The 109,552-nt window shown below is 50.1% G+C and overlaps 2 protein-coding genes across 9 annotated transcripts; one reads left to right on the plus strand and one right to left on the minus strand.

Annotated features, from left to right (window-relative positions):
- Positions 1 to 15,723: 15,723 nt before the first annotated feature.
- On the minus strand, positions 15,724 to 105,165 carry LOC118552031 (NHS-like protein 2). 7 transcript variants are annotated; one of them, XM_078064445.1, is made up of 8 exons: positions 104,868 to 105,165; positions 37,575 to 37,730; positions 34,390 to 34,517; positions 33,887 to 34,082; positions 31,900 to 32,031; positions 28,352 to 30,679; positions 26,547 to 26,679; positions 15,724 to 25,724 (listed from the first exon to the last, which is right to left on the minus strand). In XM_078064445.1, the coding sequence occupies exons 1-8, from the start codon at positions 105,091 to 105,093 to the stop codon at positions 25,400 to 25,402; spliced, it is 3,624 nt and encodes a 1,207-aa protein (XP_077920571.1). In that variant the 5' UTR covers positions 105,094 to 105,165; the 3' UTR covers positions 15,724 to 25,399. The 7 variants fall into 7 exon arrangements, with proteins under 7 accessions (XP_077920571.1, XP_077920573.1, XP_035974122.2 ...); XM_078064447.1 differs by lacking the exon at positions 104,868 to 105,165 and adding an exon at positions 92,866 to 93,372; XM_036118229.2 differs by lacking the exon at positions 104,868 to 105,165 and adding an exon at positions 72,417 to 72,485.
- RTL5 (retrotransposon Gag like 5) lies at positions 37,895 to 42,696 on the plus strand. 2 transcript variants are annotated; one of them, XM_036118230.2, is made up of 2 exons: positions 37,895 to 41,651; positions 42,104 to 42,696. In XM_036118230.2, the coding sequence occupies exon 1, from the start codon at positions 38,290 to 38,292 to the stop codon at positions 39,973 to 39,975; it is 1,686 nt and encodes a 561-aa protein (XP_035974123.1). In that variant the 5' UTR covers positions 37,895 to 38,289; the 3' UTR covers positions 39,976 to 41,651; positions 42,104 to 42,696. The 2 variants fall into 2 exon arrangements, with proteins under 2 accessions (XP_035974123.1, XP_035974124.1); XM_036118231.2 differs by having other exon boundaries at positions 37,895 to 41,625.
- Positions 105,166 to 109,552: the final 4,387 nt, after the last annotated feature.

Raw genomic sequence — 109,552 nt, forward strand, 5'->3', positions numbered from 1 at the left:
AGTATTTTTTTTTTAAAGATTTTATTTATTCATTTGGGACACAGAGATACAGAGAGAGGGAGCATGAGCAGGGGGAGAGGCAGAGGGAGAGGGAGAAGCAGGCTTCCTGTGGAGCAGAGAGCCTGATGCAGGGCTTGATCCCAGGACCCCGGGATCATGACCTGAGCTGAAGGCAGACACTTAACCATATGAAGCACCCAGGAGCCCCTGTATTAGTTTTTTTAAATGTCAAATTATTACACATTTAGCACTTTAAAAACAGCAACACTTATGTATAATCTCACAGTTCTATAGGTCAGAAGGCTGGGTGGGCTTGACTGGATTCTCCACTTAGGGTCTCACAAGACTAAAAACCAAGCAGTCAGCTGGTCTGGGCTCTTATCTGGAACCTCTGGAAAAGAATCTGCTTCCCAACTCATTCAAGTGATTTCCTTGCACTTGTAGGACTGAGGTCCCTGTTTTCTTGTTGGCTGACAGCCTTGGGCCACTCTCAGTCTCTCGGGGCCACTTTTATCCCTGGACACTTGGTTCTCTCCATTTTCAAGTCAGTAATGGTGTGCTGAATCCTTCTCACATTTGGAATCTCTCTCAGTTCCTCCTCTACTACCAGCTAGAGAAAACGCTCTGCTTTTACGGTCTCAGTGATTAGATTGGACCCACCAGGATAATCTCTCTTTTGATTAATTCAAAGTCAACTGATTAGTATTCTTAATTACATCTCCCAAATGGTTTTTGTCATCAAACTTAACATAATCATGGGCACATTATCAGACCATCTTCACAGTTATTAGGATTAGGTCAGGAAGTCTCGGGAAGCCATTTTGTAATTCTGCCTTACACAATGTTATTATTTGATTGGATGCCAGACATTGTGAATTTTATGTTGTGTGTGCTAGATTTTTGTATTCCTTTAAGGATTTTTGAGCTTTATTCTGGGATGCAGTTAGTTACTTGGAAACAGTTTGATTCCTTTGAGGCTCATTTTATTTTTTTTTAAAGATTTTATTTATTTGACAGAGAGAGGGAGGGAGCACAAGCAGGGGGAGCTGCAGGCAGAGGGAGAAGCAGGCTAGCCGCAGAGCAGGGAGCCCGATGCGGGGCTCCATCCCAGGACCCTGGGATCATGACTTGAGCCAAAGACAGACACTTAACCATCTGAGCCACCCTATTTTATTTTATTTTATTTTTATTATTTTTAAAATTTTTATTTATTTATTTATTTTAAAGATTTTATTTATTCACTTGAGAGAGAGGCAGAGAGAGCACAAGCAGGGGGAGAGGCAGAGGGAGAGGGAGAAGCAGACTCCCGGCTGAGCAAGGAACCCAATGCTGGACTCGATCCCAGGACCTGGAGATCATGATCTGAGCCGAAGGAAGATGCTTAACTGACTGAGCCACCTAGGTGCCCTATTTTGTTTTTAAAGATTTTATTTATTTATTTATTTATTTATTTATTTATTTATTTATTTGAGAGAGAGGGAAAGAGAGACTGGGAGGGAAAAGGAGAGAGAATATAAACCAGACTCCACACTGAGCGCAAAGCCTGTTGCAGGGCTTGATCCCAAGACTGCAAGATCATGACCTGAGCCGAAACCAAGAGTCAGATGTTCAAGCAACTGAGTCACCCAGGTGCCCCTGAGGCTCATTTTAAAGCTTTGTTAAATGAGGCTCAGAATAGACTTCAGTCTAGATCTAATTTGACCCCCCTACTGAGACAATAGCCTTCTAAAGACTCTAATGAATTCCCCATAGTTAGGAGTTTTTCAGCTCTTATTTGGGAAGAACATGAACTGCTTATAGCCCTATGAGCTCCAGCAACTTTTTTAAAGATTTTATTTATTTATTTGAGAGAGAGAATGAGAGAGACAGCACAGAGGGAGAAGCAGACTCCCCGCTGAGTGGAGAGCCCAACGCGGGGCTCGATCCCAGGACCCTGGGATCATGACCTGAGCCAAAGGCAGACGCTTAATCGACTGAGCCACCCAGGTACCCAGAGCTCCAGCAGTTTTTGCCCCTGTTCCTTTCAGGCAGTTTCCTTCCAACTAATTGGTACTCATCTGAATACTTGAGGAAATAACTCTCTGCAGATCTCTGAGGTTCTCTCTCTCTGTGAAGTGCCCTCCTCTCTGGAATACCGTCCTGCTAACTCTAGCTGCTTCAGTCTTCCTGGACTTTCAGCCCCATTTACTCAACTCAGAAAGCCCACTGGGCTCTAATTGCGTTCCCCCTCCCAGCACCGTCGCCTGGAGACTCTCACACAGTAGTAAGCCAGGGCAGTTGTAGGGCTCACCTAGTTTGTTTCTGGTCTCTCAGGCATCACTGAGATTAGCTTTTTTTCATTTTCTGACGTCCAGTGTCTTGAAAACCGTAATCCAAAGTTTCATATATTCTATTTTTGTTGTTGTTGTTATTTCAGACCGGAAGATAAATCTGGCCCCTGTTACTCCATCTTGGCCAGAAAGGGAAGTTCTGAGCTTCATACAGATGGAACCATGTAGTAGGCATTCCTCTGTATCTGACTTCTTTTGTGAGTAGTAGCAGCAGTTCGTTTCTTTTTAAATTGCTGGTGGTATTCCACTGTATGAATATTTTCTCTTTTTTTAATGGCTGCATAGAATTTCATTATATGGATGTATCATAATTTATCTAACTGGTTTCCTACTGACTGACACTTAGAGATTATTTCTGGTCTCTTGTTGTGACAAACAGTGCCGTGATGTACATCTTGAATGTACATTGTGCACAGATGTGAGATATCTTTAGCATTGATTCCCACACATGGAACAGTCAGGACAAAGGATTTTGAATTTCGAATTTTGCATAGTAATTGTCGAATTTTTTTCCGAAGGGGGAAGACCAGCCAGTGCTCCCATTGATCATGTCTAAGGGTACCTGTTTCTCTTCCAACTTGTTATTCTTAAAAGAGCTGCCTTGATCACTTAATTAGCTAATAGTATAACAAGATTTTCCTATAAAAGCTTTTCTCTGTATCCAGACCATAGGACCGCCTCAGGAAGGGAGGGGCAGGGGATACATCTAGCAAGGGTATCTCATTACTTCAGAAATAAACCTCCTTTGGATTCCATCCAAGGCCTCTGGCCTGATACTAAATTGGCTTTATAGGGAACAGTGCCATGGCAAGGTTCCAATGTGGTAGTCTTTGCTTTGCTGAAACGACATTTCTTAAGCAAAGTAAATTAATTATAGGCCTTCGGGGGGCTGGCTTATTTCCTCTGAGATTAGGATTACACCTAAAACATTCCAAGATAGTAGTTGTTTTAGCAATCTTAGGCACCTTACTCCTTTGTAACCTCAACAAAATGCTTGCTCCAGAAAGGATATGAAGTTCACGTGGTCTAAGGGGTCATTGTAGTGTCTCAAAGTGTTGCCCCTTCTAACTTAATGAGGTGAAAGTATGCTCGGTCTGCTTTAAGAGGTTCGTATGAACCAGATAGTAATCCATGTTAATGGACTTAGAGCAGCACAGACAGTGATGTACGATGTATCTGTACATGCGAGTAAGTTTGTAGTGAGCATAGTAAGGGCAGCATTGGAGCCCAACTGTCTGGGTGTGAATCCCACTTTTGTCACCTACCAGCTGTGACATCACAGGCAAGCTACTTAACATCTCTGGACCTCCTCTGTAAAACAGGGTACTACTCGTATCTTCCTCACTGGGTGTTGGGGGGATTAAATAATGAATTTGAATAAAGCACTTAGGAACAATGCTCGACATATGGTACATGCTCAACAAACGTAAGCAACTATTATGTTCGCATGAGCCGGTATTTTTTCTTTTCTTTTCTTTTCTTTTTTCTTTCTTTCTTTTTTTTTTTGCAAAATGTATCAATTCACGTAATCGAAGCTCTATGAGATGACATCCTGGTGGATGGCTGGGTGTTTTACAGTGTAAAGGTGCCTTCTCCTAGCAAAACCTATGAAAATCCTTAGGAGCCCTTCCAGAAACAGAGAGAAGCAACAGTCACACACACAGAGTCATGTTTAACAACAATGAGCAAATGTCCATAAAGACAGTTTACACAGGAACTCAAAGAAATCACCTCCGTGGTGGAAACTCCACTGTAATCTTTTGTTCCAGATATTTGCCAGGCTTATTTACCTCAAGTAGGTACTTCAATGGGCTAATTGGAGGGGCAGGGGATACAGCTGGAAGCTTGAGGGGACTGATTTGGAAGCACGAAAGCATAAACAAACAGGGGTCAAGGTTCAGGGATAGGGGCACCTGGGTGGCTCAGTCGGTTGAGCGTCTGCCTTCGGCTCAGGTCATGATCCCAGGGTCCTGGGATCGAGCCCCACATCGGGCTCCAGGCTCAGCGGGAAGCCTGCTTCTCCCTCTGCCTGCCACTTCCCCTGCTTCTGCTCTCCCTCTCTGTCAAATGAATAAATAAAATCTTTTTAAAAAAGTTTAGGGATAGACTGAAGAAGACTAGAAAGGACTAGAGGGGAAGTGGATTTTGAGTAAGGTTTGCAGATCCATCTCCCTTTAGATCATGTGCAACGTGAAAGCAGGGCCTCATATATACCATCTCTTTAGGCTGGAGATGATTCAGTAAATATTTGTTGATGGAACTGAATGTATTATGGAACCTGGACTGGATCGCCCGATGTAAGAACCAAGCGGCACTCGGAGATCTTGGAGGACAGGAGGTTTATTTAACACCGGCGGACTCAGAGGAGAGTGGTCTCCAAAGGTCTGAGCCCCGAGCACAAAGGGGGCAATTTATACACCTCTACTTCCGCATACTTGGCACTTTTGGCGCATGCGTGAGGCGGGGCAGGGAGAAGAACCTGGAAGAGCCCCGGGGCAAGGACTGGGACTCTCTCGCTGGCTCGGTCGGCCATCTTAGGACACAGATTTTCCTTATCAAATGGAATTAGAATTAAACAGTCCAGGAATGGTGTCAAGGATTTCAAAACTAGCAAGAGCAAACAGGCAGAGTGGATTTCTATAGAGTGTCTGGGAATAGTATCCCTGAATGCAGCAGAGACAGATGGATGCACAGAATTGGCAAAACACCATTAGAAAAAAATAGGCAACAAAACATTGCAGACAAGTTGGAAAAGCTATCTCTAGACATATCTCAGCACTAGCAACGACCATCATTTTTGTTTATTCCCTGGTAGCGGTTGTGTTGTGGTTGTTGTCCATATGCATGTTCCTTTTCATTCATTAATTTATTCAAGGAATATTTATTGGGCACATATGCCAGGCATGTTCTGTCCAAGGTTGTACATGCTTGCAATCATAAATTGCATACCATTTTGTAGCCTGCCCTTCCACTCGCTGTAGCATAAGCCAGCATTTCCCTGTGTTTTGCTGAGCACAAGCTGCCCCATGACAAACAGGTTCCATGGTCAAGAAGGCTTGGGAACAGTGCACGTAAGAGCCCTTCTCTTGGCAGTTCACAACTCAATTTTCTATCTTGGTTGCTCCTTCTCTATTGGCCGCCTACACATTGGAAAGCCCGAGGGCTCATCCTACGTCCTCTTCTCTTCTCTATTTACTTTTGCTCCTTAGGGAAACTCATCCAGTTTCAAGGCTTTAAACCATTGATGTTCCAGGACTCCCAAATTTCTCCCCAGCCCTGAACTGCCCATCCACCTGGCGTCACCACTGGTATGTCCAATAGGCAACTTAGATTTCATATACATCAAGCATAACCACTCAGTCCTCTGTCCCTCCCAAACCCTCTCTTTCTCAAATCTTTACCGTCCCAATACATGACACCACCATCCATGCAACTGCAGAAACCGAAAACCTAGGAATCGTTCTGGATTCCTCCCTTTCACCTGTCACCCACTTTCAATTCACCAGCCAGTCCAGTTGGCTCAATATTCAAAATCTAACCCGAATCCTTCCACTTCTCCCCATCGCCGTGGTCGCCACCCTGGGTCAAGCCACTGTCCTCCCTGGCTGGCTTGCTGCAGCAGTCTGCTCATTGGTCAGTGGTCTCCTCGTTGGTCTCCTGCCTTCTTTCTTCTTCTTTTTTCTAAAGATTTTATTTACTTGAGAGAGAGAGAGCATAAGCAGGGGGAGTGGGAGAGGGAGAAGCAGGCTCCCCGTGGAGCAGGGAGCCCGACTCAGGGTTCGATCTCAGGACCCTGGGATCATGACCTGAGCCAAAGGCAGACGCTTAACCCACTGAGCCACCCAGGCGCCCCTTCCTTCTTACTTCAATCTGTTAGCCACAGAGCAGCCAGAATAATTTTTTAAAAATCAAAGCATGTCAGTGACCCTCCTAAAACCCTCCAATGGCTTTCCTTTGCTCTTAGAATAGAATCCAAACTCCTTACCATGGTCACTATGCTTCACTCCTTATCCCCCAGTCATGCTGTGGTTCTTTCTAGCTCTTGAAAACAGCAAACTCTCTCCCTCCTCGGGGTCTTTGAATTTGCTGTCCCCTGCCTGGAAGACTCTTCCTGCAGGCCCTTTGAGGTCTCAGTTCAAAAGTGACCTCAGAGGAACCTTCTGTAACCAATCAACCTATCTGCACTAGCCCCCCTCCCAGTTCCCATCTATCATGTCACCCTGTTAATTCTGCTGCAATCTGGGGTAATTTGGGGGTATTTATTTGCATTTTGCCTCAGCTGACTGGAGTATAAGCTTCATGAGGGCAGGGATCTCGTCTCTCTGGTTCATTGCTGTGTCCCCAACGCCTAAGTGTCTGACACACCTAGTAAATACTGGTTGAATGAGTGAAAGTGTAATGAAGGCTCTGAGAAGTCCAGGGGTAAAGAAAACTTTTACATCTGGTATTAAAAAAAAAAAAAAAAAACTATTCGTAATGTCCTATGTGTTTGGGGGAAAATACTTCAGGAAATGCCAGTAGAGGTATTTTTTTCATGTTGCTGTGTAATAGAGTGAAAATTACAGAGGTTTATTATGCAGACAGATGTGTACTCAGATCTTGGTTCTGCCCCTCACAACTGTGTGGTCTTTGGCAAGTCACCTCGCTTCTCTGAGCCTCGGTTTCTCCATGTTTAAATGGAAGTAACAGTAAAAGACTTTGGAGGTGATTGCGTTAAGCTAGATAAAGTGATGCACTTAATATATATAGTACCTGTCAAAAAGTATTACTCAATAAATTTTAGTTTCCTTCCTTCCCCATTATCATAATTATGGGTTTTACTTAGTGGCACTTAAAGTTGCTTTTCAATGGTTTACTTGTTGAAGGATACTTGAGTCACTTCCAGACTCATTCATACAGCCTTTTCCTTCCTTTGCATAATTTTCCTAGCATAGATTCCCAGAGGTGGGATTACTGAGTAAAATGGTATGATCATGTGAAGTTTCCTGGTGCATATTGCCAGATTTTATTTTAAAGGAATGGTATTTATTCATAGCGCGAGCAGCCAGTAAGCATGCATCGATTTGGTACTCTTTCAGCCAGACATATTGTAATTTCTTCTGCCTCCCCTCAATTTCAGCTACTATAATAGGCAAAAAATGGCCATTCAGGTTTTAAAATTTGGTATGTCTTTGCTCGTTAAGGAAGAGTAGACATGTCCCCCATATGTTTGCCTTCTAATAGTATTTATTCTCATCTATTTGTGCCTTTGCTCATTTTTTCTCTTGTGCAAGCATATTCCTACTATGGCTGCAAGGACACAGGCTGGTGGCTCTCAGCCTTGCTCTGATGTGCTCTGCAGAGCAGGGGCGGGTATGGGTTGGTGCTGTTGTTCACCCCCTTTGGAAATCTGGGACTGCTCCTTTCTTGGTTTGCTGCCTGCGGTCTTTTTCCTAGACTCCTTTTTTTTTTTTAGCCCTTCCCATAAATTTGGTGTAACACACCATTGTATCCTGGGTCTTTAAAAAAATGTTCTTAGTGTGAAATATGACATACGCACATGAAGAAAAGTGCTTCAAACAAATGTACAGCTTGGACACTTGTAAAAATAGTTACAAGTGCACACAAGTGTGACCACCGCCCGGGTCCAAAAATAGAACTTTGCCCATACCAGAGAATCCTCCCCTGTGTCTTCACCAATTCCAGTTGACCCTTCCACTTCCAAGGAGCCACTCTCTTAACATTTAGGACAACAATCTCCTTGCTTTCTTTATCGTTTTATCATCTACCTTTGCATCCCGAAGGAAGAATTTAGTTTTGATGGCTTTTGCACTTTATATAAATGGAACCATCCTGTATGTGTTGCTATGCGTCGTGCTTCTTTTGCTCAACTTCATATTTCTATGCTCCCTACATGTTGTTGCAAGTGCTGTCGTTTAATTGCTTTTGCTGTATAGAATCCCACAGTTTGGGGGCGTCTGGGTGGCTCAGTCAGTTGAGCGTCAGACTCTTGATTTTGGCTCAGGTCATGATCTCAGGGTCATGAGATCAAGCTCCGTGCTAGGCGTGGAGCCTGCTTAAGATTCTCTCTCTCCCTCTGCTGCCTCCCCCAGTTGCATGCGTGCCCCCCCTTCTCTCTAAAAAATAAAATAAAATAAAAAGAATCCCACAGTTGGCTCATTCTCCTCTTGATGGACTGTCCGCTTGTTTCCAGTTTGGGCTGCCATGTGCAATGTGCTATGAAGCTTCTATATCTCTTTTGGGAAAGATATACACATTTCTCTAGGTTATATAGCCAGGAGTGGAATTGCTTGGTACTGGGGAATGTGTATCTTCAACTTTAATAGAGAAACACAAACTGTTTTCCAAAGCAGTTGAAATCAATTTAGATGCCCACCAGCAGCATATCGGTTTCTGTTCCTTCGTGTCTTCCTCGACTCTAGTTACTGGCAGACTTAAAAATATTTTGCCAGGGGCGCCTGGGTGGCTCAGTCGTTAAGCATCTGCCTTCGGCTCGGGTCATGGTCCCGGGGTCCTGGGATCGAGCCCCTCATTGGGCTCCCTGCTCGGCGGGAAGCCTGCTTCTCCCTCTCCCACTCCCCCTGCTTGTGTTCCCTCTCTCGCTGTCTCTCTCTCTCTGTCAAATAAATAAATAAAATCTTTAAAAAATATATATATATATATTTTGCCAGTCTGGTGGGTATGAAATGGTATGTCATTATGTGTGTGTGTGTGTTTTACAGCTTTGTTGAGGTATAATTGATGTACAGCAAACTGCATGTATTTATTTATTTATAAAGATTTTATTTATTTATTTGAGAGAGTGAGCAAGAGAGAGCATGAGCAGGGGGAGGGAGAGGGTGAGGGAGAAGCAGACTCTCTACTGAGCAGGGAGCCCGATGCAGGACTCGATCCTAGGACCCTGGGATCATGACCTGAGCTGAAGGCAGATGCTTAACGACTGAGCCACCCAGGCGCCCCAAACTGCACGTATTTAGAGTGACAATTTGATGAGTAAACATCTGTGAAACCAGAAATTGAGGTGATGAACATACCCATCACACCCAAAAGTTTCCCCCATCCCTTTGTAATCCATCCTCGTTCATTCCTCATGTCTCTGTTGATAGATGGGACTAAACATCATTCCATGTTTATTGGATATTTGGATTTCTTCTTTTATCATGAGCCCATATAGGTCTCTTGCCCATTGTTTTTATTGAGTTCTCTGTCTTTTTATTACTAATTTGTAGGAGTACTTTGTGGATTCCGAATACTAGTTCTGTGTTGGTTATATGCGTTGTGAATATCTTTTCCTTTTCTGTGGCTTGCCTTTTCACTCTCTAAATGGTTTCCTAGTTTTAAAGGAGCTGAATTTTATCACCTTTCCTTTATAGTTAGTGGTTTTGTGTCCTGTTTAAGAAAACCTTCTCTACTCTGAGGTCATGAGGATATTCTCCTATATAATCTTCCAAAAGCCTTACAGCTTTGCTGTTCATATTTAGGTTTTTATCTACCTGGAACTGATTTCTTAGTATGGTATGAGGCTCCTTTTTTATCATGTGAAATAAATGAACTAGGATGATAGGGTTCTCAACATTTATTGAGCCCCTCTGGCAACAAATTAAACAAATAAAGAGACACAAGAGAAATTTACGTGGTAGAATCTGCAAAGTGTATCAGATGTTGGAGAGAAGGAGACATCTGGGGAGATGCCCAGGCCTCTGGTTTGTGTAAATGAGTGGGTGGTAATACGATTCACTGAGGTAGGAAACAGGGAGAGGAGCAGTAGATGTGGATGATGTGACAGGGCAAGCTTGTAAAGGAAAAGGGGAGAAGGCCTGGGACACAGGCCTGAAGAGTCCAGTGCTTAGAGGAAGAGTGGAGGGAGAAGCAAAGGAAATTGTGAAGGAGCGGTCAGATAAGTGAGAAGGAAACCAGAAGAGTGTGGTGTCGAGGAGGTCAAAAGAAGAAGCTTTTGAAGAAGGAGGCAGCAGTCAACAGTACCAAGTGCTTCAAAGATACAAGATAAGGACTAAAAGCATCACTGGATTTTTTTTGACACAGAGATTTTTAGTGGTTCTCAGGAGAGCCAACCTAGTGCAGGGATGGAGGCAGACGTCAGATCAGAGAGAGTTGTGAGAGGCATGTGGTCAGTGTTGACAATTCTTTTATGCTGTTAGTCTTAGAGGAGAAGATGAGGCCTGGGACGGTAGCTGGAAAGTGATGTGAGGTCCAGGAAGAGTGATTTTTCAGATGGAGAGATGTGGATCTGTTTTTGTTCCAACCTGAAGGAGTTAAGAGAAAGGAATTCCGCCCCCGACCGGGACACCTTGTGGATCTCCACATTGCCTCCTTATTTCCAGAGAGAGTGACCCCTCCCCCAAGGAGGCTGCACCATCTCGGCTGGTGGCTTTGCTTCCTATTTCACTGAGAAATTAGAAGCAGCCAGAAGTGAACTTCCCCAGGCTCCTACATCCATAGCAGTCCATATACTTGCTTCTGTGCCCAAGTACTCTGCCTTCTGTCCTGTTTCTATGGAGGAAGTAAAAAGTCATCCAACACTTCCTCCCATGTTCAGGATATTATTCACTCTCACTTTTTTTTTTTTTTTTAATTTGAGAGAGAGAGAGCACAAGCAGGGGGAGGGGCAGACGGAGAGGGAGAAGCAGACTCCCCACTGAGCTAGGAGCCTGATGGGACTCCATCTCAGGACTCTGGGATCATGACCTGAACCGAAGGCAGATGCTTAACCAACTGAGCCACCCAGGCCCCCTCACTCTTACCTTTTCAAGGGCTTTTGCTTCATCAATATTTCTTTGCTCCCAGATGATTTCCATCTGTATACAAACGAGCACCCATCTCTCTCATCCTCAGAAACACTCTTTCCACTCAGTCTCCCCCACCAAATAATGCTCCTATTGCTTTGCTCTCCTTCACAGCAAAAACTCTCCAAAGGCTTGTCTGTCGTCATTCTTTCCACTCCCTCTCTTCCCGTTCTCTATCCAACTAGCTCCAACTGAGGTTCCATTTTGCTACTCTACCGAAACTGCTCTTCTCATCCATCCAACAAACCCAGTGGTTACATCTCAGTCCTCGTATTACTTGATCTCTCAGCAGCACCTGACACATTTGATCACTCCTTCCTTCTTGGAAAACCTTCCTTGTTTACTTTCATGATGCCACATTCTCTAGGTTTTCTCCTTCTGCTCTGTCTCAATTTTCTTTGCTAACCCCCTTTTCTACCTGGCTTCCAAGTTTTGGAGGGCCCTACGTCTCTGTCTCAATTCTCTCCTCTATCTACATTCTCTCCCTAGGTGAGCTTATTTGGCACCAAGGCATAAAATACACCTATATGCTTATGGCTCTCAGATTTATATATCTAGCTCTGACTTCTCTCCTTAGCTCCAGGTATAACCTGTAACCTACTTGAGATTTCCATTTCTGTAACTAATAAGAATCTCAAACTTAATGTGTTCAAACACAACTTCATTCCCCTCAGTTCAAAAGTCACCTGACAGAGGCCTTCCTGGACCACCATATTCAAAATAGTTCTCCCCTATTACTTTCTATCATAACATTTGACTGTATTTCCTTAATAATCTAAAATGATTTTGTTGGTTTGTTTACTAACATGTTGTCTGCTCCCTCATGCTGGAATGACTTTCAGAAGAAAGTCAGGAACCTTGACTGTTTTGCTCACCATTACAGTCTGAGCTCCTAGCACGCTGCCTGTCATATGGTGGGTGCATATTTGTTGAATAAATGTTCATTGAAAAGGAGAAGTTGGAGAGAGAGGGGGGATAAGGAAGAATGCACATAAAAGATGGGTTTGTGGATTTGCTGTTAGGACGGTAACCATCCTGTCTGATGGTTTCTATTTCCTCTGGGAAGTCATCTGCTGGAGAAGTAGCAGGGAGGAGGGGCTAGTGGAGGGTTTTGAGTCTGAAGAGAGTGGAGGTTTGAAGTTGCGATGAATAAGAAAGAGAGCTGATTGTGGAACCAGAGAAGGATTTTTCTGAGTAGAGCTGAAGGCCCCTTTTCGGTAGGAGAACACCACTTTGCATGACTGCGTGTGGTCTTCTCCAGCAGCCTGGACATTGGAACAGAGAATGTGGACAGTTGGATTGATCCAGGTGGGGTTGTGTCTAGAAGACGGGAGGAAGGACAATGGAACTAAAGTAGTTGAGGATGTTTGCATGAGAGTGATCAAAACGCTAATTGGTGAAGAAGTTAAAATAGAGAGAAGGGCTGAGAGATAAGGGAACAGTAGGCTGAGCTCCGCAAAAGCAGGGATTATGTTTGTCCTATTCAAAGCTGTATCCCCAGTACTTAATGCCTTGTTTGTGGTAGATGCCTACTGAATATTGAATGAATAAATGAATTCAGTTATTAGAGGTCTCAATGAAATCAAACAGTGTAATGGGATAACTGAATGAGAGAGAGTTGGAAAGATGTGAGGTTGCGGGAGATTAAAGTTAAGATGTCAGTGAAATGGCAATTTTGTTTGTTTTTTTAAAAAAAGATTTTATTTATTTATTTATTTGAGAGGGAGAGAGAGAGAGAGCACACATGAGCAGGGGGAGGGAGAAGCAGACTCCCCGCTGAGCAAGGAGCCAGATGCAGGCTCGATCCCAGGACCCTGGGATCATGACCTGAGCCGAAGGCAGACGTTTAACCCACTGAGCCACCCAGGCGTCCCATGAAATGGCAATTTTGGAGGATAACGAGGTCCATTTGTGACCCTGAGAGTGGGTGATTGGAGCAGAAAAGGAGGTCATCAGAGATGAGTAGGCCAAAGAAACGAGAAGCCAGGGATTTGCAATGGGTCTCCTACCTGAATATTCACGTGGTCCCAGATTTTGGCAAGTCTAGGAATGGGATGACAGACTGTGTGAAGGGGAGTGACTGAGAGGTTCAGGAATTATGGTCTGAAAGGCGCCGCGGGGAGTAAGGAAGGGACCCACTCCACCTCCAGATGCAGAAGTAGTTGTGGGGGGGACAACGGGGAAGGGGGACGACAGGGAAGGATCTCTGAGGAGAAGCCTACAGGAGAAATGCAGTTCTCAAGAGAGAACCAGTCCTCAGTTAAGGAAGGTATTGTGGGGGGCCTTCTGGGTTGTAGGGCTATTGATCCCTAAAACCTAATTGGGGTTCCAGTGGGCACAGTTGAAAAGGACGGGAGGGAGGGGAGCAGTGGAAAGTTGAGTAGCAGAGCAGAAGCTTAGAGCAATGTGAAGGAAGTACTGAGAGAAAAGAGATGACCAGGGGCGCCTGGGTGGCTCAGTTGTTTAGGCGTCTGCCTTCGGCTCAGGTCTTGATCCTGAAGTCCCGGGAGCGAGCCCCACAATCGGACTCCCTGCTCAGCGGTGTGTCTGCTTCTCCCTTAGCTCCTCCCCCTCACTGGAGTAGGGGTATGAAGGCCTGCCTTTGGCCCAGGGCGGGACAACTCTGATGGGTCCGTGTGATGCCAGAGGTTGCCGAGGCTCTTTGGCGCCTGCATTGCTGCCCCTTTCTCCTTCTACTGAAGCCTATTTCCTTTCCTCTCTCCCACAGATGTCGATCCCTAGGGTGTTCCCTAATAAACATCCTGCTCACCAAACTCCACCCCAGAGTGCTTCCTGGGGGGGACCCCAACCCACAACTACACCTTGATGCAAAGTTCACAGGCTCAAATGCCTTCAGGGACGTACCAAGCAGTATAAATGAACGAAGCTGGTTGGGTTTACTGCAACAGGGAGTGGTGGGGGACTAGGTAAACTGGAGAAATTGTGTCCCACCTAAATTTTTAAAAATTGAAAAACAGGGAGGGGCACCTGGGTGGCCCAGTCGGTTAAGCATGTGACTCTTGGTTGTGGCTCAGGTCATGATCTCGGGGTGGTGGGATCGAGCCCCACGTGGGGCTCTGCACTCAGCGGGGAGTCTGCTAGAGATTCTCTCTCTCCCTCTGCCCCTCCCCCCACTCGTGTGCACACTTGCTGTCTCTCTCAATAAAATAAAATCTTTTTTAAAAAATTGAAAAAGAAATCGTGTACTCCAGACAGTGTGTGTGAGCTCAATCCAGCCTGCAGTCTTCCTATTTATGACCTGTGCTATGTTATTTTTTTTATTTTTTCAAGATTTTATTTGTTTGTTTATTTATTTATTTATTTATTTATTTAAGTGGGCTCCACACTGGGCATGGCCTGAACTCATGACCCTGAGCTCAAGACCTGAGCTGGGATCAAGAGTCAGACGCTTAACCAACTGAGCCAACCAGGCGCCCCAAGATTTTATTTTATTTTGAAGCAATCTCTACACCCAACGTGGGGCTCGAACTTACAGCCCCAAGATGCAGAGTCGCATTCTCTAGTGACTGAGCCAGCCAGGTGTCCCTATGACCTGTGCTTTAAAAGTGGGTTCTCTTCTTGGTCAATTAATATACCATACCCTGCCTTTGACATGTCTTTGGTGAGTTTGGTCAGTGTGGGTTAGTCCCTAAAAAGCTTCCCCAATTCAAGGTCTGGTAGCACAAGGGGGCCCTGACCCTGCCAGGATGACTACTAGACTCAGAACCACAGGGTCCCACTGAGGTACTGCTTGCCACAAGGCCCACCTCCAGCCAGCCTGTCTCTGGCCTTTATCTTCAATCCTAACATCTACCATTTTCTGAGAGTTGCCTTGGCCCCTCTCCCTTCCCTTGTGAGCCTTCTAGGTTGTTTCCAGCTCTGTTGTGTCTTTTTGGAAGAACAGCCTGGTATTGTCAGGGGACATGAGCTAACGTAAGGCCTGGGGAGACAAGGATGTCGGCTGCAAGGGCCTCAGCTTTACATACTTGGGCCAGTGGGGAACAGAGAACAAAGCTCCTTTCGGATGCGAGTTGACCCTGAAATATAGCTGTCCCTACCTGCATGGTGGGAGCACACCCTTTTTTGAGGGATGGAAGTGATCTGGGCCACATCTGGTGTTTTTTTTTTTTTTTTTTTTTTGCCCCCAGCCCAGACTCACTCTGGTCTGCCCTGCTGGATGGCTTCATTGAGCCAGAGAACAAAGAGGGAGTGCATGCCCTGAGCACGGTTGCTATGGCAACCTCCTCCTCTCCGGAGCCTGGCAACGGGCTGCCCACTTCACCAGAGCCCCGCCTCGTCTGCGGCCCCTTGGTGCTGCCATAAGCAGTCGCATCTGAATCCCCGAGACGAAGTCCTTGAACACGAATTACCTGCCTGGGTAGCTTAGGTTTACCGCTGGGGGGGCCAGGTGCCTGCAAGACACCATGTCCTGCATTATGGGCTTTGGGCTCTCAGGGGTTTGTGAGAATCAGCCCCTCTGTGTGTGGGCCCCACACTTGTGTGGTCGGTGACACAGGCTCGCGACCTGGGCTTAGTGTCTGAATAAAGGCATCACTGCTACAATGAAAACCAGAGGGTGAAACGGAAAATGATTTTTAACAGAAACAATTTATTCTGAGAAGACAAACAGCTCTAGCTTTATAAAGAATACACTTCAATTGCTGGTAGCAAGCCAGTATGGAATGCTGAAAGAAAGAAAGAAAGAAAGAAAGAAAGAAAGAAAGAAAGAAAGAAAGAAAGAAAAGACAAGGAAAACCCTTTGTCATATCACCCCACAGAGGGCTTCCTTCCATTTTGTGTTAGAATTCTAAAAAGGATTGGGATGATGGTCTCTCCTAGTTTCTGCTGCTTCTTGAAATTTTTATTCAGGGACACTGTCTCATCACTGGGGGAATGGCTTTATCTCCGCCTTCCAGTTTAGGATACTGGTCTGTAAATTCCTGTCTCCCTTATTTTTCTTTAGCGCGTTGTTGGCACTTCGTAAGCCCTGCACGCTAACGTAAGAAAAGTCTGTCTGCTGACTTATGCACAGTAGGACTAGGCAACCCTCCTTCCTCGTTTTGCTTTTGGCAAGTGTAGCCCTTTCGCTGTCTTAGAGTTCAAGGCATAAGCCTGGTTGCCTTCCTCAGTCTGGCAATCTTCTTCTTTTTGATTTTTTTTATTATGATGTTCTGTTAGGCCCCATACATTCCATCATTAGTTTTTGATGCAGTGTTCCGCGATCCATTATTCGCGTACAACACCCAGTGCTCCGTGCAGTCTGGCAATCTTACACCAAAGGCAGAAAGAAACTGTTTCATGGATGTTTTCACATAGGGAGATCCTGAAAGGTACTCACGCCTCTGACTTTTTAAAATTTAGTTTTCAGTAACTGGGCAGATCCCTGGGCTCAAATGACAGGAAGCAAGCCGAAAGGTCCTAGGAGGCAATTTGCTTCGATAGGAAAAACTGCAGCCTCAGAAGTATGTCTGAGTGACCGAGTTCATATCGAATTAAAGTCCTAGCGCTCTGTACGTCAGCCTGTCCACAGTTGTCACAGAGGAGTTTCTTCAAATGGCTTCTTGAGAGAAGCCGGCACAAACCAGCCGAAAGAAGGTTTCAAAAGACAAGAAAAAAGGAAATGCCTCAGGAGCCACACACCATCCCCTTCTCCTTGACCAGACGTAGACCTGGACCAGAGAACTGATGAGAACACTGGACGGAGTGAGTGCGTGGGTGTGTGTGTGTGAGAGAGAGAGAGAGAGAGAGAGAGAGAGAGAGAGAGACATTAGTCAATGGGGCCCTCACAGTCCCGGGGGAGAAACCATGCTCACACGCTCAGGCACCCGCCCTCGTCAGTCATGCCCCTCAGTGCTTCTATGAGCAAATGTGAAAATGCGAATCTGAGCTTTAGACTCCCAGGTGGCATGAGAAGTAGAGATGGGAGTGAGATGGAGAGAGTTGTGAGGAAACTTTAGGGAATCTTCTTCTTCTTCTTTTTTAAAGTAAGGTCTAGGCCCGATGAGGGGCTTGAACTCACAACCCCAAGATCAAAAGTCAGATGCTCTATGGACTGAGCCAGCCAGGTGCCCCTAGGGAATTCTTTTAAAGGTTCAGAAAGCAGGGACACCCGGGTGGCTCAGTGGGTTAAGCGGCTGCCTTCGGCTCAGGTCATGATCTCAGGGTCCTGGGATCGAGTCCCACGTCGGGCTCCTTGCTCAGCGGGGAGCCTGCTTCTCCCTCTCCCTCTGCCGCTTCCCCTGCTTGTGCTTGCTCTCTGTCTCTCTCTCCCTCTCTCTCTGGCAAATAAATAAATAAAATCTTTAAAAAAAAAAGGTTCAGGAAACAGGAGGCGGTGGTGTGCCACATGCTTGCTGGGTGTGGTGCTGCATGGGGCATCCCAAGGAGTCCATCCTGGGGCCTGGGGGCCCAAGAGGCAGGGGGTTTAGGCACGTAAACACTGTGGGCACAGAATACTTTCTATACCTTGTTGGTTTTCTTGCTGGGAATAAGTCTAGAACAGATCCAAATGGCATTATAGAGAATGGACACATGGATATTCTGGGTTTTAAAACCAACCATGGGAACCAAGAGGTCTGGTGATTTTCCTAGGAAATTGTAGACTGGACTGGAACCTCATGGCCTGGGCCACCAGACTTTCCAGAGACAGCCTTAAACTCACAATGACAATATGGGGCAGGGCAGGCCAGATGATCCAGGGCAGGGGTGCCCAGCCACAGTTTGGGAGACCAGTGATGGGACAAAAGAAATAAGAAAAGTCAGAAATCCGTTCTTCCCTGCCAGTTTACCCTAAACTCGAGGAAGAAGAGGCACATTAGATGACCAAGACAGGAGGTCTGGAAAAGTGAATGAGGGTTTCTACACCAAGGTAGTCAGTGAGAGAGAGACAGAGGGACAGAGAGACAGGGAGAAAGAGAGAAAGAAAGACCATGATGAAGAGCACCCCATTAAAGAGTCATGGGTTGACATATGCAGCCCTTTTCCACCCACTTCTGTGCAGACTGGTGTGACAGCGTAGTAAGTAGGTGGGAGGGTAGCGAGCCCCATCATCCAGCATACAATTTAGTTATCACATGGGGCCAGTCACAGAAATGCCTGTCCCAGAAGATTGTCCGGACCAGGGGTCAGTAAACTATGACAAGCAGGTCAAATCCAGCTTGGGGCTTTCTATGGCCCAAGAGCTAAGAATGGTATCTACATTTTTAAAGTGTGGTAAAACAAAGAAGAAAAGAAACAACGACAAAGAAGAATATGCTACAGAGACCACGTGTGGACGCCAAAACCTAAAGTACTAACTCTCTGGCCCTTTGCCAAAAAAGCGTGTCAACCCCCCGGGTCAAGATCCCACCAATCTCTGAGCATTCCTGAAAATGGAAACCAGAGGAGGTCCAGTAGAAACAAGGGAACGATGAAAATAACTGGAAATACCACTCCATGTGACTAGCATGGCCCTAAAGGGACACTGACTGCAGTTCCACAGAATAGTAAGGTATGCATGAACCATGGAAGGAAGCCCAAGAATAGCTAAAGAGAGAGTCACACTAGGCAAAGAATGTTCCAGAAAAGAGAATGCATGCAGAGCTCAGTACTGATTAGGGAATTCTGTAATTTTCTGGTAAGATGGAGATAGAGTTTGAGCCCAGGAATTGACATAACATCAAGTTAGGTGAAGTTTCTAGAACACAACTAAGGATCTCATGAGCATCTAACAGTCTGAAAATATCTCATAAAGTTTCAGAAGGGAAGGATAAAGTAGATTCTAGGAAAGCCTATACTGGTTTGCCCTACTTTAAATAAATACCAATTACAAAAGTTCACACTAAAAAGAAGTAGAGATATTAGGGGACATTGGATTTTTTGTTTTTCAAAAGAAGTCGCCAGAAGATTCCCCCACATAGGACGCTTCTCTACCAGAAAGTAGAATTTGATCTACAAAAATTCATTTTTCAAACATCTCTTAGGAAAAACAAAGTAGGGAACATATACTGAATTTGGAGGGGAAACGAATGTTTCTAAATTGAAAATGAGATTTGTCTTCAGATTCAACTAAAGAAATCTTGAGCATTTTCCCTTAAAGCATAGCTAATTAGTTCACTGAAATACCCGGGAAATTCATGTGTCGTAAAAGTAGAAGCCAGCCGTGGGTCCTCTCTAAATGCAGTGCTTTAAATGAAAACACACTGGGCCCAGAGGCAGGAGACCTGGGATTGAGGCCAGACCCTCCTACTGTGTACATGACCTCGTTTAAGTTATTTGACCTTTCTGGACCTCATGTGTGAAATGAGAGGTTGGTCCCTTTCAGTTCTAACATTCCGTGACTACAGATAAATATAGAAATAAGAGAAATACAACAACGTAGAAATAAGAAATATTCCCCAGAGTAAGCTTTGGAGTCGGTAGAAAAGAGTAGCAATGAAACATAATAAAAAGAATAAAATTTTAACTACTAGCCAGAGTTAATATATCTCATTTAAAAATTAATGAAAAGATTTGTCATTTACAGTTGATTGGGAGAAGTCAGGACATACAGACTGATATTTCATCACCATCATACATACAGAGGAAGAAATGAGTTCAGTGTGACTTATACAATGAGCACAATGCTGCGTCCGCATGCATAACATCTTATAAAATTGGACATAAAAAAAAAGCTGAACACCACATAAGGAATAAGTTCCTATAAAGCTTGGCATTAAAGAGAAGCTGAGAGGGGTTAACTGGCTGTTCCAGTTCAGATTTTGTTGGTGGATTTGTTGATATCAAATTCCACTATGTAGGCAAAATCTTAAAATCGGAGCCCTCGTCGAGAGCAGCCACCACGGTGAAGATAGGTATTTAAGGGTTGGCAATACCAAACAAACAGAATACTTCTTCCTTTTTCCTATTCGTGAATTACAAAAAAAAAAAAAAAAAAAATTCAAACCTCTAAGCAGGTCAGATGTCCTGGCTAAGTCAAATCAAGGGTTTTGCAGGTTAAGCAAGTACGTTGATTCAATCTGATCGTTTCTTAACACCAGACAAATGTATACCTGACCAACACGAAAATATACATCACTTGGCCAGACACTGATCACTCTAAGGACAGAAGAAACGACGGGAAAGGCTGGAACCATTTGGATAGTCGTGGCTATAGTGATTCAGGGGCTTGACGAAGTAACGTCGCTGGAATACACACACACACACACATACATACATACATACATACATACATATCCCAGGGCTGCGGCTGCTGCTGCTGGTTCCGAGATTACACTCTGAGAACCACTGGCCTCGATTTTGGGCTTTGCTGAACAAACATATATACGTATTTCACACAACCCATTACTTATGCAAAAGTATTTTTGTTACACTTATTAAAAGCGCCTCAAATATTTGTCGCTAACCATTTACTACTGTATCCCTATATAAGTCTGTTTCAGAATATTCTAGAACTTTATTTCATGTCATTGTTTAAATTACAATTCTTGCTGCCCTTTGACGGAGGCAGCTGTTTGTACCTCTTTCCCACTCTCCTGTCCTCTTAAATCCCTAATATCTTCATGACTTAAAGCTGAAACACAAGCAAAGGGTTCGGAGGGACTGGGTGCTCTGGCAGAGATCTGGTCTCTCTCACACCAAGCGAAAGTGATAGCACAAAACATAAATAAGGGTAGGGGAAGCAGAGGCTTGTGGTCAGTAAAGCTGTACCTCCGGGAAATTTAATAATCACCACCAACACCAGGCGACCGACATCGATCAGACATTGATTGGACAGTTTCACCTTTCACGAACAGGACGCAGTCTCACAAACCCTAACGCCTTGTGTTCTTTTACTAAAATGATTAGTATGACTTCCATTCGTGTAAAAACGTCACTGTACAATAGCGAGGATCTCGGCCTTTCGGGAGCCATTTCCGAGAGTCTCTTGGTAGATGTGGTCCCTTGGTCCCTTGTCCAAGAGGACAGCACTGGGGATCAGGACTATGTAGCCAACCACCGGCAATGTGATAAAATAATTGCAGGAGACTACAGCATTTTCTGTCTTCTGGAGTTAGCTGTCAGGGAATTTGGCCATTCCGTGGTGAAAAATACACTTCGGCAACTAATCAGTGCCTAACATTCTACAAGTAGAACTTCAATTCCTTTGGCTTAAGGCTTTTCCCCTGTTACAATGCAAGTGACCCTCAAAAAAGGTAGCATTAAGCCTTACAATGTCCAAGTAAAGGACTTCATCTCTTTCCTGAGAGCATGTTTTTCTGAGTGAGGAGAACAAACGAAGAGGCACTCAGGAGGGTTGGTTCTGGGAATCAAGGTCTGGGGAACATGGAGCAGAAAGAGGAGAGAGAGGGTCCCAGTGGCAGGCCTCCAACTTATCCACGATCTTGCTGAAGGGCTGCCCCTGTCTGCATCCCTACCGAAATGGGGGCTGACTTGCCAGTCGGAGCAGGTTACTTGGAAATCAACCATGTCTTCTGATCATATTGAAGGCTCTCTGATGTATAGGCATACAAAGGTTGAGAGCAGTGGAAAAAGAGATGGTAATAAGATATCTGGGGCAACGGCAGATAGGGAGTTATTGGAGGAACCACACTTGCGCTCGGGAAGAAGATAAACTGATATTTATAGAGTGCAAAGAGCAGGGCTGGCCCGAGGGTAAGGCACGGCGCGGCCCCGAGAGCGGGCGCCTCATTCACCTCAGTCTGGTCCTGGCCCTGGCAGATCCGATTACAGTGAAAGCTTTCTACTGTGTTTACACACTTGGTGAAGATGGAAGGCTACTCCTCTGGTGAGGAACAGAGCCCTGGCCATGAACTCGTCTTTTTTTAGGGGATGATTTGTTTGTGAGGAAGAGGGCAGGTGCATGGACACATCTGCTCAGACAGACAGGTACAGTGGGATCATGAGCTGATCCGTGTCATCTAGAGAGTTAATTAAGATGGATGTCCGGTGAAATGGGCATTGTCAGCCTTGTAGAATCTCCTCCATCTTTGCACACTCGAAGTAATGCCCTCGGACCAACTGGTCGACTTGTGGTCATTAGGCTAAGGTGAACTATTTCGCTGCCTGTGGTCCCGCCTCCTGAAAGGGTATGCGATAGGCTAGGGATGCAGGTCATGGGAGTTGGGGCTGAGGGACAAGCTGGGGCCCGGTGGGAGGCCCAGGAGAGAGATGAGGCAGGCAAAGGAGGGGAGGCACCAACGAGGCTTCCTGTTGTACCAAGAATGGCTTGCTCTCTCCCCTCAACATTTGAACCACAAATACGTAATCAACACCCACCTAGAGCAAAGCACTCTTAGCTACCCATTAACCAATCCTGGGGATGACTCTCTTTACTCGTGACTAGACTGAGGTCAGCCTAGCAGAGCCACCTGCTGCTACTGGCTGGAATCAGAGCAAACCAGAAGGATGGAAACAACTTGAAATGGAAGCTGACCTCCTGGGGCCAACTTCATTTCACTTGAACCCCTTCTGATTTCCACCTTCAAAACCTGTTATCATTATTATCTGCACAAGTAACAGAGGCAGCAGGAGGTTCTCTGAAAGCCTGCCTGGAGGGGCTTGCAGCCTGTCTTCTCTAGCCTTAGCAAGTAGGGGTACAAGGAAGCAAACACCGTGCTGTGTGCCTCGGTGGGAGAGAGAGCTGGTGTTATGATAATCACAGGGGTGAGAGATGTTGAGTGTTAAGAGCAGGAAAGATGTTTGGTCTTACGGTCCTCAATGACTAACAAATTCTACAGTCTGGCTGTTTGTTTGGGATTAGGTCCCCTGCTGCAAAATATTAAAGGAACATTTCTAGTCCTCGGTGTTCCCTCTGGCCATACAATCACTGCCCCAAATCCTCTTGTGCTAATGAGAAACACCACCGGGAATTTCAGGGCCATAATAATGATGCAGAAGACGTTATAAAAATCCCAGGTATACAGACTACCATAGAGGAAAGCAAGACTCAAGGAAACGTTAAAACATAAAGGTGTCCGGTCATTCAGCTTTAGAACCTTTTGGGAAAACCACCAGAGATAGCAAGGCGAGCGGAGAGGCGAAACCCACTAGAAGTAGCAAACGAGAAGCTTCCAGAAAAATCAGCAAAAGTAACAAATCCTATACTATGTGAGTCTCGTATTCGGCTTCAGAGTTGAGCTGTTCAAAGTGCTTCCCCAGGAGAAGGCCCTGGAAGCCTTTCACTTTTGTTAGGCCAAAGCACAAACACCCCTTCACTTCCCTACGGAGGAAAATATTTCTGTCTTTTGGAATGCTGAGGCTGGGGCAGACGAGTGTGGCATTCGTATGTAAATTCAGGCCAGGAATGAGTCTATTTGATGTCAGGCAAACCCCCTGAAATTCGATCAGGGCCTTCGAACCAAATAGTTGGGATGCTTTCGAAAGCAACTGGGTTCTCGCGGCTTATTACTTTAAGTGGCCTCTGCCTAAACCAGGGGCAAGTGCGGATCGCGCAGAAGTTGGTGAGGCCGGCCTGTACTCAGAAGTCCGGAATTCAGAACTGTACCAACCCAGGGCCTAGGCTGAAGGCTTCTAAGCGGCTTCCGAGTCTCCTCAGCTCTCAGGGTAGCTTTTCAGCTGCTCTGCCTGCTAGAGTGTGGGCCCTGGAGCTAAGAGCTTGCTTCTCATTGGTGAACAAGGCGGCCTATCAAAATCAAGAACTGCTTGTCTCTGGGGCAGTTTTTGCAGCCTCCAGGAGGTTGGCCAATGAATCCGTTGGTGGGGGGATGGCAGTGGTGAAGGAGGAAGGGGTCCAGGAAGCAGGCTACAATTTCCTTTGACTTTTCTTTTCCCTTCTTGGGAACGTGGACAATTAACCCTCCATGACTGGTCAGCCAGTTTCTGTTCAATGCGTCGTCTGTTTTTTCCCCCCAACCTCCCAGCGACCAGACATACGAAAATCAAATGAATCACTGCTCTTGACCTGTTTAGAAAATTGAACTGACAAGAATAGTTAGTGCCTATAAGCTTGTGTGTTTGTGGGAGGGGGGTCACAGGGATTGTTCTGGGGCTCTGTCAGCACCCTATTTTCCCCAGACCATCCACTCCCCCACAGCATAGTTAACTGAAAGTTGGTCACAAGGTGGAACCTAAATGGCCAAAAAAAAAAAAAAAAAATTAGCCCTTTGTGTGTGTGTGTGTGTGTGTGTGTGTGTGTGTGTGTGTGTATGTTATGGGCCACAGCAACTTGCAAGGCAGGCTTTTAGGTTTTGGATATATCCTTTTTTAGTCCATACATTCTCGGTTTGGGAACAGAATAAGACCTCCTTTAACCCAAACAAAAGCAACCACAAACCACAATCTAAACTGAATGGAGGTGGACAAGTTACACTTACTTTCTCTCCTCCTTGAGCCTTTGATGCTGTTCCTTCAGCTAATTACTTCCTGTAATGAAGGTTATATGCAAATGAAACGAGGGTTCTTAGAATGCAGCCTGAGCTGGGCACCGATCCTAGCTCTCATTGTGGACAGACCCTTGGAGAATGTCACGGCGCACGCGCGCGTGCGAGTTGCCTCGGCTAGATCTGAGAGAACGCATGGCTGCCTCGTTTGCTGGCTGAACTTGGTTCATCCAAAGCAACCCAGTCCTGACTTTTCCTAGCTAAAGGGGGAGGGGGGGTCTACATGTTTATCGGAACTCATCACCCTGTTCTCCGCGTAGACAATCCAACTGAAAAAGGCATGAATTTCAAGACAGAGTCACATTCATATTTTGCATGACAAAAGCCAGCCAATCAACCCCATGCTGAAATAAGTGTACACCCGCAAACCTCTCTGAGGGGGGCTTCGGAGAGCAAGACTGTGGTTTGAAGAGGCCTCAGAGTCTTTCTGCTTCTCTACACAGGGCCATCAAGGCCTTGCCCGGAAAGTGAATAATCGGAAAACCCCCAGTCTCGGCAGCCCCAGTCGGCCCCCACACTGTGCCCCTCGGTGACAGGAGTCAGGGACGGAGCAGCCCGGTCAGTGACCGAAAAGACAGCACAGGTGCCCTTGCGCCTGAGAATTTCTCCTCAGGGCACAGCACTGGGGGGAAAGAAGGCGAAAATCTGTAGTCAGTAATGGCAAGATCGTTACACGTATGACAATGCGAAATGTCCGAAGGTGATTAAAGTGCCTGATGATTTCAGTTCTAGGTCGAGTGGCCTCTCTCCTGCTGTCCAGGGGGTGAATGAATGGAAAGGACAAGTAGGCTCTTCTGTTATTTCCACGACTCCTTTTTCAAACCCTTTCTCTTCCCCTTCGTCTACTCAAGTCTGGTGACTAAACCCTGTTTGCTGAACCCGGGCCTTAGGTACTGGGGTTATCGGTGGTTTCGTAGTCTTTTGAAAATTGTGCAATAATTCTCCGAGCCAGTGGGTTAGTGGTCTTCAGCAGTTCGGCTGCCGAGGGGCGGGACTTTGGAGTCGCCTTGCTTCCCCTCTTCTGTAGCAAGGCCTTGAAGTCATCGTTTCTGCCAGCATCTAGATTGGCACCGCCGCTTGACCCGGGAGGGGTAGCTGACTCACCGACTGGAGAATCAGCCGGGTTCTTTACTGGCGAATGCGAGCTTGGTCTGCCGCCGCCGGCAAAGGCCTCCCCAGGCTCTTTCCAGCCAAGCAGCTTTCTTTTGGACCTAAATAAGAGAAAGTTTGCTCTGAGTGAATTCAACGCGGCAGACATTTTCCTAATGCTTCATATAACTTCCTGAAGGCCAGTGACATGACCTGGGAGCCTCACGGAGCAGCCTTGCGAGCAGTTGCGCTGACCAGCGCGCGCTCTCTCTCTCTCTCTCTCTCACTAGCTGCTAAGTCCTCAGAGTCCCCTGTTTGGCTCCCTGCCTGTACCCTCCTTTCAATACCCACAGCTGGAGGGCCTGCAGGCTCGACCATGCCCTGGTTCTGGGACCCAGGAAGAATTTAAGGAGTCAAGGCTTGTAGCTCGGTGACTCGGATTCAAGAGAGCCCGAGGGAACGGGCCCTCCCGCAGCCCTGACAACTGGGCTCTTTCTAGTTTTTCTCACCACCAAGCCCCTGCTCTGTGCCCCTGTCCAAGAACGGGGGTCCCCGTCCGGTCCCCCTTTGCCTACGTTCCTGCTCTGACACCCGGCTCCGTGCCCCACCGCGCTTCTTGCTGAGATGGGTTTGGTACAAGGAATGCTGTGAAGGGTTAAATGTCTCTGTCTGTAGACAGAGCTGCAGAGAGCAGATGGAGCCACAATAGGCCTGCGGTTGCTAGGAGACGAGGGGCCTCTCACTCGGCACCTGGTCCTCCCTTCCCGGCCCCTCCTCCACGTCACCCAAAGATGTCAGCGAACTGCATCTGCGAGGCCTGGCACTGCCGTTCCCATGTGTGGGTATCTGCACTTAGTCTCCAGCTTCAGTGCTCATGGCTGCTTAGAGGGCTCAAAAGGGAAGGCATTAAGGAGACGTTAGGAATTAAGAAAATGGGTCTAGACCTGTGTATCACAGTAAACAAATCTTCCGTTGTGCGAGAAGCCACAAACACGTCCTCATCGTCTTCGGCGATCCATTCGGCTGTTTTATCGCTGATTACACTTTTTTCTTCAGTGCTTGGTTCTGCAGAGCTCCCTAGGCGTAAGAACCAGAAGGAATTAAATACTTGGCCCACAGGAGTTAGGACAAAGCACATTCTCACCCGTGTACCTCATTTGATGTTCAAAGCAAGTCTGAAAGGACTGCTGGGCAGAGACCCTTAATGTCTCCATTTTGCAGAGGAACACGATGTTCAGAAGATTCATGTTTTGGCCAAGGTGGCCTGAGTGGTGAAGATCAGCATGGGTCCTTGTTTTCTCATGCCTTTTCCATTACAACAGGTTGCCAGAGCATTTTCTTGCTTTGAATGCATCATTTTTAAAAATCAAAAAAGCTGACAGTAATCTAAAGCAATGACTCAACCAGTAGGTGGGAGCAGGACCTATCTGAATCTCAGAGGGAGCCTGTGGAGTTTGACAAAGCATATTCTAAAATTACCTGTGGGCTTTGATTTGTTTGCCTGTTCTAGTCCCTATGATTTAACTTCTGTTGAAAGTCCAAATCAGCTTAAGGAAGGTCATAAGATGATGTTTTTTTGTTTTGTTTTGTTTTAAGATTTTACTTATTTATCTGAGAGAGGAAGAGAGAGAGAGAGCATGGGGTGAGGGAGGAGCTGAGGGGGAGGGAGGGGGACAAGCAGACTCACAGACTCTGCACTGAGCAAGGAGCCCGACGATGCGATGTGGGGCTTGACCCCAGGACCCCAACATCTCAGGATCATGACCTGAACAGAAACCGTGATGGAGCCACCCAGGTGCCCCAGGGAGGTGATAAGAATTTGATGTTTGGTGTTAAGGGTTCAAAAAAAGGATGAGAAACACGGATGGATGTGGAGGACAATCTATTAAGTGAAATAGGCGGTCCACAAAAGACCAGTGCGGTGTGATTCCACTTACACGAGCTCCCTAGAGAGAGGCAAATTCATAGAGACAGAAAGTAGAAGAGTGGTTGCCAGCGGCTAGGGGGAGGGAACGGTGGTGAGTTATTGTTTAATGGGTACAGACTTCAGTGTTGCAAGATGAAGAGCGCTCTGGAGATGGTAAATTTCACGTTAGGTGCATTTGACCGCAATGGAAACAAGAAAGGGGCATGAAAAAAAAAAAAAAAGACCCCCAAAAAGGACGAGAAACATTATCTAGCCTAGTCTTATTGTCCTGGGAAGAGCCAGCCTCAAAGAATCCCAGCAAGTGAGCGCCCTTTCCTCTAGAAAGCACTAAGAAAGGGTGCCGCTGGAAACCTATGCTATTGTTTCAGAAGCCTGCGAGCGGGCCGTCGCACGGGAACTCAGCCTGGGAGGGTACTGAGTCCCGTGCGTGAAACTAAATTCAGTGTGGCTAGAGAAAAGTGCTGTCCAATGAGGCAGAGAGAGAGTTCCTAGGGCGGGGGATGCGTGCCTGACTAGGCAGATGGGCTCCTAAGGTCCTAGGGTGCTAAGACCTAGTTTGATTTTATTCTCTCAGTCCTTGGGGGTTCCAGGGTGGACCGGCCCAAAGTGGGCCTTGGAGATCCATCCCTGCCTGGGTCGCTCCTGATCCCAAGGGCAGCGAGGCCTCTTTGGAAGAACCCCAACCCTCAAGAGATGCCTCCTACTGACCCGGCTGTCCTGGACTCAGGATCATTATTGGGGGGCATCTGCTTCCGTCTCTGGCACTCTATGCTCACCGTCATCTTTCCTGGGATTGAAAGGAAAAGCCAGCAGTTTACTAACCTAGAGGACTTGCCTCCCTTTCACCTTCGGCCTGCAGTGGTGAAGTCGTCCTCGTACCAGGGGACTGCGGGTGGTCACTGGTGGGGGGACCCTTGGCTTCTTCCTGCAGGGTGATGATGGGGCTGAGAGGCAGCCTCGGTTCGGCCCCGTACGCCTCCATGTGAGCCGTGGGTGAGGTGAGAGGCAGGTACAGCACGCTGGGCTTTTTGGGGACGGGAGGTGGGATCTTGCCTTTCTTTCTCTCCGCTTCCTCCTGGCTCTGGAGGCTGATTCTTTCAGGCAGGGCTCTCGCCTTGGGGCCCCCGTCCTCCGTGGTGCCCTGGGGAGGTTGCTGTGTTCCTGAGAAGAAAGCACCAGAGGAACTGGCAAAAGGTGTGAAAGCGAGAGACGAGGGCGCTGGCGGCTCCCCGGGGCTTCTGCCCTCGGGGAAGCTGGAGGGCTTTGGTTTCCGCACCACCGTGTAGATGTCTTGAGGGAGTGGCCGCGTGTGTTGCATTGAGCTCTTGGGGGTCATAGCCAAGGTCGGCGAGGTGAGTGTGTACTCCTCGGGGACCGATGGTGGCTTGTGGACCAAGCTCGGAGGCCTTCGGGCCACGGGGGGCTTCTCGGCTATGGGGGGTTTCGTCTTTCTCTCTGGCAAGGTGAAGACTTCCGCTCCTGTGTCCTCAGCATAGTCCGGGCTCTCGATGTCATCTTCCGGCTCAGACTTGCTGACTGACCTCAGGCGCACGGAACGGAGGTCGGACTGAGTGACCATGGGCATGACGGGCTGGTTGGGGCTCGTTTTCTGGGCCAGCTTGGCCCCAAAATTTGTATCTGAGTGATGTCGGCTCACCTTGGTTTTGGTCCGGATGGAGATACTCATCCCGGACAGATCCAGGTTGGCTGAAGAGGTCAACGGCAGGTCAAACGACAGCCGAGACTTGGAAAGTTTCTCCATCGGTGAGGTCGGAGGCAGCGACGACTTCCTCTCGGGTACCACCGGACGCACCCGGACGCCGCCACTCAGAGGGGGCAGGTGGCCCAGGGTCAAGGACATGGAGACGGTGGGCGTTGGTGTCTCCGACTGGCTGGAGTATCCACTGGAGGGTGACATCAGCCCGGTGGGCCTTCCTGGGGAGGATACTTCCCTGGCCTCCACCTCGATGGAGAGTTGGGAAGGTGTCGTGGCTCTGGACGTGGAAGGGGAGGCGAGAGACTCTGAGCTGCCCTGAACTTGGGTGCACTCGATGACCGTGGTGCCGGTGGCAGTGCTGGAGCTGGACAAGGACTGGTAGGTGTCGCCGGACTTCCAGTCAGCCAGATACCAGTGCTGGGAGAGTTGTGTACCTTCCGGATCTTTGACGGTTGGCACAGCTGGGTGACCCTGAGCATCGGGGTGGGATGAGGGACGTCCTTGGTGTTCCAAGGAGAGGCAGAGGCTCCTGGGCCTCTGGTCCTTGGGCAGCGCTGACCCACCTTCCGGCGAGAGGGCTGGCTCATCTTTGACCAGCGAGACACTGCGCATGGGTGGGGACGGCTTCTTTTTGGCCTTCCGGAGCGAGATACTCTTGGATCTCTGCCTCCTGTGCTGGGCCTCCTGTTGGGCGCTAAGGGAGGCGATGTTGTCGGCACTGTTACTGCCCTCAGAACTCGTACTGGCGTAAGGCAGGGCGCAGGCCTCACTGGCCTTCTGTTCCTCCTTGTAGTCCACATCCGCGGCACCCGAGTCCGTGGGCACAGACAGAGACCGCTCCCGGAACCTGCTGGACCCCCCTGGGCCTGTCTCCAGCCTTGAGGTACCACTGGTGAGGAGGCCGATCTTGGAGGGTCGCTCTGATGCTTGTCTTCGTTGAGTAGGGTGCTCAGAGTAGCCAGCTGACCCACTGCATCCTGCAGGGTTATCACGAGTGACAAGGAGGGTAGCGGCCTCCTTAGGAACTAGAGGCGGCAGCGCGTGCAGAGGGACCCAAGCGTTGCCCGAGGAAGGATCTCTTCCGTTTTCACCCACTCGATTGCTCTGGCTGGCGGCACTTGGAGTCATGTAGGTAAAAGTATCTCCCTTCCAGGAAGCAGAGAATGTCGATTCTGTCGGCCCGTTGCAAGAACTGGGGACGCTGTACACCATTCCTATGCTCTCCATGCCCGGGGGTTTGGTGACACCGCGCACTTGGAGCGGTTCCTCCGGGTCACTAGAAGGGCTCCTCAGTCCTGGGGAGGTGAGATTTGGGAACTGAACTTCCTGACCAACTGCCACTCTTCCATGCACACCTTCTGGGGCCGAATGACTGGGCCTGATGTCCGAGGTGGCGGTGCGGGCCACGCTGCCGGCCGGCCTGTTGCCGTGACCTGGGGAAGGTAAACACAGAGAGTTAGTGCTGCCGCCAGGGATCCCCCTTGAGGTCCTCGTCTCGAGACAGGTGCACCAAAGTTTTGCCAAGAAGCATCTGCCAACAGCTTGGTCAGGATTCCTTGGTTCTTCCTCTCCCGAGATGAGGATGCTGGGGAAGTTGGGTCCTTGCCCATCACCACATGGTGAGTCACGGGGTGCCTTGCCCTTGAATTGTCCAGGAGGCTGCCAAAGCCTTGCCGGCTTTAATTATTCCTTTTAGAGCTCAAGTGGCGTGTGGGGCTACCTGGATTTTTTTTTTTCCCCCCGAGCTTTCAGCCCAGGCTCACGAACGATCCCAGACCTCAGTGCTCCTCCTCTCCTGAGACGAGAGCGGGGGCTGTGGACCTGCCAAAGGACAGCGCCGTGGGACTTCCAGCCCCGGCAATGAATCTGGAGGATGCCACGGGCGGCAAGTTCAGAGCCTGGTTGCGTTTCTGGCACCTGGCCCTTTTTAGCTTTGCCACACGCGAGGGACTTGGGATGACCCACAGATGTGGGGAAACAATTCCGATGTCCAAAATCCCCAAAGGTTTTCTCATCCACAACAATCCTTACTGTCACATTATTGCTGCTACGACTATAATAAATTTATAAGAGCAACCACCATTCGTTGAACACCCACTATGCACCGGGCGCATGGTAGGCCCATTACATGTAACAGCTCTAATCCGCACAACTCCGCCAGCTTGGTGTTGTTATCCCCAATTTACAGATGAAGGCGCTGAGGCTCAGAGAGGTGATGCAAACTGGCCAAGGCCTCATGGTTTTAGTAAGTGGAGAGGCCGGGACTCGCATCCACATCTCTCTGGTCTGCGCCCTTTGGCTGGCCTCCATTTAGTAGCAGTAATGGTTCTGTTAGGATGGTGCTTTTCATGATGATTCCTGCCTTGATCTATTTGCCTAAATCTGACACATACGGCTATATTCCATGTAGAATGGGAAACAATAACATAATGAATTTATTAGCCTGGGAAACCTGCTTTCCATATTCAGTTGACGCTCTTGACAAAGGGCCCTTGGTTATCCTTAATTACCACATGGGTTTTTTTTTTTTAGGACATCCAAAGCCCCCCCCCACGCACACGCACATGCACGCACTCTGAATTATTCCTGGGGGGCAGGGCTGGTAGAAGTGAACAAGGGGAAGGGTCTGGGGCATCAGCTGTGGTGGGGTCACCTTGGTCTCGCTGGGAAAAGTTAGAGAATCCAATAATGGTCCGCCTCCGCCTCAGGGTGGATTTGGGGTTCACGGCTGTCTCTGTGTTAAACAACGAGTGTCGCAAACTTGCGTGTTTATCAAACTGTTGCCCTGTAGCCAAAATAAAGACACTTGGGTGCATCCTGGTTTCTGTTTATAGCACAGTGGAAATCAGTCTGAGGTGCACAGAGGGGATGATGGCAGTAGCGATGAGCATGAACAGAGTCCAGGCAAGTGGCCCTTCTTCCTCATCCCTCCCAATTTGGCCCCGGGCACCCGCAGCCCCAAGACATACATGTGGGCTTTCACAGGTCGCACCCTGGGTCACCTGCGAGTCCTAGGTGGCCGAGAGCCAGGGCTTTCAACCCTGGCTGCATATCAAATCCAACTGAGCAGCTTTTGAAACCCTAGTATCTGAACCCCATCAAGGACACTGAAATCTTGGGCTGTAGGACCCCGATAGAAACATTTTTCTTGAATTCCCCGGATGACTGATCATTCAGATGTGCAGCCCGGGGTGAGAACCACCGGAGTAGAGAGACAGGTTGAGACTAGATGTTGCTTGATTGTAATCGTTTCTCAAAGAAAGCCTTTGTATGGGCCAGTAAGGACAGGGCCTCCAAGAAGCTGCCCCACTGGCCCCCCACCATCCAGGAAGCAGCCTGCTAGTCTGTCCTCCAGTCACCTGATCACATTTTATCAACGTTCACCCCTGTGTAGTGATTGAGATCTATTTCTCTCGAAACCCTGGGTCAGTCTTTGCTCCAGGGGAATTGCTGGGGCAGGGGTGGGGTGAGGCACGCTGTTCCCCGCGCTGTCTCTCATTCCGCAGCGACAGCGGGCTCACCAGACCCTCCCCTCTCGGCCCCGTGGCTGCATATGTAACCCACTGCCCACCCTGCCCCCAGCAAGGGGCTCTGCGGGCAAAACTCAGGGCCAGGCTCACTGAGAGTAAGGTGGAAGTTTAAAGACAAAGCGCCCGCCTTCACTTGGCGAGTCTCTTCCCGGCCCTCATTCCTCCTGGTGCATCTCCCTAGGCTCTGAGCTCTGCCTCTGATTTGCCGAGGGGATGCGGGTGGCGCCGAATGCCCCCATATTCAGGGAGCGCTACCACACGTGGCCAGACCTGCCCTCATGGCCTTCAGCAACTTTTTCTCCAGCATACCACTGGCCAGTGCTGGCTCCCAGGGGGCCCCTGGTCCCTTTAAGTTAGGAGGGCTTCATTTCATCAGGTCGCTGGCCCTATCTCCTTCTGAAATGACGGACCCTCCTCCTCTTCCACGTACAGCTGGTGGAGTGTGGAGCATGAGTTAATAACGGGCATGGTCTAGGGTGCCCCGTGCCCCCAAATCACAGCCAGCCGAGCCGCATTTGCCTTGGTCTCTTTCTATTACTTCCCTTCTCAAACACTTGCCGCACAAGGTGAAGAAGCCCACCTCTCTAGCAGACCGAGTGTCTACTGCGAGTGCCACGAGGCCCCAGCTCTGTGTCCCTGGTGGGATCCTCCCTCTGACCACCAACACTACAAACCTCACACTTCGACTCCGACTCCTATCTGGGTGCTACCAAGCTGGCTTCTGGCACAAGAAGTTCTCTCTCCCCAAACGAAACCTAGCTCACAAACTTTAAGTTCCCACGGACGTTCCGAAGAGCCCACACATTCACAGAGTCCTAGCGTTTTCTGTTAAGAGGAATTTGTTTGCTCTCAAAGGGGCTCGGTTAGCGTGGCAGTGCCAGGAGAGAGTGAAGAAAGAGCAGTGAGAGCCCCCTCGCCTGCATGCCTCCATTCCTCCCCCCCCCCCCCCCCCCCCCCCCCCCCGGCCAAGAGCCATGACCTTGACAGTGCAGGGTGAGCCAGCAGCAGAGAAAAGTCTCGCTCCCTCCCCCAGCACCCAGTGCATTTGGAGAGGATGGTCTGTAGTTGGCATGGAGGGAAGCAAACAGAGGTGGTGCTAAGCAACTCTACCAGAGATGTTGATGGGCACAATGTCAGAGTGCGTGGAGCAAGGCTGAAGCCACCGCTTCTCCTCTAGGATGGGCAGAGGGGAGGGGCTATTCCAGGCAGCTTGCTTGGCGGCTGTGGTAGACAGGCTCAGGGAGGCCTCGGGGGCCCTCACACCCTGGGTGGTAGTCTCATCCTTGCTCGGCTGCCGTTTTGTAGGCTGTTGGGAAAGAAGGTGATGGAAAGGGTGTGCTCCCGACGGGATGAGCCGTGCCCACGGGATGGCTGTCTAGACAGGGTGGTCGGAGGCTTCGTCTGGTAGGCAGGAAAGTGTGGACGGGCTGCCAGGCCAGACACCTGCTGTGTGGGGCCCATCTCGGCAGGGCCTCAGGGTAGCTCTGCTGGCAAGCAGAGGTGAGCAGCAGCTTCCGGTGGGTAAGGTACGCAGCTCGAGGGCCGCTGTCAATGAGCGCAGAGAGCTCTCTGCCCACGCTGGCTCTCACAGGTGGGAGGAAGAGGCAACTCACCATCAGCACAAACTCCAGACGCCTGCCAGCCTGGGGCCTTGGGCTAGGAGTGGGCTCAGGGGCCTCATCAGCAGAGCGGAAGGTCTGCCCCAGAAGTCTGGCCTCCGGGTACTGTTCCTCATATTCTTCTGAAAAACAGCACAGTGGATACACACTCTAGGGGCCACGGCCAAGCACCGGGCTGGGAGAGGACCGCAAGCTGGGGCTCCTGCTTTAGCTGCCAGGCCTGACTTGCCTTGTTTCTTTACGGTTTGGCCCAGCGTCCGAGCCTCTGGCTTCGGAAACGGAAAAATGCCTACTTCCCAGGACTGCGAGGGCCGAGGAGAAAAGAGAGTCGGTAGAGTCGAGTTGCGCTGGTTCGCAGACCAAGCCCATGTCTTGCCGGCCCCCACCTTAGGGGCTCAACTTAGAGGAGAGCCTCAGGGTGCAGACACCTTTCTCTGAAGCCCTGCAGCTCCTCAGGTTTTCTGCAAGCCTACCAGGGAAAGGACCTGTGTGAAGCAGGAAGAAATGTGCGCTGGGAAGTCCAATGTGGAGGGCTCCCCTGGATCTCAAGAACTCTCATCTGAGCCTCCGAGGGCCTGGTTCCCTGCACCCTAGTCCCACTGTGGGTTGTGTCAGGTCCAAGGGGGCTAAGGTGAGGGAGAGGGAAGGCAGAGGTAGTGGCCGAGAAGGAAGGAGAAGTGGAAGGGCATTGTCAGCGAATAGGAGGGATGCACAAGATTTGAATGGGCTTCCATGAGTAGATGAGGAGAGAGCAAAGGACCAACAGGGGTGGGGCTCTCTGCACACCTGAACAAAGACTTTAAGACTCATAGAAACTTGGGAGTCCGGGGGGCCTCAAAAGTTCTCTGGTCCAACACCCCCTTCTGGGCTCAGAGTTCCTCCTCAGCAGCCCTTCTAGATGCTTCTTCAGCCTCCACACAGACCTGCAGAGAAGGGGAGCTGCCGTCCTCCCAAGGCAGCTCATTCCATCCAAGGACAGTTGGGGCTGCCAGGCACGGCAGGAAAGCTCTTCCTTATCCTGAGGTGAAATCTGCCTCCCTCTAGATTTCCTCCACCCACCGGTCCTAAATCTGCCCATGGTGGCAACACAGAGCACACTGACTCCTTTTCTGCATGGCAGCTCCTCTCTTATCTGAACGCAAGGCTCATGGTGTCCCTTGGAATCTTGCTTCTCTAAGGTCACCACCACTGCCCTGGCAAGGGAGGCGAGGGTTTTGGCTGGAGTCCAGTTGGGTGGCCCAGCTACCATTCTCTACTCTCCATAAGAGTTAACCTTCGTTGGTATGGATAAATGAGAGCTGACAAGACTTCTTCTCACACTTAACGTTCACTCAACAAATGCCTACAGAGCACCTCTTGGGGATCCAGCTCTGTGCCGGCTGCTTCTGGAAACACAAGGGTACTAAAGATGTGATTCTTTCTGTCGAGAAGTTCGGTCTGGTTAGGCGGACAAGTGATAAGCCCAGGACTAGTAGGTGAATGAGTAAATGAATGAACAAATGAAAGAAAAAGCACTTCAGAACGATACAAGTCCTCTGGAGCTGGATGGCCCAAGGTGGCTCGCGGGAGTGCTCACGACGGGAATGAGCAAAGTGTAGAACTAGTGTTAAAGGGTTTTGAATGAGGCAAGAAGAGGACTGTGAAGAAAGTGTACGGTTTGGAGGTTGGAAGACATTGAGGAAGGGCTTCTGGGCCTGGAAGAGAGGCCTCAGTGGGACAGCGAGTGCCTGGAGTAGGTACGGAGCTTGCGACTACCACTGAGATTTTATTTGTATTAACTACTTCATGGAGATATAACTTACCCACAGCAGGGTGTACAAGCCTGCAGTGCACAGCTCAGTGAATTTTGACATATGCACGTCCCTTGTAACCTCCGTCCAGATACTGTGACACCTCAGTTGTGTCTCTCATAGCACTGAGTTTTCATCTCTTTGCCACTTACATAGGCTAAATCCCTCTGGTCAAGGTGTCTGGTTTTTGTCTTGTAAGGGCCTATCAGCGACCGCACTGTTTTCTCCTTTGTGTTAACTTTAATATTGTGCCCAGCTAAGCCTGTGTTCCAAAGGACACGTACCGGGAGTTGACGGTGCATCTTATCGGGGTCTCTCCAGCTGCAAGATATTCTTGCTGAGCAGGTTACATACCATTTTTAATTTTCACAAAACTGTGCCGCGTGGGGAACTGGAATCTCACTTTAAAGATGACTGATTCATCTGAAGCTTTGGGTACTCTGCATAATATCCCACAGCTAGTTAGGTGAGGGGTGGGAATGAGATTCTAGCTCTGTCTGATTTCAGAGTCTGGGTTTTCTCACTCTGCCTGGTGCATGCACAGTCTGACTGCTCAGGCACCACGACCGGGCTGTGTGTCCGGATCGTGTGGACCCAGCTTTGTGTACAGCGTGCTCATCTGTGTACTCCAAAGACAGTGGGCTGGGAATTGGGGATGAGGAGAGCTCTGGGTGCTGGGTATCGGGCTTCCTTTTTGTTTTTGTTTTTGTTTTTTTTAAGTAGGCTCCACGCCCACCATGGAGCCCAACGCAGGGACCGAACCCACAATCCTGAGATCAAGACCTGAGCTGAGATAGAGAGTTGGACGCTCAAGCTCAACCGACAGAGCCACTCAGGCGTCCCTGTCGGGCTTACTCTGATGAGGCAGGTGCTCCCCAGGAGACACACGGACAGGTCGTGGCAAGAACAGAGTGGGTGAAGCCCAGAGGGGGAGACCCTGCAGATGCCTCCATTGTCCTTGGGTGTGAGGATTCCAAAGGCACGGGTGACGTGGCAAGAGAGGGTCTAAAAGGTCTGTGAGCCCACCCTGTGGGAGTCTCTCACCCAGCTCCCTTTATAAATGGCTTGACCATTGCCCTGCTTCTGCCTCCGTCCTTCCCCGCCCCCCCCCGCCCCCCGTGGCCTCCTGAACTGAAAAATAAAGGGGCGGGGGTGGAAGGGAGGGGTGGCGAGTAAACAGCCAGGAGAAACCGAGCCCTCTCGAATCCTTTAGTCTGGAAGGTAAAAAGATGGGAAACTGTGTTTTTTTTGTTTTTCAGTGGGGTTTCAACCGTTCTCTCTCTCTTTTTTTTCTCTCGCTGGTCCCTGTCCTCTTTCTTCTGCGCCTCCCTCCAGCCGCTGCGCATCTCGCCTGTGGGCTCCGGCCGCAGCCCCCCTCCCTCTCAGTACCTTGCAACAGGCTCTGGAGATTGAGCTGCGCCTCTCGAAGCAGCTCCTCTACACTCGGGGGCCTGCCCGAGGAGAGGAACACGTTCACTGGCTGTCGCCATGACGACCTCGAGTGGGCAGTCGCTGTCGCGTTTTCCCGACCCGAATTAGCTGCAGCTAGGGAAGGAGAGAGTCAGTGAGAGGCGCAGGCGGGAGGGAGGGGGGGCGGGGGGGCGGTGCGCGGCGGCCAGTGGGCGCCCGCCGTTCCCTAAGACCCGCCCCGCCGGGGGTGGGGGGGCGGTGCGACGCTGCGCTTAAAAGGCGGGGACTCGCGAGCCGCAAGATTTTTCCTCGACAGATCCTGCCGCAGTGCACTCCCTCCCGCTCCGCCAGCCTCCGCTCGCCCCGCCGCCGCCTGCCGCCCGCCGCCCGCGTCCTCGGCTCCCGGCGCCTCCCGGCTCCCGCCGCCGCCCGCCCGCCCTCTCCGATCCGATCCCTGGGACGAGGTAAAGCGCCCCGGGCCGAGCCGCTGGGCCCTCCGGCCGGAGCGCCCGCCCTCCGTGCTCGCCCCAGTGGGTGTGGCTCGGCCTCTCCCGCGCCTCGCCGCGGCGCTCCGCTCCCCTCCCCCCGCACGCGCCCCGCCGCCGCATTTCAGCCTCCTCTCGCGGCCTCCAGCTCCCCACCCCCCTCCACCTGCGCCCCCGCCCTCAGACCCGGGGCCCCTGAGCTAATCCTGATGTCCGAGGCCGCCGGAAATCTAAACAGCCTGCGCATGGCGAACGTGGCCCTGCGAGAAGAATTAAATGCCCTTCGCGGGGAGAATGCCAATCTGGGCCTTCAGCTCGGAAGAGCCCTAGCCGAGGTTAACTCCTTGCGGGGCAACGTGTCGAGCTACATCCGCTGGCCAGTGCCGGTGGTGCCCGTCCTTGCCGAGGAGAACTTTGAGTTCCCGCTCAGCGAGATCGACGCAGTTCCCGAGGGGGAGCTGCCTTTCTTGTGCTGGCCCCCCCCTCGCGCGGAGCCCGAGTACGCCTCGGACGAACTGTTGATTAGCGTGATCCAGGACTGCGGTACCTCCGACGCGCCCGTCGACCCTCCCCCGCTGGCCATCCCGCCCCCGCCGGCGCTGCCCCCGCCCCCAGCCAAGGAGCTGCCCGCGCAGCCTCCTCTGCCGCCGCTGGAGCGGCCCGAGTTAGAGCCCTTCTCGGGCGACCCGGTCTACCTGGCCGAATTCCTGATGAAGCTAGAGACCTTCATAGCTGACCACGAGGATCATTTCCCCGGGGGCGCCGAGCGGGTGGCCTTTCTGATCTCCTTTTTCGCGGGCCAGGCCAAGAACTGGGCCATCTCGGTCACCCGGGAAGGAAGCCCCCTGCGTGCCAACTTCCCACGCTTCCTGGATGAGATCCGCAAGGAATTCTGCGGCCCCATCCCCCCGAGCGTGGCTAAAAAGGCCATCCGCAAGCTCAGGCAGGGCCACTGTACCCTAGGCAGCTATGCAGATGCTTTTCAGTTCCTGGCCCAGTTCTTGTCTTGGGATGACTGCCGCCTTCAAAACCAGTTCCTTAAAGGCCTGTCAGAATTCTTCCGCAAGGAGCTCTTATGGTCCACTGAAATGGCCGACCTGGATGAGCTGATTCTCGAGTGTGTGGAGATAGAGAGGAAAGTGCGCGTGCCCAAGCCGATCCCGCTCCCGGGGGTCCGCAACATCTTCTTTCCTTTCGCTGCGGACCCTAACGAAGACAGTGATGAAGAAGATTTCCACAGTGACGAAGATGAAGAGACACGCAGGCGCAGGCTTTACGACAGGGAGCAGCGGAGGCGCGTGAGAGCTATTCAGGAGGAGGCGAGGGAGGAGGAGGAGAAGAGGAAGAAGCAGGAAGAGATGCGGAAGAAGCAGCTGGAGGAGATGAAGAAGAAACTGGAAGAGAAGGAAGAGGAGGACGAGGACGAGGAGGTGGACGTGGACGAGGAGGTGGACGTGGAGACAGTCAAGGATGAAGAGAACAAGGGTGAATTTGTGTGCCCGGTCCCGCAGCCAGATCCCGACGCCGACCAGGAGGGGGACCAGGAGCCGGAACCAGAGTCAGAGGATGAGACCCAAGACGATGACCTGGACGAGATGATGGAGATGGAGCCGACCGTTGCCCACGCGTCATCCCAGACCACTGGCTACTACCACGAGAATTTCCTAGATGCTTCGCCTCCCATAGTGCAGCCCAGCAGAAGGAGGAACCAGAATCGCGTCCCGCTCCTGGAGGGCCTTCCGGGCACTAATTCGCCGTTCTACAGTTCGCCCCCGCTGATTCGCCGCGCAGGTCGCCTGGGGCAACGCCAAATTCGAAGGCGGCCCCCCGTGCTGTTCCGCCTCACTCCGAGACAGGGGGGCCACCGGGCCGCCCGCGGCCGAATTCGCGTGTGAGAGCTGGGGCGAGCTCGCCGCGCAGAACACACCCTTCTACAGCGTCCCCTGCCCCTGCTATCGCTGCCACGCCTGCCCTATTTGCTGACCAGTACTTGAGGGAGTTCCAGACCTGTGGAGCCCGAAGAAGACCTACAGAACTCCAGAGCGTCTTGCACCCGTGACCAGAGAGTGACACGTGTCCAGGCAAGGCCACCCGAGAAAGAAGGGATCAGCAGTAGCTGTCCTCCTGGAGTGCGCTCTGCTCAGTCTTGCCACGAGCTAGAGAGCAGGTTTCTGGGCCTGTTCCCATAAAAGAACTGGTCGCCCTCTTGTAATTTCCCCTCTGGTTGTTCCTAACCCTCACCTCTCCTGCGTTTAGTCACCCTGTGTTCTACGGTTTTATCCTCGGACTGGTTCGCCAGGACTGCACCCAATGCCTCACTGATCTGCCCCCACGAGCGAAAGGACAGGCTACGCCGAACTCCTAAAGCCATTGAGGCCACTGACTCGATATAATCGACAGAGAGCAGGATGGTATCAAGAGATGTACGAGAAGCCGACATTTGCTTCAAGCCCCCGCCCCCCCCCCCCCCAGCATAAGGGCCTTGAAGAGAACCCCTGCATCCAGCCCAGTGAGTGTGTGCAAAGTCACATGTGAAACGGACAACACGGCTGAGATGGGCTCTTGACTGACCCAGCAAGCTGGCTCCTCCGGCCCACAGACCCATGCATCAGGGCCCCTGGACCAGCTCGCTGAGCCCGGGACCCTCTCCTCTCACCACACTGCCTTCCTGGGCATCCCCAGCAGACAGAGCCCAAGATTACAGGCTCTAACCCTTCTCTCTCTGGATGTTGCCTAAAGGGAGGAGGAGGGGGAGCGGAGGGGGAGTAAGAGGAGGGGGAGGAGAAGGAGGCAGCCGCAGCAACAACTCAGCTTGACATTGTAAGGAGTGACTCTTTCCTTAGGGACGGTGGTCTCCTTCCCCGGCCGGGCCTTGGACTGCAGCCCCCAGCCAAAGGCCTTTGCAGGAGACTCGCCATCCTTGGGGTGCCAGAGGAGGCCCGACTGGCCTTTCTTTCCTGGACTGCCAAAGAGAGAGAAGGCCCGAGGCCTGGTCTTTAACTTCGACTTCAAGGATTCCTTGGTTCTGAGAGGAGAGAGGAAGGTTCTGTCTACAGCCTTGCAGCTGGGACGTCCTCATGTTTCTCACATGGGGGGGCGGGGGGCAAGCCATGGCCCGGTGCTGGGCTTCGATTAGACAATGAGGCTTAAGAGGGTGACTGCCTCCTAATAACTCCGGGGACTTCTGGGTACGAACCCAGGGCCGCCCATAAAGAGTCCTGCTGCTTGTCTCGGGTCCAGAAAACACTGCTTCGGCAGTGAAAAACATACACTATGTCAGTCTGGCCCCAGAATGGCAGCCAGATCCGCTGCTGGCCCGAACTGCCCTCCACACTGAGCTTCCTGCACAGTGCCTGGCAGCTGGACAAGTGCAGCCAAAGTGTCTGTGGCTAGAGGGAAGAAAGCATAGTAAATGATGCCTCTGTTCCTCACCGGAGTCTGACAGATAACCTCAGCCCAGCCTTAGGATTTTGAGCCTGGAGGCAAGCGGAAGGAGCTGAAGGAAGAGGAGTCACAGAGAAACCCAGTCCTCCGGCTGGTTTCTGGTGAGGTCTCTATTCGTCAGTGGGAGGTAAGAAGCCCCTTTTGTTTATAACACGCTTCTCAGCCTGGGGAATCCGTGGAGCCGGGTTTCTAGAACCTGTTGCTACCTTTTACAAAGGCTCCCCCCTCCTCTAAGGAGAAAAGTAATAGATAATCATAATAGAAAATTTGGAAAGTAGAGAAAACCGTTAAGGCCAAAACACCCCCAGACATCCAGAATCCGGCCACACAGACGCGAGTACTGTTAACACTTTGATGCCCTTCTAGCATGTTCTCCCTCTGTCTTTTCAAAGCTGAGATCATGCTGTAAGCTCTTGATCAGCAGGATTTAAAATGGCTGCCACCTAGGCAGTCATGCATACCGAATAATTTATTTAAGCAGTCTCCTGATTTGTTGGACATTTCAGTTGCCTGGTGTTCTCCATTCCCATTGGTACAGTGGTCAACAACCGCATAAAGAAAATTTTGTCTGTTTTTCAGCTATTTCCTCAGGAGAGAGTCCCAGAAGGGGAACGGCTATCCTTCTAGGCTGTGGACCCTGTTTGCTGACGGTCGACACGCTGGCCCTGCTGCCCACGTCCCTGCCGGAGAAGTGCAAAGGACAGGTGCCTTGCACCCCGACCTCCAGGGACCCTTCAGCACAGGCCCTGCTGTTCCCGTGGTGCCTCTCACCCTGAGCCCTTGTAGCCTCAGCCAGGGAAAGAGCGGATGAGCAGTGAGCTGGTTTCTGGCCCTCTGGTGGCAGGGGGGGCTTGGGCTTCCCTTGGACCCTCTTCCCCCACCTTTCCCGGATCTTTAATATTTGTTGTGATGTAACAGCCACAAGAGCTGTAAGAAGAACTATGGGCTTTGGGTGCTCTCTTGGGTTGAAAGAGGGGTGGGGGGTGGGGGGGGAAAATGCATGCCAGGGGTATGAAGGCAGCCCAAGGATTCCCAGAGACTCGGGAGGAAACCCGTTTGAAACAAATGTGTTATTGTTATCGTGTTATTGTTGCATTACTGTGTTGTGAAGATAAGAAATTGTTCTGTATGCTAAAGCTTTCTCCTCAATAAAAATATAAAGGGTGTGTAAAGACTGCATCTCTCTGGGTTATTGAGCAAACATAGATGAGCACTCCGTAGGCATCAGAGATCATTTCCCAGGCACCTTGCCTGAATCAACCCTAGCCTGAAGCCTTGCAATCCTTAGATGAGGAAACTGAGGCTCAGCAAGGCCCAAGGGACCTACCTAGAGTCCTACGCACTTGGGGATGGCAGTTGTTGGGAGGGAGGGAGGTAAAAAGACTACTTATCTTGAAAAACAGCATTAGTTCTCCGCATCCTGGGATATGAAAGTACGAGTGGCCCAGTCCTATCATCCTATAACGGCACCTCTCCTGGTCCCCAAGAGACACGCACGCGCGTGCGCGCGCGCACACAGAGGACATAGAAGGGAGGGGGGTGGTGAGGCGGGAGGGCCCTTCCACTTTGGGGCACTAGGTGGTGCTACCGGACACGACTGATCTTGCTGCTGACGAATTTTAAATACACTTGCCCAGAGCAGTTCAGCAGAGACCCTCCCAGCAAGATTTCAGGGCTCCTCACAGACTCTGGGGTCAGAAGAAACAGAATCCCATTCTTGGATTTGCTAACGTTTCCCAGCTATGAACTGGAATTTCCCCCCCCCCCCACCCCTGGGACAGTGGGTGGGAATGTTTATGGAGCTCCCTACTAGGTACCAGTGTTTTTCACATCGCCCAAGGTTTACAGGGGCAAAGTAGCTTTTCCACAGCTCCCCGGCTGCCCAGTAGTCAGCTCTCTCCGCCTCCACTCCCTTGGTCCTACTGCTTCCTGGATCTGCCTGTCCACCCTGTCCTGCCCACCCTCCCCCCCCCCCCCCCCCCCCCCCCCCGCCCCAGCTTACAGGAGCACAATGAGAAACAAAGCCCGGTTTCAGAAGCACATCTGCTTTGCCCCTTTAAGAGGGAGGGAGGGAGGGAGGAAGAGAAAGGAAGGGGGGCGGGGAACGGGCATGTTTCTGACCATGTACCGGGCACTTTTGCCAACAAATCTCATTTCATTCCCACAACAAGTCAATGCAGCAGATAATGTGTCTCCTTTGAGAGCTGACGGATCTGAATCTCAGCGATATTAGGTTCCATGGGGGGACTCGGGTCTTTGTGACCCCCAAAGCCATACCCTCTCACTTCTAATACACCATGCTGATCCCAAGGAAGCCCCCTGAGGAGCTCAAGGCTCAACCTGACTGGATTCTGGGTCTTTGCCAAAGCAGCCAGATCTACGCATCAGGGCCACTGTCTCTGGAGGCTCTGGGAGAACAGCCAGGGGGCAAGCTCCACCCGTCAGGGAAGGGCCTGCTGAGTAGGGTGCCGAGTTTAAGGTGACGAGTATGTGTGAGTGTGTGGCTGACTGCCCCTTCTCGGGGAGGGATGGGGCTGTGGCACCGTGGGCTGTCTCAGTGAGCCCCGGGGCTGCCCATTCTGCTTCGGGGGGGGGGCCAGATAAGGTCTCTAGCACCCCCAGAATTTCTCATGCCATCACAGGTAGGGATAGGCGAGCCCAGATTGTGTCGTGGCCCATCAGAGCAGCTGGGGGAAAATAAGAGTAGGGTGAGCCTTGCCTCACACCCCCGCAGTCACAAGCCCTGTGAGTCTAGGGGAAAGAACCCAGCATTCCAGTCCGGCCCTGCCACGGACTCCATCTGGAACCTTGCATGAGTCCCATTCCTATTCAGGCCACAGCTTCCTCATCTGTCTAGTCACTGTGGGGTCCCTGGTGCCCAGCGCAAGGCTGGGTACACAGCAGGATCTCAAACCTAGCTTGATACATAGCTTGAGTGAATAAATGGGCTGCTGGATTAAAAAAAAAAACAACAAACACCCTGTTGCCAAGGGGTGGAGGAAGGCAGAGAACATCTTGCTGCCTGTGAAGCAGGCCCCACTGTTCCTTCCCATCATTCATTCTGTGAGGAACTGGCAGCTCAAGGTCACTCACTTGAGTTCGACTGTGAACTCCAGTGGTTTGACACCCAGAACTCTTAACCTCCACCCTCCACTCACACCCACACTGGTGGAATTAGAATCTCCAGGAATTGCTGTTTCTAAAAAGCTCCCTAGACAGTGCTAATGCCTAGCCTCCTGCAGAAAAGAGCCTTGGGGACAACTATCCCCAGCGACATTTAATGGCCAGTTTGGTTTTGAGCCTTCCCTTAGAGCTCCCCGGAGCAGAAACCAGCCTGGAGATCCCGTACTAGCCCACAGTAAGTGATCAAGAAATATTTGTGCAACAGTCCCCCCAGCATGTGCCATGGTCTGGTGTGAGCTCGCCCCTCCTGGACACCTGCTCAGATTGCATTTTTTTTTAAAGATTTTATTTATTTGAGAGAGAGAGAGAGAGAGAGCACAAGCAAGAGGAGCGGTGGGCAGAGGGAGAAGGAGAAGCAGGCTCCCCGCTGAGCAGGGAGCCCGCTGCGGGGCTGGATCCCAGGACCCCGGGATCATGACCTGAGCCAAAGGGAGGCACTCAACCCATTGAGCCACCCAGGTGCCCTCAGATTGCACCTTTTGAAAGAGATGTGCCATAGGATGGATGCAGAATTCCGGCCCTGAGAAACCAGATCATTGGAGCCTAAGCCTTTAAACTTGACCACCAGAACTGACTCCTGTGGAGCCTTGGCCTCTCCCCAGGGATAAGGACAGGCATTAAGGAGGCAAGAGATTACCCCCTAAATGGGGCTGGGAGGATCCACTTTTGGCTAGCACTTCCTGCATCCTGACCAGAGGAGAGAAAGCTCCGCAGGCCACTTCTCCCCAGGGACTCAATAGACACAGAAACACAAAGCTCAGGGCTCTTAGTTGCCATGGTAACGGTGGGACCTACTTGGAAGAAAACAATCTCTTGAAAAGCTCAGGAGGGTGGATATTTCCTCTGACAGAGGGCGGGCTCTGACCTGCTCCTTACATCCCCTCTCCCCTTCCTGCCTGCCACCCAAAGGGGTGCAGCGGGGGCCCCTCACCTCAGCGACTCCCCTGGGAGAGGGGTGCCAGAAAGTAGGGCCCTGGCTTTTTATTTTGCTCTTGCTGTGGGCTGTTAATAGGAGAAAGAGGCTCAAGGGGAAGGTGTTAGAGTGTGAATTCATGGCAATTGTCCTCTGGCCTAAGGAAGCCCTGCTTCATGAGACCCCCACCCCCCACACAAACCAAACTTGAAGAGGGCAAGTGCCCCGCCGCAATTGCCATCCTACCTCTTCCTCACCACTTAACCATGGACACAAGAACCACAGAGAATGTCCAGAAGTTCCGGACTTCTCCCCCACAGTGCCGCCTTTCCTCATCTCTCACCGGAACTACTGAGGTAGACTCCCTGCCGGGTCTGACCAGCTTCTAGTAGTCTCTACCCCTTCTAATCAATCCACCTTCCCATACGCTTGAGGGGTGGGTGGGCATGGTCCTTTGAACACACAAATCTGGTCCTGTTGCTCCTATTCAAAAACTTTTCAAGGGCTCTCCTTCCTCTACTGGAAGACTTGGGGATCTGATTCTGGCATTCTTCACTGTCTGGTCATAAACTACCTATGCCATCTCATCCGTCCACGCCATCATTCTTCCCTCTTCCATTCAGTCCAAACCCCAGACAGCCTGAATTACACTCCCTTCTTTCCTTGCGTACCAGGTCCTTTCATGCCTCTGGGCCTTTGCACACCCTATACTCGCTGCTTTAAGAATTCATCAGCATTCCTGGCCCCACTCCAACTGGCAATCTTCTCAGTTCAAAGCTCACTTCCTCCACAAAGCTGCCTTCGCTTCCCAGACCAATTCTTGCCCTTCTGAGCCCTCCCTTGCTTCCCTGCTCCCAACCCCTCTGTGAAGCCCGAGTTCCACCTGGGAGTGGAGGCTGGTTCAGGATTCCAAATGAATTTGTTGCTGCGAGGCTGCTTGCTGTTTAGTGTGAGAACATGCGCTTGTCCCCCTTTGCAAGTGAGGGCTGCACCGGCAGTAGGCTTTGGAAGGAGTACTGGCCTCCTAAGGTCTGGCTGAGGGCTGATGGCAGGCAAGCACTGTGTTCCCACACAGCCCAATCAAGCTGGAGGTGTGGACAGCTGGAATGAGTTGGGTAAGAAAGAGAAAGCAAGAGTTTGCAGAGCTGATTGTTCATTCCCAACCCACCACCTGTCAGTGGCCTCCATCTCTTTGGGGGACCATCACTCCCTCTCAGCGGTGTGGTGGAGAGGAACCTCCACGGGGCTTGAGAATCCCACAGACCTGGCTTTGAACCCTGGCTCTGCCACTTCCTTGTTGGATACCCTTAGGTTGGTTACTTCACTTCTCTAAGCCCCATTTCAATTTCTAAAAGTAGGGACGCCTGGGTGGGCTCAGTCTGGTAAGCGTCTGCCTTGGGCTCAGGCCACGATCCCAGAGTCCTGGGATCGAGCCCCGCATCGGGCTCCCTGCTCAGTGGGGGGCCTGCATCTCGCTCTCCCTCTGCCGCTCCCCCTGCCTGTGCTCTCCTGCTCTCTCTCTGTCAAATAAATAAATAAAATCTTTAAAAAAAAATAGTATACATTGGCAAAATAATTGATACGAACCAACAGCAATAAAAATAGCTAATACTTATTAGCACTTACTATTTCTTGGGCGCTAAGTGCTTTACATTTATTAACTCACTGAATGATTACAACAACCATATAAAGTAGGTAGCATTCTTAGTCCCCATTTTGCAGGTTAAGAAATGGCATGGATTTGGCGGCGCCTGGGTGGCTTAGTCGGTTAAGCCTCTGCCTTCAGCCCGGGTCATCATCCCAGGGGCCTGGGATCGAGCCTGAGTCAGGCTCCCTGCTCAGCGGGGAGTCTGCTTGTCCTTCTGCCTCTGCCCCTTCCCCCCCACCCTCCCCCCGCTCATGCGTGTGCTCTGTCTCTCAAATAAAAAAATAAAATCTTTAAAAAAAAAAGAAATGGCATGGATAGTTTAACTTGCTCAATGTCATGGCACTAGCCTGCAAGTGCTTTGAGCCCTCCAGTAATACAAGGAAAATTCTGTGGGTCAGAAATGGGGCCAGTGGAGCAGGAAAGCACCAAGATCCAGAGCCGGGGTCTTAATCTCTTTTCGGTCAAAGATCCCTCTCAGCAGTTTGGCGAAGCCACTTCTCAGAATAATGTGTTTGGGTGCATAAAATAAAATACATGGAATTACAAAGGAAACCACTCCTATTGAGACAGTTCTAAAATATCTTTAAGAAATTGTGGGTAGTTGTAGCACTACTTTAATAATGCACCAAATCGCCAGAGTTAGCGGCACATCTAGAGGTAGAAGTCTCGAAGCGATGATGAGCATAAGTAACTTTTTGTGAGATACGACTGTAATGTGATATGAAAATGTTTGTGATTTCTATTGGGGCTAAAGTAACAGATACTGCTAATACTATTCTGGCTTGCTGCCAACACTCCGAATTTGGGGAAATGCTAAATTTCTGTTAGAGCTCAGTGGGGAAAAAAAAAGGAACAGAGAGTTTTCCCATCCAAGTTCATGGATCCCCCTAAATTCTCTCCACACGGCCCTTTGAGGTGCACAGAGCTCAAGTGAAGGAGCCCGGCCCTGGGGTGTGAGAGAAAAGACAATGGCTGGTACTGTCAGCTGTGAGGAGAAGCTGGGGGCTGGCAGAAAGACAAGTGTGTGGTTTCTCTTTCAAGAACTGTTTACAGAAATCATGAAGTCTGGCAGCTCCGTCTTCCTCTTGGTCCTGAGTCAGCAGCCCAGGGTGGGGCCGAGGCTGCCACACTGGGTTTGAGTTTTAAGCTCACCACACACCCATCCCTAAGAGTTGATTTGTTGGCGCTTCCTTACCAATGAAATCTTGGTGGGTTTCGCTCCATTTTACAATTTGGACCTGCCTGCACACACACATAGCTCATTAGTCTGGAAATAATCTTGCAGTGGACATTTTGTTGGCTCCAAGACAGTTTCTGAGCTCATGGATTCTTCTACCCTAGCATCCCAGCCAGGCTTTGAGGCTCACAGAGGGAAGGGGAGAGATTGCTAACTGTGCCACGAATCCCAGAACAATGGTCAGAATCGACACTTTCCCAGAATCCCGAATGCTTTTCCCCCGAATTCCTGACTTTGCCACCCGTCAGCCGAGTCCTTGCCAACCAGGGCGGCACAGTCCTGGGCGCTGTGGCCAAGGACACAAATGGTCAAAACAGCAGTAGGCCTCTGCTTTTCTAACTTGCTTCTATTCCCATTCAAGACTCAACGAGAGCACTGTTCATAAGAAACAGGCCCCAAGCCTACTCACAAAGCCTTGCTTGCTGGTCTGCTGCCTTCTTCTCTTCCTTGGGCCCTGATATTTACTCAGAAATGAGCAATACTTGGCCAATGGTCCTGTGCTAAAAAGGCTGCAGCTCATTTTCCAAAGTGAGAGGGTAAAATTGTGATAGCCTTATGAAGTACAGCCACTGGCTAATAAAGAAGCTGGTTCAGAATGAATCTACCTCAAAAGAAAAAAAAAAAAAAAGAATGAATCTACCTCAGTTATTCAAGGGAACAGAACAGTATACTTTGGGGGCAGGGGGCAGGCTGAGAGCTCCATATGCGGGAACGTGAAGAAGACTTAAATTTACTATAAGAGAAATATGTGTATGTTCTTAGGTTGGTCAAGGCTCCCAAACACAGGCAGAAGGAGACTGAGGACCAAATGAAGATACAAAAGATCTTTGGTTAGCCAGATTGACTAAGAATAAGGGAGAGAAGACCTCAATTACTAAAATCAGAAATGAGAGAGGGGACATTACAATCAAACTGGAAATCTAAAGGATTATAAAGAATAACTATGAATAATTGTATGACAAATTATATAACTTAGATGAAATGCATACATTTCTAGATAGACAACAACTACTGAAAATGACTGAAGAATAAATAGAAACTCCAAATAAACCTCTAGTAAGTAAAGAGATTGAATTAGTAGTCAAAGCTACCTACAAAGGGCACCTGGGTGGCTCAGTCGGTTAAGCAGCTGCCTTCGGCTCAGGTCGTGATCCCAGGGTCCTGGGATCGAGTCCCGCATCAAGCTCCCTGCTCAGTGGGGAGTCTGCTTCTCCCTCTGCCCTTCCCCCCTGCTCGTGATCTCTCTCTCACTCTCTCTCTCTCTCTCAAATAAAATCTTAAAAAAAAAAAAAACCTACCCACAAAGAGGGGCACCTGGGTAGCTCAGTTGGTTAAGCCTCTGACTCTTGATTTCGGCTCAGGTCACGATCCCAGGGTCATGAGATCACGGCTTGTGTAGGGCTCCATGCTCAGCGTGGAGTCTGCTTGGGATCTCTCTCTTTCTCTCCCTCTGCTCCTCCCCCTGCTCTCTCTCTCTCTATCTCTCTCAATAAATAAATAAAATCTAAGAAAAAAAAACTACCCACAAAGAAAAGTCCAGATACATATGGCTTCTTTGGTGAATTTTACCAAACATTGAAAGAAGAATTAACATCAATTCTTCACAAACTCATTCATAGCATAATACTTCTCAACTCATAATATGAGGCCAATATTACCCTGATACCCAAACTAGACAAAAACTTCACAGGAAACTAAAAGTACAGACCAATATCTCTTATAAATAACAGGCACAGAATTCTTCAACAAAACACTAGCAAACCAAATCCAGCAATATATAAAGAGGATCATACACCATGGCCAATATGTAAACTTGTAACATCTGAAAATTAATTGATGAAATACAGTAATCAGTACAATAAAAAAACAGAAACATCATTACCTCAACAGACAGAGAAAAGGGATTTGACAAAATCCAATGCCCTTTCATGATAAAAACGAAAAAACAAAAACACTCAACAAATTAGTAATAGAAAGGAACCTCCTCAAGCTGACAAAAAGCATCTACGAAAAGCCCACAGTAGCATCACTATGGTGAAACACTAGAAGCTCTTCCCCTCTAAGATCAGAAACAAGATAAGGGTTTCCATTCTCACCACTTCTATACAACATTGTACCGGAGGTTATGGCCAGAGCAATTTGATAAGAGAAAGAATTAAAAGGCATTGGAAAGATTGGAAAGGAAGAAGTAAGCTATATGTGCAGATGACATGATCTTGCATATAGAAATCCTAAAGAATCTGCTGAAAGACTATTAGAATTAATAACTGAGTTCAACAAGTTTACAGGATATGAAGTCAATATAAATTTTTTTATGATTTTATTTATTTATTTGAGAGAGAGAGAGAGCAGGGGGGCAGGGGCAGAGGGAGAGGGAGAGAGAGAGTCACAAGCAGTCTCCGTGCTGAGTGTGGAGCCCAATGCGGGCCTTGATCTCACCACCCTGAGATAACAACCTGAGCCGAAGCCAAGAGTCAGACACTTATATGACTGTGTCACCCAGGCACCCCACAATATAAAAATTTTATTGCTATACACCTGCAATGAACAATCTGAAATAAATTAAGAAAATAATTTATAATAGCATCAAAAGAATAAAACACTTAGAATAAATTAGAAGTGGTACAAGACTCGTATACTGAAAACTTACAAAACATGTTGAAAGACATTAAAGAAGATCGAAACAAATGGAAAGACATCCCATGTTCATGGGTGGAAATATTTAATACTGTTAAGTTGGCAATACTCCCCCAAATGATCTACAGAGTCAATGCAATCACTGTCAGAAGCCCAGCTAGATGCTTTGTAGAAATAGACAAGTTGATACCAAAATATATATGAAATTCAAGGGGCCCAGAAGGGCCAAAACAATCTTGAAAAAGAACAAAGTTGGAGGACCCCCACACTTCCTGATTTCAAAACTTTATACAAAGCTACAGCCATCCAACTAGTGTGCTAATAGCATAAGAATAGACATATAGATCGATGAAACACAACTGAGAATCCAGAAATAAACTTACACATCTGTGGCCAGTTGGTTTTTGATAAGGACGTCAAGTCCATGCAATGAAGAAAGAATAGTATTTTCAACAAGTGCTACTGGGACAACTGGATTTCCCACCACAAGAGAATGAAGTTGAAATTTATTCTCACACTCGTACAACATTAAACTCAAAATGGATCAAAGACTTACATGTGACAGCTAACATTCTAAAACTTAGAAGGAAATACAGACGTAAATCTTTGAGATCCCGGATTAGGCAATGATTTCTTCGATATGACACTAATAGCACAAGCAACAGAAGAAAATAATAGATAAATTGCAGCCCATCAAAATGTAAAAGTCTTCTGTTACAAACAATGCCATGAAAAGCGTGAAAGGACACCCTACAGAATGACAGGAAGTATTCGCAAATCATATGTGTGACAGACTTGTAGCTAGAGCTTATAAACACGGCTTACAAAGCGATAATAAAAAGACAAAGAACCCAACTCAAAAACGGGCAAAGGATCTGAATAAATGTTTCTCCAAAGAAGATATACAAATGGCCCCTGAACACATAAAAAGATGATCAACATCGGTAGTCATTCAGAAAATGCAAATAAGAAGCACAACGAGGGCGCCTGGGTGGCTCAGATGGTTAAGCGTCTGCCTTCGGCTCAGGTCATGATCCCAGGGTCCTGGGATCGAGCCCCGCATCGGGCTCCCTGCTCAGCAGGGAGTCTGCTTCTCCCTCTCCCTCTGCCTGTGCTCTGCCTGCTTGTGCTCATTCACTCTCTCTCTCTCTCAAATAAATAAATAAAATCTTAAAAAAAAAAAAGAAGCACAACAAGATCCCATTTCACACCCGCTATGATGGCTATAATCAAAAAGTCAGATTAATGTTGACGAGGACGTGGAGACACCAGTACTCTCTCACATTGCTGGTGGGGATGTAACATGGTGCGTCTGCTTTGGAAAATGGTCAGTTCCCCAATATGCTGAATATGGAATTGTCCCAAGACCCAGCACTTCCACTCCTAGGCATATACCCAAGAGAAATGAAAACACACATCCATGCAAAAACGTGTACAGGAATGGTCACAGCTGCATTGTTTACAATAGCCAAAAAGTGGAAGCGACTTAACGTGCATCAGCTGGTGAATGGAGAAATCGACAAGATGCGGTATAGCCATACAAGGGAAGGTTATCCAGCCATAAAAAGGAATGAGGAACCGATGCATGCTACAACAAGGATGAACCCTGAAAACATATCATGTGAACGAAGCCAGTCACATTATGCCCCATAGTGGATGATTCCATTTATATGACATGTCTAAGACAAGCAAATCCAGAGAGAGAGAGAGAGAGAGAGAGAGAGAATGGATTAGTGGTTGCCTAGGGCTGGGGAAGGGGTTGGGGGGGAATGGGGTATAGCGTTTCTTTCTGGGATGCTGAAAATGTTCTAAAATTGTGGCGATGGCCGCACAACTCTTTAGATATACTAAAACCCATGAAATTGTACATTTTAAGTGGATAGATTGTATGGTATATGCATGCATTAGGTCTCAATAAAGCTCAATACAGGGGCACTTGGGTGGATCAGTCAGTTAAGCGTCTGCCTTCGGCTCAGGTCACAGTCCTGGGACTGAGCCCCGCATCAGGCTCCCTGCTCAGCAGGTAGTCTGCTTCTCCCTCTCCCTCTGCTCCTCCCCCCGCTCATAGGCACTCTCTCTCTCTCTAATAAGTAAATAAAATTAAAAGAAACAAAGCTCAATGCAGAAAAGAACCTTTGTAAGTCAGAAACATACCACAATATCATACTCAAGCATCAAAACAAAGGCCGCGGCATGAGATCAGGGTAGCTTTGTGATACACTGCAGAAATTCTAGTGTGTCTTAGAATATTCCATAGTGACCATGTATCAATAGGTATGCTACCATTGAAAAGTAAACTATTTCCTGGGCTGCAAAGAAACACTCTGTAGAGACAAGCACCATAGTCAGATCTTAGTAGACTCTTACTGGAGTGTCTTTGTTGTAGGTACCATAGTTTAAAAGAGGAAAATGGGGGGCACCTGGATGGTTCAGTCGGTTAAGCGTCTGCCTTCGGCTCAGTTCAGGATCCCAGGGTCTTGGGATCGAGCCCCACATCGGGCTCCCTGCTCTGCGGGAAGCCTGCTTCTCCCTCTCCCACTCCCCCTGCTTGTGTTCCCTCTCTCGCTGTGTCTCTCTCTGTCAAATAAATAAATAAAATCTTTAAAAAATAAAATAAAAGAGGAAAATGGGGCTTAGAGCCACACACACACAGATGGGGCTTCAGGCTTACCACGCGCTCACCCCAATAACCTGACCTCGATTGTGACCTTGAAGTCAGCTGTTCTGGACCAGGATTCTACAGCCCAATCGGGAGTCTTCTGACACCTAGAGATATGCAGGTGGCAAGAGGAGACACAGACCCTGCTGGCTAGCTGTACCCAACTCCTTCACAGACAGAGGTCCAGCTGCAGTTCTCATCGAATGCTGAGACTTCTCCACAGCAGTCAGCAAGGTCTCACAGCTTCCAGGACCATGCTGGTTCTCAGCTGGCCTCTTTCTCCCTTCCTGAGGAGGAGTCCACTGCCCAGTCTTCATGCCCAACTCCCAGTGTCGTCCCTGGGGCCAACTATCCTTGGTACTGTTTCTTTTTAAAAGATTTTATTTATTTATTTATTTATTTGAGAGAGAGAGCAAGAGCACGCACGAGCAGGGGGAGGAGCAGAGGGAGAGGGAGAAGCAGCCTCCCCGCTGAGCAAGAGCCTTACATGGGGCTCGATCCCAGGACCTCGAAATCACGACCCAAGCCAAGGGCAGATGCGTGACCGACTGAGCCACCTAGGCGCCCCAATCCTTGGTACTGCTATTGAGGTTCCTCAGTTGGACCAGACTCTGGCTCACATCTCTTCCCTTCTAACCCTGAGGGACCTTGTGCTTTGCTCCGATGTGACCTGATGAGTCCAGACCTGCCCTCTTGTACCTGGGTGGAGATGGGGACCCGGGTATGGCAGTCCTGTAGTTTAACTTCAATTCTGCTCATTGGGTATCTATGACCCAATACATATTTCTTGTCCAATTGAGTGTTTTTTAATGTATGTGTTTAATATGAATGTACCAAATATTTTGATTCCAAAGATATCTCCTAGTTAGCCACATTTCAAAGGCTGGTGATTAGAGAAAGAAATCACCCATAATTTTACCTTGTTCATATACATACATATTTTTAGATAAGAACAATTGCAGGAAAGATACGATTTTGTACCATAGTTCTTTTTTTACTTATAAAATCATAGGAACTTTATGATCCGGTATTTTACTTAGACTCACTGTCCTGCTAAGGGAGCACACAGAAGTCCTAGGCTCCATTATTTCCAATAATAAGAGTTGTTAACATTTATATATATATATAAAAAAAACATATGTTATATATAACATATGTTATATGTATATATTAACATTTATATATATATATAACATTTATATATATATATGTTGTTAACATTTATATATATATATGTTGTTAAAATTTATATATATATATATATATATATATATATATATATATATACATACACGTGCCTATAACCTTGCCCTTACCATGTCCTGGACATTGCTCTTGGACATTTTGCAGAGTGAAACCTTACAACCACCCTATGAGGCAGGTCCCATTATTTCCCTCATCTAACATACGAGCGAGCAACTGAGACACAGAGAGGTTAGATGCTTCGTCCAAAGTCATGCAGCTAGTAACCCAGGTGGCCTGGTACCAGAGTCTGTGCTCATGACTCCTCCACAGTGGGTCTGAAACTTCAGTGAGCCTCAGAATTCTCCGAAGGGCTTGTCCCAACACAGATTGCTGGGCCCTGCTCCCAGAGTTCCTTTCTAATCGAGTAGATCTAGGATAGAGGCCCAGAGTCGGCATTTCTCACAAATTCCCCAGCACTACCACCCCGCTGCTGCTGGTTCGGACGATCACGTCTGTGAACTGCTGCCCCAAGTGGCACCGCCTCCCGGTTGGAAATCCCTGGAGCCCCCCAGCCCAGTCCTTGGAGGGGCCAGGAAGGGCGAGTCGCTTGCCATGTGCCTCCTCTTCTCCTTCCCTCGCCCTTACCTCTGCACTGGCCAGGCATCCACCGAGGAGCACCACGTCACAAGAGGGTTGCTTGAAAAAGAGGGCCCCGTTCCTGCCAATCTCAGACTCGAATGCCTATGCTGTCACTTGCCTGGTACCTGCAGCCAGCGGATCTCACGGGTTAATCAGATTAACTAGGCCAGATGGCCCCCAGCCTCCCCAGTCCCCCAAACCGGGGAGCCTCAGGCCTGTCCTCCGTGCGAGAAAGTTCTGCTCCCCTCCAAAGAGAGCAGCTTTCCAGGAGAGCCAGGGCCCTTTTGTGAGGAACCTACTAAGTCCAATTCCACTCTGTGGTTTGCAGCACTGAGAGTTGGGTCCTCTGAAAACTGATGGGTGGGTGTGGGGACCAAACTGGTCCAGCGCTATTGGGGAGGAAGACATTGGTCCATTTGACCACGGAACAGACCACTTGGAAGTTCGGGCAGCTGTGTCACCAGGGAAAGGGGACCTAGGGTTGGGCGGAGCTGGCTCTGAGACTCTGGCTCATCTCGAACCAGCTCTATCTCCTCTCTGAATCTGGGTTTCCTTATTGATAAAATGGGGCTGATAATACGTCCGCCCTCTCGGCATTCCAGAACAATAAAAGGATCCTAGTAGACAAAGCCCGGAGCAATGTTTTGGATCCTAGGAAACATCTAAACTAGAGGCCGGTCCATCTATGAGCCTCAAAGGTCACTGCTGAAGGAGACAGATCAGGAATGGAGATTGGCGCTTGGAATGATGGAGGGAGCCGGGCCTCTGAGTGCAGAAATGTTTTCCTCTTTGAAAAATCCCCCTAATATCTGCCTATAACCTTGTCCTTCATGGAGGTCACCTCTTCCAGGCAGTTCTCTGTGAGGTGCCACCCGGATCCTACCTCAGAGACAGACAACTTACTCTGCTGAGGGTTGGCGCAGCTACCTTAAGGTGGCGTCGTGCTGTCAGCCCTCTTTGGGGACTGCCTTGCCCAATGTCACACCTCCTTCCTGGGGTGGCTCCTTCATCCCAACCAAGGACAACTCTGACGGGCTGTCCCAGAACCAGAGACTCCCGCTCAGATTGACTGAAGCCTCGGTCAGGACTGCGGTACAATGTAATGCATCCCCCCGTACGATCCTGCTTCCTTACCCACTTTCCGCAGCTAGTGATCCCAAGAGCCTCCCTACTAACTTCCCTGCGTACTAATCTCCATCTCAGAGTCCCCTTTCTGGGACATCCAACCTCCCTTGGCAGAGAGGGCGCTCTGCAGTGTGGAAGGTGCATTGATGCATCTTCCCATCAGCTCTGGCGGAGATGTGGTGGGCTGCTACCTTTCCTGTCCCTTTTCTTGCTGATGGCTTCCAGGCAACCTCTCTCTTTAAAAAAAAAAAAAAAAGTCGGGGCGCCTGGGGGGCTCAGTCGGTTAAGCGTCTGCCTTTGGCTCGGGTCATGATCCCGGGGTCCTGGGATCGAGTCCCACGTTGGGCTCCTTGCTCAGTGGGGAGTCTGCTTCTCTCTCTCTCGGCCCCTCCCCCCTGCTCGTGCTCTCTCTTTCTCTCTCTCTGACAAAGAAATAAAATCTTTTTTGGGTGATGGACACTGGGGAGGGTATGTGCTCTGGTAAGCGCTGTGAATTGTGCAAGACTGTTGAATCTCAGATCTGTACCTCTGAAACAAATAATGCAATATATGTTAAGAAAGAAAAAAAGAAGAAGAATGTAGCAGAAGGGGAAGAATGAAGGGGGGGAAATCGGAGGGGGAGAAGAACCATGAGAGACGATGGACTCTGAAAAACAAACTGAGGGTTCTAGAGCGGAGGGGGGTGGGAGGATGGGTTAGCTTGGTGATGGGTATTGAGGAGGGCACTTTGTGCATGGAGCACTGGGTGTTATGCACAAACAATGAATCATGGAACACTATATCTAAAACTAATGATGTAATGTATGGGGATTAACATAACAATAAAAAATTTAAAAAAAATGTTCAGCACAGGAAAAAAAAAAAGAAATAAAATCTTTTTAAAAAGATCAACTTTAATTTCTTTCTCATAGGCTTCTTTTTCTTATTACAAAAGCAAAATAAGCTTATCACGGTGAAAAATCAGAACATACAAACTAAAAGAGGAAAACAACGTATAATCCTACATATCAGAGACAAGCACTGCTGCTACCTTGGATATATCTTTCCAGAAACTCTCCTACGCCAAATTAATATGGGGTCATACTGTAATACCGCTTTGTGGTTTGCTTAAACTCTCACTCCCACAATAAATAGTTTCTGTCAGTCATGTTAAGTTACTCTCCGAGAATGGGGAAGTGAAGACTCAGAAACCTGTGGGCAGCCAAGGACCCTAGTCCAATCCCTTCAGATAATGGATATGTGGAAACTGAGGCCCAGAAAGAGAGACCTTTTTCTCAGGTCCCTCCTTCCCAGCCACCCAAGGCCATCTAGATCACCTCCTGACCTGGCCCCGAGCCTGTCTTTCCAGATGTCTGAGTTGCCCAACCAGGTTCAGACCAGGGGAATAACAGGAAATGGGATTTGCGTAAAAGAAATGCAAGAAAAGGAGCGCCTGGGTGGCTCAGTTGGTTAAGCATCTGACTCTTGGTTTCAGCTCAGGTCATGATCTCCGGGTCATGAGATCAGACCCCGTGTCGGGCTCAACGCTCAGCCCGGAGTCAACTTCTCCCTCTGCCCCTCCCCCTGCTCATGCTCTTTCTCTCACATAAATAAAATCTTTAAAAAAAAAGAGAAAAAGGCAATCCAATTAAAAAAAAAAGGCAAAAGATCTGAATAGACATTACTCCAAAGAACATATGCAAATGGCCAATAAACACATAAAAAGATGCTCAACATCGCTAGTCACCGGGGAAATACAAACCCAAACCACAAGGCAATCCCATGTCACACCCAACGAGGATGGCTAGAATCACATAATAACAAGTGTTGGTGAGGATGTGGAGTAATTGCAACTCTCATACACTGCTGGAGGGAAAGTAAAATGGTGCGGCCGCCGCGGGAAGCAGCCTGCATTTCCTCGAATGATGCAACGGAGAGTGACTACATGACTCAGCATTTCCACCTGTGGTTCGAGGGCGCCTGGGTGGCTCAGTCAGTTAAATGTCCGCCTTCACCTCCGGTCACGATCCTGGAGACCCTGGATCGAGTCCCGCATCGGGTTCCCTGCTCAGCAGGGAGTCTGCTTCTGCCTCTGACCCTCCCCCCTCTTGTGTTCTCTCTCTCATTCTCTCTCTCTCTCTCAGATAAATAAATAAAATCTTAAAAAAAAAATTCCACTTGTGGTTCTATACCCAAGAAAATGGAAAACCTTTGTCTGAAGCTTGTGTATGAATGTTGATAGCAGTATTATGCATGACAGTCAAATCAGGGAGACGACCTACATGGCCATCAATGGATGAATGAACGGGTCAACAAAAGGTGGTGTGCGCACACAATGGAATGTCATTTGGCAATAAAAAAAGAATGAAGCTCTGTTACATCTTGGAACGTGGACGAACTTTCAACTCATTACACTAAGGGAAAGAAGCCAGTCAGAAAAGCGCACACATTATAGGATTCCATTGATATGACTTGTCCACAATAGGCAAATCCACAGAGATGGAAAGTAGATCAGTGGTTACCAGTGGCTGGGGGTTGGGAGGATAATGCAAACATTCTGGAATTAGATAGTGGTGATGGTTGCACATACCTGGGAATATACCAAGAACAACTGAATTGTAAGCTTTTAAATGGGTGAAGTGTATGGCACGTAAATTCTATCTCGATAAAGCTGTTATTTAACAAAAAGAATATCATATCCCATTGCTCCCCAGCATATCCCCCCCATTGCTTCTCATCACACCAGACTAAAATGCAAAGTTCTTACCAAGATCTGGCCTCTGACCTCCTCTTAAAAACCCTTTACTGATTCCCTATTATATGTCAGGCATTAAGTAAGCCCTGTACATATATTATCTCTAATTCCTAGAACAAACGTTCATCTTAAAAAGGACACTGAGAGGGGCACCTGGGTGACTCAGTCAGCTAAGTGTCAGCTTTGGTTCAGGTCATGATCCTGGGGTCCTGGGATAGAGTCCCACGTTGAGCTCCCTGCTCGCAGGGATCCTGCTTCTCCTTCTCCTCCCGGCTCATGTTCTCTCTCGCTATCTCTCTTTCTCTCTCAAATAAATTTTAAAAATCTTAAAAAAAAAAAAAAGGAGATGAGAGGCTCTGTAAATTGTCCAGTCTGCACAGCTAGTAAACAATAGCCCTCCACTGAAATTTAGATCTCTCTGACAGTTAATTTCTCAGCCCAGCCTGCAGAAACGGATATGATTTCTTCATCGTGTATCCCCAGTGATTCCAGTGGGCAGTGGGACTGCTAACACTGGGCGGAATATAAACAGTGCTTGGAGTGCTAAGGCAGTCGACAGAGTCATACTGCAGTTTTCTGGGTGGTTCTTTTGGCCCCGGAAGGTGTGAGGGTTGAGAACCTCTGTGGTTCTTAATCCCAGCTCTGTCACTTCCCAGCTGTGGGACCATGGATGGGCATGTCACTACTTCTCTGAGAGCCTCTCGTTTTTTTAAATCTTCCATAAGATGGAAAAAATAGCATCTACCTTATGGCGTAGATTACACAGGAGTGGAGATGTTCCAGTGACAGCAAATTTTACTCCCTTACTTAGCACTGCACAAGACCTGGTATGTGTATGAAGCGGGGGGGCTTCCTCACTAAGTCTCCTGAGTGCAGATGGACTGGACCCCATTTGTGCCCTTTTTTTAAAAAAATTTTTTAAGATTTTATTTATTTTTCAGAGAGAGAGAGAGAGAGGGAGAGAGCACAAGCAGGGGGAGCGGCAGGCAGAGGGAGAGGGAGAAGCAGGCTCCGTGCTGAGCAAGGAGCCCGATGCAGGTCTCCATCCCAGGACCCCGGGATCATGACCTGAGCCGAAGGCAGATGCTTAACCGATTGAGCCACCCAGGCGTCCCCCCATTTGTGCTCCTTGGTGAGTGCCAACCGGAGCATGCTGGCGTGAGGGTGTACCCTGCTGGGTCCTGGGTTGGTGATCCTCCAGGCAGGCTCTGAAGGCTCTGTCTTCAGGTGGGTGAGGGGCTCTTTATTAGGCCCTTGTTATTCAGCGAGAGGCCTCAGCCTCTGCGGACAGCTGCATGACACAAAGCAGCTAGCATCCAACAGGGTGGCAATAATCTCACAACAGTAGCCTCTTGGAGTCTAGATTAAAAAGAGGGCAAAGGCCTCCAGTGCTATTTATTTAATACTAACTGGCAATTTCAAAAGCAACAGATTTTGCTATGTATTAAGAAAAGCTCGGCACACAATGGGCTGGCTTAGCAGGATATAGCCTACTTTTTCCGGTAGGCCCAAGACACCTCACAGCAGCCTTCTAAATTGCAGCTTCCAAGGTTCACGAGGCATTTCCCAGATGCAGAGGGTAGGAAGGAAGAACTAGAGTGAGGCTGGCCTTTCTGACTGCTCTCCCTTCCTAACTCTTGGAATATCCACTGCTTCTGCCCCCCTCCTCTGTCTTTTTTTTTTTTTTTTTTTAAGATTTTACTTATTTATTTGTCAGAGAGAGAGAGAGAGAGAGAGCACAAGCAGGGGGAGCGGCAGGCAGAGGGAGAAGGAGAAGCAGGCTTCCCGCTGAGCAAGGAGCCTGACGTGGGGCTCAATCCCAGGACCCCGGGATCATGACCTGAGCCGAAGGCAGATGCTTAACTAACTGAGCCACCCAGGCGTCACTGCCCTTCCCCCTCTGTTGTTTTAAGCCCTCCAACCTCTCTGCTGCCCACTCCAAAGGCCAGCATTTCCTGAGCTTGAGGAGCCCTTCAGAATATCTGAATGGAAGAGGGAATCTGGAAAGGAGAACAGGGCCCCTCTGAGGAGTGGCAGATTCATTGCTCATTGTGTCTTGGGGCATTTATGCTCCCACCCTCCCCCCTCTGCCAGGCACCTTGCCTGGGTCGATATCCACCGTACTGCGAGGCTTCTCCCCCACTCCTCCTTGGGCTCCTTGAAGGCAAAAAGCAACTGGGGAGGATCCTCAAAAATTAAAAATAGAACTCCCATATGATGCAGCAATTCCACTTCTGGGAATATATCCAAAGGAAACAAAAACACTAACTCGAAAAGGTATCTGCACCTCCATGTTCATTGCAGTGTTATTTACGATAGCCGAGACATGGAAACAACCTAAGTGTCCCCCAGTGGACGGAGGGGCAAAGAAGCTGGGAGATGTATACCCGATGGAACGTGATTCGGCCGTGAGAAAAAATGAGGAAATCCTACCGTTTGGCGACAACATGGATGGACCTTGAGGGCATTATGCTCAGTGAAAGAAGTCAGACCAGAAAGACACAGACCATGTGATTTCGCTCATGTGCGGATTCTCCCAACAAAAACAAAAACAAACTCGCAGAAACAGAGCTCAGACTTGCGGTTGCCAGAGGCAGGGGATAGAGGGTGGAAGTTGGGGGGAGGTGGTGAAAAGGCACAGACTTCCAGGTACGGGACCCAGAAGCGCTCGGGACGGAACGCACAGCACGGTGACTGACTAACACTGCCCTGGGATCCGGAGGAAGGTCGTCAAGAGTCAATCCCAAGAGTTCTCATCACAAGGAAGAAGTGTGTCCCCTTTCTTCTTTTCTTCTTCCTTTCCCTTGTTACGGATCTGAGAAGACGGATGTTAGCTGAACTTATTGTAGTGATCACGTCACAATACATGTAAATCAAACCATATACGCACGCCATACGTACGCCTTAAACTTATACGGTGAGGTGTGTCAGTTATTTCTCAATAAAACTAGAAAAATGTTTATGAAATCAATGATTTATATTGTCACCGGACAATCAGATTAAAACAGCTTACGGTCCTTGCGCTCCTAAAAAAAAAGAGGAAAAAAAAAAGCAAAAAGCCAGTGTACTATGTCCGTACTCTCCTCAGGGCCCGGCACAGAGTAAGTACTCAGTAAAGGATTTTTGGCTAAATGAATAAATAAATGCATGAAGGAGGGCAGAAGATAATAGCTTGGGTTCGTGTTTCACCCTAAGAGTCCCTTGACTTTGCGGCAGAGAGCACAGGTAGAGCCTACGATTCCAATCCCGGGTCTGTACTTACGTTTGACCTTGGGCAAGTCACTCCACTGACCTAAGACTCAGTCTCCTTATTTATAAAATGGAGCTAATAGCACCTGGCCGGGTGGTTTTGAGGACTGAAAGTGAGCGTGTCAGGAGCTTGGCACAGTACCTGGCACACAGTGAAGACCCAATCAAGAGTAGCTACTGGAATTTTTCTTCAACTCTCCCACCTCGCCCCCTCATGCCGGGAAGTTGGGAGCGTTCCTCTTGCAGCCAAGTGGGAGGCCCGCATGCACACTCAGTGCTGGATCTCTGGTCAGGATGTCCTCTTCCTGGCTAGCTTCCTTTCCCACATATCAGTTATGACCTTGGTCTGCATCACCACAGCCCCTCGGCACAAGCCCGCCGGGGTACGACGGGCTGAACCTCAGCTGGCCCTCCTCCTCCTTAGCCTGGCAGAGCCAAGGGCGGGGGGTGGGCTGGGGAATGAGCTCCTAAATTGTTTTCCACTATTCTGAAAGCTCTCAGTCCCAAAACATTGCACATAACCTCCTCGGCCAAGTTACTTTCCTAATCCCGGTTGCCATAACAACGTGACTTAATGAAGGAGCAATTTTTTTCTTAAAATAATTCGACCCGTTTCCATACCAACAGGGGTTTATTTTGGTTCCACACTCAGCGAGGGCTTGGTAGCCAGAACCTGGCAGCACCTTCTCCACCTTGGAAGGGACTTCGATTTCCAGGGGGCCATTTGAGAAGTGACATGGGGACTGTGGCGGCCAACGTGTGCTGAGGAGGCCATGCCCTCAGTGAGGAGAGCAACAAAGAGAGCACGGGCACCTCAGAAGTTCCTCCTTTTGCGGGGGGTGAGAAGACTGAGGGGACAAGGAAGGGACAAGCCTGTTCAACATCCTATCCAAATTCTAAGGCCTATCTGGATAAACTCCCTGTCGCTGGGCCTCCCTCGCGGGACCACAGGCCAGGAGAGAGTCTCAGGGCTGGACTTCTGCGTTGGGCGGCTTGCAGGGGTGGGTGACAGGAGGCTGCACAACGTGCCTAGTAAAGGATTTTTTTTCCTTTTTAAAGATTTATTTATTTGAGAGAGAGAGAGCGCGCGAGCAGGAGCAAGGGGGAGGGACAGAGGCAGAGGGAGAAGCAGGCTTCCCGCGGAGCAGGGAGCCCGATGCGGGGCTCGATCCCAGGACCCTGGGATCATGACCTGAGCCGAAGGCAGACGCTTAACTGACTGAGCCACCCGGGCGCCCCTAGGAAATGATCCTATCTGTGCCTAAAACTGGCTGTATGTGACTAGATTCCTTCACAGATGTACTCACTCAGCAATTACTGAGTCCCCACTGCGAGTACCCCCAGGGAGCTCCAGTCTGGTGATGAGCCACATCAGTCTCAGAGGCTGCCCTCCAGGCCAGCGCTTCTCAGACTTTTTTTGTGCATCTGAATCCCCTGGAGATCTTGTTAAAACGCAGGTTCGAATCAGGGGGTGGGGAGAGGGGTGGGTGCTGGGATTCTGTGTTCCTAACTGCCTTCCAGCTGCTGCTGCTGGTTCTCAGACCACACTCAGAGGAGCAAGAAGTTGGTGGAGAAAAAACAATGGGGCCGGAGGGAGGCATTTTGCCTCTCTGTTCCCGCCATCCTCCAGGGGATGCTCAGTCCTGTGGGTTTCGGCTGCATCTCCCACTGGGGCGGGATGACTTTCTCACTGAGGTAAACTCTGCTTCGCTTTCTGAGGTACTTCTCTAAATCCGTGGGGTTTTTAATAAATAAGAATGAAAAAGTGGGACAAGCAGCATAGCTAACCCCAGCTAAGAGGCCACCCGATGGCTTCAATTCCTTCCCGGGGAAGCCCAAGTCAGCCATCTGAAAGAGTTCGTGGAAGGATAGCACCCTAGACCTTCTCAATTAAGATCCTGTTTGAGGGGCGCCTGGGTGGTTCAGTCGGTTAAGCGTCTGACTCTTGATCTCAACTCAGTCATGATCTCAGGGTCTTGAGATCAAGCCCTGTGTCAGGGTGGTGGGGGGGCCTGCTTGAGATTCTCTCTCTCCCTCTGCCCCCATCCTCTGCTCACGTGCATGCATGCTCTCTCGCTCTCTCTAAAAGAAAGATCCTATTTGAATGCACACTTTGAAGCCATGTGTTGGTAGGGGAGCCAGCATAAATCAGAAGTCAAATCCCAACTCTGTCTCTCCCTAAGCCCCGTGATCTTGGGCAAGTCACTTCACCTCTCTGTGCCTCGTTTTCCTCATCTACAAGATGGGGCTAATAATCACAGCGAACTCACTGGGATGCTTTGAAGGGTCAATGAATTAATATTTGCAAAGAACCTGACACACAGTAGGTGCCAAAATAATTAGTTCGTTCATTCAACAAATACTTATCGGGTCCTTTCTGTGCACTGGGCACATAGGCATTGAGGGATACAGTGGTGACCAGGACAGACACAGTCCCTGCCTTCATGGACTTTGCAGAAGAGACTGGAACGATGAGAAGGAATCAGCCACGCAAAGCACGGTGGGCGAGCATGCCTGGCCTGGGGAGCGGCAAGTGCTAAGGCCCTGCGGTGGGAAAGAATGACCCTAAGGAGGGAGGGGGAGTGTAGTAAGAAAAACCTCAGAGAGGTGGGCAGGAGCCAGATGACTTCAGGCTCTCGCAGGTCACGGTCAGGAATTTGGATCTGATCGTCAGCACAGTGGAAAGCTACTGGAGGGTTTATGGTTTGGGCTGGGGCCAGGGAGCCATGGGACCTGACTACTCTCCTTCACTGCCTGCTATCCTGGCCACTCGGGCCGTGTTCACGTCGCCCCCAAACCCCCGCCCGCTGCCGGCCTGCATCTCCCCACATTCTCAGAATCTGAAAGTCTAGCTAACAGCTGGGGGTCTCCAGTCTGGATGCTCACCGGGGCAGCGTGGAGTCGCCCAGTGCTACGAGGCTGGGTGCCTGGTGACCGTTCTTCCATCCTGCACCGGCAGCAGAATTAGGCTCGGGGGCAGACTGCACGGGATCAAATCCTCGCTCTGTCACTTAGTAGCCGTGCGACCCTGGGAGAGTCACGTTGCCTTGATGAGCCTCAGTGTCCTCATCTGTAGAAAGGCGTACAAGTCATGCCTACTTCCCAGGGCAGGTTGACGATCCGGTGCGTGACTTCGAAGTCACTCACTGGAGTACCGCCCGAAGCCTTGCTGTCCTTACGGCTCAAGTCAGGAGGGGCGCACTGTGCCACGGTGTCAGGAGGGAAGCTAGGGAGCTCCTGGAGAAGCCAGCTGCCTTGTGGACGGGCAGGAGGTTGGCCGTCTTTGGCTTTGAGATTGGAGTGTGCTAACGGATGGGCAAGTGCTAACGTCCCAGAACCCCGAACAAAGGGCCGCTACTGCTGAGGACAGGGTCACCGAGCTCACCAGCGTGCCATGGTGTGCCGCTGGGCCCGCCCACTTTGAAGAATCCCCGGGACCCATCAATCTGACCTCCTAAGTCCCTCTTGAATCTGTCCCTTCCCCCACTCACTGGCACCTGCCCAGATCGAAGCGCCGTGACCTCTCACCTAAACAGTTGCGAGAACCTCCTGCCCGCCCTCCCTGCCTCGGATCTTGCTCTCCATGGGGCCACCAGAGTCACCGTGTCGTCACGCAAGTCAGATCAGCTCGTGCCGGTGCCTCAGAACCTCTAGGATAAGATGCCAGTTCCTTGGCCTGGCGGGGTCCTCCTCAAGCTGGCCTCCACCCCTCTCCACCAGGGGGCAGCACTCCTCAGTATCAGCTGGAACATGTCCCTCATCTCCTCTGGAAGCGCCATTCTTTGGCCCCTACTACTCCTTTGTGCTGACATGCCTCTTCCCCCCACCCCTGCCCTCTTCCACCCAACAGAAGTCCATCTGCCCTCCTAGAATCTCGGTGCATTGCCCAACTTCTCTCAACCACGTCTGTGGCTCCTTCTGCCAAGGCCCCACGGGACTCTGTCTTTTCTGTCTGTGGGTACACGTGGGTCTGCGAGGTGTTGATTGGTGGGTCCAAGTCCCCCACTAGGTGGTGAGCAGCAGAGGGCAGAGATAGCCCTGTAGGTAGATCCGTAACATCGGCCACCATCACAGCCCCAGCATGCAGCTTCGCGAAGTCTAGCACTGCTGAACGCAAATGCTGACCTGCCAGGGCCCAGGCTAAGGAGAGAAGCAGGTCGAATTGGGGCCCAAGGTGAACGGGGGAGCCCCATGCCTACCCGCGAGGGGGCAGCACTCCTCAGTATTAGCCAACATGTCCAGTGCGGTCAGATCTTAAGATTTTTTAGGAAGTGGATTGACAACTAACCTAAATTATTTTTTTAAAACGATTTAGAACAATAACCACAACAACTGGCCTTCAGGCCACACTTGGTCTTTTTGGCCGATCATTTGGCAAAGTCAGAGCCTGTTATATTTTTGAGGAAGGAAGGACTTTTTCTAGATTCAGGTTTCCTACGGCTTCTCTCAATTTCCAAGTTCGGGGGTAGTTTATGCCTGGTCAGTGCAGGAGCTTTATTTCGTTTGCTTTTTTGGTATAAGGACATGAAAGTCAAAAATCAAAAGTCAAGTTGTTACATTTCCCTCTTTCAAAATGAAGCCCAACCTCCTTCCACTTGGCAGCTCTAGCAGTTACCATTTCCTGGGGAGCCTACAGGCCCTGTGACCAGTACTCCAACCTCAATTGTGGTGACATCCCCTCTTTGAGATGTGGGTCCCCCCAGGAGGAAGGGAGGGACGCAGAGGCCACAGAACCTGCTTCTATAGTGTTTGGTTTGCTTAGTTTGGTAACCTCTTGAAACAAAGTGCAGAGGATGGCAATGGCTCAGCTCCCTACGACCTCCCCTGCCCCCCAGCCACCCTATCCCCTCCAGCTTAGCCCCACATGGAAAAATGTGCAGGAGATACTGAGGACTCTGAACTGCAGGTATCAAGGACTCAAATCCCTTTTAGGCCCTGGCTCCCGGTCCTGGGACTCCCGTAACTCGCTGTGGGTTGCACAGTGGTGGTGGGGGGGCAGCCAGTTGTCCTTTCTGCAGGGGTGGGACAGGAGACCTTGAGTTGCCTGACACCCCCATTCGGGACCAAGGCACTCATTCTCCCAGCTGCCAGACGTGTTGGCTGATGGCTCAGAGTTGGGTCCCCTCCAAGGTAACACCCCTGGCCTGGAGGCCAGCCTGCATCCGCAGACTAGTCAATAGATTGGGGAGGGGAAAGGCCCCGCTGCCCAGACTCAGTCGGGGCCATCTGAAGGACGCGCCCAACTCCGAGCTCCCTATGGGATCAGCCGAGGTGTCCGGGGCAAGTGGATTTCAGTTCAACTCCTGCTGTTGACCAACCCCGGTCACTCCCTCACTCCCTCACAGCTGCTGTCATAGAAGGCAGTCCCCAACAAACCTGCATGCAAAGCTCGGTCTCAGATTCTGCTTCCTGGGGAAGTCAGCCTAGGACAGCCCCTTGCCTTGGCTTCTTTTCTCACACTGCCCTTTCTCCCTTGATGACCGCAATTACTCCAAAGGATGACTCCCACATCTTTTCTGTTGCTATGGCCACTCTCCCAGTCTGCCCTCTTGCATTGCCCAGAGCCAGTTTCACCTGGATGTCCATTTTTTTCAGCCCTCATTTTAATATGTTTAAAGCAGAACCCTCTCCTGCTACCCTAATCAACCTTTCTTCCCCATTTCTCTATTTCTATGAACGCTGCGGCCCTCTCTAGAATCCCAGGCTGGAAACCTCAGCATCACTTGGGCAGCCTCCTCTTTAAAAACCTTTAGGATCAGGGCGCCTGGGTGTCTCAGTTGGGTAAGCGTCTGCATTTGGCTCGGGTCACGATCCCAGGGTCCTGGGATGGAGCCCTGCGATGGGCTCCCTGCTCAGCGGGGAGTCTGCCCCTCTCTCTGCCCCTCCCGCCACTCATGTGCATGCATGTGCTCTCGCTCTCTCTCTCAAATAAATAAATAAAATCTTAAAAAAAAAAAACCAACACAACCTTTAGTATCCCCTTGGTGCCTATGAGCACACATCCATGCTGCCTCTCCTTGTGTTCCAGGTCTTCCCAGTTGACCCCGATCGGCCTGATTTCCTGCCAGCTCTCTAATACAAGAGTTTATGACATATTTATAGCTTGGACTTCTTTGGGAGTCAGAGGAGACCTATGGATCCCTTTGTGGAGAGTTTTTATAAGTGTAAAATAAGATATATAGGATTACAAAGGAAGCCAATGATACTTAAAGACAGTTATTAATGTATGTTTTAAAATTTGGGCACCTAGGTGGCTCAGACGGTTAAGCATCTGCCTTCAGCTCAGGTCCTGATCTCCAGGTCCTAGGATCGAGCCCAGCGTCAGGCTCCCTGCTCGGCGGGGAGTCTGCTACTCCCTCTCCCCGCCCCCTGCTTGTGCTCTCTCTCTCTCAAATAAATAAATAAAATCTTTAAATATATATATATATATATATATATATGTTTTAAAATTTATAATACTGTAATACATGTTTCATTATTAGCCCATTAAGGAGAGTGATCTAGTGGCGGGTCCAGTAAGTGCCGTACTTTGGAAGTAGTCACGAGTGTAACGATACTTCAAGATGTCGGCAGCAATAGTAATGAAATATAAAAATCTCTGTGCCTCCTATTGGAAACAGAGTCACGGGTACGGCTGGTACTACTGTGGGGGTGCTGCCTGCATTCGTAATGGAAGCCAAGGTGCAAATAGAGGTTAGCAGAGATACAGTTGTCTTTTTCTTCCCCATCCAAGTACACAGATTCCTGGTCAAACCCCTTTGTGCTCTGGAGAGCCTACGCTGTAGCTCAGGTTGGGAGATTTGTACTTCCCTGAACACATGTCAGGCATCCTGGTGGACACTGGGAAACTGACACTTGGGCACTGGGCTGAGTCGGCCCCACTCTCTGGGCGAGCTCTCTGGCCAAGGCTCACTGCAGAAACCCCAGCTGGGCAGCTCTTGGGGGATGTCTTCTCTGAGAGTGAGCATGGGCAGGGGGAGTGGCAGAGGGAGAAGCAGACTCCCTGCCTGATGTGGGCCTCCATCCCGGGACCCCGGGATCACACGACCTGAGCCGAAGGCAGATGCTTAACCGACTGAGCCACCCAGGTGCCCCTTCCCTGACTTTTCTTTCCTCGGGTCCCAGGCCCTGTCCAAGCAACATTACATGAGTCCACTGGTCCAGCCAGGATCACCCAAGCACCAGGCTCATGGGGTAGCTCACAGCCATCAAGCCAACACATAGTTATGGAGCCTTGGACAGGCAGGACTCACTCAGCTCTCAAGCTTACTGGGTGCACCCTACCCTTATCTTGCTGCTAGATGTCCTGCAATGTGTGGGACGGTCCTGTACAAAGAAGAACTGCACAAAATGCAGAGAAGTCCCGCACAAAATGACAATCATGCCGTTGGCAGGAAACACTGGGCAGGCGCTCTACAAATGTTTGCTTCGTGCTTTAGTGGTCTTTCGGTCCGTCGACGGGCATTTCTCTTGACTCCTCACAACCCCTTCTGGCCTGAAATCTCAGTGACCTGTACAGCTGGGGCTGGGATTGACTAGTGGTCACTGTGGCGATCAGCAACAAATTGGAGCCTTGTCAGGCCTGGATCTTTGCCAGATCAAGAGGAGCTGGGCTTAACAGCCGCCACTAGGGAGACAAAAGCCGGCAGGTAGCTCCTTTTAGTTTCCTCCCAGAGGGCGGCTCTGTCCCTGGGAAGGAAGGCTCGTCCTAGGCCATCTCTGCCTTAGAACTTGAGCTGGGCAGTGGGCACTCCCCCCCAGGTTAGGAGAAGGTGGCCCTTCCTCCCGCACTCTTGTGGGTAAATCATTTCCGGGGAGGGGCTGCCACGAGTCAGCCTGCTCCTCACGTCCTTTGCTTTCTAAGAGCCAGTCTAGTCTCCTGACAATACCCGGTCCCCATTTCCCAGGCCTAACGGCTCCAGGAAATGCCTGCATCTGTGACTGGTGGAGGAGTGGCTGCTTCTGTCAGTGTGACCCGTATTCTGGTGAAAAGGATTAGTCACTTCTTGCTAAAATTATATTCTGACTTTCGAATTATATCTCTTAAGAATAATGAAGACTAGGGGTGCCTGGGTGGCTCAGTCGGTTAAGCGGCTGCCTTTGGCTCAGGTCATGATCATGGGGTCCTGGGATCGAGCCCCGTGTCGGGCTCCCTGCTCAGCAGGGAGACTGTTTCTCCCTCTCCTCCCTGCTCCCACTCTCTCTATCTCTGTCTCTCTCTCTCCAATAAATAAATAAATAATCTTTAAAAAAAAGAATAATGAAGACTAACATAAGGCTACTTATTACAGCGTTTCATACTTTATAAAGCACTTGATGTATTAGGTTGAATCATACAAAATTGCTGATATTCAATTGTTTCAGGGCAATTTCATAGTGTTCAAACTGATACATTTTTTTTTCATTTATTCCTTACCACAATCCCACATGGTATTTTTAGCTGCATTTTACAGAACAAAGTACTAAATCTTGGAGAGGTGAAATGACATAGATAGGGAATAGCGGGACTGAGACTTGAAGCCAACGCCCATGCTCTCGATTCTCGAGGTAGGATGAGTCGGCCCAGAAGACCCTAACAGCAGTAACGTGAGGAGAGGCAAGGCTGTGAGGCCATTCTCCCAGCCTATGCTCAGGAATCTTCTGACTGGTTGTACTCTTCACCTTTTCTTAGTTAGTGATTAGTGGGAGCCTAGGTGCCTAGAAAAAAAGCACTAAAGTGATGATGTGACAAATTTGATTTTTAGAGTGCTGGGAGTATATGCTACAGCAAAGATAGTATATAGAACATGTTAATCCATTCATCCATCCATCCATCCATCCATCCATCCATCCATCCATCCAACCAAGAGAACTCTATTGGGTAAGTCCCACATATGTGCCAGGCTCTGCATGAAGCGCTGAGCTACCAACATTCGGGGAAGGGTCCTAGTCAGCAGGGGTCCCACCCTTTGGCCAGCTGAGGAAGGGGGATAGAACAGTGGAAGCTGGGGTGAGGCCACCATGTGCATATGGGATTTTGATTTGCTGTGAAGCTGCTCTGGCTTCCTAGTCCTTTTCCACTGGCTGAGGCTCGACTCGCCGGGAGGCTCCAGCTTATGCGCCCAGCCAGAAAGCAGCCGGGTTCTGCTGCTCAGGAGTCTGATGCTGCTAAGAGTTTCTAGGCCACAGGGCCGGAGGAGGCAGGGGTAGGAAGGAAAGAGGAATGCCGGTGTGCCACCCCGATACCACCAAAGGGAAACTGGGGGTGAGCCGGTAAAGGGGGGCTCCTTCCCAAGCTGCCTTAGGAAGACATTCTTTCTTCCACACCGGAGTCCACTCTGAGGCCTTGGCCTGGCCTACTGCCATGGGTTTGGTTCCTGCGGCGGGCCAGTGGACAAGGGGTAGGCTGGGGGAGGGTCAGTTTGGAAATCAGTCAGGCAGTGGGCATGTGGCCACCACCTTTGCCCAGGGACTGCATGCTGCCCTTCAGGGGATAATCACATTCCTCAGCTTCTCGCCAACCCAGGGGCGAGCGAGCCCTCAAGCCCGCTGTGGAGTCCAAATGCTCAGGCCTGGCCCAAACTGGTTTCCCTGTCCCTAGTGCTCCCCGGCCACCCACCTCCTCCCACACCGCCGGCCCCCATGCAAGGTCCCTCTCGGCCGCCGCGCATCCCCTCCCAGTCCGCGCTTGCGCCCGCGCTCACCGTTCCGCGCTCCGGGCTGGGCCGCCATGGCTATGGGGCCACTGGTTAAGATCTCGCAGTTGAGTAAGCCGCGGTGTGGGTTCCTCCCAGCACACACCCCCCCCCTCCGACCCCAGCACCAGGCTTTCCTCAGAGAGCCATTGCCACACCACTCTGTTTCTGAAAAAAAGGAAATGGGGCATTGGGTCTTGAGTACAGGGAGAAGTAGGATGAGATGCTGTGAACAGAGGCACCTCTGGAGGCAAAAAAAAAAGGGGGGGAACCTGGCACAGGCTCCAGATAATCACCTCCTGAGCACTCAGGGCCTGTTCCTTATCTCAGTGGCCAGCAGAACTAGAGCGCACGACGGCTGGAGGAGTAGGCCCTTTGGTCCTTGCCTCAGCTGTTCTGTCGTGGACCAGGCCAGCATGCAGTGACTTTATGGGGGTCACTTACCACGGACCCAAGAGGACCCATGAGTTGCCCCGAGTGGTAAAGTTGAGGCTTTTTTGTCCTCAGCCTTTGCACTTCTAATCCATTCCCACCCACCACAGAGGTGGGGACACTTTGGACCTCTAGTCTACTAGACCTCCACCGTCCAGTACAGTAGCCACCAGCCACACGTGGCTTTTAAGCCCTTCAAATTGGCTAGTCTGAAGTGAAATGCGCTGTAAGTATAAAACGCACACTGGATTTTACAGACTTAATATGAGGGGCACCTGGGTGGCTCAGTTGGTTAAGCGTCTGACTCTTGGTATCAGCCCACGTCTTGATCTCAGGGTCATGAGCACAAGCCCCGAGTTGGGCTCCACACTGGGCATGCAGCCTACTTAAGAAACAAATAAATAAAAATAAATAAAGACTTAGGGGAATCTGGGTGGCTCAGTAGGTTAAGCGTCTGCCTTCGGCTCAGGCCATGATCCAAGGGGAGCAGGGAGTCTGCTTCTCCCTCTCCCCTCTGCTTGTGCTCTCTCTCTCTCCCCTTCTCTCTCAAATAAGTAAATAAAATCTTAAAAAAAAGACAATATGAAACAAAAATGTAAAATGCCTCATTGATAATTTTTAATATTGATTTCATGTTGAAATATTTTTGATATGTTGGATAAAATGTAATATGTCATTAATTTCATTGCTCTCTTTTTACTTTTTACATGTTATTGCTGGAAGTGGGGGATACTGGTGTCAAAACTGGCAAATCGGTGAATGAAATAACAGCGTCCAAAACAAATTCATGTATATATGGGCATTTCTTTTTTTTTTTAAGACTTTATTTATTTACTTGTCAGAGAGAGAGAGAGAGAGCACAAGCAGGGGGAGCTGCAGGCAGAGGGAGAAGCAGGCTTCCTGCTGAGCAAGGAGCCCGATGCGGGACTCGATCCCAGGACCCCGAGATTATGACCTGAGCCGAAGGCAGCTGCTTAACCGACTGAGCCACCCAGGCGTCCCATATGTGGGCATTTCTAAATGTATAATATAGGTGCATTATACCTGCGTAATGTATAATAAAGGTGGCATTTCAGATCAGTGGGGGGGAAATGTGGCTATTACTAGAAAACTCTAAATTTCACAGGTGGCTCACATTTGTGGTTCACACTCCGTTTCTACTGGATAGTGTTAAATGTCCATCAACGGGATGGGTTTCACATACCACAGGGCATCCATCCAATGGGATGCCATGCAGCCATTATGAAGAATGAAGTAGATCTCTATGAGTAGAACTGGGAAAACTTCAAAGTGTTATTGTTAAGTTTAAGGAAAAAAAAAAAGAACAAGGAATGGCCAGCATGTACAGTATGATCTCATTTGTGCATATAGAAAGCACACACGGAGCGCCTGGTTGGCTCAGTCAGCAGAGCATACGACTCTTGATCTCAGGGTGGTGAGTTCAAGCCCCACGTTGGGCATGGAGCCTACTTAAGATTTAACCAATAAATAAAAAAGAAAGCACACATATGTTTATATATGCACTGAAGAAGTCTGCATACACACAAGTAACTGTTACCATCGATGGCTTCTGGGGGGGATGAGGAGGGCTTTGAGAGGGAGCGGAAAGGACTCTAACCTGTACTTTTCACTTTAAATCCTCCAGTACTATTTGAGGTTTTAACAACAAATGTCGTATTTTTTTACAAAAATAAAACTTTACTTATATTTTATTTATTTATGTATTTATTTATTTATTTTAAAGATTTTATTTATTTGACAGAGAGAGAGAGAGCAAGAGAGCGAGCACAAGCAGGGGGAACAGGAGAGGGAGAAGCAGGCTTCCCACTGAGCAGGGAGCCCGATGCGGGGCTCGATCCCAGGACCCTGGGATCATGACCCGGGCCGAAGGCAGACGCTTAACGACTGAGCCACCCGGGCACCCCTGTTTTATTTTTTTAAAGATTTTGTTTTTAAGTAACCTCTGCACCTAACGTGCGGCTCAACTCCACACCCCAGAGATCAAGAGTCGCATGCTCCACCGACTAAGCCAGTCGGGCACCGCTTTCCTTATATTTATATTTTATACATGGGAATAGTTTATTATAACAGTTTATATAATAGTATAAAAGTATGGATGGTTTTCAACAAAACATCAGTTTCTCTTATTCTTCTCACAGTTTTATTTCTACTTGCAAGCACCCCTTTCGCCTTCCGCTTTCTCATCCACCCCTTTCCTGCACTCTTCCATCTTCACCTTCTCTTTCCTGTCATCTTCCAACCCCACAAAGATCTGTGAATGGAGAGCCATTCCACTTCTGTTGGCTCCTTGCTCAGCTTTAACGCAAGCCTTTGGCGTCTCCTGCTACCCCTGTCTTCCCATAGAGGAGGAAGGTGCCATGCGGGAAGATGGCTCAAGGACGGATGCCATTATCCACCGTGGAGAGAGAAACCTACCCAGTAGGAATACACCCTGCTATTTCTTCCCAGCAGTTTGGCTACCTTCCTGTTAAGGTAACACTGCTGACAAAGAGAAAAATAAGAACTTAGGAACATGTGCATGCGATTTCTTTTTTTTTCTTTCCTTGTTCAGGGATGGGTGGAGGCAGGGTGAAAGCAGCGGGCTTCGGAGAGAAGGCTTGATCCAGGTTTGGGAAACCAATTTAATTTGCCATCTGCAGTTAAAAATCACTAAGAGGGTCAAGTGTTTTGAAAAAGAGAACTATAGAGGTGGGAGAAAGGGGAAAAAAAGCACTCCAGCTTCTGGGAAACAGAACAAAAGATTTATTTGCTCCAAGACAGATGGGAACCTCCGTCCTTAGAGTTTAATTGAGAGAGGAAGAAAAGACAAGAGGTCTCACCCGATTGTCCAGCAGATAATAGCTTCTGGAGGGTGGGCCTGCTAGGATGGAGACATGAAAGCCCTGTTGATGTGGGTTGGGGACGAGTGGTGTGGGAAAATAGCAAATTTTCTCTTACCAATCGTTCTCAATGCAAATGGAATAAACCGCTTCAATACAGAAGGGCCTGGAATGTTTATTAGAACTTCTTTTTTCATGGAGAGACATGCTCCCCTCCCCCTCCCACCCCTCAAAATGTTAAGGACCTGGCAGTGCAGTAAATAGCCAGAGCACTGGACTAGGAGAGTCAGGACATGGCTCAGGGCCCGAATTGGCAAAATATGACAAAGCATACTTGGTGTGAAATTCCTCTGAAACCTCTAAAGCGTGGTTAACTAGTGTTATGAAATCCAGCCTTGTCTTTGGCCCTTCCCATTTCCCCGTGGCCTTTCGGGCTCTCTTCTCTTCTAGCCTCTCAGAACCGGAAATACTGAACCAAAGGTTTGAAGTAAGTACAACTTAAGGAACATACACCCGTCCCTGAGCAGATCACCCAGATCGAAGCGTCGCAATCTTTGCAATCTTCAGTTGTCCTGCTCTACCCAAGGGAGGAGAGGAGAAATGCAGCCTCCACGTGGTTTCCCTAGCAGCTTTGGGACCGTCTTCCCTGCCCCAGTGGCCCAAACCCTGGGCACACAATTAGCTAAGCTACTTGCCTCCTCCTCACTGCCAAACGTCAGTCCATCATCAAGTTCCATTGCTTCTGCCTCCAAAAGAGATCCAGAAGCTGACCACTTCTCGCCAGCGCTGCCACCACCCCAGTCCAGGCTAGCAGAGCTGGCAGAAGCCCCTGAAGGGCCTCCAGCTCCATCTCCTGACCTCTCACTCTACACAGAAGCCAGAGTCAACTTTTACCAAGAGAAATTCGACCCTGTCTCTCTTCCGTGTGGACCTGGGGTTGGTGATTCTTTGGCTAATGTTTGCTGATCCCCCCTGGGCTATATCCTTTAGGTCTGGCCTCGTGCCTGGCAAGTGGCAGCCTGATTTGTCGAATGGCAGAATGAATTGTAACAAGTAACATTTGTATGGGCTTGAAAGGTTAACACCTCATTTGACGCTTAGAAAAACCCTCTGTTATGGGTATTGTTCTCACTTTACAGAGGAGGAAATTGAGGCTCAGAACGTTGCCCAAGTTGATGGAGTTAATGCAGGGCATGTTGAAACTCAGGGTGTGGGGGTCAAAACCTATGCTTTTCTTGCTTACACCCTCCCTGGAGGGCTTTAGGGGTGTGGAGGGGCACAGAGTCCAGAGGCACTTTCTTGGCTGTATAGGGGGCCACTTTGCTCGGGCTTTTGGGACCCAGGGGCAGGCCCTGTGGGGATTCCCTGCCAACTAGCCAGGGCAGAGTGAACTCTAAATCAGCCTTTCCTGGATGACTTATAGAGCTACTATAACCACAGTGACCTTATTTTCTGAATCTCAAAACAGGATTCTTGGTCTGACAAACAGAACCAAATACTCGAAACTAGGACTTTTCTGGAAAATCCAGGGCACAGAGTTGCTGTTCTTGTAACATATGGCAGCTCCATAATGGGTACTTCTTAGCTAATTCTGACCCAGCCACCTCAGTCTCTGACATCTCAAGAAGATTCCTTAAAAAAACCCCTGTTTTCTGGGCCTCCTGTTTCTAGGCACCGAATTCTTGCCACCCACACTTTTTGTTTGTTTAATTACTTCCCTACTCTGTCTTATCTTCGCTGTTAACCACTCTCTTCCTGGTCTGCCTCAGAGAGTCTCTCGATCCTGCTTGCTAATGGATGTCACAAATGACTGAAAGAAACAATAAGCAAAAAGTGCTTGGGGACCATGGCAACAGGGCCAGGCACCGAGGACCGCCCTTCCTACCACTCCTAGTTTCTGTTTTAGGCCAAATGCTGCTGATAAGGTCTGATGGTCCCATTGTGTCACCTCATCAGGGTAAAGCTGCGGGCCAGAGGCCGTGCGGTTCCAGAAAGCACTTTGCAATGCTGTTGCTTCTCACTGTACCCCTGTTGCAATGGTGAGCTCATGGTAAAGGCCGTTGCCACACCAGATTTGGATCTGACCTTTGCCCCAAGCACTCATCACACTTGGTTCGAGTGCACCCAGAAGCCCCAGACAGCCAGGCAGGCACCAGCATTACAGTGACAATTGAGAAAATTCAGTGATCCTCCTCTTGGGCTTGGAAGCCAAGAATCATAAATCCGTTCCAAGGACTTATACTGGAGTCTGGGAAAGAAGGGGATTCTCAGTGAATCGGGGTGCAAGATTTCTTCCCACAGAGGTTATAGGTCTCTCTGATGTACCTCTATGGTGCCCCTGGACAAAAGGGTGGGTTCCAAGAGGGGCTGGGCTGTGAACCCGTCTGAGCCTCAGTTTCCTCATCTGCAAAAAGGAGCAGCAGGAACCTCCGCCCTGCTTTTCTTTTCTTCTTCTTTTTTTAGATGATGAACTATTTCAAGCACACAGAAAAGTATTAGGAACAAACACATTTCCCTATATTTGCCCCAGAACGTTTTCTTTTATTTTCTTTCCATTTTTTTTTTTTAGAGAGAGAGAGAGTGAGCACGAGCAAGGGGGTGGGGGGTGGGCAGAGGGAGAGGGAGAGAGAGAATCTTAAGCAGGCTCCACGCTCAGCATGGAGCCCCACTCGGGGCTCGATCTCACGGCCCCAAGATCATGACCCGAGCCGAAACCAAGAGTAGGACGCTTAACCGACTGAGCCACCCAGCCGCCCCCTGGAACTTTTATTTAAGGAAATAAAATATTACAGGTTCAGCTGAAGCCCCTTGTGTGCCTCAATCACATTCCCCTCCCCCACAGAGGTAGCTGTCCTCCTGAATTGGATATCTATGATGCACAAGCATGCTTTCAAAGGCACTCTGTATATGCTCATAAACAATATACGGTACACAGCACTGTTCTGCATGTTCTTCAACTTCATATACGTTCTATAGAACTGTATGTATCTTTCTGTGGTTTCCTTTCTTTTTTTAAAAAAGATTTTATTTATTTATCTTTGTGCGTGTGCGCACGAGAGAGAGAGCACAAGCACATGAGCGGGGGGTGGGGTGGGGGGAGGGGTAGAGGGAGAAGCAGACTCCCCGTGGAGCAGGGAGCCCGATGAGGGACTCGATCCCAGGACCCTGGGATGATGACCTGAGCAGAAGGCAGACGCTTAACCGACTAAGCCACCCAGTCGCCCATAATGAATGAATTTTAAGAACTAAATCTCAACACCCATCAGTGGAGAGATGAATCACCTATGGGACACCCTCCCTAGAGAATACCTTACCCCTGGAAGAAAACAGCATAAGGAGGCCCTTACCCGGGAGGTGACTTGTAACTGCTTGTGTATTAGACAGAGATACCCTCTCTACTGCCATGTGGGGTCCTGGCCAGAGCCCCGTGTCTTTCCCAGCAATCAATTCCAATCAAAATAGGGAAACAGTCGAGGGAATAAAATAGAACTCAGGTGTGGCACTATCAGAGCGAGACGGAATTTGTAAGTATTTGAAAGGAATGTTCGCAAATTGATGAGATGGCTTGCCGTGTCTCAAAGCTAAAGGACCAGCAGAAAGAAAAGAAAAGAAAGAAAAGGTTTTTTTTCCTTTGGTAATGAACATCAGTAAGAGACAGTGTTGGAGGTGACTGGCGGGATTTGACTGGAGAAATTCAAATGTATCTCTAGAAATGCAAGCATACTTTTATTTGCTGGGAGCTTAGTGGATAAAGCCAGAAGGTTTAACTTTTTAATTTTTTTTATTATTTATTTATTTATTTTTAAAGATATTATTTATTTATTTGAGAGAGCAAGCGAGAGAGTGAGAAAGAGAGAGAGAGAGAGAGCGGGAGCGCTCGCACAAGTGGAGGGCAGAGGGAGAGGGAGAAGCAGGGAGCCCGACTGACTCGGGGCTCGATCCCAGGACCCCAGGATCATGACCTGAGCCAAAGGCAGACGCTTACCCGACGGAGCTATGCAGGCGCCCCCCTGCATTCTTCTCCATATACCGCGCTGCCCCTCTACATTTGGAGACAAGTCTATCAGAAACCCAGGTAATTAATTTGCCAAGTTTGGCCGTCTGCCTAATGGATCAGAAAGGACTCCTACAGTGCTCTGTGTCCCTGCCTCACCTACAGCCCCCTTGCGAACAAAGTGGACAGAAGTGATTCCTTGATTCTGGATTCCTATTCACTCATTCGATACATACTGTGTTGAGTGGCTACTCTGTGCCCGGCACTGCGCTCTCGGTCACGACTGAAGGCACTAGGGGGTCTGTGCCTGCATCAATGGTACCCATCCTCAGCTGGGACCCAGAGTGCCCAGTGGTCTCCGAATGCTCTGCTACGAGGGCCCAGACTGACAGGGATGTTCCAGACCTCAGAGTGACCAACTGACCCCATGAGAGTCCTTTCCTGGGGGACCTGATGTGACATATTACGTATGGGGGAGCACATGCAGGGGTGGCCCAGAAGCCAGGAGATACCCAGGGAGATAACAATAAGCAGAAGCCATGGGGAGTGGGCACAGCAAGGCCATAGGGAGTGGCAGGAGAAGCTGTGACAGAGAGATGAGTGGTAGGAGTGGCAGACACCGTGCTTGGCTCGTCCAGCGCTCCCGAGGCATCAGCCGTGAAGGGTAATGGCTGCCAGAGATGGCTTCCTCTCCTTCACTTACACGTGACTTCTGACACTCATGCCCTGTCACCCAAGGACCCTTAAGCACATCCTTGCTCTTGCAACCTGGAAGAGGCCAACTGACCTACAGTCTCTGGGAACCCAGACCCTTGCAAGAGCTGTGCGTCACGAGGCCTGGCCTTGTGCTTCTGAGCCTGGGTCTTGAGTCCCATATCCCGTCCTCCTGGTGTGTGCATGCGAATGTGGGGACGATGGGTGAAAATACGTTTCACTGGAGGCCCGGTCTCCAGCAGAATGCCATCCAGGCTTCCCAGTCCTGGCTGGTGATGCACACAAGGAGGTCCAGAAGATGTTCTGCGTGAAGCTGGAAGAGGATGGGAGGAAACAAAAGAACCTCCTTGGCAGTCAAGGACCTGCGCTGTGTAGGGTTGCGGATCACAAGTCATTCCTGGGTGCCCCCAGCTACCTAAGTTCTTGGGGACACAATGTTTGTGAAGTTACATCTACCATCGGGCTGTTCGGAGAGTCTCAACCACACTCATGGGGAACAACTGGGCAATCGCTGCCTTCCCTGACCATGCTCCCGCACAACCACCTCAGGTTTCCCACCCTCTTCCCCAGTGCAGATGAAAGGTTCTATTACTTGCCGTGATAGGGAGAGAGGGTATGGAGGAGAAGGCACTCTCATACATGGCCACTGGGAGGGTCAACTGGAACAACTTCTTTGGAGGGCATTTTGGACTTATGTGTCAAAACCTAAATGCACATTCCTTTTTACCCAACAATGTCACTTCTAGGAATTTACACTGGAGATGGAGTGCATAGGAAGATACGTGAACAAAGATAGACATGGCAGTACCACACGAAACGGCTGTGTACTAGCAATAACCCCTTTTGACAGAAGATAGGTTCGATATATTGGGGCATGGCCATTAAGAAGAATCATGTAGCCACAATATGGGCTTATATGGAATGTTCTCTCTTTCTCTGCCCCCTCCTTCCCTCTCCACACACACACACTGTGCATACTCTCTCACACACACGTATATGCATACACAATTTCTGGAAGGACACACAGAAAACTGGTAACCGTGGATGCCTCTTGAGAGGGAGGCTGTTAAGGTGGGGTGGAGAGTTAGGGATAGGCAGGAGAATTACTTTTTTCACTACATACTCTTTTATACTGTTTAACTTACCTTGCTACATGCATACGTTACTTTAAATTTTTTTTTTTTAAAGATTTTATTTATTTGACAGAGAGAAACACAGCGAAAGAGGGAACACAAGCAGGGGGAGTGGGAGAGGGAGAAGCAGGCTTCCCGCGGAGCAGAGAGCCTGATGCGGGGCTCGATCCCAGGACGCTGGGATCATGACCTGAGCTGAAGGCAGACGCTTAACGACTGAGCCACCCAGGCGCCCCGCATACGTTACTTTAAAGACATAAAAGTAAAAAGAAAAAGCACAATGAATTGCAGAAGTCTTCATCCATAGGGGATTGGTTAAATAAATGGTGGCATATTCTTACTAAGGAATGCTATACAGCCTTTCAAAAGGAGATATCCTGTCATAGAAAGATGTCCACTGACATGTTAAGTTTAGAAAACATCAAAGCACAACTGACAGAATGGGAGAAGATATTTGCAAATGACGTATCAGATAAAGGGCTAGTATCCAAAATCTATAAAGAACTCATCAAACTCAACACCAAAAGAACAAAGAATCCAATCAAGAAATGGGCAGAAGACATGAACAGACATTTTTCCAAAGAAGACATCCAAATGGCCAACAGACACATGAAAAAGTGTTCAATATCGCTCGGCATCAGGGAAATCCAAATCAAAACCTCAATGAGATACCACCTCACACCAGTCAGAATGGCTAAAATTAACAAGTTAGGAAATGACAGATGTTGGCGGGGATGCGGAGAAAGGGGAACCCTCCTACACTGTTGGTGGGAATGCAAGCTGGTGCAGCCACTCTGGAAAACAGTATGGAGGTTCCTCAAAAAGTTGAAAATAGAGCTACCATATGATCCAGCAATTGCACTACTGGGTATTTACCCCAAAGATACAAAAGTAGGGACCCGAAAGGCTACGTGCACCCCGATGTTTATAGCAGCAATGTCCACAATAGCCAAACTGTGGAAAGAGCCAAGATGTCCATCAACAGATGAATGGATAAAGAAGATTTGGTATATATATACAATGGAATATTATGCAGCCATCAAAAGGAATAAGATCTTGCCATTTGCAACAACGTGGATGGAACTGGAGGGTATTATGCTGAGCGAAATAAGTCAAACAGAGAAAGACATGTATCATATGACCTCACTGATATGAGGAATTCTTAATCTCAGGAAACAAACTGAGGGTTGCTGGACTGGGGGGTGGGGTGGGAGGGATGGGGTGACTGGGTGATGGACACTGGGGAGGGTATGTGTTCTGGTAAGCGCTGTGAATTGTGCAAGACTGTTGAATCTCAGATCTGTACCTCTGAAACAAATAATGCAATATATGTTAAGAAAGAAAAAAAGAAGAAGAAGAATGTAGCAGGAGGGGAAGAATGAAGGGGGGGAAATCGGAGGGGGAGAAGAACCATGAGAGACAATGGACTCTGAAAAACAAACTGAGGGTTCTAGAGGGGAGGGGGTTGGGAGGATGGGTTAGCCTGGTGATGGGTATTGAGGAGGGCACGTTCTGCATGGAGCACTGGGTGTTATGCACAAACAATGAATCATGGAACACTATATCTAAAACTAATGATGTAATGTATGGGGATTAACATAACAATAAAAAAATTTAAGAAAAAAAAAAGAAAACATCAAAGCTCTGTATGAAATGTATAATAGAAACTCATTTGTATAAAAGTATACGTATACACACACACACACACACACAAGTCGGCATATTAATAAGAAAAGATCTGGAATGAGTGACAACGTGCTGATAACAGGTGTAGTCCTTGAAAGAGACTGGAATCAGCCAGCGGAGGGGAGGGGTGAGTTAAAGGTGGACTTTCATTTTTTACTCTAAATACTTGTTGGTTTACTTTTGATTTTTTTTGGTCTAATGAGTCTGCATTTTATTTTGGAAGAAAAACATATAAATGGTACATAGATGATGAGGAGGACAAGAAGTGCGATCTTAGAGGAATCTGCATTCTTTTTTTTAAGATTTTTAAAATTTATTTGAGAGAGAGAGAGAGAGAGCATGAGCAGGGGGAGAGTGAGAAGCAGACTCCCCACTGAGCAGGGAGCCTGATGCAATGCGGGCCTCGATCCCAGGACCCTGGGATCATGACCTGAGCCGAAGGCAGATGCTTAACTGACTGAGCCACCCAGGCGCCCAGGAATCTGCATTCTAAAGCATGGTTTCCTCACATGCCCCTCCATTCGAGAGCCACCCAGGGACTTCTCTCAGCTGGCAAGCCCAGAGCCTGAGCCTGGCACTGGCAGCCTCCACCTTCTGGGCACTGCTTGCGTTTCTCCCCCTGCCCCTTCACACTTCCCTCTTTGCGGCCCACTTAGCCTTCTCACCAGCTCCAGGTAGGTTTCCATCTTTCTTCCCTCATTCAGTTCGCTTCCCGCGTCCTCCACACCTAGACAGGCCACCCCTCCCCACTCCCAGCCTTTACTGAACTTCCACTCATACCTCATGACCCATCTCAGGCAAGCTTTCTGGAATCTTTCCGCCCATTAGTGAGCCGATGCCACAGGGACTAATTTGGAGCTTGGGAAACTGCCTTGTGACATTCTTTATTTGGCCATCTTGTGTTGTGAACTAATTTTCCTGGAGTTGTTTGACTAAAATATGGATATCATTTTCCCGTTTACAAAGCACTTACATAACTATTGCTTCACTGGAGCCTCCCGTGCGTTTTATGACGTAGGCAAGGCAGGTGGTATCATTATTGTCGTCATTTCATTCGTGAGGAAACTGAGGAGAAGGGAGGCTTCTTGTTCAACGTAGCACATGAGGAAGGTGGCCAAGAGGGAGCTAAATTTGCCTGCCTTGCCAAGAACCTTATTCCCTCAGCCGGAATATCAGTCCCTGGAGGACCAGGAGTACATTTTCGATGTTTCTGTGCACACTAAAGGGATAAGAAGGAAAGCCATTGGTGTTCTGATGAGAAGCTTACCAAAGAAGATGGGACACTGAGTCAACCAAAGGGTACATGGTGGGGACATGCCAAGTGCTTAGGTCGGTGTTGCGTGCTGGAGGGACACCAAAGCCATGGTACTTGTCCTCAAGGAGCTTAAAATCTTCAAGTGAGGCCGAACATACCGAACAGTTAGAATGCAATCAAGCAGGAAATAAATGTGATTTCAGGTGGTACACAGATAAACTTTTTTCTTTAATTAGCACATCAAACCTGCAGCTTTGGGCAAGTAAAAATTTTTTATTATTTTCGGACGCCTGGGTGGCTCAGATGGTTAAACGTCTGCCTTCAGCTCAGGTCATGATCCCAGGGTCCTGGGATCGAGCCCCGCATCAGGCTCCCTGCTCAGCGGGGAGCCTGCTTCTCCCTCTGCCTGTCACCTGCCACTCCCCCTGCTTGTGCTTTCTCTCTCTATCTCTTGACAAATAAATAAAATCTTTAAATAAAAAAGAGTACACTATTTTTATTTTTTAAAGATTTTATTTTATTTATTTATTTATTTATTTATTTATTTATTTATTTATTTATGGGGGTGGAGAGGGACAAGCAGACTCCACACAGAGCACAGAGCCCGACGAGGGGCTCGATCCCACAATCCTGAGATCATGACCTGAGCTGAAATCAAGAGTTGGATGCTCAACCGACTGAGCCACCCAGGCGCCCCAAGAGTAGATATTAAGAAAAAAAAATAGCACAGATAGCAAACAAAATTCATGACAGTGACACATGGATGAGTGTGATTTGGGAAACTGCCATAGGCCCATCAGGGTAAGAGATGGGCCAGGGACAAAAAGGTGGAGTATCTGCCTGAGCAAAGGTCTGAGACACAGCAAGGAGTTGGGACAGACCAACCTGGCTGGGGCCGAGTGCAATGAGACTTGAAAGCTCCTTTCCAAATCTCTATCCGGGTGAGATTCCAGAGGCTTCCGTGAGCCAGTCTACGAAGTGTGGGCTAGATCAGGAGTCATTTCAATTCTCTGTGCGGCAGGAACACAATGAAAGTGGTGCTTTGAAAGATGGGTCTGGCGGTAATACACCATTATGAACTAACTGGGGACTGATGTGTGGCCCGGGACTACCCTTGCTGGCTGCCACACAGAAGGTGCCACCAAGACGTAAATGCCACGTGAGAGTCAGGCTTCGAAGTTCACATGAGGTTAAGTTTCTCTCATGGAGACGCACGTGGGAGCGTGGCTGGTCATGTCTTATTTGAGGTGTTAAAAAATGATCGAAAACTTGACAACAAAGCTGTCAAGATGGCTGAACACTCTTTCAAGAACATACGAGAGTATCATCCATGAGGCTGCTTGACTCTTCACTATGGACTACAGTCCACTCTGTAAAGTAAAAAGTTACCTCGGGGAAGGCTGGCAAGTTGTGAATGACTTTTGTCTGGTAGAAATGAAAGTTATTTCTGTCCAGTAAGGAAGATAGCACCAAAGGTTACAGTTTTCTTATCCCGGAGACATACCCAGTTTTGTATCCAACTTTTTTATCTTATTCCAGCATTCTTCTAAAGTCTCTCCTATCTTTTGGTCTCTCATGTCTTTTTTTAAACTATTTTTTTTTTTTTTTTTAAAGGTTTTTTTTTTTTTTTTTTTTTTTTTAAGATTTTATTTATTTATTTGAGAGAGAGAGAGAGAGAGCACATGAGAGGGGGGAGGGTCAGAGGGAGAAGCAGACTCCCCGCTGAGCAGGGAGCCCGATGCGGGACTCGATCCAGGGACTCCAGGATCATGACCTGAGCTGAAGGCAGTCGCTCAACCAACTGAGCCACCCAGGCGCCCCTAAACTATTTTTTTTATCGTGGTAAGCTAGGTATAACATAAATTTCACCATTTTAATCACTGGAAATGAATAGTTCAGTGGCATTAACTATATTCACATTGTTGTACAACCATCCATTTCCAAAATTTGTCATCACTCCAAATGGAAACACCAAGTACTAATTTTCCATTCCTCTCTCTTCCTAGCCCTTGGAAACTTCCAGTCTACTTTCCATCCCTATGAATTGGCCTATTCTAGACATTTTACATAAGTGGAAGCATACATTTTTTCTTTTCTGTCTGGCTTCTTTCACTTAGCAGAGTGTCTTCAAAGTTCAACCATACTGTCACATGGATTAGAAGTTCACTCCCCTTTATGGCTGAGTACTATTCTATTATCAGGATATACCATATTTTGTGTATTCATTCATCCACAGATGGACATTTGGGTTGTTTCAGCCTTTTGGCTATTGTGAATAATGCTGCCATGAACATTCATATCCAAGTATCTGTTCAAGTCCTGTTTTCAATTCCTTTGGGTCTATACCTAGAAGTGGAATTGCTGGGTCATATGATAATCTGATGTTTAACTTCTTTTTTTTTTTAAGATTTTATTTATTTGAGAGAGAGAGCGCAAGCGCATGAGCAGGGGGGAGGGACAGAGGAAGAGGGAGATTCCAGCCCAGGACCCTGGGATCATGACCTGAACTGAAAGCAGACACTTAACCAACTGAGACACTCAGGCGCCCTGATTTTTTTTAAGATTTTATTTATCTATTTGAGAGAGAGAGAGAGAAAGAGAGTGAGAGAGAGAAAGAAGGGGGGAGGGGCAGAGGCAGAGGGAGAAGCAGACTCCTTCTGAGCAGGGAGCCCGATGTGGGGCTCAATCCCAGAACCCCGGGATCATGACCTGAGCCAAAGGCAGACGCTTAACCGACTGAGCCACCCAGGCGTCCCAAGAGAGAGGAAATTTTAATCATAGTTATGTGAGTGATGGCAAATGAAGGCACGCTGAGCACGGACAGAGAGTGTGTACATTTTTATTCTCTCTGGGGACATATGGAGACTTTTCTCCTCTGGAACATAGAGCCATTGTTGGGTTTCTACAGTATCAAAGCTTCTGCTGGGGAAACTCTAGAGAAAAGCTTTGCTTTACGAGAACTCCTGGACCAGACGGACCACAATGGAACTCATCTGGAGAGATGCTAGAATTCTTTTGGTACAGCCTCAAATGGGGCCAGTACTGACAGTTGACAGGAAATCTTGTAGGTGGGGAATGAAGAGAAGAAAGAGACTGGGCCTAGAGTTTGAGGAGGAGGGTGGACACAAAGGTGGGGAGAGGGTCCAGCCTAAGGGTGGGGAGGGGACAAGGGGCAGCTGCCTTTCTCAAGACCCAGCTCCTCAAGGGTAATTTCTAGTTGCCTCTAAATGGCCCTTTATTCAGCCTATACAATCCTCCCCCCCAAAAAAACCTCTCCTAGAGTATTAATCACACATAAAATCAGAGATACTCTTGGCTTCATACATTTTAATGTTTCAAATCAGTAAAGTTTTGCCTTTTTGAGTGAGATTGAAATTAAAAAAAAACCCAACCCATTTCCCCCCTCACAGCTCAAAAGGAACTAACTGGGTTTTGATCACAATTTTCTCACTTTTGAGACAAGATATGGAAGAACAGATGAGTGTAATGGCAGAATTTCACAGGTGGTTAAGAATGTGTAGAAAAAAAAGAGAAGCAGAATAAAAAAGAATGTCACTGTTATAAATATGATCCGAATATATCTATTTCTGAAAGCGTAGCAGGCAGGTTAAGAAAATAAAGGTAAAAGCCTACTTTCTTCTGACACCTTAATTTTGCTCCCTCACAGGGCTATGACAAGGCAAAATATATGTAATAAGCACTTTGCCAAGTGCAAAGGACTGCACGTGGCTTTGAGAGGGGCTGGGTGGCGTAGGGCAGAGAGGGCACGGGCTGTGGGGCTTGACCGTTCAGGGGGCCGGCCTGGCTTGGGGGATTCTGACCAGCGGTTGATATTTAAGTGAAGCCCCGGATCTTAGTGTACATGTGTAGAGTGAGGGCAATAAATCACGCCCTAGAGGGTTGTTAGAAGGGTCCTATGATAAGGCCTCCAAGAGAAGCAAGAACAAAGTGGTGTGGACACACGGTCTGTAGTAGACATTGTAGCACTTACCACAATGTTCTGGAAGAGTCTCTTTACATATCTATTATCCCGGTTATACCAGAAGTTCCCTGTGACTTGTCTCTGGCTCCCTGCCTCTAAGCACAGTGCCTAGAACATCACATTCAGCCACTTATTCCTTAAAAAAAAAAAAAAGATTTATTTTTATTTATTTGAGAGAGAGAGGGAGGGAGAGAGAGCACGAGTGGGAAGGGCAGAGGGAGAGGGAGAGAGCGCATGAGTGGGAAGGGCAGAGGGAGAAGGAGAGAGAAAATCTGAAGCGGACTCTGCGCCGAGCACAAAGCCCAACGAGGGGCTCGATCTCACGACCCTGAGATCACGACCTGAGCTGAAACCGAGAGTCGGACGCTTAACCGACTGTGCCACCTGGGCGCCCCTCAGCCATTTATTCTTTTCACAAATGTTTAGTAGGCTCTTCCAGTCACCAAGTCTTGACCGCCACACTCTGCCCTGCAAATCACTGATCTCTTCTCCCCGCCTTCCCAGCACTGAAGCCTCAGAGCAGGGGGCACTGACGAGGCTCTTGTGGTGGACACGGTGATGTCCCCCCAGGTTCCCCCAGGACCGACTGCTGCTGGCTGCCAGTCCTCTTTGGGCCCTGCCCAGCCACCTCCTCAGAGGAGTGCTGCCTCGCCCAGGGCCATGGGCCATGCCCGGGGGCAGCCTGCATCTGCTACCTGGTCTCCTCACCCTGACTCAGAACAACCCTGAAGGACCAATCCAGTTCCAGAGCTTCTCGTGGGGTGAGCTGAGGCTGTTGTTAGGACAGCGTCACAGCCCAGCTTTTCCCTTGAACCAATACTGCCTCCTTCGTTTAGATCCTAGGTGGGTTTTTTTTTTTAAGGTTTTATTTATTTATTTGAGAGAAAGAGAGAGAGAGAGAATGAGGGGGGAGGGGCAGAGGGAGAGAGAGAAGCAGGCTCCCCCCTGAGCAGGGAGCCCGACAAGGGGCTCGATCCCAGAACCCCGGGATCATGCCCTGAGCCGAAGGCAGATGCTTAACCGACTAAGCCACGCAGGTGCCCCTAGATCCTAGGTGTTAATCTCAAAGGCACCCCAATACATGGGACCTGCAAGAGCCGCCCCCCCCCCCCCAGGCAGCAGTCCCCAGACAGGCTTTGTGGCCTGTGTAGGCTCTGGTTTGGCATCTGGAAAGCCTCGATTCCAAGTGATCCCAGGAGCTGTGACAGTCCCCAGGGCCCAATCACTGTGCACAGGCCTCACTCAGAGTCACATTTGTATCCCCTCCCCCACCCCCCTCTCCCTCTAAGTTTTTCTTATAAAATGCATTTGGAACCAATAGGGTAGAAGAGGTCGGCTTATAAACAAATAATTATAGCCACGGGAGAGACACTATAATAGAGAAAGAAATGAACCTACTGCTTAGCTTAAAGGACAGCTTCCTAGAGGAGGTATCATGTACACTGAGTCTTGAAGAATGAGTCTGTGTTTGATGGGCAGACAAGGGATGCGGGGGAGCCATTGCAGAGGGCTCAAAGGCTTGGCAGGCTTGGAAGAGCATAGTGTGGGGGAGGGAGGGGAGTAAGGGACAACGACGTCCAGAACACTAGTAGGGGCAGACCGTGCAGGGCCTCCGAGGAACTTGGTGCTGGTCGACTGCCACGTTCCAATGTTGCCCAAGCTTCCGCCATGTAGGTACCACTTGGGCGAGCTTTGCCCTATCTGGGCACCGCCAGCCCTGCTCATGATTCACTTCATCTTTTTCTCGACAGCAAGGTCTTTTGCTTAAGTAAATTTCTACGAGAGGAAATTGTCTCTGGCAACCAAACACCAACACAGAAGGAGTTTCACTTGCCCCAGAGAGAAAGTCACTGTAAAAATAAATACCGTGGAAACCGAGCAGAGTAATTAAATCCTATGTAGATATCACTGTGTGTCAGTGGCTGTGGGCCCGAGACCTGCTCTAGCTCTGTTCCAAAGGAAGATTAGCCTGCATTACAGAGGTGCAAGAAGAGCACCGCACGGAGACCTTCCCTTTGATGTAATCAGAAAGCTAGAAAGAGCAGGGCGCGTGAATCATTTTCTCGCCACGTAATTCAATGTTCTTTAAAGCTGTACCGTGTACCATTAAGATCACCTTGGAGTTCCCTTCCCTACGACTGCTAACTAGGAAGGCAGTTGGGTAAACAATAAAGTGCCCTACAAATGTGGCTGTCATTACCACTCTGTTACCACTCATTGGCTCTGGGGCAGGTCCCTTCGATGGAGCTGCCCCTTTGTCGGCCCAGCGAAGGCTTCCCGGTGACTGTCATTCCCCGCACTGTGGGAGAGAGAGCGGCAAGGGTGGGGCTGCGACAGGGGCAGGACCCTGGGTGTGCAGGGGACAGACGGAGCGAAAAGAACTCTACGGCTCCTTGTTTAAGGTGACTGGTCCCGGGAGCTGCCGTCCGCAAGGCGGAGGAGAGCAGAATATGGAAGCAGAGGTGGGAAGCAGCCCCCCAGGACCATCAGAGCACCTCCTCTACGGGGCTGGGCTCCACAGCTCAGGGCAGAGCTGGAGGCTGTCTCGCTTTTAAGCTGGATGTGACTTTGGGTAAGTCGCCGAACTGCTCTGAGCCCCAGTCTCCTCAGTGGAGTCCGACGTGGGTAAGGATAGCACCTGCCTCCTATAGGTTTGCTGCGAGGGTCACACGAGGCAAGACGCGCAAAGCTTTGCGTACGGGGCCTGGCACATTACTTAGCATGACTTCCTCTGGCCCCGGCCACAACTAGACCCCTGATGATACTTTTTTCCTCCTGGCTCTCTCTTCCCTAGCCCGGCCCACACCTCCTGGCCCTGTCCTCCGTCCTATTCCTGTGCTCACCTGCTGTCCCACTTCTCCAGCTATGGGGTTCAGAAGGAGTCTTTCAAGTATTTGCAGAGAAGAAAGGTGAGGGGGCACACTCTGGGGGGCAGGACGGGGACCTCCTTCACCTGGAGAGAGAGAGAGAGGAGGGCGGGTGTTCTGAGGCCAAGCAGCCTGCATCATCCAGCTGAAAGCAGAGGCCGGCTCTGGCCCGCAGAGAACAAAGAAAAGGTTCTGGTCTCCCGTGGCGTTAGAAGGCGGCGCTCGAAGCAAGTCCCTCCATTAAAAGCTACAAGGCAGAAGGTTAAATATAGCCCTTTCCAGTTGTCTGGGACAGAGATTTATGAAATGTCAGAGCTGTGTTAGCCAGAAATGATGTTATCGCTGCTCTGTTTTTAGAGAGTAGCAAGAAAAGCAAAAGAGAAGAGAGAGAAATCTGCACTCTCACCGGTGGACAATGGGCAGCCATGGGAGGATCTGGAGCGGCCGGGTGCGTTTTATAAAGTTGCGCCCTGGCCACAGAGTGGACAATGGCTGGAGGGGGGCGAGAGGGGAAGCAGGGAGCCCAGCAGGAGGGAGAGAGACAGGGTGCCAGGGAGGTGGCTGTGGAGGCGGGAGGAGGGAGCCCACTGCAGGGTGGGGCCGGGCCTGCATCCCGGGGGGGGGGGGGGGGGGGGGGGAGGGCCGGGGAGGAGGGGAGGGCCTTTTCCCCTCTCCTCCTCAGAAGAGGAAAGCCAGCCTTGTCTTCCCAAGGGCCTGCCTGGTGACTGAGAAAGGCAACCTGTCCAGAGACCCACAGACCCCTCACTCCTTTCCAAGACAGCCTATGGAGAGGCTGCTAGAAAGTCCCTCCTTATCCACAGGCTACCTCCAGGCCGTTTCCAAGGGCGGGCAACTGCAGCGTCACCTCTCCTACCCAGGCTTATCCTCTTCACCCAAGCCAGAGCAGGGAGGCTGGTGCGCCTCGGGACTCTGAACTCTCTTCCACCCTACTGCCAGGAGATCTGGCTGGCACTGGGATTAGAAGGCACTGGGTCCCTGGCTAGTAACTTGTGTGAACGATGGCCGGTGATAGGCATCTCTTTCCGGCCCCTCCCTGCCCCCATGCTTTGGTATTGCACACACACACACACACACACACACACAAAATCCGCATTTCAGCAGGAGTCCAGGAGGTGGGTAGAGCCCCAAGACTGACCGAGAGGGCATCTCCCCCCATCCGAATGAGCAGAAAGTACGCGAAGTCGATTTGTAGAAAATGAGCGATACGGGATCTCTTACGCACGCACTAATGTCTCCTCGGTCACTCTTATATCCCTTTAGAATCCCAGATCATCAGGGTTGGGATGTGATCACATCCACCCTCTCCTCCTCCAGAGCCACCCAAATTTGAATTCCTTTTACAGCGCCTCGGCCCAGTGGTCGCACCGCCCCTCCTGGCATGCCTCTAGTCCTAGGGGAACCCACTTTACCCCAAGACAGCCCAGGCTGCCTCAGGATAGCTCCGAGTGCAGGAAGCCCCTCCTCCTCCACGGGCCCCAATTTCTTCCCTTCGCCCCTCCACCGAGCATGCGACCCTCCTCCCCCAGCGACTCACCTCCCCGGCTCCAGAAGAGGGTGACAGACTCGGCTCTGTCCATCCTAGCGGTGTGGATGACCAAGACGCCACATCCAGCAAATCGTCATGTGAGGGAGAAGTGTGTTGTGGGCCCGCACTGCGGGCAGGGGGACCGAGGGGTTCCACACTCTTCCAAGCCCCGTCCCCAGGCTCCTCAGTGTGGGACCCAGGGACTCTTCCCGAATCCCGTTCCCCTGCACCCCGGCTGGGTCAGTTTGGCCCCATCGGTCACATGCTCTGCTGCCTGTGGAGTTGGTCCCTGGGCTCCGCAGCCCAGGGAGAGCAAGGCTGGATCCGACAAGTGAGGTTCCTCTCTCTCCTGCTTCCTTCTGCCCCCACCGCCTGCCCACGGCCACACTGGTCCAGGGGGTCCCGTCACGGCAGACCAGGGAGGAGCGCCTGCCAACTGGTCTTGTCTTTCTCTAGGAAAGGTTCTCAGCCAGAGGCCCGAGTCAGAGCCCCACAGAGGGCTGACCTCCCGTTCGGCCCAGCCGCTGGCCTGCAGCGAGGGGAAGTGGGCAGGAACTGGCTGTCTGAGTCAGCGCCCCTGGTCTATTGTCACTGTGTGGGCCCCTTCCTTCCCAGAGGAGAGACGTACACAGAGATAGGCCTTGTTTTTTGCAAGTCTCTCTTGCACACACACACTTTCTCTCTTGGCCCGGAACGAGCCTGTGCACCACGGTTGAATGCAATTCAATTCGGTTTCCCAACTCTTAGTGAGTGCCTACTCTGGCCGACGATCATGCCTATGGCACGGAGAGGTGATCTCGCAGCATCCTCCCTAGAGGTGCAGGAGTAAGGATGGCGCGTCCCAGAACAGGGGAGAAAGCCGAGGCTCAGAGAGGGAAAGAGGCCCTTCCAATGTCCAACAGCCGGAGAATCGTGAGATTTGGTGTCCAGCCTTGCTCTCCACGGCATCAGGTGGAGAATCCCGCTGGTCTCCTTCACCGCTTCCCCCACCACCCACCCTGCCACCGTAGGGCAGATTCTAGCAAAGTCTATCTCCCAGGGCACAAGGCATGAGAGAATCGTTGGTTTTAAAACATTTAAAACCTATCTTGTTCACGGGCACCTGGGTGGCTCAGTCAGTTGAGGGTCCAACTCTTGATTTCAGCTCGGGTCATGATCTCAGGGTTGTGGGAGCCTGCTTGGGGTTCTCTCTCTCTCTCCTTCTCCCTTTGCCCCTTGCCCACTACGTGTGCTCTCTCTCCCTTCCTCAAAAAAGATCTTGTTCAAAGTCGTTTCTGTGTATTTAGAAGGACAAGGACCTGGGAAACAAGTCACCTGTGCCAGAAGCCCATTACAAAGGGACTCCATGACCAAACTGGCAAAACGAACACAGGCAAACAAACCACACCTTGTCCCAGTAACCAACTGTCTTCTAAACGGAAGGGAGGCAGCCTGGGTTCTTGCTCACAGGATGAAAAGAGACCTTGCCAAAGTTTGGTTCTTTTTCTCATTTTTGCAAGAGATGTGGAGAGACGGGGAAGCAGCTTGAGGGAAGGAGGCAGCGCTTCTCCCGGAAGAACCACCTTGTTGCCCCAAGGGCGCTGAGCACCTCTGGTACTGACAAGACTCTCAACTCCTCGAGGGCAGCGGCAGGCCTGGGGGTCTCTGGAGGCCCCATCTTCAGAACATATTTGTATGGCTTGTTACAAAAAGCCATCTAAAAAGATGGGTGAAGCTCCCAGACAAGGAGAATGCATTGTGTTCGCAGAGTTGGGAGAGGGTTAGTTTCTAGAAGCAAGGACCGTTGATGTCATCATTCAAGGATTTCAGGAGGCCGAGGCCCAAGCAGTGAGGGTTCGCTGCGTCAACACCAAAAGGGTAACCTTGGCAAGGCTGGCTTCCTGGAGGCCAGCCCACAGCAGGTTAAGGAGGGAAGTGGGAGCGGAGCGGAGACACCTCTCAGCAAGTCTGGCTGTAGTTCGAGAGGGAAGAGATAGGGCCATAACTGGAGGACGCGGCAGAGCTGGAAGGTAGATGTTTGGTAGGATGGGAGAGATGCTGTGTGTTCCTACGTTGAGGAGCTTTCCCCAAACTGCTGCTCACCCTGCCCTCCGCATTCCCCACAGGCTGGACTTCATCTCAGGCCAACTGAACCAGACTTTCTCAGGCTTGGAGCCCAGGCACTGATAGATAGTATTTGCAATCTCTCCAGGTTGAAAACCATCCGCTAATTCTTAGTAGACACTGAAGTCCAGTCTTAGCCCAGCTAGTGGGGGGAGGGCAAAGGGGGCCTGACTGTCTTAGCTCCCTCATGTTGGCAGCTTAGCATAGCAGCTAGGAAGACAGATTCGGAAGCCCAACGGCCTGGGCTCGAATCTCAGTCTCACCTGCGTGCCTTGGGCAAGTCACTTAACGCCTCCGAGCTTCAATTTCTAATCAATATATCTGTTGTGTAATTTGCAGTTTCTAACCTATGTAATTCCTTCAGGAGATAATGAAAGTACCTATACCATAAGGTTGTTGTGTGGATCGAATGAGTGAATATCTGCCAAGTGCTCAGGATGCTACCTGGCTCGGAAGAAGCTATGCTGGGGCTGGCCTCTGCCTTCTAGTATCCCTTCTGAACATGCTGGACCTCTGCCTAAGGCTCAGGGGGGCATCCCTTCAGAAACGTCGTTGGTCTTTTATTTTATTTATTTAAAAGATTTTATTTATTTGACAGAGAGAAAGAGAGAGCGCACGCACAAGCAGGGGGAGCGGCAGGCAGAGGCAGATGGAGAAGCAGACTCCCCGCGGAGCAGGGAGCCTGATGCGGGGCTCGAACCCAGGACCCTGGGATCATGACCTGAGCCAAAGGCAGACGCTTAACCCACTGAGCCACCCAGGCGCCCCAGAAATGTTGTTGGTCTTATCCTCAGCTTGGTCTCCCATTGGCCATCATCCCTGGCTCACCTCACACAAGCCTGAATGTGTCATCAACCTCAGCAGCCACTTCTCATCCGGCCCCCTCTGGGCTGGAGCTGATTGCCGTTGCTGTGGTAGGAACCGCCATCATGCATGACCAGGACCATGTTGTTTGGGATGGGAAGAGTCTACAAATTAGAGTCTTGGCCGGTATTTGTCTTTTGTTCCCCTCAACTCAGGTTTTTGAGCTCTTTTGGCTGGAGTCCAGGCAAACTATTGCCCCCGGGTGGGGAAATGGTAGGCGTGTGTCAGTTTCCATAAACACAGATCTCATGTTTGGGAGGTTGAGGGCCTGGCAATGGTAGGAATGGGGGCTGCCTTCATCCTAAGAGCCGGCGGTGTGACCTTGGGCTCTGTGGCCGCCAAAAGAGATGTCACCCTTTCCAATTTTGCTCTTTACTCTGAGCAGACAGCTGGCTCCCATCCCCCAAGCCAGGCCCTGCAGCACCCAGAGAATCGGAGGGAGCTGGTGACAGAACCAAAGGCTGGGGCAGATGTCCAGGAAGATAGTCATGGTGCGAGGGCAGAGACAGTCAAGAGTATGGAAAGGGGGAGGGCGGAAGCATCCAGTGCTCAGCGAGAAAAGCCAGGGCAGAAGTGCGAGGAGCTCAGTCACGGAAGCCAGAAATCCCAGAAGTGAGGTCCCTGAAGCAGGAACAAGGCCCCAGGCTGCTGGGTGGGCCCGAATATTTCAAAGGAGCCGTACTCTGGAGATGGGATGTGCCTTTTATCCCTCCTGGGGCACAAGAGAGGGGCATGTCTTCTCTGAGGCAAGCCTAAGGGACCTACACCGCACCTGCCTCACCCCGGCGTCTACAAAGTTCACAAAAGGAATTCACAGAGATGGTTCTGTGCCACCCATCTCTAACGCCAGAAAGCAGACTCAAAGAACACACTCCACCCAGATGACAGGGAGTGATCGAGAGCCTCATCCCGCTCCCGGGACCCCACACCCCTCCATTTGTGCTCTTGGAGAATATGACGGGAGATTGACTTTTTAAATAGAAAATCTGCTACTGAGAGAGATGAAGGTTTCATCAAAGACCATTTACTCCACAGGGATGCAGATGGCACTTAGGATGCTGCATTAGCTCAGATGGTTTGGAAGGACTGCCCGGGGGGTGATGCGGAGCTGACCTGTCAGTGTACAGGACCCCCTACCAGGGACATCTTTCCTTGTTAACTCAAACATAATTTTTTGCCTCTTCTCAATGTCAGAGCCTTGTGTGGTTTCTCCCAGCTTGATAATGGTCATATGGACATGGTGGCACAGGGCATCTCCACCAGGTGGAGATGGGGAGATCCCAGAGGGCATGGGGACCACTCCTGGGCGGTGGTGACAAGCGGTGTGGTGGGGGGACAGAGGCTGGACCGGGGCCCGCATTAATCTCTGTAGCTGGGTGACCTTGGGCACATCATCTTACCTCTGTGGGCCTATAAAATGAAAGTTTTGTGGGAGACCAGTGGTTTCCAAACACCTATCTCACCTTTATTAAAATACCCGGGTCCTACCATGCTAGACAAAAAGTCTGTTTTTCCCACAGAGGATTTTTCAACACTCACAGGCAAAAATAATAACATATACACACTGTGCTCCCCCAAGACCGCCTCCACACCCCTCTCGGCACTCATTGAGAAGTCCTAGATTAGGTGATCCCTAAAGATCCTTCCTACTCTGACAGGTTTTTTTTAAAAGATTGATTGATTGATTGATTTCTGAGAGAGAGAGAAGAGGAGAGGAGAGGAGAGGCAGAGGCAGAGGGAGAGAGAGAATCTCAAGCAGACTCCCTGTTGAGCGTGGAGCCCGACGTGGGGCTCACGACCCAGGAGTTCATGACCTGAGCCGAAGCCAAGAGTTGGACGCTTGGCCAATGGCGCCCCCCAGGCGCCCCCCCCCGACAGTTTTAAGCAGTAATAAAGGCAACACACCCATGCTCCTCGCCAGCACCTCATTTCATCCTCACAACCATGCCGAGGCAGGCATGATGAATTCCGCCAGACCGAGGAGGTAATGGGCCCTCCGAGAACTTAGGTCACTTGCCTGAAGGTGTACAGCGAGTAAGTGGCCACATCTGGCTGAGAGTCCGAGCAGCTGAAGAAGTCTTCGCCGTGTTCTTTATCAATTACTCTCTCCACCAAGTTTAAGCATTTTAGAGGGCAAGCAAAGCCCACAACATTTTCCCAAGCATTCCCTAACCCTGGCTAAAAGCCGACAGCTTGACCCGCTTAATCAAATTCAGTGGCACCCAGCGCCCAGAGAAGACAAGACCTAGCCGCACAGGCCAGCCTAGCTTTGCGGTCAGCTGAGGTGGGACAGTGGCAAATGGTACCTAATGCTTTCGTCTCAAGGTGCTTGTGTATATACCAGGATAAGGCTTTACACCGCGCAGCATTTCCCACCTCGCAAAGCCCCGTGAAACATCCTACATCATTTGTTCTGCACCACAGCCCCGTAAGGCGGTGGAGGTGGTTATCATTAGCATCCTTACATTCCAGATGAAGAAAAGGAGGGTACAAGGGCTGAAATCACTTCCCCCAAACCTCAAAGTAAGGCTCAGAGCTGGGATTCAAATCTGGGGCTGCCCACACTCAATCCACACGTTTCCCCATGCCCCGTGGCTGCTTCTTTCCGTAAAAAGAGGCTTTTACCCTTGCACTGATGTCTTTCGAGTGTGTTTGCTGGCTCAGAGAAATGATACGATTTGGTTTCTCAGCTTCACAGAATGATTTGCCAGTGCAATTGTTCTATATGTTAGTGGTTTTTATTTTTCTTTGCACAAATGACATTATAACAACATTAATGAAAATCTAAGGGAAAGAATAATTCACCGACAAGCCTGCCACTCACAATAAATCAAGGTTTGTTTTTTCCACAATTCTCTTCCAGTCCTTGCTCGTGTGCAGACATACTTTTTACAGGGCTTTGTAAAGCTCAGCACAGATACAATTCTGTATTGTGCCTTTTGTATGGGATCCTTATTATAAGCGTTGTCCATGTTGCCCAGCTGTCCTCAGATTTAGCTCTTTACGGCTCCATCCTACTTCAGTGAGGTGGGATGCATCGGATTTACTTAGCCATCTCCCTGTTATTTGCCCTTAGGTTGGCCAATGTACTTTTTATACCCACTTTTTGCTTCCTTCCAGTTCTGGCCCAGGAAATGTGTGACTATCATGATTGGCCTCAAGCCCCAGGGCTCATGCCTCCGCCTCCAACATGTCTCACAGTTGTGGGAGGTGAGGAGCACCAGGAAGTATTTTGTTTGGTGCCCTAGAGTTTCAACTTCTCCCATACCACCTTCCAATGGGCTCCTTAAGTCAGGTTAGGAAACAGGTCTTTGGGAGGAAGGCCCCCAGAGGGATTGGGGCCACCTGACTCCCTCAGAAGCCCCTGCCACTTGAGCACCCATCATACCGAAATCAAGGATCGTGAGACTTCTAGAAGCTAATGAATAGGAAAGGGCAGGGTCAACTACAAAAACGCCTTGCAAATGCAACAAAAGGACTTCTGCATTTTGCTTCGGCCCAGAGGACAGAACGGCGGGCCCATTTTCATCTTGGAGCACAGCTCACCTTGCTCACGGCACAGGGATGGCCGCTTGGGTTGGGGGAGCAGCTCAGAGAGCAGCAGTAATACCAGTTCTCTCTGCATCCGAAGCCCCTCTCAACACCCGGGTTAGGCTTACACTCAAGAATACCCCACTTTCTTGCTAGCTCAGGAAGCCTCAGCTCCAGTTTCTGGACCCAACAACAAACCTCCAATGAGTTTAAGTATTCCAACAACACAAGCGTGCCATCAACCAGACATATGGTGGGCCTGCAGTCCCTGTTGCTATAGAGATGGGCTTGCCCTACCAGAACAGAGCCACAGAATCCTCCTTTCACCACATCCGGTCTCCAGGGTTACTGACTCCCGCCACAGTTGCAAAGACGCCGAGAAGCCCATGGCGTGGCACGCCAGGGGCGAGTTTGACAGTCAGACGGTCCTGGGCTCCAGTCCTGGCTCTGCAACTTCCTGGGCGTCAGGCCCTGGGGCAGCTCTCCTCCTGAGTCTCAGTTTTCTCATCCGTAAAATGGCATCCACAATCCCTGCCTGGAGGGCGTTCCGAGGGTTCAGTAAAGTTGCAGATGGAGAGTGCGGGCATCCCTATCATAGGTGTGCGCTCTTGGTTCCTTTGCCCTTCTGTGTGGGCTAGGGGTCCAAATAGATGGTTCATATATGCATAGCTCTGCACATGCTGGGTAGTGAGGGTGGTACTAGCACACATGTCCCCCTACCCCATCCAGATTCACAGGGCAACAGGGCTACAGCCCACTCAGGGGGGTATAAGGAGGGGTGTGAAAGTTGGTGGGAAGTCAATTCCAACTCATGAGCTCGGCAGACAAGGTTTTCCAGTGTCAAAGCAACCTCTGCCTTCCTCATTCTGGGGCCATCCCAGTGCCAGCCCCACCTGCACCCCACCCGCTTCGCAGCGGCATTGCTCAGCCCGGCTGCTCCCCACGGTCCCCCAAACAGGCCGGGCTCACGACTGGTTCCATTCTCAGGGAAGACCCGTGGTGTTCCCCCGTCTGCAGTCATAATCACTCTTCTTTCATTTGAGAAGCGAGTTCAACTTTCTCAAAGTTTTCCTAGTTATCTCACACCACATCTTCCCAACCACCCTTGGTGGGGGGGTGGGGGGTGGGGGGGCTTGTGTGTGTTTAGGATCTCCTTTAAGAATTAATAGCTTTTTTTAAAGATTTATTTATTTATTTGAGAGAGAGAAAGAGAGAGGGGGAGAGAGTGCGCGAGCAGGGGGGAGGGGCAGAGGGAGAGGGAGAATCTCAAGCAGGCTCCACGCTCAGGGTGGAGCCCAAAGTGGGGCTCGATCTCACGACCCTGAGATCATGACCTGAGCCGAAATCAAGAGCTGGACGCTTAACCGACTGAGCCACCCAGGCACCCCGAATTAATAGCTTTTTTTAGCCGAAGGATGAAGGTAGCAGAGGTGAATGAATTGCCTAAGATCACCCTGCTGGTTCCCAGGCAAGAGAGATCAGAACTCAAGCCTTCCAAGGCCTGGTCAACGGCTCTTTCCCACCCTTTGGTAAACAAGTTTTAGCCGTCGCCTTCGAAAAGCTCACATTTTACTAGGGGAGATAAGCATGTCACAACAACCATAAAAATGACAAAGAAGCCAATCTGAAAAGGCTACATACTGTATGATTCCAACTATATGACATTGTGGGAAAAGCAAAACCAGGGAGACAGTAAAAAGACCAGTGGTTGCTGGAGGTTGGAGGTGGGTAGGGGAAGGATGAATATACTTCGATCACAGGAGACATTTAGGGTGGTAAAAACACTCTGCATGATACCATAATGATGAGTACATGTCATCACACACTTGCCCAAACCCATAGAATATGCAACCCCAAGAATGAACTGTAATGTGAACTATGGACTTTGGGTGATAAGGATGCGTCAATATAGGTTTATCAGTTGTAACAAATGTCCCACTCTGGTGGGGGATGTTGATCATGGGGGAGGCAGTCTGGGGGGGCGGGGGGTATATAGGAAATCTCTATGCCTTCTCCTCAATTTTGTGAACCTAAACTGCTCTTAAAAACGAAAGTCTTTGTTAAAAAAAAAAAAAAAGCCAGATGAGAAGCACATTGAAAAGACATTGTCAGCACTGATAAAATTACATACAAAGTACCAAATTAGCACAGGGGTTGGAAGGATGAACTCCGTTAATAAATTTTGTATGGAGGAAGGAGATCAGTCAGGGAAGCCTTCAGAGAAGAGGAGACACCCAGTCAGGGCTTTGAAGGGTGAATAGGAAATTGCCAAGAGAAGATGGGGGGCTAGAGGGGCGCATTCCAGGCAAAAGAAAGCGCATTTGTGAAAGCGTGGAAGTGCTGAATGGGCACGGTGTAGCTGGAAAACCACAAGTCGTTCAAGATGGCTAGATCATCAAGTTCACAAGGACGTAACAGGAGGTGAGGCTGGAGAAGTAGGTGGGTCCGATCATGGAAAGTCTCCACGGCGTGCGAAGGAACATATACTTTACCCTAGAAACCACTGCTTCCCAAACCTAAGGCAATCGTGTCTCACATTTTCAACTTTTTCCATTTCCATGCACCACCTGTAATACTATTTACTTAACTATTTTATTTTAAAAGACTCACTTTAAAACACTTAATCTTGCCCTAATAAAAAATATATGAGAAACCATGGGCTGGATTTGCTAGTAATATTTTTTTCCGATACACACCAAAATACATACAGAACTCTGAAAGGTAAAAAAAAAAAAAAGTTTTCTCTGGGTCATGTACAAATGATCCCCTGGGCCACCTGGGACAAGCGGGGCACACATTGGGAGCCATCCTGAGCTCCCTGCCCCAGATTAGCAAGGCTTGGGCTCATAGCACGAGAGTGCAGGGTCGGATCACTCTGGTGGCGGGCTGTACTAGGCGTGGCCAGGAGAAGGGCAAAGGTGGAGGCCGGGAGCCCAGTTCTGGAACAGGCCAGAGGTAACAAAGGTCTGGACTCACACTGACAGTGGGATAAGAGGAGGGGCTGCCAGGTCTCAGAGGAAGACTCAACAATAAATACTAGTTGAATGAATGGATGGATGGATGGACGGATGGATGGACGGATGGATGAGTGAAATTTTTAATTGTAGGGGAGGGAGAGAGAAGAGCAGACGATGACTCTAGTTTCAAGTTTGGGTTCCTGGAGAGATGGTGGTGTCACCAAGAGAAAATGGACGAGAGAAAGGGGAGCCTCTTTGCCGGGGTGGAGGGGAGTACAAGAGGTGCTTAGCTGACCGTGAGGTCTTTGTGGGACATTCAGGTGGAGATGGAGCAGTTGACTGTTGGTTTGAGCGGGGACTAGAGATGTGGAGGCTAAGCCTCTGGAGGTGGTCTCCTGGTGTGGCTTTACCTGCCAGGGGAGAGGGCGTAGCGTAAGAGCAGATGCAAGCCCCATTTGGAGGGCTCTGAAGGAGGGATATTTGCATCTGAGGGTGGGCAACGCAAGAGGGGCTTTCTTCCTCCCTGAGGCTCTTCCTGGCAACCTCAGGACAGACCTACCTCCCCTGGCTGGGCCTCACCTCCTCCCTTAGACCATTCGGCTGTTTCCTGTGTCTATCTCCTCTCCTTGACCAGTCAGTGGGCAGCCTGGGGCCGAAAGGCTAACTGGTTCTTTCTCTAGTTAGCTCAGCAGGACTGAGCGTCCCACCAAGGCTTCGGGGACTGCCTAGGGATGGTGAGTGAGCAGGCACAGTGCCGGGGAAAGGCGAGGGCCAGGAGGTGAAGTGGGGAGGGAGAAGTAGTCCAGAGGCCACCTCCTCATGCCTCCAGAAGCTGGTCCAGCAGCTACTGCTTCCAGGATGACCCTGGATGGGAGCTGACATTGAAGATGCAGAGCAATTTCTAAGAAATGAAATAGCAGCCAGTGAGCGTCCCAAGCTGTAGCACCAGCACTTACGTGGAAGGTGATCCTCAAGCTCCCGTACTGGGTGGCCGAGTATCTCCACGTAACACCCGTGGGGCCTGAGCCTCCAGCTCCGTGCCAGGGAAGCAGGACGCCATGAGGTGATGGCTGGGCCATCCACCCAGTGGTGGCCTCAGAAGAGTACGTCCCCAGAAGATTCCAAAGAAACTTCAATGCCCAGAACCTTTGCTGTTGGCTCAGTGCCCCACAGGGGCCCAAATTAAGCCCACCTAGGAGGTCAAATCAGGCCCAGCTCCGACAGGTGGACCCCAGGGGCAGTTACCCTGCCTTCAGCACATTCCAAGTTGCTTTCCAGTAGCTTCCCTTGCCCCGACACTCTGCGAGACCCCTGTTCCAGGGCTGCCCCTAGAACTGGCTGGCCCTGGACAACTCCCCATAACCACTCGGCCGGCCAAGTTCCCAGGAAAGGGCAGAGGCAGCCCTCTGGTCCTGAGCATGGCAGACTTTTGGCAAGACCCCAATCTGTGTGTTGCTTTCTTACGGTAAACTTGAGTTAAACTTAGCAAAAACTTTCCTTTCCTTCCCACTGGCCAGAACGGTAGATGTGGGCCTCCCAAATGGGTACAGAGAAAACCATGGGCTTCTTCTGTGGGGAGGGGCGCTGAGTAGGGAGACGGGGGGGGGGGCACTAGCAAGATGGAGGGAGGAGCGCAGGGAGGGGACCCCTGGTTCTCATGCATGTGGCCTAACCTGAGGCGGCAGTGGAAGGTGCTTCCCAAGTGGCCAAGGATCGGGCAGGAGGGGAAAGAGTTGGTGCGGGGTGACCGGGACAAGAGAAGTTTCATCCACACTGCTCTTGGACGGCTTGGGAAGGCAAGCTAGGAAAAGTTGTCTCCAGATTCTGTCTTCCTGATTTCCAGCCTGTCAGCATCCAGGAAGAGGCTGTTGGGGGGAACTATGCCAGCACCCTCGAGTCCACGTCTGGAGGAGGCCAAGTGATGACGCAGGGCACGCCCAGGGCAGGAGGGCACCAAGCTCAAGGCTGGCACATGCTCTTCTCACCCATGCAGTGAGGAGAGCTCCCCTCCGGGGCTGGGGCAGGAGGTGGGGGCAGGGCATTACACAGCAAGAAACAGATTTGTCTGGCTCATTCCATGCATGCAGCATATGAGGTAGAGCCAGGAGAGGTGGAGGTGTACAGTGCGAGGGTGGGGGGGGTTGCCGCTGGGGGGGAGATGAAGGTTCGAATAACAAAGGAGTCTCGTAAAGGATAAGCCATGCATGGTTCCAGGTCTCTGCCTCCTGGATCCAGACAGAAAGCACCGTCCTAGCAATAAACTTCAGTCCAAGGCGCGTTGCTCACTTCCCAGACGGTCCAGCCACCCTCCAGAGGCTACATGGGGTTGCTGGCGAGGAGGCTGGCCCTTGCCAGCTCCGGGAGCTCTGACTTATGCAATTCAGGCTGGCGCGGGAGCAGCGGAGCTGGGAGTTCGCCCGCAGCTCCCTCGGGCTCTCTCCCCGCCCCCTGCCAGCCCCTGCAAGTCACGCCAAGGGTCAGGGGCCCCGCGCGGCTGCAGCTGGGGAGGCCCTGGCTGGAAGAGCCCCAGAAAAAGGAGGGAAAGGAAGAGAGTACCTGTTGCTGAATGCATCCTGCTTTGGCTCTTACTCCTCGGTTGCTTGTGGTGAGAGTTGCCCATCATTCTGTTCTGGACTGGCAGCCGCCCCGTGGCTGCCGCCGCCTCCTCCTCCTCCTCCTTTCTCCTCCTCCTCCCCCTCTCCTCCTCCTCTTCCTCCTCTGCTTGCGCTCCTCCCCAGGTGCTTACATCACCTCGGCTTCGCTTCTCACACACATGGCTCATCCGAATCCCACTTGTGCCCCTGGCACACAATTGTCCAGACCTGACCCCTCTCACTTGGACCAGAGCCTGCTAGGAGCTTCTCTCAGCCTCTCTCTCTCTCTCTCTCCTCCCTCCCTCCTCCCCTTCTCTGTCTCTCTCCCTCCCCCTCCCCCTTGCTTAGGGCTCTACTCAGGTGGAGCGGCCCAGGCTGCAGGGGAGCCGCAGCGAGCGCTGCCGGCGGCCCCGCCTCATCTGCCTCTGCAGCCGGGGCCAGCGCGGGCAGCCTCGGGGCCCCGACTCGCCCGCCCAGCTGCCTCTGCGCTCAGCGCCGTCATTGCTGCGGCCGATCGGGCTCCGCTCCGTCTGCAGACGCTTGCGGGAGCGAGGGGCCAATAACAGAGCCTAATCCGGGAGTGTGACAGGGACCGGCGACCGAATGTGCTCCCCAGGAATTCTAAGTGATACAGCTCCCTGCTCCACGGGGGGAGGGACCCGGCTCTGTAGGGGACAGCGGCCACCGGACTCCGGGCTCCAGCCCTGGCAGAGACCTGGGAAATTCTGGCAGCGCGACGCGGCCGGCCTGCGGGCTTGGAGCAAACACAGCCAGATGCCTCCGCGTGGCCAGCGTGGCCATCGGGGTGGACCTGCCGCCTTGGCAGACACACCTGAAGGCTCGCTCCCGCTCTCCCCTCCCCTGCCCGCTTCGCCTTCGCAGGGGCAGGGCTGAGCTGGCAGCCCCGGGATTCAGCGCCTGGAACTGGGACCCTCGGCAGCCAATAAGAGGGCTCCTTCCATGAGTCCCACTGTAATTCCCGCACGCTCTCTCCCTCTCCCTCTCCCTCTCCCTCTCCCTCTCCCTCTCCCTCCCACCCCTTCCCCACGCGCATGCAGCTGCTCACTGCAAGTGCTGCAACCCCGTGGGATAAGTGACACGGGGCAGCTTGTGCTGGCTCAGCAGCTCATTCCAGCCCTAACAGCCCGGCGGCTTGGTGGGGTTGTGGTACCGTCCAACCTAATATTGTCAGACTCGTGCCCACAGAGACGGGGGACCTGTCTGTCAAAGTCACGGCCACAGAGCACCGTGGGGACGGGGCTGGCTAGCGCCTCCGCCTGGCCGACCTGGAGCACCGTGCCACCCAGACAGCAGAGCCTTCTGACTTGGGGGCAAGAGGTCTAAAGTGGGATCCATCCGTCCGTCCATCCACCCACCCACTCACCCACCCGATCACTGCCGTTCTTTCAACAGTTCTCGGGGATCTACTCTGGCCGGGCAGGCATTCTGCTAGGTGTTGGGGACCCAGATGTAGTAAGTCACCACCTAGGAGGGGAGACCGACACATCCACAGAGCACAAGAGTACAACGGGGTCACCACTATACCAGGGAAGGATCCACATGTTGTGGGAGCACCAAAGAGAAACTTCTTCAGTCTGGAAGGGTTGGAGGACACCCTCCCAGAGGAGGTGACCCTTGGACGGGGTCATGAAGGATGAAGAAGAGTTGGCCAGACCCAGAGAGAGAAAGGGCACACTGCTAAACATTTGGAACATTACCCCCACTAGGGACCTCTCCTGCCAGGCCCCCAACGGTCAAGGGTCTCCTCAGTTTTCTTCAACAATTCCATGCACATCACCTAAGCCTCACCTCTGTGCCAGACTGAGGCGACAGAGGGAGGCAGACGCTGCCTTCAAGGCTCCCCAGCCTCGCAGGAGAGACACAATTATACAGGAAAGTCACAGCATGGTATGATCTTTGCTTGGGCTTTGCAGCTCACTGTGGAATGTGGCAGGAGGCTTCCAAGGAGACGCCCCCCCCCCGGGGGGGCCAGAAAAGAGGGCTTGGGAAAGTGTAAAAGGCCAAGAGGGAAGCATCTTGGGAAAAATGAATGTATGAATATAGTAAAAATCGTGAAAGGTTTATGAACGTGGCAAAAACCTTGAAGGCAAGGTTTGGGGGACATCTGGTCCCTGCCCCCTTATCTACTGGTGGTGGGTCCTGGATGTGAGTCTTGGTAGGTTCAAGGTTGTCAACGTGGCCTGAAGTGAGCCTGGATGAGACAGAACCATGAGATCTGGAGATGGTTCTAAAAGGCATAGGACATGCTGGGAGTCAAACCAGATTTGAACTCGATTGCATTGTGCACTTGGGACCCCAGATTATATTCCCAGGGACCAGCCAAGGAAGCTCACACAGGAACGGGCGGGTTTTGGAGCGTCTGAAGAGTAAGGGGAGGGAGGGTGGGGCCGAGGAATGAGTGAATGATCGTAAGCTGAACACACCCGTGTACCCGCTCCCCAGGTCAAGAAGTTGAGTGTGACCAGGACCACAGAAGCGCTCCTCAAAGCACTTTTTAGCCATCATTGTAGATCTTCCCACGCAGCCCTGTGAGGTAGATATTCTTTGTTCGATCCGCTTTACAGGTACCTAAGTGGAGGCTAAGAGGGGGGAGGCAGCTTGGCCAAGGTCCCCACTGGCTTCTTCCACTGGGCCTTGACATGTGCTCTAGTCGCTCCCAGAGGAGAAAAACCAACAAAAGAGAACGGCGGACACAGAACTCGTCCTTTCTCCCTGCCTCCCCTCTGCCCCATCATTCCTCTCTCTCCTCTTCTCGTCTGAGCTTCTCATAAAGAGTCTACACCCTGGGTCCCAGGTCTTCACCTCTTTCTGTTAGCCCCAGGGAAGCCCCAGACCCTTCTCACACTCCCACTCCCACCCCCCGGAGCTTCCCTTGCCCAGTCACCAGTGTCCCTGAGGCCACAACCAGTCACAGATGCTTTCACATCTTTTCTCATTGGGCCTCCCTGCTCTGTTCACCACTGGGGGGGGGGTCACACTCTCCTTTTTCTTTTAAAGATTTTATTTATTTATTTGAGAGAGAGAGAGAACACGAATAGGGGGAGGGGCAAAGGGAGAAGCAGGCTCCCCACTGAGCAGGGAGCCTGACACGGGACTCGATTCCAGGACCCTGGGAATCACGACCTGAGCCAAAGGCAGATGCTCAACCCACTGAGCCACCCAGGCGTCCCCACTCCTTCTTGACTAAATGAACCCGACTAGTACATGGGGTAGACAGGATTTGGGCCCCTGTCTATCTCCAAGTTTGGTACTTTCTCCACCGTCTCCCCCTTTATCACCTCAGCTGGATGGGGAATGTTTTTAGGCATCTTTAACACTTTCATCTCCCTTCCCATCCACTTATTGAGTCCTGTATGTTGTTCCTCAGAACTGTCTCACATCCAAGCACTTTGCAGTATCACCCTCACTTCCCTCATCCTGGCCCCAGCTACCATTACCTCTCCCCTGGACCACTGCCGTGAACACCCTCTTCACCGGGCTCCCTGCCCGCACCCCTAGATCCTCTAATCTATTCTTCACACAGCAGCCGGAGGGAGCGTTTATAAACGCAACCCAAATCCTATTACTCCATTGCTTGCACCCTCCAAGGGACCTGCTGTCTAGAGTGTCAAGTCCAGGGACGCCTGGGTGGCTCAGCCGGTTAAGTGTCTGCCTTTGGCTCAGGTCATGATCTGGGGATCCTAGGATCGAGCCCCGGTTCGGGGCTCCCTGCTCGGCGGGGAGCCTGCTTCTCCCTCTGCCTCTGCCCCTCCCCCTACTTGTGCGGGCGCTCACTCTCTCTCTCTGATAAATAAATAAATAAATAAAATCTTTAAAAATAAATAAATAAAGTGTCAGGTCCGTGCTCTCTAGCCTATACTCAGAACTGGCCCCATCTGACCTCTTCGCCTTCTCTATTTCCTGAAATAAACCTCTCTGCCCATTCAGTCTGTGGGCTACACATTCTATTCTCTACCTTGTCCTTGTGACTTACCACCCAATGGGTAAAGCAACCCGGGAAAGGCTTTGTAGTCAGAGCAATCTGGGTTCAAATCCTCACCCCACCATTTCCATTGGTGTGGCCCTGCAAAGTCTCTTAACCTCCCCGGCCTCGATTTTCCTCATCTGTATAACGGGATGAAAACCTCTCACTTGAGACTTCCATTAGCGAAGGGGCACGAGGCATATAGTTGGCGCTTGCTAAAAAGTGCTTCTCGGGGCACCTGGGTGGTGCAGTCTGTTAAATCGGACTCTTGGTGTCGGCTCAGGTCACGATCACAGGGTCGTGAGATCAAGCCCCACGTCGGGCTCCGGGCTCAGTGCGGAGTCTGCTTAAGACTCCCTCTCCCTCTGCTCCTCCCCCCTGCTCTCTCTCTCTCTAAAATAAATAAATAAGATTTTATTTATTTATTACACACAGAGAGAGAAAGTATGAGCAGTGGGAGCAGCAGAGGGAGAAGCAGACTCCCTGCCGAGCAGAGAGCCCGATGCGGGACTCCATCCTGCGATTCCAGGATCATGACCTGAGCCGAAGGCAGTCGCTTAACGAACTGAGCCACCCAGGTGCCCAAAATAAATAAATCTTACCAAAAAAAAAAAAAGTGCTTCTCATCCCCTTCTGTCTCTCCCTACTGTTCCCAAATCCTC

This window comes from Halichoerus grypus, chromosome X, assembly GCF_964656455.1.
Source record: "Halichoerus grypus chromosome X, mHalGry1.hap1.1, whole genome shotgun sequence".
NCBI classification, from domain to species: Eukaryota; Metazoa; Chordata; class Mammalia; order Carnivora; family Phocidae; genus Halichoerus; species Halichoerus grypus.

Bases quoted from the DNA above. Each gene is read 5' to 3' on its own strand.
- RTL5 (XM_036118230.2), top strand. From the start codon at position 38,290: ATGTCCGAGGCCGCCGGAAATCTAAACAGCCTGCGCATGGCGAACGTG.
- LOC118552031 (XM_078064445.1), bottom strand. From the start codon at position 105,093: ATGAGCCATGTGTGTGAGAAGCGAAGCCGAGGTGATGTAAGCACCTGG. The intron at 34,518-37,574 runs GTACTGAGAGGG...GCTGTTTTTCAG, and splicing joins TCTCCAGAGCCTGTTGCAAG to AAGAATATGAGGAACAGTAC. The intron at 25,725-26,546 runs GTCTAGACCCAT...TCTCTTATTTAG, and splicing joins TTGTTTACTGTGATACACAG to GTCCAAAAGAAAGCTGCTTG.